Raw genomic sequence first — 144,179 nt, forward strand, 5'->3', positions numbered from 1 at the left:
CCAGCCTCCACTTATGTAAGTCTAGTCCATCCTAGGAGATCCAGCTCATACCAGGGGACTGACTCCTCCTAACCCCCAAATCGGAATAACCTCTCCCTCTACTAAAGTCAGCGGCACTCCGTGGGGCTATAGCACTGGTCACCATGTGTCACTCATAGCTTATTTGTGTGCATGATTTTCTACCAGATGATTCATTCTTGAAACAGTGGCCTTGGCCAGATAACTCCTGAAAACTGCTCCTGGCAGTAAATCTTAGAATGGAAGCAAGACTGAAACCTGGCCCGGCTGGCACGACTCAGTGGTGGAGCATCGGCCTATGGACCAGGAGGTTCGATTCCCAGCCAGGGCACATGTTTGGGTTGCAGGCTTGATCCCCAGTGTGGGGCGTGCAGGAGGCAGCCAATCCATGATTCTCTCTCATCATTAATGTTTCTCTCTCTCCCTCCCCCTTCCTCTCTGAAATCAATAAAAAGTATTTTTTTAAAAAGATGGTTCCACATGGACTAGGCTGCACTCAGGACTCCTCTTCACATCTGTCCGAATCCCTCTTGCTGCAACATCAGCGCAGTGTCTCTTTTGGGGGGAACTGGGGCAGACAGATGTGGCTGGCAGGCCCTCTCACAGAAGGAAAGCCAACATTCCCGTTATGCTTAATCCAAGATCCTCGAGGTTGGCCAACAGGAGCGCTTTTAAACCTGTAACAGCACCGGGTGGCCGTCCTGAGCTGTCCCCGGGGAAGGCCCGCGGCTGCTGGTGGGTTTGCACTTCTCCCGCGTGTCATGCTGCTGCAGGCTGAGCCACTTCCTTGGCGCAGGAGAGGGAAGGGATCGGGGATGGGCATTTGGAAAAATTCCCGAGGTTAGAGGTCAGCACTTCCCCTTCCTGCTATTGAAGTGCAGGCCCGGGCTTTGCCAATGCCCCTCGGCCACGACCTCTCCAGCCCACAGGTCGGCCCTGTGGTGCGCCAGCCTGGGAATACCCCCAAGCCCTTTCAGAGGTCGCCTCCTGAGAAAATTCTGGAGAAATCTGTGGGCCGGGGCCCTGATTCGTGCACCACCAGTAGCCACAGCAAATGCAAACAAACAAGATGTGGGCACCAGGGCGTGCTGGCATAAGTGGTGATAAATTTAGCTCTCAGCTTTGTAATGCTGACAAGGAGCATGCCAACAAACTTAATTTTCCTCAGAAATGGTTTGTTATTGCCAAGCGTCCTGTTCATCTGATAAGAGAGGAGACGAGGTTTGTGTTCTGCCACACACTGCGTTACTGTGGATACCGGTGAACGGAGCCATCCCGGGATGAGGGGGGATTGATGGGGGCAGGGTGGACTTGAGGGTCCTTAGCTCTGAGTCTCTGACACTGAATGAATGAAAAATAAGCAGACAGCACACACACTGACATGCCTCGCGTATTCAGGGAGCTGGCCCATCCCTTAGCCCTTGGTCCCTGTGTTTTCTGGGTTTTAGGGAATAATCAACTTGGAATTTTAAAGGCTTGAGCTTAAATCCAGGTCCGGAGTTTGTAGCTCCATCTCATTTTCCATGGCTTTGAAATGAGAATATCACTGGCAGAAGGCCTCTCAGCTAACAGTAACCTTAAATTGCTCTTATGGACCCCAAACAGTCCAACCCTGAGAGGCTCTGATAAAAGGTTCCTTTGTAATTTTTATGAACTTCGAAGGGTACTGTGGGGACCGCAGGGTCCCACACTGCGCTGTTTCAGGGACACCACATACGCCGTGTCCACATGAATTCTGCACAGCAGTGGCTCTGGATTCCATTAAATGGTATTTATACAAAAGTACCTCCTACTTATTTTTAAAATATATTTTTATTGATTTAGAGGGCAATGGAGAGGGAGAGAGAAACATCGGTGATGAGAGAGAGTCATTGATCGGCTGCCTCCAGCAAGGCCCACAATGGGGGTCGAACCCACAACCCAGGCATGCGCCCTGACCTGGAATCGAACCGTGACCTCCTGGTTCATAGATCGACACTCAACACCAAGCCATGCCAGCTAGGCATACATACTATTTATTGATAAACTAACACAATTGTCACAAATCCATATAACAACATTGCAAGAAGGAATTATCTCCATTTTAGAGATGAAAAATCAGAGGCTCAAAAAAATTCAGTACCCCACAGCACTCCAAATAACAGTTAATAGCTGAGGATAAGGGAAGAAGGGCTGAAATATGCATGATTTTAAAACTTGGGGTTTTCCCACTATTTTGTCAGTATCAAATACCTTTGTAGTAAATGGGTATTTTTTCACCCATTCAACAGATACTTTTTAAATGCCAGTAATAATAATAGTCAACAACTCTGAACCAGGCTGAGGATACAAAGAAGATCAGCATTGTCCCTGAATAGATGAGGGTTAGTGGCAAATAAGACAATAGCTAATACGTTTGGGCTTACTATGCGATAGACACTGTTCTGTGTTTTATATCACTGAATCCTCGCACCGACCTGCTGAGGCAGATGCGACCTGTGTCTATTTTACAGAAGCTGAGGAACAACAGTACCTGGCTCAGGACTGCACAGCTGGTCAGCGACGGAGCCGGTGACAGCCCAGGGAGTCTAGCTGCAGCGGTCAAACGCTCACCCGCTAGCAACGCCAGCATTGACCACGCCAACCATTATTTCGCACCTGCTGTGACCAACGCCACAAAATAAAGGCATTGTGGTAAAGCATATCATATTGCACTTACTTATTTATACTCAAAGGGCACTCATATCTCAGCTCTTATTCAGATCTACGTATGCCCTTATGCAGAGAAAGAAGTCTAGGCATAGTTTGTATGTGTGTTTGCATGTATGTACTTTAAAAAAAAAATTCTTAACCACTATCATCTCTGAGTAGTAGCGTTTCAAGTGATGTTTAAAAGTGCATTCGTATTAAGGTGATTTGCATTTGCACTTGACTTGTACGTATTAAGATGACCTTCATGTGTGCTCTTTTTGGGGAGCCCTCCTGGCCCTCGTCTGCTCTGGGGGTGGGCGAGAGGAAGCAGGGGCAGATGGGACAGCCCAGGGACTGAGGGAACAAGTCTTAAGAACAAAAAAAAAAGAGAAGTTGAGAACTTCCATCCTAGAGCACAAATGTATTTATTGTCAGACTATTTTCCCCTGGCAAGTGTTGAACACTTTCTACTGTGTCTGATAGGAAATAGAGGCACATTTCCCCTGCCGGCCCTCTTTCCCCGTTTACCAGGGGCAGTTACATGCATGTATCAGGTGTTGGAGTCAGAGGTTGTCTTCTTAGAAGAAAAATACTGAATGCCCTGATTTCATGGGCTGGAATCAAGGAATCAGCCCATGTTGCCATCATCTGTGGAGAATACACCGATCACATTAATAAACACAGTGACCCAGTGAACCTCAATTCTGAACCTTTTACTCCAATTCCCCACCCCCACCCCCCACCCCCAATTTGCCCATTCTTAAAAACGACTGATCACTTCTTTTCTGGAAAGGCAAAACCATGATCAAGCCAGAATGCTACTCACTGTCTGAGCTTTTCTGAAACCTGAAACACACACAAAAAGGGCCCATGCCCAGAATGTACAGCTTGGTGCGTTTTCACCAACTAGACACGTCCCTGTAGCCAGCAGCCAGAGGAGCACCCGGCCAGTGCCACCCGACGCTTCCCTCAGCACCTCTCCGGCCATGGCCCGGCCCTCCGCTCAAGGGCAGCCCCCTCCCGCTCTCTAACAGCAGAGGCTGCTGCCCTGTGTTTGAACTTCAGCGATAGAACCTTCGGGGCTGGTTTCTTCCAGCATGATGTCTCTGAGACTCGTCCATGCTGTTGTACAGAGGTGGTTCTCCATCACTGCTCCATAGCAACCTACTGTGTGTGCGAAGTTTTTATCAGCTTTTATTCATTCTCAACACAAGAAGCTAAAAATACTCAGGTACTGATGTCAATTTTTCTTTTTCCAATTTCCTAACTCCCTCGAGTGGATTTTCCCAAGAGTTTTTCAGGGAAACATCTTAGAAAAAAAGATGTTGGATTCCCGTTAGGTCTGGTTTGTTTAGATTTTTCCACAATGGGAGGCGGAATGCTGCCCGGGAAAGGCATCCACCGCTTATCTCCCAGTTTGCCAGTTGGTGTGACCAACTTCCTGTACAATCCCCTTGGTGCTTGAAGACAGGAAGAGACAAGAGACGCTGCTGTCTCGGCGCTCCTGTCCTGGTGCCCAAACCAAAGCTGGGGCCAGCCCCGATCACGACCTCGTTTTCCCTGGCCTCTGGGGCTGCCCCCTTCTCCTGACCACCGTCTGCCTCTCCGAGGGCTCACGAAGGAGCGTGTGGTCATGGCCCTCTTCTCCACCAGTAGGCCCACACCACCCAGCAGTGATTTAGCTCAGGGGGTTGCAATGGTTTCTCCATCGCTTACCCACACAGCTGGGATCTTCGAGACAGCACGGTAAGGCCATTTCCCAGACTCTGACATGACCCCTTGTGCGTGCTTCTGTCTTTAGATCAGAGATGCTGGGAGATGACGTATCTCCTAGGGAGAGGAACCTAAGTTGAAGGACCTAGGGCAGCGGTTCTCAACCTGTGGGTCGCGACCCCTTTGGCGGTGGAACGACCCTTTCACAGGGATCGCCTAAGACCATCCTGCATATCAGATATTTACATGACGATTCATAACAGTAGCAACATGACAGTTATGAAGTAGCAACGAAAATTATTTTATGGTTGGGTCACAACATGAGGAGCTGTATTTAAAGGGCCAGAAGGTTGAGAACCACTGACCTAGGGAGACCCAGGGAACCCCCGTGCGAGTATGAATTTCCTGCAGGCAGGGGGAGGCAATGTGCAGGTCCATATTCGCGGAGGGCTGCCGGCACCATCAGCATTCTTGGGCGGGATCACGTGGCTGCAACGGTGAGGTTGGTCCTATGCATGGGATGGAAGGAGCCCAAACTCTGTGTCCCCCCTCTGTGCCTCCCTTGGCAGGAGTTGCATGGTCGCATTGGGAAACTCAGCTTTTCTCCTTCAAAACATCGGCCCGATCCCATTTCTGAAGAATGGCTGTGGCTCTGGCACCGAAGTGAGGCAACTTAGAGGAGAAAGCCAGACTATGGCCAAGTCCTACTCAGTTGTAGGGCCGGGTAGAGCTCTGTGTCATTGTCACTGTGTTTACGGAAAAGAAAACGAATTAAGTGACGGCATTGGGGATGAGGTAGTTGGCTGACATTTTCACTTACCCGACAGTCTTTCTAGAAATCCCACAGCCTGGCTCTCCAACTCTGGGAGTTTTTGGAAACTGAGCCAACCCAGGGAGGAGAGCTTTCGAGGAGAAGCTCGTCACACTGCTGCCGACTGTGCCCAACACAGAGCCCAGCAGGGCCGGCAACAAGAGCACCCCTTCACACAGCCTGGTGCCCGGATCACATGTTCTCTGTGCGTGTTTCAGAAGCATCCGTGGCTCCCCAGAGGCCCACAGAGGAACGGACAGAGGCTGAGCTTTTGTTTCCGGCCAAAGGGGGTCATGGTGACATGGAAAGCAGGTGGGCTTCGAAGTCAGACTCTGCAGCCTTGGGTTTAAGAAGTGACTCAGCACGTCCTCGCTCTGCAGTCCTGCACAGGGCAGCTCACCTTGTTTAAGCATTGCTTTGTCAAGTGTCACTCACACAGCCTGAAATCAATATGTCATACTGGTAATTAGCGATCTTAAGGGAGCTTCTCCCCCACATCAGGACCGTAAGGGTTTGGACCTTGTGTCTGGCTTCTTGCTACATTCCGCCATGCTCAGCAGTGCCTGGCATGTGCTCAGTAAACATTTACCAAGTTGGTAAGAAGCACTTTAATTGAAAAAAGAACCTACGGAGGTTTTGATTAAATTTGCATTAAATCTATCCACTCATTCTAGGAGTATTTGTATTTTTAATGACTCATAAACATAATATATCTTTATATTTATGTTTCCTGTAATGTTTTCAATAAAATTTTATACTTTTTTTTTGCTATAAAGGCACTGCACATTTTTTTGTTAGATTTATCTCTAGGTATCTGAGTTGTTGTGTTTTTTTATATATAAAAACATCACATTTTCTAATTCTGTGTGTTGACACTTAGAATTGTAACTTAATTTTGTATATTATTTATTGAGTCACATTTAAAATTTTTAACTAGTTCTATTTAATTTATCTGTAGATTGAGGTTTCTACTCAATCATATCATTTGCAAATTAAAACTATTATATTTCTTACTTTCTAATCCTTATGCCTTTTTTTCCTCTTTTACCCCTTACCACATTGTCTAGGACAACCAGTACACAAGAAGTAGAAATAGTAGGACTCTGTTTTGTTCCTGATCTTAAAGGGATGTTTCTGATGTTTCACTATGAAGTTTATTATTATAAACATATAGGTTTTCTTTGTAGATACCATCCTTCACATTATGGAAGTTCCCTATCCTCCTAGTCTTTTTTTTAATGGAGGTTGAATTTCATTGAACATACTTTGTGCATTGAGAAGATTACATGTTTCCCTTCTTTAATCTGTTAACAGGGACAATTATATAACCAATTTTCTGATGTTAACCTTATTTAGCATTCCTGGGATAGGTGGGTCAGGGTGCACCATGCAATCTCCTCATTGTTTACATAGGCCACAGAGGGAAAAGTAAACTCAGGGAAGTTGAGTCACTTGCCCAAGGCCACACAGCCCGAGCATTTGTAAAAAGTGATTATTGAAACCTTGTAGTTCTGAGAGATGTAGACTAGAAGTGGATTCAGCCTAGAACAGTGATGGCGAGCCTTTTGAGCTCGGCGTGTCAGCATTTTGAAAAACCCTAACTTAACTCTGGTGCCGTGTCACATATAGAAATTTTTTGATATTTGCAACCATAGTAAAACAAAGAATTATATTTTTGATATTTATTTTATATATTTAAATGCCATTTAACAAAGAAAAATCAACCCAAAAAAATGAGTTCGCATGTCACCTCTGACACGCGTGTCATAGGTTCGCCATCACTGGCCTAGAAGGTGCTTAGATGTTACCAGCGACCTCTGCATCAGAGAGAAGCACGCTGCCCCTTGGGTGATGGCAGCTGGAATGCATCTTGCCCGGCAGCCCTGCTGTCTGGGACTCAAGGCTCCATTCAGGGCCATGCAGGTCCCCATCGCCTCTTCAGTAAATCCTCAGGGAGGACACTCGGCAAGACAGCTCCCTCTTATCAGGAGCCAGATCCACAGAATTATCTGAGGGTTAAAAAATGAGACTTGATGCCCTAACTGGTTTGGCTCAGTGGATAGAGTGTCAGCCTGCGGACTGAAGGGTCCCTGGTTCGATTCTGGTCAAGGGCATGTACCTTGCCTGTGGGCACATCCCCAGTGGGGGGTGTGCAGGAGGCGGCTGATCGATGTTTTTCGCTCATCGATGTTTCTAACTCTCTATTGCTCTCCCCTCCTCTCTGTAAAAAATCAATAAAATATATTTTTTTAAAAATGAGACTTGATTTCATTTTTTCCAGCTAAGTGACTTTATGCAGCTGCTGTTTTTCCATGCTTTGCTGTCATAATCTGTTGTTTGATATCACAGTGGGAGCATAAATGTATTTTAGTTAATGACCCATTTTGATAACCAAAATATTTGGATGTCAGATGTTCCAAAGTACCCACGGAATTTCTATTATTCCAGCTTCTATGTTCCACTAGCATTTCCCTCTTCGAATTTAACGGGTTCCTAGCAATGTGGCCTCCAGCACATAGAGTGACAAAACAAGCAAAGCACTTTTCTAACAACGAACAGACTGACTCATTGCACAGGGCAGGCAGCCAGACAACCCAAGAGTACACTGACGGATGAATGGGTAAGAAAAATGTGCACATGAGCACACACACACACACACACACACACAATGGAATACCATTCACAGTCATCATAAAGAGTAAAATCTTGCCATTGTGACAGCATGGATGAACCTTGAAGGCATTATGCTTAGTGAAAAAAAGTCAGAGGAAGACAAATACCGTATGATCTCACTGTATAAGGAAATTTTATAGGACCAGAAAATGAACTTAGGAACCTAGACTTTTTAGTGTTCATCACTTTTTGTGTTATTGAAACCTGTAAAGGAGATGAGCGATACATGCAGAGGTGGCAGTCCTCGAACGTTCTCTGTGGAAGGTGAGACCACAGTGTGACAGGATGGTCCATACTTTTAGGGGAGCTTCAGCACTAAGCTCCCGTCCCCCTCCCCCCAACCTCCCTGGGGAGTTCACTGCTGAGGCCAGATGAGATGTAGAGTGGAGGCCACGTTCAGGGTGGGTAGTCTCTTCCAGGAACTGAAGAGGGTGAGCCAGCTCCCCCTCGCCCATGCCACCTGACATCAGTGGTCAGTGAGACCGGGGAGTCCTGTGGGCAGGGGACATACCTGCCCCCCGCCCCCCCCCCCGCCCCATCAGCCTGGCCTGGCTCAGGAGACTCACTCTGCATCACTACCCAGCACTATTTCTCGCCAGGGTTTCTCCCAGGCAACGCCTTGTGGGGTATTTCCCTGGGTACACAGAGACATGGCTGTGTGTGACCTCTTTCTGGCCAGAGGTCATGGCAATCCTCCGCCAAGAAGCTGAAGTTTCTTCCTGATTCTCAGGTGAAAAACGCAAATCTTGGCTCTTAGAGCCTCTCACGCCTCTTCCCCTGCTTCCTCTAAAACTTGACTGCTGCTAACCCTCTGCTATTTTGTGGCTCATCATCTGCCCCACACCCCGTGACTCTAATACCTGAGCAATTGAAGGGTGCGGCCGAAGCAGACAGGGGCAAGATTTCTTCCTTTGTGGTGCAGGGTGTGGGGCTAGTTCTGCAACTGCTCTCCCATGGGGGAGACTTGGGCTAAAGAAAATGAGCCCTGCTCCAGTGGCTGAGCAGTAGCCCAGGATCCAGGAGGTCACTGGTTTGACTCCCGATCCTGAAACTGTTCTAATTTCCTAGGGGCAGAAGGGTCTTTGTTCTAATGAGGTGACTCTGGTGGCCCCTGGATGGGACTGGTCACCTGAGAGGCCATGATGAGAAGCTTGGAATTTTCAGTCCCAACACAATCCTCCAGAGAGGGGGGAAGCTGGCAATGGAGTTAATAGTCCATTAGGCTCCATACAAGTCCCGAGACCTTCCAGGTGGGTGAGCACATGGAGGTGTGGGGAGAGTGAAGCCCGAGCCCTTCCCACAGCCCTTGCCTCAGTCCCCTTCCACCTGGATGCTCACCTGTATCCTCTATCACATTGTTTTTTAAAAATACATATTTCAGAGAGGAAGGGAGAGGGAGAAACATCAATGATGAGAGAGAATCATTGATTTGCTGCCTCCTGCACGCTCCACACTAGGGATCGAGTTCACATTCTGGGCATGTGCCTTGTCCAGAATCAAACCCAGGACCTGTGAGTCCACAGGCCAATACTCTATCCACTGAGCCAAACCTGGTAGGGCTATCATACCCTTTTACAATGAGCTGGTAAACAGTAAGTAGTGTTTTCCTAAATCTTGTGAGCTGCCCTAGCAAATGAGCTGGACCTGAGGAGGGTCATGAGAACCTCTGACGTACAGCGGATGGGTCAGAAGCACAGGTGGCAACCTGGACTTGAATGACCTCTGAAGAGGGGGCGGACTTATTGGCTGAGCCCTTCACCTGTGGGCCTGAGCTCTCTCCAGGTGAATGGTGTCAGAACTGAGTGAAACGGTGGAACACCAGCTGGTGTCACAGGATGGCCTGGTGTCAGGAGCGCTGTGTGTCTGTGTGACAGGAGAAACCCAGGAGGACTGGGTTCCCCACACAGAACAACACCGAAACTCTCGGGCACTCTTAACCCCTTCCTGTAGCCCTACCCTCACGCCTAAGTTTTAGTCCTAGTTAATACCCGTGGATGGCAATCAGGGCCTATTCTACTTCTCACATACTCTCCCTAACCTCTCCTCATTGATAGCTGTACTATGTGTACAAGGTTGCCAAGAAATCTGGAAATATAAATGAATACATATCAATGGTTTGTTGATGTTATACTTCAGTACATTATAAATAACTAGAGGCCCGGTGCACAAAATTCGGGGGAGGGGGCGTGTTCCTTAGCCTGGCCTGCACCCTCTCACAGTCTGGGAACCCTTGGGGGATGTCTGACTGCTGGCTTAGGTCCACTCCCTGTAGGAAGCGGACCTAAGCCGGCAGTCAGACATTCTTAGCGCTGCCATGGAGGTGGGAGAGGCTCCCGCCACCACCGCTGCACTTGCCAGTCATGAGCCTGGCTCAGGGCTTTCTGTGTGGAGCATCTGCCCCTTGGTGGTCAGTGCATGTCATAGAGACCGGTCATTCTGCTGTTTGGTCAATTTGTATATTAGCCTTTTATTATATAGGATAAGTTTTACTTCTATTTGCCTTTTAGTATGGCATGAATCTTTTATAAGGAAACATATTACTTTCATATTTTCATTTTAGCAAAAAGCTTTCTTTTAAAAAAATATATTTTTATTGATTTTAGAGAGGAAGGGAGATGGAGAGAGAGAAACATCAATGATGAGAGAATCATTGATCAGCTGCCTCCCACAGTAGGAATTGAATCTGTAACTAGGTCTATGGCCTGACTGGGCATCAAACCACAACCTCCTGGTTCATAGGTTGAAAATTTACCACTGAGCACGCCAGCCTATGGAAATTTATTTTTATTAATTACATTGACAGATGAGCTACAAAATTTACATTTTATTGCAATAACTCCAGGTATAGAAAGAGAAGATTACTTATTAAGCACAGTTTAAGTACAAACAAGTCACCCAAATTAAAATCTCAAATAATGCTTTTTCCTGTCTCTTTTTGCAGGAAGGAAAGCAGATTCCCGGTGGCGATTGTGTCTCTTGGTCAGACACTTCACTTTTATCCAGAGCCAGGAGCGCAGAGTTATTCAAGGGTTTAAAAAATGGGACTCAACTTGATTACTTCCAGCCTAGTGATTTTATACACAGCTATTTTTCCTATTATTTATTTTATTACAATCTATTGTTTCATGTCACAGCTGGAGTTCATATGTATTTCAGTAAATTACCCATTTGCTAACCAAAATAGTTACAAGAAAAGGAAGCAATTTTTAAGTGTATGTGTCCATTATTAAACTTTAAAGTTTGAAATGACCTATCTACTTAGAGCGGTGGTCGGCAAACTGCGGCTCGCGAACCACATGCGGCTCTTTGGCCCCTTGAGTGTGACTCTTCCTAAGCCTTAGGAGTACCCTAATTAAGTTAATAACAATGTACCTACCTATATAGTTTAAGTTTAAAACATTTGGCTCTCAAAAGAAATTTCAATCGTTGTACTGTTGATATTTGGCTCTGTTGACTAATGAGTTTGCCGTCCACTGACTTACAGGATTCGCTCGGGGGCCCAGGCCAGGGCAAGGGTCCAGGTCAGGTACAAAGCCCTCCCTCCCCTTCCTTTTGGCTCTGATACTATCTGTGGCCTCAGGGTGTTGACTCTCAGACCTTCCCCTTGGACTTTCCTCTGAGGCCTCCCTCATTCAGTTCCCAGGGACACAACCCTCAATCTCACTTGGCCCAACAGGCCCTTTCAGACCTCTCCTGCTAGTACAAGGCAAGGATCTCAAAGGAGGTCATACATTTCTGAGTCTGAATTTAGGAACCTATCGTGGGGGCAAGATTTTTTTTTAAAAAAAGGGAAAAATTCTATATTCACCTGACCCATAAGAATTTCACTATAATTGAAAATATTATTCTCTTTTAAAAAAAATAGTGTATGTGCAGTGTGTGTGTGTATGTGTGTGTGTGTGAGTGTGTGTGAGTATATGTGCAGCATGTGTGTGTGAGTGCAGTGTATGTGTAAGTATATGTGCAGTGTGTGTATGTGTGCAGTGTGTGTATGTGTGCAGTGTGTGTGAGTGTATGTGCAGTGTGTGTGAGTGTGTGTGAGTGTGTGTGAGTATATGTGCAGCATGTGTGTGTGAGTGCAGTGTATGTGTAAGTATATGTGCAGTGTGTGTATGTGTGAAGTGTGTGTGAGTGTATGTGCAGTGTGTGTGAGTGTGTGTGAGTATATGTGCAATGCATGTGTGCAGTGTGTATGTGTGTGAGTCTGTGTGTGTGAGTGTATGTGCAGCATCTGTGTGTGCAGTGTGTGTGTGTGTGTGTGTGTGTGTGTGTGTGTTGGGAGGCAGTATAGAATGCACTTATCCCCTGCAATTCCTCTGTTTAACCTGCTCAGTGACAGAACAGATGAGACCTCTCATCTGAGCCCTGACATCGATGTGAGATGTAGCTTGATGTTGTTTAACTCTTGATTCCTCTTTAATGAGCAGAGAATAAGCCACCGAAACCCGAGAGAAGGGTGTCCGGAGCACTTTCCAGTGAGCACTTGCTAATGAGTGAGATGATGAAGTCCAGGTTTTAGTGTAGTGTTGTTTCCACTGAACTTGAATTTGAACCTGAATCCTACCTTTTCCATTTATCATATCAGCTCTGTCACCTCAAGCAAGGTGGCATTCAACCCTCCACGCCACAATTTCCCTTTTAATAAAAGGCGAGTGACACTACTCTCCATAGATGGGTCAGCTGTGCTGACGGGATCTACCTCTTCTAGGTGCGAGAGAACTGAGATGGAGCTGCTAAGATGCTGAGCGCAGGGCCTGGCCCAAGAACAAGGGCTCAGTATAGAACACAGGGCCCAGGGCCGGCAGCTCATCAGGTTCACACCTCTGCCTCGCTTCCTCTGAGGCGTGTCAATCGTCTGCTTGTGTGCTCGTGTGTAAGCAGCCACCACTGAGCTGTGTCGAGGGCGCTGGGGTAGGTGATAACCCTCCTGTGGTTATGGCAGCCTCTGGTAATCAAAGGGCCCCACACACAATAGGCTTTGAAATAGTAAAAATACTTTAATGAGAAAAACCACTTCCTAATTCATCTGCCGAGCGTAGAGTGTTTGCTGTGTGTTCTGTCCAACCACTGAGCTTGCACAGAGAACCCGGCTGAAGGGTCATGTCCTCTGCATACTCTTTCCAGCTGCCTCAGCCTGTTAGCTGGCCTCTCGCGGGCTCCCACAAGAGCACGTGTATATGCTGCCTCCTCCATGCCGTCCACTGTCTTTCCATGCCCGTCTCCCCACTGGTGTCTGAGCTCCCTCGGGCCAGGGGCGGTGTCTCCCTCACCTCTGTGTCTCCAGGTGATGGTACCACGCAGGTCCCACAAACACCCGTAGGATGAGTGGAGGGATGCTTGGGTGGGGCTAAGTGGGCACCCATAGGACAATTCGGAGTGTGTCCTGAGAATCTGACTCCTATGTGGGTGGGCAGTTGTGGAAGTTCACACTTACTTCCCTTTCAAAACCTGGAGAGCAAAGATAGAGACGAGGAAGGCCCGATCGGAACACCACAGCCCAATATAAACAGAATTTCAGCAGGAAGAGCTGGCAGCTCCCCTGGCTGGTCTCTGACACCCTCCAAAGCCCTGCGGGAGAGCGGACGGCTTGGGCCACAGCGGTCTCAGCCGCCTGTGGCGGGACAGACACTTCCGGCCACGCGGCCCCAAGGGCTCCTTTGCGGGCCAAGTTTTGATAAGGCCCCTTAAGCTGTGGGGAGGTGGGATTGAGCACTCATGCCTCACCTCCATGTTGTATCTATACGTAAACATCTCCTTCTATATTGGGCTTTATTTTCAGTTGTAACTTGAGCATAAACATAATTTAAAACATCAGAAAGTTTGTGATATGTTATTATTATTTTTCATTTGAATTCTTTATTGTTGAAAGCATTACATATGTCTCCCTTTCCCCCCATTGACCTCTCCCCACCTGTCCCCACCCCCATGATCTGTTATTAAATGAAAAAAAATCATTGTACCGAATATAGAATTTTGTCCCAATTGCACTGATGATGGTATTATGGGTGATTTTTTTTCTGTTTCTGTGTTTTTCTGAAAAAGTTTTAAAACAAGCATGTATTATATTAATAATAAGGGTGAAGGCTATATATATATATTTTAAGTTCTAATGGGTCACCCTACAGCTTATGATGTAGAAAACTCTGTAGTCTTCTCTGAGTAAAGGGACCAGTTGTGCACGCGAGCTTCCCTGAGAACTTAGCTGCCTTCTATTTGACCGGATGACAGATGGTGCCCAAAAGACACCTGGTGTAGTCTGGGTGCCCACCTCTCCAGCTTCCTGACGCCCTCCAGCCACCGATGCTATTGGGAGGCTCCAGGCTGCTCCCCTTACCAGCCTAGAATGTTCTCCCGCCAGTGAAGTGATGCTGATGCTAACTAAGACTTCAGCTCTGAGGGCACCGTCGGGGGCCTTTCTCAGGGCAAATTCCCATCATGCCCTTTCCTTGAGCACGCCTTTTGCTTCCTGCATTTATTGGTAAGATTTTTCTTTAATATCTTAATGTTCACCCTCCCCCGCTCCCCAAATAAAGCAGCCGTGAGCCCCATGATGGTTTTGCTCATTCCTGAATCCTTGGTGCTGGCACCTGCCTGGAGCCTTGAGGGACTTACTAGTAAAGTATTTCCTGTGTCTAGACTGCACCACTGGGATAAGATAAACAGAGGGCAGAGGGAGGCGGGGGTAGACTTACGGTGCCCCCCCGAGCCATCAGGCCTATCGAGGAACCCGCAGTGTTGGTGTCTGTTCTCTGAGAGATGCTGCCGGGGACTCTATGGGCAGCGCCCCTGCCCTGGGGATCTGCAGTCTACTATGAAGAGAGGAGAAAACATATATGAACCAGATGACACTTTTAATTAATTTTTTTTGGAATTGTAGGTTTCATGGCCACATAACTGGAAACCACCTAAATGCTCTATGGAGATGTTGTAGTAAAATATACAAGTGTTTAAAAAAGTTTAAAAAATGTCTAAAAAATGTTAAAGAAGGTTTTAAAATGTTTGAGTTAACTTTTCTGAAACTTAAAGTGTGATATTAAGGACACATTCCCCACTGCCCTGAAGCGTGTGTACCCCATAGATAAGGATTTGAACTTCGATTACTGACTCAGAGTAACCATATGTAGCCCCTCGCCCTGTTTAAGATTAACGTGTGTGCATTGATGTAATTCATTGATAGCCACCTGAACTGCTGCGGGTACGAAACAGGCTTTAAAAATTGGTCCTGCCGAAACCGGTTTGGCTCAGTGGATAGAGCGTCTGCCTGCGGACTGAAAGGTCCCAGGTTCGATTCCGGTCAGGGGCATGTACCTGGGTTGCGGGCACATCCCCAGTAGGAGATGTGCAGGAGGCAGCTGATCGATGTTTCTCTCTCATCGATGTTTCTAACTCTCTATCTCTCTCCCCTTCTCTCTGTAAAAAATCAATAAAATATATTTAAAAAAAAAATAAATAAAAATTGGTCCTGACCAGCCAACAGTGCTTGCCTGTCGAGACAGCCACAAAGGCACGTCCTTTTTTGCCAGTCTGGAAAGTGACGCCACTCTGCCAGATGACAGAAGAAAGGCTAGTACCTCCCGATCGAGAAGCGACCCAGCTCTCGGGTGAGGAACGCCGGCCCCTGCACCCGGACCAGCCCAGCCCAGCTGCTGGACCCCAGCACCACTGGGATCCCGTTTAGCCTGTACCCACAGCATCAGGAACTTTTGTGAGTAATAAAGTGCTGTGCAATTGCATATGTTTCATGTGGTGTAATTCCTCTGGCAGTTAATTGAATCATTTTACATACGCTTAAAACTGAAATTAAAGTTTCTGGTCTTTTCGGTCCTAGGCCTGCCTTTGGTCCTGCTTGGGTAGAGCAGCCTCTTCACTAGCAACTACTTGAATGTTCCAACACCTGCACGGTTAAAGTTTATCTCCAGGGACACCTTGGATAACTCCCCAGATCCTTTCCCGGGATCTACTTGGGACAGGAGATGATAGCCAGATGAGCAAATGGTGTTCGGCCTGAACAGCTTTGAAACAAAGCCCAACGGTATTTTCCTCCCACTCCTACTCCTGGGATCTTTTCCTACTTCTCTGAAAACCCTTAACATTTAATATCCAACTGAAAACACGCTGAGTCCAGTTTTAGAACCTACAGCCTACCTCGCACCTTCCCTCACACCCGCCTGAGAAACTAGGAAAGGGGAAAGAGGCCATGGAAAGGGCTGGAGTTGAGCAGGAGAGCAGAGGAAGTGGAGGCGAGTGGAGCGAAGGCACAGGGAAACCGGCCTCGCCCTCGGCGGCCTCGGCGAGCCAGGGATTGTTCTGAGCACTTGAAGTGCAGACCCGGTTACTTGTCCTAACACTTCTGTTTGGTGACTGTGGGTGACTGGTTTCCTTGTTTATGAGTGCGCTCAGGGGACTGAGTCACAGGGGGTAACTGGCCCAGGTCACACAGCCGGGGGCTAGTGGAGCCCAGCCGTCTGGCTCCCGGGAGTGTGTGTGTGTGTGGGGGGGGGGGGGCTGCCCCTGCATCGCTGCCTCCAAGTCCCCTGCCCCCTCTCTCCTTCCTTCATCACCTCCTCCGTCACCAGGCTTTGTGTTTCTACCATGAAATCATGCCCTGCCTCTAGGCCCCCACGTCCTCAGTGCAGATGCAGCTCCCAGCTCCTCGATGCCTCACGGTCTGGGGTCTCCCTCCAGACCTTTCTGTTTCCCTCCAGGTTTAGTCCAGGCAGGAGATGCCCACTGATGAGCTGGAACGCGTGTGGGGGCATGGAGGCCAGCCCCACCCTGCAAGCCAGGGTTCCGGGAGGAGAAGCTGCAGTGCCGGTTTTCTGACTTGACAGGAAATATTTGATATTTGCTTGTGTTGTCTGATTGCAAGTCTGAAAAGTAACAATGATGGCTGACAAGGGCTGAGTGCCCCAGGGCCTAGGGGTTTCACTGACACAGACTGAGTGCCCTAGGGCCTAGGGGTTCCACTGACACGGGCTGAGTGCCCCAGGGCCTAGGGGTTTCACTGACACAGACTGAGTGCCCCCAGAGCCTAGGGGTTCCACTGACACAGACTGAGTGCCCCAGGGCCTAGGGGTTCCACTGACACAGGCTGAGTGCCCCCAGGGCCTAGGGGTTCCACTGACACAGACTGAGTGCCCCAGGGCCTAGGTGTTCCACTGACACAGGCTGAGTGCCCCCAGGGCCTAGGGGTTCCACTGACACAGGCTGAGTGCCCCAGGGCCTAGGGGTTCCAATGACACAGACTGAGTGCCCCCAGGGCCTAGGGGTTCCACTGACACAGAGTGAGTGCCCCAGGGCCTAGGGGTTCCACTGACACAGGCTGAGTGCCCCCAGGGCCTAGGGGTTCCACTGACACAGGCTGAGTGTCCCAGGGCCTAGGGGTTCCACTGACACAGGCTGAGTGCCCCCAGGGCCTAGGGGTTCCACTGACACAGGCTGAGTGCCCCCAGGGCCTAGGGGTTTCACTGACACAGACTGAGTGCCCCAGGGCCTAGGGGTTCCACTGACACAGACTGAGTGCCCCCAGGGCCTAGGGGTTCCACTGACACAGACTGAGTGCCCCAGGGCCTAGGGGTTCCACTGACACAGACTGAGTGCCCCCAGGGCCTAGGGGTTCCACTGACACAGACTGAGTGCCCCAGGGCCTAGGGGTTCCACTGACACAGACTGAGTGCCCCCAGGGCCTAGGGGTTCCACTGACACAGACTGAGTGCCCCCAGGGCCTAGGGGTTCCACTGACACAGACTGAGTGCCCCCAGGGCCTAGGGGTTCCACTGACACAGACTGAGTGCCCCCAGGGCCTAGGGGTTCCACTGACACAGACTGAGTGCCCCAGGGCCTAGGGGTTTCACTGACACAGACTGAGTGCCCCAGGGCCTAGGGGTTCCACTGACACAGACTGAGTGCCCCCAGGGCCTAGGGGTTTCACTGACACAGACTGAGTGCCCCCAGGGCCTAGGGGTTCCACTGACATGGGCTGAGTGCCCCCAGGGCCTAGGGGTTCCACTGACACGGGCTGAGTGCCCCCAGGGCCTAGGGGTTCCACTGACACAGGCTGAGTGCCCCCAGGGCCTAGGGGTTTCACTGACACGGGCTGAGTGCCCCCAGGGCCTAGGGGTTCCACTGACACAGGCTGAGTGCCCCCAGGGCCTAGGGGTTCCACATGGGGCTCCAGCCGTAGCTGCTACGGGATGGACTCATCCTCACCCAGCAGCCCTCAGGGTAAGCCTGGCAGTGCCCTTCTACTTCCCAGCCCAGTAAACGGAGGCCCTGAAAGTTTCAGTCACTTGCCTAACGGAGAGCCACACTCAGCCAGGGGGAGGCACACTCAGCCACGGAGGAGGCACACTCAGCCAGGGGGGAGGCACACTCAGCCAGGGAGGAGGCACACTCAGCCAGGGGGGAGGCACACTCAGCCAGGGAGAAGGCACACTCAGCCAGGGAGGAGGCACACTCAGCCAGGGGGTGGGGGTTACACACTCAGCCAAGGAGGAGGCACACTCACCCAGGGAGGAGGCACACTCAGCCAGGGGGTGGGGGTTACACACTCAGCCAGGGAGGAGGCACACTCACCCAGGGAGGAGGCACACTCAGCCAGGGGGTGGGGGTTACACACTCAGCCAAGGAGGAGGCACACTCACCCAGGGAGGAGGCACACTCAGCCAGGGGGGAGGCACACTCAGCCAGGGAGGAGGCACACTCAGCCAGGGGGGAGGCACACTCAGCCAGGGGGGAGGCACACTCACCCAGGGAGGAGGCACACTCAGCCAGGGGGGAGGCACACTCAGCCAGGGGGGAGGCACACTCGGCCAGGGTGGAGACACACTCGGCTGGGGGTGGAGACACACTCAGCCAGGGAGGAGGCACACTCAGCCAGGGGGGAGGCACACTCAGCCAGGGGGGAGGCACACTCAGCCAGGGAGGAGGCACACTCAGCCAGGGAGGAGGCACACTCAGCCAGGGAGGAGGCACACTCAGCCAGGGGGGAGGCACACTCAGCCAGGGAGGAGGCACACTCAGTCAGGGAGGAGGCACACTCAGCCAGGGAGGAGGCACACTCAGCCAGGGAGGAGGCACACTCAGCCAGGGGGTAGGCACACTCAGCCAGGGAGGCCTGGGCAGTGTTGCCACAGCGCCCATCTCACGCTGCGCTACACGCCGTCCACTCCCATGCGCTGACCCTTCCACTTTTATGTCTTTTTTCTGACATAAGAAGCAGAAGTTCCTTCCTAATAATGACCCATGTCTGTTTTGTTTGTTTTAAATCCTCACCCTAGGATATTTTCCCATTGATTTTTAGGGAGGGTGGAAGAGAGAGGGAAAGACAGAGAGAAACACTGATGTGAGGGAAACACATCCACTGGTTGCCTCCTGCACAAGCCCCGACCAGGCCCTGGGCCAGGGAGGAGCCTGAAAGGAGGTACACGCCCTTGACCGCAATCGAACCCGGGACCCTTCAGTCCTCAGGCCGACACTCTACCCACTGAGCCAAACCGACTAGGGCCCCATGTCTGTTTCACATTTCATTTCAAAACTATTTCCAGCAATCTCCCCTGCCCACTGTTGCCAGAATCCCTCCGTGGCCTTTTCCTGCCTAATCATTGTCCTGCTGTATTTGCTCCCTCCTCCAGAAGCTGCTGGGATGGAAGGCAGGCGCTGGGGCCTCGCAATGAGTGGACAATGGACACTAATCCTTTACAGTCAAGATAAAGCTTGCTTTCCAAACAAGTGACCTTACAGTGGGGCTCGTGTCATCATCAAAGGGGACCTGACCCGGGTGAGGGTGCTCCCCCTGCCTGCTCCTCGGGGATGCCCGGCAGTGAGTCACACCTGCCGGCTCCAGAGCATCCCCCGTGGGAGTGCGACCCCTGCCCCTCGGCCACTGCTCTGCCCGCCTCCAGCTCTGCGCCTGGGTTATCAGCTCTCATTTCGTGGGAAGGGCTGTGGTGGATTTCTGGCAAGTGAGTAGGAAGTTGCTGTTCTAAACAGCTGACACTGAGGGCCAGCAGCAAGACTATAAGAACAGGAGGCGCCGGGGCTGGGCAGACGGCAGAACCAGCCGGGCGCAGAGGAGATGGTAAGTCCACGTCTCTTTCCTCCGGGCAGGGGGTGACATGAAGGGGTTTGGGGCTGACTCGGACAGGTAACAGGCCAGGAAATGAGGAATAGCAAGGCACGCGGCTCTCTGTGGATGAGCCCTCAGAGCTTGCGAGGGTTGCAAAGCCTGCTGTCGCCTGACCCACCCTCCCCGCACCCTCGGGAGCGAAGGAGATTCCCAGGGACTCTGGGCTGGGGCTGGGGTTTCACTGAAGCTGCACGGGTAGGCGTGGCGCTGTCTGCCCCTGGGCTCCTGGCCTCTGGCGTCCAGGAGGGCTCACGGGGACTCCCCTGGACCCTTCTCCATCCCTGGGCCCTTCTCCATCCCTGGGCCTTTCTCCATCCCTGGGCCTTTCTCCAAGGATGCTCTCCTCTCTGGGTTGAACGCAAGGCTGAGCACATGCCTGGGCTCGCCTACAGCTGATGGGTTTCCCTTCCCCTGCCTCCTATTTCTCTGAGCCCCAGGCATCTGCTGGGATTGATGGGGCGTGTCCACGTGGACTCCATTTCTGCCCGAAGTCTCAGTCCTGCCAGTGACTCAGTTTCCTCCTCTGTGAAATGATTAAATAGTATTCTGCTCTCTAGTGTCGTTATGGGGATGAAATAAAATTACGCTGAAAGCAAGTAGCTCTGAGCCTGGCCTGTAGCTACTGGTAAATAAAGGTTCCCCATCATGGTTCGGAGAAAGAGAAAGTGCCTGGGTTTAGTGAGGCTTGGGTCCAGGGAAGACCCAAGGAGAAAGGCCTAATTCCTTAACATGAGCCGAGATGAGTACCTCCCGCAGCCCCAGGGCTACAGCCCAGGCGGCTGGGCAGGACCCGTCTCTGTGTTTGGGTCTCTTCCTCTGGGACGCCTCGTACCTGATTCCCCCACCGCCCTGCTGCAACTGCAGTTAGTGCACTTTGCTAATTCCTGTAACGAGGACGCTTTGCTAATTCGCGTGCCGAGGACTCTGTCGGGAGACGGGTAGGGAACGATGAAGAGAAGAGGAAGGGGTTTCAGCCTGGCCTGAGCTTGAACCCTGATGACATAGCATGTGGGTCACTCTTGTCTTATCTCTGGCGTATCCTAGGCTTCCTGAATTGGTCAACTTGAATGAATGAGCAGTCATCCCTCTCTTCATTCTGTTCCCTTCCGGATCCTCCTCTGCTTCGGGGGGATGCTAACCTATTGGGTCTTGGTGTTTTTTGAGATTCAGATGAAAGGAGTCCTCTTCCCAGATAAAACGCAAACATCCACATAAGCATCAAGCTCCGTGGAAAACCACAGGGGGGGTCCCCAACCTCCACGTGGGGCCCAGGTTGAGAGCCCCACCCTGTCACCATCCAGGCTTTATGCTCAGAAACTCCTCGTGGCGTCCTCAGCTGAGACGGGCTCTGCAGTGAAGTGCAGGGCGCCACGCCCTGGAATTGTTTTAAATGTCACAAAGGCAGGACCTCTTCCTTTGCTCTTTAACACATTTGACTTTCAGGGATTCAGGAACCTGAAACCATGTGTACAATTTGGCTCAAGTTCAGAGAGTGGCTTCAATCAGCCCCTAGGACCTGTGGAGAGAGGTTAAGGTTTAGCAGCGGGGCTTTCTCAGTTGGGTAGAATTCGGCGGTGGAGTTCCTGATGGAAACGTACAGGAAAATGGTGCTAGTGTTAGTCAAGGTTCTAGGGCAGCCGTGGGCAAACTACGGCCCGCGGGCCGGATCCGGCCCGTTTGAAATGAATAAAACTAAAAAAAAAAAAAAAAAAAGACCATACCCTTTTATGTAATGATGTTTACTTTGAATTTATATTAGTTCACACAAACACTCCATCCATGCTTTTGTTCCGGCCCTCCGGTCCAGTTTAAGAACCCATTGTGGCCCTCGAGTCAAAAAGTTTGCCCACCCCTGTTCTAGGGGATAAGGAGCAAAGCAGGCCTGGATTCTCTTTCATTTATTCATTCTTAAAATATATTAAATATAAAATATATTAAGGATATTAAAAAATATATACATATATATTTTTTTAGAGAGAAGGGAGAGGGAGAGAGAGATAGAAACATCTCTGAGAGAGAAACATAGATCAGCTGCCTCCTGCTCCCCTCCCCCCTCTACTGAGGATGGAGCCCGAAACTGGGGCATGTGTCCTGACAGGGAATCGAACTGGCAACCTCGGTGGATGAGACAATGCTCAACCACTGAGCCACACCAGCCGGGCTGGATTCTCTTCCATTTATACCTCTACCCATCTTAGATCTGTGGCATCTAGTTCTTACTCTTCCTTCCATTACTTGTTTTTCAAAATGCAACTAAATGGTTCATATTTTCCTGGGCTGGCCACTGGCTGTTAGAATGTCCAGCTTCAGAGCTCTGTGAGTGGGAGCTTATCAATCCCCCCGAGATCACAGGGGCTTTCCGTGTAATAGTTAGCGCTGAGAGAAGACCCCCGACCTCACCCTAGGGCAGGGGTGGGGAACAGCCAGCTCATGGACTCCCTTATAAAGTCCCTGAAATCATTGGGTCTGGCCCTGCCAAGGCATTCGGGGTGAGTTAATTAAATGTTTGACCAAAACTAGCAGGCTAATGTTTAAGTTGATAGTTTTGTACAGCCCCCGAGAGATGCTATAAATATCCACATGGCCCTTGGCAGAGAAAAGGTTCCCCACCCCTGGCCAGAGAGCAGGCGCAGGGTGGTTTCCTAGACGACACTCTCTCCGCTGTCTTCGAGGTGTCTAACTTCTCTGGTCGAAAGGCAAAACAGACATTTTATAACATCGAATACAAAACAATCCTTTATACCTGTGGGGAGATAACTCAGCCATTATCCAACAGACTTTTTAGAAAGTTAGGTATGTTACTTTCTTTTTAATGGCGCCATTTCCCCCAGAGTAATGGTGACCAGCTGCCTAATTTAAATATATGCTTTAATTCTTAGTGTCGATGTCCTTGGTTTCCTCTGGTTCCTATTTCTAATTTTCTGTTCGGCTTAGAGACCTCTTTTTTCACGGTGTTTCATTTTGTATTTTTTATGTGGGGCTACTAACATCCGTGCACCAACACCAACACCCAGAACCGTAGTAGGGAAATACTGTTCCATCGGCTGCGAAGCCTGGACGCTGCCAACAAGTTGGACAGTTCTGCCTCCTCAATGACCTTCACCTGTGCTCCCCGTGCGCACTCCCGCTGGCCCAGCCCCAGTGAGGCCTCTGCACTCTCACGGGGACCATCACAGCAGCCTGCTGCTTTCACAGCGCCCCCTCCTGCTGCTCACTCACCCCCACACCATGGGCAGATGCAGATGTTCAGGATGCTTCTCTGTCCAGAACCCTGGCCATTGGAGTCCTTCTGCGACTGTCATTTCAGACGCACAAGACCTGGCCCCTTGCAATTTCACCGGCAATCGGACCACATCACTACCTCTCTGAAGCCCCACCCCCCTCCACCTCCAGCTTCTCATGGCAGAACGAAGTCTCATCCCGCTGCTTTGCTTCCCAGGGTGAAACGTCACCAGCTTCATCTCTCCCCCTTCTCCCCTTGCCCGTTCCATGCCAGCCACCCCGATGACTTCCTGTTCTCTGCACTCTCCACTCTTAGCGCCCACCCAGAGCCTTCACCATCGCTTTCCTTCCGTCTTTAATGCGCTTCCTCCTGCTTCTGGCCTCTGGATTCTTCTGCTCACTGTGCTCTTGGTGGCACGTCCCCTGCCCTGGCCTCCGTGTCTAACGTAACCACCGGGCCGGGCCCTCTGTCACACGACCCCACCTGCACTCCCTCCCTGTCACTTATAACTGCCTTCTACGTCTCCTGTTTCCTCGTTTCGCACTGTTGTATACTTACTGATGTTTGTTTTATTGTCTGTCTTCCTTAATGGGACATAGATTCCATAAGGACAGGAATTGCGTCTGTTTTTGTCATGTTAACACCAGTGCCTTGAACAAAGGCTGACACATCATCGCATGTAATAAATCAACGGTCATTGGAGTGCGCAGTGGGAAAGCCCAGGCGGGGAGGGTGCTCTGATCCTGGTGTGGGAGGAGGGGCGTGGGGACGGGCTGTTCCTCGGAGGAGGTGTGTGGACTTGCAGAGCGAGGCACACACGGCAGGAGGGGTGCTCTGGGCACGAGGACACAGAGAACGTATAGTACATCCAGGAAACTACACGACGTTGTGTTGTGACTTCACTGTTGGGGGGTTCAATGGAGGGGTCATATCAGGAGCTGAGGCTAGACCAGCGATTTTCCACCCTTTTCACCTCCTGACACACATAAACTAATTGCTGAAATTCCGAGGCACACCAAAATATATTTTTATTGATTTCAGAGAGGCAGGGAGAGGGGGAGAGAGATAGAAACATCAATGATGAGAGAGAATCACTGATTTGCTGCCTCCTGCACACCCCACATTGGTGATCGAGCCCGAAACCCGGGCATGTGCCCTTGACCAGAATCAAACCTAGGACCCTTCAGTCTGCAGGCCAATGCTCTATCCACAGCGCTAAACCAGCTAGGGCAAAAATAGGTATAATTTTGAATCACGCACAGTAGACGGCTATTGTAGTGTTGGCTGTTGTCATTTTTTTAATTTGACAACATAAGGGAAAAGAGGCAGTGCCCCTGACTAAGTAGTCAGGTATTGCCTATTTTAAAAATCCTTGCAGCACACCAGTGGAGAAATGCTGGACTAGACAAACAGGGGAGGTCCTGTCTTAAAGGATCCTGGTGTGTCATTTTAACAGTGGATGGACTGCCCAGGGAGCACGGTCAGCTGGTGGGTTGTACGTAGGGAAGTAATGCAATCCGATGCTTGCATTAGGAGTATCATGCTGACCGCACCCTAGAGGAAGGTGGGAGACGGGCAATCTTGAGGAGAGGCAAGGGGTTAGCAGATGAGTGTGCCGGTCCAGGAGAGAAGGGGTGGCATCTAAGGCGGTGCTGTAGGGCAAAGTGGAAATCTAGAGAATGGCCAGGTATCTCATCACAGGTGCAGTCAATAGGATCCAAGTGAAGGGTTTGGACGAGGGGGAGATCCCCCATCTTCCCTCCCTGGTCCCAAAGCCAATCTTCAGGAACTCCAAGGTGGAAGTGTGCCAGGCTTCTTATACAACCATAACCCACTGCCTGGGAGACTTGCCCTGATTTGAGTTATGTCTGCCCCACTATCTAGTCAGACTGTGGTCAACAGTGTGTGTGACACACACACACACACACACACACACACACACACACACACACACCCCATACACCCTGCAACACCCATCACTGGAGCATGAGCTATGCAATTACGAATTTCTACACAGGATGGTTTTAGGTGGAAGTTTGGCTGGAAGAGTGATACAGCTTCAATGCTAAGCAAGTGCACACACGGTGTTTACATTGATAGATGCGTTGGGGTGGGGTGGAGGGGCACCCAGGCAGCAGCGAGGCTTGGCCCATCACATGCTCTGTCATCTACCACAGCGCAGCATGGATGTGGAGGCCTGGAGGTGCAAGAAGGTAAAAGAGTGAAGTGGTCAAGCTCTTGTTTCAAAGTCAGGCTCTGCTGCTGTGATTTCGAATCCATTGTTTTAGACTCTCCAATCCTTCATGTTTTCATGTGCAACACGACGGAGTTGGGCAAGAAGAGCATTTCTACAACTGACTTACCTAAAAAGATTTTTTTAAAAAAATTAATAGATTTGAGGAGACCCCAACAGAAGGAACTCATAGAAAACAATACAGGCTACAGATCCAAGGGGAGAGCAATATATCCGAGTAGAAATATATATGTACACATGCATGTCTATGGAGCACTGGATGGTATTGTGATGCATGCTGAAATGGCCACGCAGGAAGGCCAAACGTGGGTCTATAAGCCACAGCCCAGCCCAGCACCACGGTGCTCACAGTCCACGGTGTGGATCAGGCCCTTTTCATGTGACTTCCCATTATCCTTGGGTGCGGCACCCCAGTTCCTAAAGGGAGATTATTGTAAAATAATAATGACAGTGTTTTTTTACAATCACATTACAACACATATTATAGAAGAAAAATATAAATAGCATGAAATAGTTACTCAATGCATATGCGTCGAATGAAGGGAGAAACGACACGGCATTGGTGTGGAGTCCAGCCAGGTGGGACTCAGATGCAGAGCAGCGAGAAACAGGAAGTGGGGAGAGGGCTTGGCCACCCCCTTAGTGGAAACGGGCAGGATAGCAACCCAGCATAACGGTTCTGGACTGGGGTGCACACGCGCACTGAGAGGACGCTCTCTTTTCTCGTTTCAGGCTCGCTGCCCGAGCGCCACCTGGAACTGGAGGTCCCGGGGCCTGGTCTTCGTAGCCGCCCAGCTCCTTCGCCTCGGGGCCCTGCTCTCTGGTAACCTTTCTGCTAACCCTGCATGTGGCCCCGAGTGGTTAGGGTAACTTCTCCAGGTGGGAGAAACGAGGGATGGAAGCCGGTTGTGGTGAGGATGGGGAGCTGTCCTAGCCCAGATTCCTGGAAGGAAAAAGGCACCCACCACCATCCCACTGCTAGACAAGGCTTCAGGAAGAACTGGACTGATCCGTCCGGGACCAAGTTTCCCATCCAGCACAGGAGGCCCAGCCCACGTTACTCTGACCGGCCCACGAGTTCCTTACAAAATATTTCCTTCTACAGTGATGGCGAACCTATGACACGCGTGTCAGAGGTGACACGCGAACTCATTTTTTTGTTTGATTTTTCTTTGTTAAATGGCATTTAAATATATGAAATAAATATCAAAAATAGAAGTCTTTGTTTTACTATGGTTGCAAATATCAACAAATTTCTATATGTGACACGGCACCAGAGTTAAGTTAGGGTTTTTCAAAATGCTGACACGCCGAGCTCAAAAGGTTCGCCATCACTGTACTAGTAGGTCAAAGGAAAAGGTTATAGGATATAATATTAATAGATTTGTCTTTATGCCAATGCAGTTGTAAAATATAGGGGTTTTTTTGTTTGTTTTAAAATATATAGTTTTATTGATTTCAGAGAGGAAGGGAGAGGGAGAGAGAGGTAGCAACATCAATGATGAGAGAGAATCATTGATCAGCTGCCTCCTGCATCCCCTACCCTTCACCCCCACTAGGGATCGAGCCCGCAACCAGGCATGTGCCCTGACCCGGAATCAAACCGTGACCTCCTGGTTCATAGGACCATGCTCAACTTGAACCATGCCAGCTGGGCTAAAATGTAGTTTTTAATAAACATTATGGAAAAAGGGGCCCACAAAGGCCGAGTTCCCTGGAGCTGGCGGAAGTCATAACGCAGCCCTGGCAATCGCAGAACAAAGTCTTACGGCAGAACAATCAGCAAAGGTGTCAGGGAGGGAGGGACACCAAGAGCCTCACGCGGCAGCAGAGGAGGTTGAGTAGGAAGAAGACTTTATAAACAGGAAAGGGAGCGGTTTCCAGGCCTGATTGCTGATGTCCACCTCTCCGCACGGGAACGGCCCCTGCTCGCTGCGCTCCGCTGGCTGTGATAACACTGCACCGTCATGCGTGCCCTTCATACGCTCGAAGGGCACATTCTTTATTTCATTTGACATCACCAACAGTTCTTTCAACGGCCTGTTTTAAACGTTCACAAGTGAGTAAGCAGAGACGGAGGAAGTAATTTATCAAAGAGAAACAGCCGCGAGCAGTGGGATGAGTGTACGACTGCAAGCCAGGTCTGACATCTAACCCGCCGCTGCCCCAGCTGGGGTTTCACAGCCAGTACTTACCGAGCCTGGTAAGGCCCAAGCTCTATGCTTGCGGTAAAGGAGCCAGAGCTCCAAAGAGACCACCATCCGATTCACATTCCACAGGTGTGGACCGGGTCGTAGAAAAAGACACTACAGCACACAGCAACAGGGCGGCAGAGGTGGAGGGGAGGCAGTGGGGGCCGGAGGGAAACACCAAGCCTACCTGGGCGCCACAGAAAGCCCGAGGGCAGGCACAGGTGGGCGGCAGCCCAGGGCAGCAGGAAGAGCAGGTACCCAGGCCGGGAAGTGGGAGTTCTGTTTGGCTAAGAAATTAAATGCGGTGGGCGATGAGCGGGGCCAGCAGGCAGGCTCCGGGGCCTGACGCATCTTAGTTTCCACGTGAGCAGCTGGGACCTGCAGATCCGAGGCCCCCACCCAGACCTTTCACGTGTCATTCAATGTAAATTTGGCAAATGACTTGCCAGGCCCCCTCCACTTATAGAAGGAGGCGATTAGATGACTTCTAAGGTCCCTTCTGATTCTGGTATCTTATGACCCCACGAGGGCATTTTTCTATTGTGGCTTCATGCTCACTTTTAAGTGAAAGATGGAAACCACTCTTCCCCTAAAACGACCAGATTAGACATAAAGAGTCATGTTCGGGGCACTGGTCCTCTGGTCAGGAACTTATCCAGCTCCACAGAGCTGTGCTCATGCTCACGGCCCTACGGCTAGAAGCACTGACTAACCGGCCCTCCTTCTCCTTCCCGTAGAACTAATGAACCAGACAGAGGTGGCAGCGTGGACCTATCATATCAGCAGCAAGGCCTACTCGTGGAATGCCTCCCGGGCATTCTGCCAGAAGTACTACACGGATCTCGTGGCCATCCAGAATAAAGATGAAATTGCTTACCTCAACGAGGTCATTCCTTACTACAGCCATTACTACTGGATTGGAATCCGGAAGATCAATGATAAATGGACATGGGTGGGAACCAATAAGACGCTCACCGAGGAGGCTGAGAACTGGGCCGACCACGAGCCCAACAACAAGAAGAACAACCAGGACTGTGTGGAGATTTACATCAAGAGCCCCTCGGCCCCCGGCAGGTGGAACGACGAGCCGTGCTGGAGGAGGAAGCGGCCGCTGTGCTACACAGGTAGGTCTGCTCTACTCCCAACTTGTGTGTTTAATAAAAACGCTGTCCCTGGTTCGCGACTACAGCCACTGGGTCGGTACCGTGGAGTCAGAGTCAGGGGCATGACACAGAGTAGACTGCCAATCAAGCAGCATCACTGAGCACCTGGGAGAATAGACGACCCGGATGAGAGAGAACTGGACTTTTGAAACCAGAAGGGAGTTTGGCTCTCATCTGGCCCACCCTTCTCATTGTGTGGCTGATGGACCAGGCGCCCAGGAAGCTGTAGTCTCTACAACACAGGCCCAGAGCTTTTGCACGCTGTGCCCTAGTGCTGTGGTCGGCAAACGGCGGCTCGCGAGCCACATGCGGCTCTCTGGCCCCTTGAGTGTGGCTCTTCCTAAGCCTGAGGAGTACCCTAATTAAGTTCATAACAATGTACCTACCTATATAGTTTAAGTTTAAAACATTTGGCTCTCAAAAGAAATTTCAATCGTTTGTTGATATTTGGCTCTGTTGACTAAAGAGTTTGCCGACCGCTGCCCTAGCGGAAGAGAGAGTGTGAGCTGAGAGGGATCTCGGCCCTGGCCCTAGAGACACTGCTGGACATCAGTGTGTTCCAGGCAGAGTTACTAGGTCATGAGGCCATTTCCTGTCGGTGGCACATATTCCTCATGAGACTCTTCAACGCATCCTTCCATTCCTCTCGTTTGCTGACGAGGAAAGGCCTGGAGCCATGAAGGGACCTGCCCCGGGTTCTAAGCCCCCGATGCCGGGGCCGGCTTGACCGGTGCTGACTTCAAAGCTGTCCTTTCAGCCGCATAGGCGCACACACTCTGCTCTGCATTCTCACGAGACAATCTGAGAGCGTGACCCAGGTGACAGGCGCTTTATGGGTTCCCCTCAGTGACAACATATCTTCAGGTCGGTGGGCTTTGGTGGGGTGGGGGGTCAGGAAAGAGGTGACTGAAGGTGAGATCCCGTGAGCATATTTGGTTCTCACTCTCCCAGTTGCAGACTAAGCAGACATGCACCAAAGCTTGGTCTTTCCAGATCCAGGTGCCCAGTGCCAGGACTGGCGCCATCTTTCTGGGGTGGCTGCCCTCTCGAGGGGCCTCTCCTGCCCTGGGACCTGGGCACATGGGAGGGAGTGCCCAGGGAAGGGGCCCACCGCCCGGAGCAGGAGAGCCTTGGGCATTCTGAAGCTCCTCCCTTAATAAGCTATCTTACAGATGCCACATTGTGCTGTGTATTTCTCATTTCTTTAGATTATAAGCACCTCCCCCTAGAAGCCCTCAACAATAGGAACAGCAAACACAGTCTAGAGCCGTGGTCGGCAAACTGCGGCTCGCGAGCCACATGCGGCTCTTTGGCCCCTTGAGTGTGGCTCTTTCTAAGCCTTAGGAGTACCCTAATTAAGTTCATAACAATGTACCTACCTATATAGTTTAAGTTTAAAAAATTTGGCTCTCAAAAGAAATTTCAATCGTTGTATTGTTGATATTTGGCTCTGTTGACTAATGAGTTTGCCAAACATTGGTCTAGCGTGTTCCCTCCACTTTCTCCCTCTCCTCACCCAAGCCTCCCAGCTGAGGGAAAACATATGCATAAATGCATTGTCATGTAGTCACATCCCATTTTATAAATAATTTATTTGCTATTAAATAAATTCACTAGCTAACAAGCTAGTCTTCAAAGGCCAGGACGGACATTGCAGAATATTCCTCATGCATCTGCTCTCCCAGTTGGCTCCCTGCTGTCAGGGAGCTTACCTGTCCCCAGAGGTCCCCGCGGCTGCCACTGGATGTTCCGATATGCCATGGCTCCCACTCCCCTCCCAACCTCCAGCACCCATGTCTGCTGGGCCGTCTTTTCCAGTAAAGGGTGCAGACAATTACAGGACTGGAAAGAGGTCGAACATCACTGGCATGAGTGTTGCCAGCCCTGTGCCCTGCAACATTGGCGGGCATCACTGACTGGCACCACTTCACCCGCATGCAGTTGGCTTTCGTCTCCACTACCACGAGCGGGCATTTTACCGTCACAGTGAAAAGGGCGCAGGGAGTCATCAGCTCCCTGTAAGCGATAGATGAGGAACAGACATGTAAACTGCAACAAGAAATTAAGTTTGAATAATTCCATAAATGTCAGGATTTGTCAGACCTCAGAACAGGCTTGCAAAAGAAGATTGAGTCATTGATTTGTCATTAAAGTCTTTACTGGAATTCCAAAGGAGTAGAGACGTTGCTAACTGGATGGAGACCCTGGAGTGGGGTAGATACAGAACAGTGGCTGTTTTCTCATCCCTAGAGCTCAGAGAGCCTGGGGAGCCACAGTCAGAACAAAGCTGTGTGCTCTGTGAGCACCGGGCAGCAGGCATTGCTCCTGCGAGGCCCTGGTGGGCCCAGGTGAGCAGGAGGGAGGGCGAGGACCAAGCCTCCTCTACCAGCTACTGCTGCCTCCTGCACCTTCTCTTCACTTTGAACCCTTCCCAGTGCCTCAGTGCAGCGTCCCCGAACTCTCTGGTTGTCATGGGAACTCCTGAAGAACCTTGCATGGCTCCTAGACTTAGAGCATCTCAGAGTCGAGAGGAAACATAGAGATCACCTCACATAGAGCTCAATGTGACCTATGGGTTTCCTCTTTATTTTTTAAATATAGTTTATTGATTTTTTACAAAGAGGAAAGGAGAGGGATAAAGAGTTAGAAACATTGATGAGAGAGAAACATTGATCAGCTGCCTCCTGCACACCCCCCACTGGGGATGTGCCCACAACCAAGGTACATGCCCTTGAATGGAATCGAACCTGGGACCCTTGAGTCTGCAGGCTGACTCTCTATTTGCTGAGCCAAACCGGTTAGGGCAGGGTTTCCTCTTGTGGTAGGAACCCAAAGTGGACCAACAGACCGTGCCCGGCTCTGACCTCATCAATAAAAACAGGAATGGAAACATTCTCAGCACTCTGATGGCATCAGTTAGACCAGTAACCCTTCACCTACCGTGCAGGGCACACGCCCTCGCAGAGCCTCCTGCGGGAAAGCGACGCTGGCCCTTCCCCGTCCGCCACCTGTGGCACGGACTCGGTGAGGAGGCCAGCGGGTCAGCCGGCCCTGCACCGCCCATTCCCCGCTAGTTAGACCTGCGAAACAGCTGCTCATAAACTGTCTGCCCTTGACCGGGAGCAGGGCTGGAACACCTCCTGTGGCTCCTCAGCTCCTTCACCATGTGGTACTGGGCATAGATTTGAAATGGGCAAAAGATGGAAGAGATGGGCAGGTTGGGTTCTGAGCAGGAACTTGCCTGAGATCACAGGAAGGTCACCGGTAGGCAGCAGAGCCAGGACTTGAGGTCATACGTGTGACTCCATGTGGTTCCCAGCCCTGTGCCGTGACATCTGTCAGAGGTTCCGGATGAACATGGCGCTCTGAGTGCCGCTGGCTGGAAAGCCACAAGCTGTTTGGTAGCACACGGAGAGCTTCTGCCGACCTTTCTCTCTGTGGCTCCCTTTGTCCCTCTGTGTCCACACGAAACGCAGACTGTTCTGGAGACACATGGCACCCTCTCTGGGAAACAGGCTGCTCCCCTGGGGCCCGAGGCGCAGTGCCTCTCGCCAAAGCCGTCTCCCCCGAGAGGCTGTGGCCTGGAGCAAGGATCCTGCTTTTCTCCACACTCTGACCCCTCTGTCTCTGCAGCCTCCTGCCAGGACACATCCTGCAGCCAGCAGGGGGAGTGCGTGGAGACTATCGGGAACTACACCTGCTCCTGCCACCCTGGGTTCTACGGACCAGAATGTGAATATGGTGAGGCCCCATTTTACCCACATTGCGGTCATGGGCTTGTGCTTTCTCTACCACTTGTCCCTCTGCCCAACTCAAGCTCCCTGAGACACACAGTCTGGGTTAAAAACACTGTATCCAAAGGGAGAACATCCTATATAATAAAAGCCCAATATGCCAAGTGTTCAGTTATCCAGTCAGCCATTCAACCAATCAAAGCATAATATGCTAATGATATGCTAAGGCTGCTCAACCATTCACTCTGACGTGCACTGACCACCAGGGGGCAGACACTTCAACCTGTAGGTTAGCTTGCTGCGGGGAGTCTGGCCGATTGGACTGAGCTAGAAGGGCTGGACACACTCTAGTGCACTCTCACCATCCTTCCTAGCTGGCCAACTTCTTGTATCTCTCCCTGGCCCCGATCAGGCACCAGTGAGGTCCCTCGGCCTGGACTGTGCCCTCTAGCAATCTGGGACCCCATGGGGGATGTCGGAGAGCTGGTTTTGGCCCGATCCCACAGGCCAGGCCAAGGGATGCCACTGATGCATGAATTCGTGCACCAGGCCTCTAGTGTGTCATAAAATCTCAAAAGGTTAAAGGGAAGCAAAATGAAGGCGAAGAGTGAAGAGTGAGTATTTCCCTAGATACAGCCCACACAGGAGCACCAGGCTGGGTGGGAAGCCTGGGGGGCAGGGTTAGAGGATTGTGCAAACAGTTCCGGCTCTCAGCAAGCCCGGGCTTGTTGTTAGCTTGCGATGGGAACCTGGAATTTTGTCCCCGCAGTGAGGGAGTGCGGGGGCCTGGAGCTCCCTCCGCGTGTGCTCATGGACTGCAGCCACCCCCTGGGCAGCTTCTCTTTCAACTCCCGGTGCAGCTTCCACTGCGCCGAAGGCTACACGCTGGACGGGCCCCGCGAGCTGGAGTGCTTGGCCTCGGGAACCTGGACGAATAAGCCCCCACAGTGTGTAGGTGCGTGCACCCCGTTCCTCCCACCCTCACTGACAAGGGGAACTTCGAGGGGAGGAGGAGCCTTCCCTATCGCACAGCCTGGTAGAGAACGCGGCCAGCAGTGGGTGTGGGCTCTGGTTGGTGCTGTCACCCATCAACCATGATTGTCATGGTTTGTGTCTGTCCAGTGAGATGGCCAGCGTAAGTCTGGGTTCTCAGGCAAAAGCACTACACAGGGGCCTGTCTCCCATTGTTAATTGCAAAGTGAACAGAAAAATAAGGGTGTCTAGCTCTTTCCACACAGCTACTGAAAGTGCCCTCCAAGCCCCAGTCCCCACCCTGCCTGCCTTTTGGGGAGACAGCTTCACACCTGCCACCTGGGGAGGCAGCTCACACCCGCCACCTGGGGAGGCAGCTGCACACCCACCACCTGGGGAGACAGCTTCACACCCACCACCTGGGGAGGCAGCTTCACACCCACCACCTGGGGAGGCAGCTTCACACCCACCACCTGGGGAGGCAGCTTCACACCCACCACCTGGGGAGACAGCTTCACACCCACCACCTGGGGAGGCAGCTTCACACCCGCCACCTGGGGAGGCAGCTTCACACCCGCCACCTGGGGAGGCAGCTTCACACCCACCACCTGGGGAGGCAGCTGCACACCCACCACCTGGGGAGGCAGCTTCACACCCGCCACCTGGGGAGGCAGCTTCACACCCGCCACCTGGGGAGGCAGCTGCACACCCGTCACCTGGGGAGGTAGATGCCCATCACTCGGGGAGACAGATGCCCCCACCTGGGGAGGTAGGAAGCTGCTGCAGTGACCTGGGCTTCTGGCTGCTCACACACTGCCTGTGGTTGTTTTTAGCCACCCTGTGCCCACCCCTGAGGCCTCCGGAGCGAGGACGCATGAGCTGCCTGCACGGCGCAGAGGGACCCCCGCACCAGGCCAGCTGCAGCTTCGCCTGTGAGGAGGGGTCTGTGCTGGTGGGGCCAGAGCTGGTGCGGTGCACGGCCTCGGGGGCATGGACCGCCTCGGCCCCTGTGTGCGAAGGTGAGCTCCAGGCAGCAGGCATGTTCAAGGCCCACTGCCCCCACCTCCACGGGGCGTGCAGGTGACTGGCCGGCGGTGGAGAAGCTGCCTGTATGGCTGCAGCCTGACTCTCCTCTCCCTTCCTCTCAGCACCTGGGGCATCTGGGTAGGAAGAGAGTGTCTCTAGGAGACTAAGAGGCCGATTTTACTAGAAACAGAATGTGAGTCTCCCTCCCCCAGCTCCCAGCTCTCAAGCAGGTGCAGAAATTTCACACAGTAGGGAAGGTGAGGCAGGTTTCTAAGGTCGAGGGAAGTGGGAGTGAACCTAGGAGGAGCCTGTAGTCCTGAGGACTGGCACTCCCAGGCTCCTGACCTTACAGCTTTGTGCCCGCAGATCTCCAAGTGCTTCCACCATTGCCCTGCAGCTGTGGGAGTGGTCTCTCCCCATCAGCTCTTCTCTCTGTCCCCGGTTATTCTCTCTAGCGGGGCACTGTCAGCTCCCAGAATCCCCCGCACATGAGCAGCTGTGTTCCTCCCGTGCTGCCTGTGCATAGGATTCCACCTGTAAATTCAAGGCTGGCCGGCTGTCCATTGAGGGGCTGGCACATTTGCTGCACTGGCCCGGCCAGTGAGCCGCAGCCCTGCAGCAGGGAGGGTAGGATGTCCCTGCAGCAGCCCGTCCAGCAGGAAGGAGCTGTGGCCAGTGGGCTGATCAGGGCTCTTACCACCAGCACGGCCTCTGGGCTCTGATGCTGGGCAAGTGGTCAGCCTCTAGGAGGCAGGGCCTCGCATCTGTGGGTTGAGCTCAGATTTGCGAGGGGCTGTGTGAGGATGAAGTCTACAGAAGCAGACAGCTACATGGTGTGTGTCAGTGCCTGGGCATGCGGTCCCCCTCAGTGTCTGCCTCTCTTTCCCCTCCCTCCCTCTGGCCTACAGGCTGCGGGACACCGCCCTGTGCTTGACAGGGAGTCAGGCTGTCAGGGCACAGAGGTGGCCTTGGACAGATGAGCAGCACTGGGCAGTGACACACAGGGCTGAATCCGTGCACCAGCCTCACCCCCGGTCGCCAGGCGGCAAGGCAGGGCAGGGTAGGAGGAAGTTAAAACTGGCTAGTGATTCCCAGGATGCCCAGAAGACGGCCGGCTCTGCTACTGTCTGAATAGGAGCCCGTAGGACATGAGCCTCTAAGAAAGTCACTTCAACTTGGTGAGCCTCACTCTTCTCCTCGGTAAAGTGAGAAACACAAGAGGATCTTTGGTTCGCAAATGCTCCAATTCTGTGGCGACCAGAAATCCAAGCCCAGAGTGAGGGTGGTCTTTACTCTGAAAAAGACCCAGACACACAGGACCAGCTGGAGATGGAACCGCCTCGGGGAGGAAGGGCACGGGGAAGCCAGTCTCTCAGATCCGAGGTCTCCGGGCTTCACTGCGCTCAGGGACCCGGCGGGCTGCACTTGGCCTCTGAGGTCCCATAGGACAGCTTCCTGTGTCCGGAAGCCCAGCCCCTCAGGACCCCTTTATGGGGCTGGATAATAGAGTCAGCAGTAAGCTTTCCCCTAAAAGTCCAGCCTGCTCTGTGCTTCCTCTTCCACAAGTAACGCCAGCAAATACTTCAAGGGCGCCCTTGACCTACCCGACACTGCCAGGCTCTGAAGGACAGACTCCAACCTCAGCGGGCTGCGCTCCGAGGGGCAGGGTTACAGTCCTGCGCGAACAGCAGGACCGGGGGCTGTGGGAGCAGCTCCGACCCCTTGGTGGGCAGAGAGGTTCTTAAGGGAAGTGAGGTCTCGGCTGAGACCTGAAGGGCAGGGGAGTGGCCAGGCAAGGAGGCCAGGGAGGTGTTCTGGGCAGTTTCCCTTTGGAAAGGGAGGATGGAGGCTCTGAACACTCTGACAACATGGGTAGAAAGATGCAGCGTCTCTGGAGGGCTCTTCTGAGAAGAACCTTCCATGACCAGCTGCAGACCTGACGCTCTCCCTCCAGCCATCGTGTGCGAGCCCCCGGAGCGCCCCGCCCACGGCAGCGTGGACTGCTCCCCGTCCTCGAGGGCATGGCCATACAACGCCACCTGCCGCTTCCGCTGTGCCGAGGGGTTCGAGCTGCACGGAGCGGACACAGTCTGGTGCACCGACGCGGGACAGTGGACAGCGCCGGCCCCGCTCTGTCAAGGTACGGAGACATGGCAGCATCCCTCTGTGTCCCTCAGCCTCTTAAAGGCATCAGCATCTGATGTAGCATCTGCACTGTCATTCATTTATTCATCAGACAGTCACAGAGAACCTACTAGGTGCCGAGCCTTCTGTGCTGGACCCTAGGGAGGAAATGGGAGCAAAGCCAGGCTCGGGCACAATGTGGTCATCACTGCATATTGTACGAAAGTTGGGCTGCATGGATTGACACGTGTGGGTGGGCACGCGTGAAGGAGACGAGGCAGGGGTGGTGCCTGAGGAAGGGCATGGGACGACAGAAGAATAAAGGACGAGGCATTCAGTCTAGTTCAGTCATTTCCTGCCAATGAGCTTTGGTCTCTCTGGGGCTCAGCGTCTTCGGTAACATGGGGGTGCTGCTCTCTGCCCGGCCTACCTGCCTCGCCAGTGGTCGTGAGCTAGTGTGTGTAAAGCAAGCTTAAAGCTGCTGAGCGCTTTGCAAAGGCGGGTGCTGGGAGCTCTGGGCAATTTACGTCAATCCCTGAGTCTGACTTAGAAATAGGCAGTGTTTGAAATCAGTGTCTTGAAAAGAGGTTTGCACACCCATGTCCATAGCACGTTATTCATAATAGTTAAAATGGGGAAGCCACCCACGTGCCCATCAGCAGATGAACAGATAAACAAAATGTGGCATAAACATGCAATGGAATATTATGCAGTCTTCAAAAGGAGGAAATTCTGACATATGCCACACGTGAACAAACCTCTAGGACATTGTGCTGAGTAAGAGAAGCTGACCACAGGAGGACAAATGCTGCAAAGTCCCCTTGTATGAGGTCATAGCGTAGTCAGGGTCGTGGACACACGGCAGAGTGGCCGTTGCCAGGGGCAGGGAGAAGGGGCCGTGGGCAGTTACTATGTGACAGGTGTGGAGTTTCAGTTCGCGATGACAAAAATCGTTGAGGAGATGGTGGTGGTTATGGTCAGTAGGAATGTGCTCAATACCACTGAACTGCACACTTAAAAATGGTTACGTGGTAAGTGGTAACTTTTATTTTATGTGTATTTTACCACAATGAAAAAATTGAAAGAAAAAGAGGCCGTGGGGGAGGAGATGGCCATGCACCGTGATGGGGGGCGCAGGAGAGTCATGGGGTGCACAGCAGGTCCCTGCCTGAAAGGCAAAGACACGGGAGCCCTGGACGCGCTCATGTCTTAGCCATCGCGGGAGCCACTCTTGCCATCCAGAAGAGACAGCTGTGTATTTATTCTCTCACACCTCCAAGACGTGTCTCAGACCCCCGATGAGCTCCCAGTGTTTCCTGCCCGACAGTCCGGTCTGTGTCTGGTGCAGAGTGTAATGAATGGCATTACTACCGTCCGTTACGGCTGCTGCCACTGCTATGGCTGCAACTCCCAGTAGCACCCAGGTGACAGTCAGGGAGCACGCTAGTCTAACTCCCTGCGGTCACTACAGTGATTGTCCCGGCTGTAAAGATGAGACCTAGCCTCTGTAGCGTCCACATGTTCTCTCCGTCTATGACCATCTGCTTCATACGACGGAGACCACACTGCAGGAGTGCGGGCAACTTATGCTCTGCTTCTTCGCTTCACATCACACCGTCAGGCACCTCCCATCTCTGTTCAAGGGGAAATACACCCTTTGTAGTGACCCTCCGTGTCCCTCCCATGGGCCCACCATCATTCATTTTCAGCCTCTGATCAGTGGCATTTATATTTTTGTTTTCAATATTTTGCTCTTATAACTAATGCCATGATTAAACAATCTATGAACTGAGGTTTCGATATGCATGTTGATGGCATACTCAGCATAGACTCTTGGGTCCAAAGGTATGATATTCTGAAAAGTATGGATACATATTGCTCAAACAGTTAACAATGGCCCTGCCTCTTCCTCGGCCCCCTCGCGATGACAGGACACTTTCTCACTCTCCAGGTTAAGTGCGCCCCATTCAGAAGCCCCTGTTCTAGGCAGGAACTTGGGCCAAGGGGCGGGGAGTGATGAGAACTTGTGTACTGCCGTTTCCTTGCTCCCTCACTCCCTCCCTTCCTCACCCTTAGCTCTGCAGTGCCAGGATCTTCCGGCTCCAAACCACGCCCGGGTGAAGTGCGTACACCCCTTTGGTGCCTCGAGGTACCAGTCCGCCTGCAGCTTCGCCTGTGCCGAAGGCTTCCTCCTGGTGGGGGCACGCGAGCTCCGGTGCCTGGCCACCGGGACCTGGAGCGCCGCACCCCCCGAGTGCCAAGGTAGGAGGCCCTTCCCACCCTTGGGCATGACCAACATTCTAGAGGGGGTAATGTCTGGCGGCAGAAAGTTGAAATAAACTGGAAGATGCATGAACCTGGCAACTCGGAGCGCAGGTGCCCTGAGGGGCTAGGCGGGCAGCACAGGGCAGGACGCTGGGTGGTGGGCGATGGGGTGCCCCTGCCTGCAGCTTACCAGGCCCTTCAGTAGGCCTTGAGGCTGGGATCCGGCACCAGGTGAACTCTGCTCACTGGGCTGAACCAGCATCTGCAGAGAAGGCCACAGGCCACGCGCAGCCGAGGCCGCTGTCCAGGCTGCACTGGCACCTACCCCAGGGTGCGTGGAGTCTCCTGGTGCATGGTGGAGGGGAGGGGGCGGGGGCCCAGGTCATATCAGGGTGGAGCGGGGAGGGGCAGAATATACAGTTGCGGGCCGCAGCACTTTCCAGTTCTGTGTCAGATTGCAGAGATAAGCGTAGGATAAGGTGAGAGACAGAAAGAGGAAGAAACTCGTCTGTAGACGCAAGGTTATGCAGTTCTCAGAATGAGAAAGTGCACACTCAGCCTCAGCAGGCCCATCTGCGTGGGACTTGATATGAGACAAAGCCATCGTGTCTGCCCCGTGTGGCACACGGCGGGCTGTGATCACAGGCGTTTGGGAACTGGAGCACGGACGGATGCTTTTCACACTCCCCTGTCTTTTCCACATAAGGAATTGATTTTTAGTTATATTTATGGCAAGTACTGCTTTTCAAAAGCAATGTTTTCATTTATCAAAGCTACTGAAAATAAGAAAATAGAGAAACATTAAAAATCCTCTCAAATGCCCCCACCTTACAATACACACCGTGAGCATTCTTGTATGAATTCCTCCATACGGTCCCCATCCACTTTTCCCTCCAGGCAATTAGCATTTTTATGATGCGTCTGCAGTTTTCATAATAAAATCAAACAGGTAAAATGCTAGATAACTCTGGTTGTTGGCTTTTGCCTTTCCCTTGCACAAGTTTTCAACGTCTGAGTGAAAGCAGGCGGATCTGGTGTTAATGGAGAGGAAACCACTTGCTGTTCAGGTCACACACACATGCACACGTGCATACACACACACCACTGTTAGCGCAACAGTAAACAAATGAGTGAGTGAATGAATGAATGAGTGAATGAATGAATGAGTGAATGAATGAATGAGTGAGTGAATGAATGAATGAGTGAATAAATGCATGCCCTCAACAGTCTGGGGCCTTCACCCCCAGCACAGCGAGCACCACAAGCCCCAGGAGCTGGGCGGGTGCACAGTCTGAGCTGTGTCTGGAGAGACCCGGTGAGGCTGAGAGCTTGCGCCTCGGCTCTCGTCCTGGCCTCCTGGAAGCCTGGACGTGGCACAGAGCCCACGCAGCTTTGGGGCAGGGGTCATCAGAGTCCTTCCAGGCAGCCCCGGGCGGCAGGGGCACGGGTTGCAGCTCATTGCCCCACCGTCCCGCGTGGGCGTGGCACAGCAAGGAGGCTGGCATGCACCGCGGCTTCCTGTGACCTCCAGTCCCTTCTGCTTTTGGTGCCTTGTTTACTCTGACCGAACTTTCTCCTCTTGAGCATCCAGTGAAATACCTACGTGTGGGCGGGGCAGGAAGGCACCCGGGGCAGGGAGGCACCCCAGGCTTGCAATCTGCCAGCTGTTGCAATACTTCTTGAGAGCCTGTTATCTATTTCCCTTTTCAAGGCTGGCCCACCCCCGAGCCCACCCTGGCTGCCACAGGCTCGGCCACAGAAGAGCTGGAAATGGGCTCCCTGGCGCCAAGGCCTCCCTGTTTGTTCTTATAGATGACAGGTCCCCCCCCCCCCACCGGCGCGCATGTACACACACACACGCACACACACGCACGCACACACCCTGAGTGCAAATGGGCTTTTCAAGTGGCAGAAAATAGATAGGTTTTTTGGTAAGTCCATCAGATTAAGGGGAACGTAGTTGAGAGGGGAAGGGATGAAGGGAAGAGAAAGGTGCAAAAAATGTTGTCAAAACTTTAAGCAGTTCAGGTCGGTGGCTGGAGAAGGGTCCTCTTGCAGCCGCACCTCCCCTGCCTCTGCTCGATAGCGCCCCCTGCTCAGCCGGGTCAAACAGGGAAGGATGCCGGAGCATGCGGTCTCTTAGCCTTCATCTTTCCCATCAGCACGCTCCATTTGGACTTGGTCATCTCACTAACTGGCAGAGGGATAGCCTCACCAGCTGGTGACATTCACATACAGTGTTTTCACCCTTGACCCTTGTGAAAATCCTGAGACCCATGGAATGCCATTCTCCACATTTTTAAGGTAAAGCTTTGAGGCTCAGAGAGGTTAAGTGACTTGCCCAAGCTCACAGAGCATGATCTTCAACCAACCCAGCAAGTCCCCAGCACCTCAAACTCCACGTGTACAAACTGTGGCAAAGCCCCAGGAAATCCTATTTACTTTCTTTTGCAAGTGAGCTGGTAGAGTCGTTGGAGGCTGGCCCTGGAGGATGAGACTGGGGGAGAGCTGCTGCAGATGGTCATTTACATGAAGTGCCCCCTGTGCGCCCGTGGTTTTTAGATTCCGTTTTCATGCATGCTTTAATGAACTTGCTTCATATAACTGCTATTCCCTGCAAGGCAAGGATTGTTACTTTCCCATTCCGTAGACGGAGCAACTGAGGCTCAGAAGGTTTATTTCCCAGGGACACCTTGCTAGTGAGTAACAGCCAGGATTTGGGCCCAGAGTGTGTCCACCTCTTGGCTGGGACAGGAAGCTTGAAGGGGAGGGGAGTGCTTCAGGCCATTTTCCTACTTCCGGTCACTGTCCTTGTTTCTGGGGAAGGTCAGCAGGTCAGCTTCTGAAGAAAGTGCTCAGGAAGCAGCCGCTTCCGCTCCTGACCAGGGGCCGCCAAGATGACCACGCTGCTCTCTTCCAACAAAGCACCGCTCCCTCTCAATCACCAAACGCTGCCCTTATGTACTAAGAACACACACATACTCACACACATTCACACTCATACACACTCACTCACACCCACACACACTCACACCCACACACATTCACACTCATACACACACACTCACACTCACTCACACACTCGCACTCACACACACTCACACCACACACATTCACACTCATACTCACACACACACAGTCACACACACTCACACCCATACACACTCACACTCACACCCACTCACACCCATACACACTCACACACACTCATACTCTCACACACATACTCACACTCTCACACACACTCACTCTCACACACACACTCACATCCACACACCCACACTCACACTCACACCCACTCACACCCATACACTCACACTCACACTCACACCTTCACACCCATACACACTCACATTCACACACATACACTCATACTCACACACACATACACTCTCACACACTCACACTCACTCTCACACACACTCACACTCACATCCACACACCCACACTCACACGCACACACTCACACCCACACACACACTCACACGTGCAGATTTTGGGTTGCAGTTCTAAAACAGCCTCTCCTCCCCTCTTACCCTGGCAGCCATCACCTGCACGCCTCTGCGAAGCCCGCAGAACGGAACCATGGCCTGCGTCGGCCCCCTGGGAGACTCCAGCTATCAGTCCACATGCCAGTTCACCTGCAACGAGGGGTTTTCTTTATCTGGACCCGAAAGGCTGGACTGCACTCTATCTGGGCGCTGGACAGGTTCCCCACCAACCTGTGGAGGTAGGATCACCAACCTGTGTTTTCTATGGCTTCTCTCTTGGGCAGAGCCATAGAATGAGATTTATGTAAAACTGTCTTAAACTAAAGGAAATACACTTTCCACAAAGCCTGTTGATCTCTAGACCAAGGGCAGTTTCTCTCTCTCTCTCTCTCTCTCTCTCTCTCTCTCTCTCTCTCTCTCTCGGAAGATAACTTCAGTTGAACATTTAGTTTTATAAAGTGTCCTCATGTCAGTATGGCATTCGATGTTTGCCGCAGTTCTCTGTTCCTCCCTTACAGCCTTTCTCTACTGCATTCTCCACTCCTTCCTTCCTGCGTTCACCCTTCCTGAACACAGCTGAGCCCGACGAACTGACGTCAGGGGTGGCATCGTTGCATCTCGCCCCTCGGGGAGCTCAGGGCCTGGTTACTGCGCGCTTCTTTCTCCCCCACTTCTCTGCGGATATACAGTCCTCGGGGCAGGCACTGCTCCTTCCTCATCTCTGTGCCCCGGCAGCAACTAGACAGAGTGAAAGTGGGGGTGGGGGTGGGGGTGACAAATTCCTGTTGAATTGAGCTGATCATTCACTGATAAAATTTATTTAAGCACCAGTCCTACTGAGAGCGAATTAGTGGAACCATCAAAGGCGGGGGCTGGATCTTGCCAGCCTTTGATTTCCCCCCAAACATCTGGCATGCAGTGTACTCTAAGGCAGAAACGTACTGACTTATTAATTCATAGGTCGCGTTACTTTCGAAAGGTACCACCGTGCCGATTGGCTGCTCAGTGATCGTGAGGCCAGAGGGGCTATTTGCCGCTGTGTACCCGGAGCCGGCTGCTTCACTGGCGTTACCACAGTCAATCCACCCAGCGGTCTTCACACGGCTACGTTTATGCCCATCTTAGAGATGAATACACTGAGGCCAGGAGAGGCTAAAGGGCAGGCCAGGGCACATCGCCAGGAAGTGTGGTGCCAGCATCTGAAGCCAGGCCCGGTCCTACCACAGGGCTGGTGTTCCCCACACTGCACCACGCTGCCCCCCAGGGGCAGGGTGTCACACCTGGGCCGTCGCCTGTGAACTTGCTCTTTGCCACCCCTCCGGCTGCAGTGATGGCTACTGAAGTGAACTTGAGAAACAGCAGTGCCTGGTGGTCAGATGAGAGAATGTGTTGATAGAAACTCATTGTTAGCATTATATGAAAAACACTAAGATGTTATTTATTCTTTTCTTGTGGAATGGGCACTAGATTAGTATCCCAAAAGCCGCGTCGTCCTCTCTGGCATCACGTGCCATTTTAGAAGGTCCTGTCACACCCTTACGGGCAGGTTTCTCCATTTGGAGAGGAGCGGACAAGGTCATCTGGGGAGGGGGGGGGGGTGTGTGTCTCTTCCCTGGCCAAGAGTCCTGCAGGTGAAAGGACACAAAATGCTGCCACCTGCTGTTAAAAAGACACACGACAAGCGCCTAGGACGCCAGAGCATTCGTGGGTGACAGCGTTAGGACATCACTCACTCACTTATTTCTCATTCATTGATTCCATCAACATTTATCTTGAGCTCTGTCTTCCCACATCCTGTTTTCAGACCAAACAATAAAAAAACCTTGTGAGAATCATCTCACTAGAGTTTTAAATCACATATGCAACCGACATGGTTGTCAAATCTGTAATTTCTGAAGCCCCCTCCTTCCCAAATCCCCGCTCCCCGTTCATCCACAAGAAGAGACATCTGCCTTCCACCTGCGGGCCCAGCCTGCCCGGGGCCTAGACTCAACCCCGACCTCGACAGCAGCTTCAGCTGGGGGGGGGGGGGGATGGGGGAGGGCTCAGCAGCTTCAACTAAGGGGGGGGATTGGGGGAGGGCTCAACAGCTTCAGCTAAGGAGGGGCAGGGGAGGGGGGAGAGGGGGAGGGGGGAGGGGGGAGGGCTCAGAACTGTCACTTTGCGCTCAGGCTTTTATAGCTGTGTTTCCACCTCATTCTCCAAATTCGCTCTGAAGGCTTAGCAAACAGCCCCTCTTCTTGTCCCGCACGCCCGAGTCCATGAATTTTTAACCCTCGGCACTGACCCAGGTCTCCACTGTCCGCATGGTGTTGGCAGCGTCCTAGGGCACCTCTGAGGGGCGGGGCCACCCTGTGAGCAGGAGCAGGGACAGGGGAGTCATGTCTGCCTCGCAGAGGGCGATGCAAGAGGTCATTTCCGAGTGGTTCCACAGAGACTCCTCTTTCATTGGAGCCCTGGGCCCTCTGGGGCGAGGCTCTGCCTGCATGGCCCAGCCTCCTCCCTGCATTTGCCCTCCAGCCCTGACTCGTTTGGATGCACCTGCTCCCATGAGGAGTCATCTTCCCTCCCCTTCTAGATTGAGGTCTAACACCCACAAGCCACACCTCCCCGAGGGCCCCACCATTCACACAGCAGCGTTTCAAGTGGGGCTCAACAAGCATTGCCAAGGCGCCGAATACATGAGCCTTTGATTGACTAACCATTTGCCTCGGGATTGGGTTTATTAATAACAGCAGTTGCACATTCTGTGAGTCCTGTGTCTTTCTCCCCATTAAATCCTCGCACACAAGATTATCACTGAGCAACACATGTTGGGTTACTGGCAAACTGAGGGACTATTCCTTTCTTTAAACCCAAGGCTGTTCTGAAAGAAATGCCTTCATCAGCGGAGCCTCATTTCGCTTAGCATCTTTGCTTAAAAAACCGGCACCACCTCTGAAATGCTATGCCCGGCGAAGACCTCCGGCAGCGGTGGCCGGCAGCGGCTGCCAAGAGCCTGTGTTTGGCTGGACCCCAGTGACCGGTGGGGTTTTTCAGGGGAAACAGAAGGGAATGCGGGCGGTGTGAGCGAGAGCCAGGGGCAGGAAGCTCGAGGCCCGTTCAGGGAACTCCCAGGGTTGATGGAGCTTGGCCAGGAGGCTCTGAGCTATCGGGGCCCGGAGCTGTGGAATAAAGAAACAGCCAGGATCCAAACGGAGGAAGCGGCGAGGACAGAGGTGGTCACTGCAGTGGTAGGTGCGCCGAGTGTGGACAGGTGGCAGGGTGTCTGAGAGGAAGCGGTCTTGGCAGGAGGAAGGCCAGGGGTGAGGCCCTGGACCACACCTGTGGGCAGAGGACAGTGGGAGCCCGGGGGGCCCTGGGGACTCTGGAGGCGAAGGTGTACAGAGAAGAGGATGAGACTGTGCCTTCTGGAGTGGGACTGCTTCACTCTTGTGACTTCTGCCCACCCCTCGCTGTGAGCCCACCCACCTTCCTGCTGCCCCTGTGGTCGATGGCCTGTCATGGTTGCTGTGGGATGCCGGCTGCCTAGCCAAGCACCTGACATAGGAGGTGCTCAATAAGTACCTGTTGAATCCGTGAATGAAGGAATTGGTGCAAAGCAAAGCTTCCGAATGAACGTGAAGGTTTTGACGTTCTCCATTTGCTCCTCCAGCCATCAGGTGTCCAGAATTATTCACCCCAGAGCAGGGGAGCCTGGACTGTTCGGGCACTCGCGGAGACTTCAACATCGGCTCCACCTGCCACTTCTCCTGCCGCGGGGGCTTTAAGCTGCAGGGGTCCAGCAGGGTTCAGTGCACAGCGTCTGGGAGATGGACAGCACCTCCTCCAACCTGCCAAGGTAACACAGCATACCTTCCGGGGACAGCCCCTCTGCACGCTTCTTCCACGATAGGAACAAGCACATGGCTCTTCCCGGGAAACAGCCATACATTTATTATTATTATTATTATTATTATTATTATTATTATTATTATTATTAAAGCCCTACTTGTTGTTATGAAACAGGGCCCAGGGAACACAGACTGGCTTTCTAAGTGTATAAGGAGCGACAGGACCTTTTTTATATTTTGATTAAGATATACTGATTCGTAAGCAGAGATTGTCCTCCGTGATTTTGGCGTCTTTCTCTAAGAGCTTTATTGGGTCGGTGGGCGGGTCTCCTGCTTTGCCAGGAGAGAGGAGAGGTGGAGGAACTGAAGCGCAGGGCCCGTTTTCTGCCGCGTGCCATGTTAGCGACGAAGCCGGCGGCATCCTTCACGCCTCACACTCCATGCTGCCCTCAGGCCGAGGACCACCCACCTCCCGACGAAGCCATGCACATGTGGCTTCCTACTACATTCCCTGTATCTCCACACCAACTCTCCTGCTTTAAATTCTTTTTATTATTGTTGACAATATTACAGATCTCCCCATTTTCCCCTGCCCCCTCCTCCCAGCCCCGCCCCACCCAGGTTTGCTCAGTTAACATCAGTGACACTGACCTCCCAGTTTCTTCTAGAAGGATTCTCCCTCAAGGGCACTTGCAAATTCTCTTCTTCCCCCGGTTTTCCATACCGGTGAATGCCGGCTTCCCTGAACTTGCAAATTCTCTCTGCACCTGGTTTCCATGCCTATGGTGCCGGCTTCCCTGAACTGCCTTAGGAGCTATTGCTGGGCCTCCTCCATGGCAGGAGGGAAGGCAGTAACCCCAGGACAGTCCGTCTGCGATGCTCTCTAAGTGCACACATGTCCTCCCAGGTGCGGCGCCGGCGCCCGCTGCAGAGGTGCGCTGCCCAGCCCTCGTCGCCCCGGGGCAGGGAGCGATGTCCTGCCAACACCCCCTGGCCACCTTTGGATTGAATAGCACCTGTCACTTCGGATGCAAAGCGGGATTCCAGCTCCGGGGAGAGGCTGCTGTCCGGTGCGGACGGTCGGGACGGTGGACAGCAGCCACCCCGGCTTGCAGAGGTGAGTGAGGACCAGCCCTCAGACGCCGATTCCTCAGGCCCCGAGCCAGTCGGGGCACCCGCCTGCCGAAACCCTGTCCAGCCCCAGCGGCCACTTGGAGTGCCCGCTCCTCCACGAAGTCACACCAATCCCAAGTGGCAGTCGCATGCGGCAAGCGCATCCCTCCCCCCTTCCTTTCGCCTCACGCTAAGCCCTGGCGCTCAGACACCTCGTGGGGAAACGTTCGTCAGCGTCCAAAACCGTGTTAGAGCAGCAAGCATGCTGAGTGTAACCAGCTCTGTGAGCGCTGCAACACAAGCTTCAGGTCCAGTGACGCGGGGACAGCTAGACGGTCCATATTCCCCTGATTTGCACCTAAATCAGAAGACAGCCATGGTGGCCCCCGGCAGGGCGGCCGCTGTGCATGAAACACTGTCTCTCCCGCTTTGTCTTCCCCACAAAGCACAGCACAGCCCTTTGCGGCGTTGCTACATCTTGGTGTTTATCTGGATTACATTTAATGTCTTGAGCGCTAGCTTCCTGTCCACAAATTAAGACTTGAAGTTTCTGGAAAACTAGTTTAAAGAGGGTGGCAGTCTCTACTTCTTTCACACCTGAGTCCAGCCATGCTGAATCCTTGTGAAGTATTTTCATCCTATTTGACATCTAACAGCACGTACTGACGTGCCAGCTAATTGTCTGCGGCAGTGACGATAACATTCGGGGCAATAGCATCTTTGAGAAGCGAGATTTTATAAATGGTGTTCTATAGGCCAGGCTGCCCGATCCCTCAGCAGGAGTTTCTTGGATGCCACGCTGTGCCCCCTAATTCATTGAGTGGCACCCTCCCAGCGGGTGTCTCGGTCCGTGAGATGGTGGAAGGGCTGATGCGGGTGCCGGGAGGGGCTCGTCTCCTCCCTGACCTTCCCTATTGGCTCTCACCTTCTGGCACCGTCAGCCAGGTTACATGAAGCCAGGGTCTCTCTCCCCTCGTGCGCCATGACTGTTGTCCCCGTTCCGTCCGGCAGCTGTGCAGTGCTCCGAGCTGCACCCCGAGGAGCCGGTGCTGATGAACTGCTCCAGCCCTTGGGGCCATTTCAGCTATGGCGCCACCTGCACCTTCCACTGTCCGGAGGGCCAGTCGCTCAATGGCTCGGCGACGGCAGCATGCGGACCCGACGGCCAGTGGTCAGCGGCCACGCCCACCTGCCAAGGTACGTATTCATATAGTTTCAGGAGCCACGCTGACGTGGAAAATAACCAAATCCGGGTTCTTCTCTGTATGTCTGGCAGTGGTCTCGCTTTCCGTCACGGGGTTTTCCCTTCATTGGGTAAGCGTTTCACAATGAATCAAGCCGAACCTTCTTGCCTTCACAGAGCAGAGGGGCCAGGAGCAGTGCTCTGTGTGGGCAGCCGGCCCTCCTTCTGCAGCGCTCAGATTTATGAACCGAATCCTCTCGTTGCTTTATAATCTGGGGGAGGTAATACATCTTGAAGCTTCAACATGTTTTAGACGGAGGGTGATTATATGCAGATTCCTCATGCATCTCAGAGAACCTTTGATTATCACACGCCTCTAAAAACTAAAGACTCCGCAGGCCTCCTTAACGAAGCCCCACCTGCTATTAAGGGTTATTCCATCCACCATCTTTCTTTCTTCTTCTTTTTTTTCCTCCACAGCTTGTCATGACTTTTTTTTTTTTTCTGTAACTGTATTTTTCATTGCAACAGAAATTACCCAGGGTGTATTTTATTTGCCCAGACTTCCATTCCTTGGGTCTACCATGTGGCCATTAATTCCTTTTTGTCCATCCTTGCCCTGACCGCTTTGGAAATTGCGTCTGATACTAAAGCCTTGGGGGTAAAATGTGGTTTTACGACTCCCAGGTTGCCAGCGCTGCCAGGGCCTCTGGTGATCCTCCTGGGAGGTTCCTGGGCGCCGCCGGGAGGATGGTCTTTGGCGCAATGCACCCTAAGTCTGTGTGTGTGCACTTGCTTGCAGCGGGGCCGCTGACCGTCCAGGAAGCCCTGACGTACGTGGGTGGAGCAGTGGCCTCCACAACAGGCTTGGTGATGGGCGGCACACTCCTCGCTCTGCTCCGGAGGCGTTGCCGACAGAAAGGTAACTGGGGGGAGGCTGTCCTTTGCTTCTGCTTTCCTGAGGTTTGGGGCGGGCGGGGGACCACAGCTGCAGCAGCACCTGTGAGAGAACCTCTGCATTAGAAGAAAACATGACCTTGAGAACTGACTGCCCTCAGTTCTCTTTATAAAGAACGTTCTAAAAGCACAGATCCTCAGGTAAGGAGATGGACATGGGCTTGGAAATCTGAACTTTTCAACACCCACCCCCCGTTATCACCAAAACTAAATGAAATCGCGTCTCGCTTCTCTCCTTCATCCCCTCCACTAGTCTTTCATGCCCCCGTCATCTACTGACCAACTGTGTTAGGTGGTGGGACCCTGACTCCTGGTCCCTGGGACGGAGGGACGTGTAATCCAGGAGTGGAAATAGGGAAGTGAGATCCGTGCTAACACCAAAGGGCAGGACTGGGTTAGGCACAGTTACAGCCCGAGTGCTACAGGGACACAAAACAGAGGTGTCCCAACCAGCCAGGTAGCTCAGAAAGGCTCTTTGCAGCTAAACATTGACGAATAGGAGGGATTTTGGGGATGGGAGAAGCAGAAGCAGTTCCAGGAAGGACCTAGAGGTGAGGCAGTTGGGGAGGTGCTATGCTCGGCAGTGCAGGGCGTCCGGCCCCAAGAGGCCCATGGAGGAAGCGAGAAAGGAAGCTGGAGGCAGGAAGAGCCGCCCTGCTCATGCCTCGGTCTGAAAAGATGGATGTTCACATGGACATGTGTGGAGCTAGTGCCGGATTTAAGCCGGGAAGGGACCAGAGCGGATGGAGACCCTGTAAGGGAAACGTGTTTATCAGGCTGCCCACCAAAAAGAGCTCTGGCCTGGGGATAAGAGGAGGGACCATTTCTTCAGGGTCAGAACATCCTTCCTCTGCCTGGCCCAAATGCCTAGCCTGTCCCTAAGGTCAGAAACCTCTCTGGATAAGCTTATGGGGCTCCTCACCCTCCTCATGGAAAGTGACCAGGAGTGACCAGGGGCATCAGAGGGGCTGAGACTGTGCAGAGCCAGGTGAGGAAGTGTCTCTGTCAAAAGCACCTGCTGGAGTCCCTCTGGAGTTAGGGAGTCCTCCTGAATTAGGGAGTCTTCCTGGAATTAGGGAGTCCTCCTGAAATAGGGAGTCTTCCTGGAATTAGGGAGTCCTCCTGAATTAGGGAGTCCTCCTGAGTTAGGGAGTCCCCCTGGAGTTAGGGAGTCCTCCTGAATTAGGGAGTCCCGGCTCCTACCCTTCCCTGCTCAGGGCAGGACCACTTGGTCCCTGCTCCATGCTCCCTCCGTCACAAAACCACCATGGCCCCGAGGCTGGCTGTGTAGTGCTCTCCTCTGGGACAGACAAGAAGTAACACTCTTTAAAAACCAAAGTCCCCCCCCGCCCAGCACTCCCCCCCACCCCCCCAGTCTCTCCATGCAGCATCAGTGCTTGCTTAACCCAACTCAGAAGGCAGGCGCAAGAGCTCCTGAGACCCGGACGTACGCTCCATGCTACGTCGGAACCACACTCTTCCTGCATTTTCCCCAAGTTCCTCCTTAGTTTAGAGACATTTCCAGGAAACCCTCTGGACCAGGGAGCGGGACCAGCAGGCTCATCCTCCCGTGTCTTTAATAATAAACACATGTATGTGTGAGGATGGGGGACTTTCCCTTGATGTGACCGACTGGATGTTAAACTTCCTAGGATTCTGTGGTCGATTTCAGGACATTGCTGCCTACTTTGTCCCTCCCCCTGCAAATTCGTTATCACATTAAAGGCTCAGTGATGCCTGGTAATAAATATACTTGTTCTTCACTTGGCCTGATACTTTAAAGCTTTGTTAGCCACGAGATACTTCCATTGATAGGATGGCTGCTGTGTGTTAAGTTCCCACTATCACGGTTCCTGGTTTAGGTTAGGGCAGAAGGCCCTTGATCGCTGACGGTACCACGGAGGGAGACGGCCACTGTTATATTGGGATGGGTTTCTTTATGCCATTAACTTGCCCAAGTGTAGGCTGAGGGATTGTGACACGGGATGAGTGGCAGGGGCCTCGAGTGTCAAAGAAATGGGTCTTGAGAACCAATGGTCTCAACCACAACCACAACCAACCAAGGGGCAGGCACCAGACCCAGGAGGGGAGGCTGCTACTGAAAGGGCAGAGGGGAAAGGTGAGAGGTGAGAGGACTCTGGAGTTACATGTCAGGTGTTCGATTTAGCCTAAAACAGGTAGGCCCTGCCTCTCAGGGAAGCTTGTCCCTTTAATGAGTCACCTGAAAATCAGTCTACCTACCGACCCCCCCCGCCCCCCCAGTAACTCCCATCATGGGTGAACTTTCTCCTCACCTTGTTTCCTCTTTAACCAATCAAGGGTGTCTTCTTGCTTATTTCAGATGATGGGAAAGACCCTCTGAACCCCCACAGGTAAGATGGAACTGTTTTATGATTGAGTTCATTTTTTTAGTCTGGCTTTTTAATTCGCCATAACATGTCAGAATGATTATACATAACACCCCTTTCTTGCAACAAAACGAAATGCACAGATAATATATCCTAACTACACATGTTTTAAAAATCAGTAAGTGCCCTAATTATAGAATAAATAAAAAATAGGAGGGAAGGTGAGTTACTGTAGAAATAAAAGGCTAAAGCTGGGGCACTGCACTGGCGGATCCCATGAGGTCATCAGAGGTGCCTTCGGGTAGAATCACTAGGAAGGCAACAGCCACAGAGGACAACTGACAGGAAGATTGTAACAGTGACTCAAAAAGCCCAGAGGCATCGCCAACCTGATGGATAAGTGATGCATGATTGGCAGAACGTCTGGAAAACCTGTTAAAATCTTCCTTCATCCCCCAAGGCAGTTGCATTTTAGAAGATGTAAATAAGCAACACACGCAAAACACCTTATTTATATGTGAAGCGATGAAGGTTCCGGGCTCGGAGACTTTTCCACCTGCGTGAATATTGCATAGAGAAGATACTCTAAAGTCATACGAGCGTAGGACAGTTGTTTTGTGTCCAGCATCCCTGTCCCTGCGCAATGTCAATAGAACTCTTGATCATTATGAAAATTAAAAAGCGCCTGTAGGGGGCAGTACCACCACACCTCGAACACTCCTGCGGGGATGTGATGGTCAAGTATGAAGACAGGGATTTTGTAAGGACTTCCTCTCACCAAGAACAATCTTCAGCCCTGTAGGGGGCGTAGCAGGCATTCAGCACCCAAGGCATCAACAATGGCTGCACCTGAGTATGAAAGGAGCTGTTAAGGGGCATCTAGATAGCCCTGTTGGCGTTTCTTCTTTCCCTTTTAAAGCAGAATCCCAGGGGTGGGCGGTAACCCTCCGTCTGGAGAAACTATGTCCTGGACTGTGGTCACGGGCTAAGCACCATGTGGCAGGTCATCTTTGTGTTTCTGTTCTTTAGCCACCTGGGGACATACGGAGTTTTCACAAATGCTGCATTTGACCCGAGCCCTTAAGGTAAGTTACCAATGAAGACTTATTTAATTTATTTTAAATATATATTTTTATTGATTTCAGAGAAAGAAAGGGGGAGGGAGAAACAATGATGAAAGAGAATCATTGATTGGCTGCCTCCTGCACACCCCCTATTGGGGATCAAACCCCAACCTGGGCATGTGCCCTGACTAGGAATCGAACAGTGACCTCCTGGTTCGTAGGTTGATGCTCAACCACTGGGCCACACTGGCCAGGCATAAAGGAAATAGAACAGTAAGGTGAAGGGGAAGATTTTAAAGTTTGGCTTTATACAATCATGAGTTAAATTTTAAGTATGTAGTAAATTTTCAAGCTATGAAGGAAACTGTGTTGGGACAGGCATGACAGTAGAATGACAATAGAAAGAGCGTTCATATGAGGATTTTCACACACACACACACACACACGGTGACACGGTCTAGTGACACTTATTTCAGGATGGATGGCCTTCCCTTCAATGACTCGTAAGTGACATTAACACTGTGGCTTGAGAACCAGAAGTCTTGGCCACTGGAAAAATTTTACAAACTCTTATGGAGACAATGCCCTCGTGGCCTGCTGGGAAAATGAAGATAGCCTGACACGCCTCTCCCAAGCGGCCCAGTGAGCAGTTGAGTCTAAGAAAAGTAGCCTTCATGGCAGAAAATCTGGCCTCCAGAAAGATTCTGTTGGGCCTTGGGGAACAGATGTGAAGAGAGCTTTCTTTCTTTTACTTTTTAAAAAGAAGTGTAATTAGTATCTTCCGGGTCATTTTCAGAGACCTGTCCTCTCCTGGTCACCTCACTCCCCCTCAGAGGACGCCATTGTTGAACATCGGGCTTCCTGCGGGACCTGACGCACGGGAGCGCGCCTGCTGGTTTTCTGTAAACGCTTGTGAGGAAAGGACAAGGCGTTTCCTTTAGATCAGCTCTGGGCCAGAGCAGAAGAAACGGACTCTCCACGCACCGCCTTCCTGCCCCCTCTCCAGGCCGCGTGCTGCTGCCGGCTGTCACTGGAACATTAATTAGCCAAAGCTCGGAGCCTCTGAGCCACCAGAAGACCAGACTTCGGAGAAAGAAGAATGGCTCCTTAGTTCTGGACTGGAGGGAGGCCTCCTGGACTTTCCGGAAGGAGCCGGCACCTCTGCCTGGAGGGGTTTCTGTAAGGCCCCTGGGTCCCCAGGGCGGTGTTTATGACCCGCCTAGGCCTCTGCTGCAGAGGCATCCAGAGCGGCCTCCGGGGGCACCAGAGGCTGCAGACAACCAACCGAGAACCGATCGAGAACCAGGACAGGACGGACATGTCACTGCGATGGTCCCTCCAAGGTCACTTCCCCCAAAGATCCATATTCAAAGGTGTCATTAAAAGGTTCCCCCCAAATGCCATGTTATAGTGTCTGATGTTTTGTTCAATAGGGTCTGTGTCCATCGCTTTGTTTACATTAACATAATCAACAACTTCACCGCTGGACCCTTCCATCAGCTGGCAATTATGTCGCACCACCTTCCCACAGGGAGGAGACCAGAGAAGCACAAAGAGTCTTCATCCCCTGAGTGTCCTCGGGTAGAATGGGTGTGTTTTACACATTCTTTAAGGGTTTGATCGTCCTAGCCAGTTTGGTTCAGTGGATAGAGTGTCTGCCTGCAGACTGAAGGGTCCTGGGTTTGATTCCTGTCAAGGGCATATGCGTGGGTTGTGGGCTTGATCCCCAGTAGGGGACGTGCAGGAAGCAGCTGATCAATGATTCTCTCATCATTGATGTTTCTCTCTCTCTCCCCCTCTCTCTCCCTTTCTCTGAAATCAGTATATATAGAAATCACAGGCTTGATAAACAGGCTGGTGAAAGTTACACAGTGTTATCTGGAACTAATCAAACATAGCTGTCTCACCTCTGTGACTGTGAGGTAATGAGCATGCCATGCAGACTGAATGACACAGACAAACATGCCAATAAAAATGGTGAAACAGTCTAACCGAAGGTCACAAGACTTTTGCAAGAATTTTGATAGGAACCTTGGGGCTGAGGGACACAGACCTTTTAAAGGTTCCCGGATATGCTGTCATTCGTGTCTCTGACTGCCAATCACTCGGCGAGGTCTCACAGGACCATGCCGATCAGCCCTGTCTCCCGAGTCAGAGCCTACCCTTTGTGAAAGCTCCCCGGGCAATCTGGATGGGTTCCCGGCTGATATTATAGATACCGGGGTGTCCTGCCCATGAAGAGCTTCTGACCTAGCTGGGGAGACAGCAGACACCCACCCGAAGTACTAGAAGGCAACCAACACGACATGTATGTGAAGAGTGTTGGAGGAGTTCACAGAATGGAAAGGCCCATGCGAGCCCAGAATCAAGGTGACAGCAGAACTCTGATCGGACTTTAGAGAGTGGAGGGAACGGGCATTCTACGTTATAGAATAATAGCAGCCAAGGGGCAAAGGCAGAGGGCCGTGTGTAGGGGGTGAAGTGTTGAGGAGCTTGGCTTCAACGCAACCTCACGCAAGGTGCCCATGACAGTTCATTGAATCTGCTGAGACGAATCCTAAGACAGGGGCTTAGGAGGCACGTAGGTTCAGGGAACGTGGGACAAGCCATCATGATGCTCCAGACAATATAATTCTCTGGTTCTCTATCAATAGCAAAACAAGACCTTAAGGCAGAGTGGAAACAGACAGGCGGCAGAAACATACGGGACTCTGGAGGCAGGAAAAACACAACCCTGATAATGAACACGTGCTCAGTCTTTCCCACTGCCGGGAGTTACACACGTTACAGGGCCCTTTTATCCCCCCAGCGACACTATCAGGGAACTGTTACCATCTCGCCTATTGGGCAGATGGCAAATCTGGGCTGCAAAGTGGGTGAGTAACTCAGCCAAGACAACACAGCTTGTGAGCGGGACTGAAACCTGGCCCACTGTTTCTCCCAGCCACACTCATGAAGCCCTTCTCTCTGTTGCTGCCTTCAGTGGCCACAGCCCGGGTTAAAACAGAACTGTGCGCACGCAGAAGTCCGGTCAGTGGTGCAGGCCGATGGGCCCCCGTCTTGTGCTCATCCCCTTGCTTCCTCACCCGCTGAAGACACATCCCCGTGCCCAGGCACAGTGCACACGCCCTTTCCTGGGGGCAGGACAGTGCTGTGCTTAAGGTGTTGGTCCCATTGCACTGGGAACTGCAGAGGGTCTGGCCAGAGTGATTTTCGCCCTGGGCAGTTTTGTGATGGGTCAGTGGTTCTCAACCTGGGGGTTTCGACCCTTTTGGGAGTCGAACGACCCTTTCACAGGGGTCGCCTAACACATATATAATTACATATTGCTTTTGTGATTAATCACTATGCTTTCATTATGTTCAATTTGTAACAATGAAAATACATCCTGCAAATCAGATATTTACATGACGATTCATAACAGTAGCAAACTTACAGTTATGAAGTAGCAACGAAAATCATTTTATGGTTGGGGGTCACCACACCACGAGGAACTGTATTAAAGGGTCGCGGCATTAGGAAGGTTGAGAACCACTGTGGTGGGTGCTGAGGGCTCCGGCTCCCTGGCTGAGGGGCTGGAAGTGCAGGAAGCAGTTTTGCCTGTGGCGTATGCACCCCTGGCACTGCCCCACCTGCTGGAGCCTCTGAGCTCTGCGCTCTCTTCAGCTGTAGCGAAACAGTCAGGAACCTGGGCGCCCTCCTCTTGTCTCCCGGGGCAGTGACCTCCCAACCCCTCTTCCTGGAAGGGCCCAGGAGGCGGGACAGCCCGAGGCTGCGGCTGAGGCGCCTGCAGGAGCTGCAGGGAGGACGCTGCCACCCACAGCCTCCCGAGCTCACTGGAGCAGGGACAGCGGACGCCCAGCGGTGCAGCCTGAGCTTGGCTGGGGGCGCCGAGGGCAGGAGCAGGAAAGAACCATGGCCCCAGGCTGCCCGCGCCTCTGGGTCCTGCTGGTCCTGGGCTCCAGCTGGGCAGGCTGGGGGTCCACGGGGGCCGGGGCCGCGCGGCTGAGGCAGTTCTATGTGGCTGCGCAGGGCATCAGCTGGAACTACCGGCCGGAGCCCACAGACCCCAGGTAAGGCGGGCGTGGCGTCCGCGGGCTTCTGTGGGATCCCTGACTCCTCTTAGGCAGTTCCCTCCGCTGATCCCGCTCGGAGTCTGAGGATATTGAGAAGATGCAGTTTGATTGGCTAGAAGCTTCTTTCAAGTTGGCTGATAACACAGTTTAGTTAGTATGCTGGATTGTTGGCTTAATGTATTGATTGGTTTAATGTATTGATTGGTTCAAAAGCACCAGGCACCCACCCCCTCGCTAGCCCTGCAAACTCCTGTTCTAGAATTTTAGTGGTCTAGCATTGTTATGGAGCTTCTAGTTGCATAGTTTATTCCGTTCTCTACATCGCTTCAGCTTCTAAAACTAAACCTTGTGCTTTACTATACGCAGATTATTCAGTAAGGACTGCCATCATTTTGTTGTTTTCTTCTAAATGACTTTCAAAAGCATCATTAGCCCCTAAAAATGCAACATTTTTATTCTTTTTTCCTCACTTAATCTTGGCAATTTGAGTGGGGTCCCTATGAAAAGGCAGAGAGGCAGTTAAGAGGAGGTTTAAATAATAAAACTCTATCTTTGAGTCGGAAACCACTTTTCCCAATTGAAAGGCTAAAAATAAAACTTCCCAGAAATGAGACAAATTACAGGATTTGCTCAATATTTCCAGTTGGTTATATTTTTACTTGTTTTAATGGTAAATCTCTTAGTGTGGCTCATTTTTTTAAAAAACTTAACATCAGACTTTGAATGATTGCAAAAGACATGTTCCCCTTTTACAAACACAAAACGATCTACCAAGAGATATTGCAATATTTTCAGTCTTTTCGTGTATAACCTTAGCCCTTTTAAAATTTCCTTAGTAAGGTTTATTTTGGAGGGCATTACCTACTCTCTTGGTCTTATAATAAGAAATCCCTCTTTTTTAAAAAAAAAAAAATACAAATCATCTTAAATATTTCATTTCAAGGTGATAATCAAGGTCCCACGCACACTGTACGGAGCTGCCGTTAACTAAAACCCCCAGGAAGATAAGTCTTTCCAACACTGATCTTTCCTGCTCTTGGGAATACTGACTTGGTTGCTGGCTTTCCTTTGGCCGCTGTGCTATGCTTGGAAACGTGGTCTTTCTTCCATAGTTAATGCTGAAAGCTGGGGGCAGGACCACCGAGGTCAAAAGTCGGATTCACGTGTTGAGTCCACAGGGAGCCACGGTTGGTCGTGCCATCCTCTTGCTCCGTGGCTGAGTTCCCAGGATTCTGGGAAGAGTCTTTCTTCTGGTATCAACTATTGAATCAAAACCATAGGAGGATAACCCAGACCAATGCTCCATATTGAACCTCAAAATCATGTCATTTCCCTCTAGTACTTTCTGGTGGAAATCTGTATATCTGGCTGCTTAAATTAAGAACTTGCTCTAAATTGTCCTACACTGAGAACTAACTGATACTACAAGAAAATCAACATTTGGCAATCAATCCCACCCCTTGCCAAAGTCCATTTTAGCACAAAGCAAAGATCTGTCCCTTTAGTTCATCTAAAATTAGCAGAGCAATGCCTTTAGAGGTTAAATATATCTATTATTCTTGCTGCAGGCCTGAAGTGACTGTTTCTAGAAATTTCCTTAAGAAAACTTGTTCAATCATTACATGCACGTAGTAACAGATATTTTTAAAATGCATATATAGCTCTAGCTGGTTTGGCTCAGTGGATAGAGCATCGGCCTGCGGACTGAAGGGTCTCAGGTTCAATTCTGGTCAAGGGCACATGCCCGGATTGCAGGCTTGATCCCCAGTGTGGGGTGTGCAGGAGGCAGCCAATCAATGATTCTCTCTCATCATTGATGTTTCTCTCTCTCTCCCTCTCCCTTCCTCTCTGAAATCAATAAAAATAAAAATGCATATATAACCATCATGCATATTATTTGAATTCATATCATCTCTAACTTTCTGTTCTGACAGATTATTTTCCAGGAGCCATTCAACTTTTTCAAAATCAAAACAAATATGCCTCAGTATGCTCACACAATATATACAGTCAAATATGTTAGAAAACACACGTCTATTCAACTTACTCCACATAAAAGACTGATTTTTCCTAGTAGAGCTTTTACGCCATCATCTATATTCCTGTATTTAGAGATCTGAGGTCGGGGAGGAGGAAAAAATTTTCAATTTTACTAACAACCAAATAAATAAAAATGGAATTCCACGTTAGGGATAAAATCAACATCCTTGGGCTCTAAGAACTCTGGAGGTTGTTTAGTTCATTTTCAACTTCCCTGTCCTCACCTTCTGCTCCCCCCACACCCTGAGCACCCATATTCCTAGTGTCCAGTTCCTATTCCACTGCGAACCCACGGCTTCCTATAGCTGGTCATTCCAAAAGCACTTACTCATTCTGCCCCCAAACATTTGCACAGCTCTTATATCTCACAAAAAATTACAAAGATTACTACAATTACAGATTTTTCTGTTTGCTGGGGAAACCTGAAGGCTGAGCACCAACTTTTATTAACTTTTAAATTATTACTAGCTAACTCTAAGTCCTTTGCTGGTAGCAACTTATTTAATACTCATAACAATTCTGAGAGGAAGTTTTACTATTATTCCCATCTCACATTTGTAGCAACAGAGGAACAAATGTGTTTAGTAAGCTATCCAAGGTTACACAGTTAATAACCACATGGTTTAAACCCAGACACTCTGACTCCCCTGTCTGCCCATGTTGGGGACCGTCATGCTGCTGGCAAAGTCTAAGCTGACCAGAGGACATGGCAAAGCCCTGGACTCTACCCTATGTCGATCCTGGAAGGTTTTAAGGTCAAAGCTCAGGAAAGGTTTAAGGCCTTATTAGAGTTTGCAGCAAAGTGGAATTAGACAAGGCTTGACCGAGGCACGACCTCGGTGGCTAAAAGTGCAGTTACTAAAACATAACCTGATTGTCATAGTAACTGTCAAACATAGATGGATCTAGACAAAGCTTGCCCAGTCTTGCCCAGCCTGTAACAATCTGCTACTTCCCTATAATGGGCCAAGTCCTAGCAGTGATCTATGAAGCATGACCAGCCACAACTTAGATATAAAGCAGTGTGTGTAAAGAATAAAGTTGCTGGTACTGGTGCTGCTGCTGGTGCCTTGTGCCAGTCCTCCCAACCCCGGACTCTTGTATTTCATCCCACTCCGCCTCTACCCGTCGGACCCTCTCCAAGGTGCGGGTCACCGCATGCCCAGCCACTGTAACATGCAGAGGTCACAGCGCTGGGGAGGGTCTCCCATGATGCCCTGAGTATGGCTGGGCCACTGTCTCTAGGTTAGGAAGCTTGACAAAGCCAACCTGGTCAGCTAGTTTGGACATTTTAAGAAATGTCCCCCAATTCTCTTCCCTTTACCTTTATCTTTGAGTTTGAGAGGAGGATAGGAATGAAGTGTCCCAGGAATCTCTCCCTCCCTCTGTGAATTCTGTACCAGGAACACAATGGGTCCACCTTTTCTGAATCTTGGCTCTACCCCTTATCCAGGGACAAGTTACTTAAACTCTCTGAGAGTTAGTTTGCTCATTTGTTTGTTCCCAGCGTGAATCCAGGGCTTTTACTCAATTACCATAGCAAACTTCTCAACTAGAAGTAGGATCCACCAAGTCAGTTCTTTACAACGTTGCCCAGTAGCTTACCTCTGTATTTGACTGACCGGCTGAAAATATCCCACATATTTATTCATAAAAGATTTGATCATTTTTTAATCATTTAAACTCTAAACCTAAAGTTTGGGTTCACATGACCATCTTGGGTTCTTCTTCAGAAAATTGGTTCTGAGTAACAGGATCAGTTAGGTCAGGCTTAATTTGTGACAGAATGATGATCACTGCAGAATATTCTTGAAGAGACCAACAATTATTGTTATCAGTGCCATTTATTGCTCATATTTATAAGACCATGGGTTTCTGAAATATAATTAAAAATACTATTGCTCCTAGGACATGAGAGATTTCTTTCTTTCTTTCTATTTATTTATTTATTTATTTATTTATTTATTTATTTATTTTTGGGAACGTGAGTAGATGTCAGACATACATTTTAAATTAATTTTTCTATTTTATTTCCAGTTTGAATCCTTTTGCAACAACTTTTAAGAAAATTGTCTACAGAGAGTATGAAGCACATTTTCATAAAGAAAAACCACAGTCTAAAACTTCAGGTAAGCATGAAACACATATTCTCTAATTTGATATTATCTATATCTAAAATATCCATTTAGTGGTATTTTATAGAAATGTGAGTTTTTGTTGTTTTAACCAGTATAGGCTACATAACTTGTGGAGCCCAGGGCAAAATGAAAATGAAATTCACATTATTGAAAATTTCAAAGCAGTGACAGCGAAGAATGGAGGGAAGCTGGGCCCTGTGTGGTTTCACAGGCCACAAGTCACACGCCCACGGAGCCAGCTGTTTTTAACCTTGACCAAGAAGCTGAAAAGGCCTTTTAAGTGTTTGAATTTTTATTCATTCATCTGACAAGCTGTGACTGTGCACGTGCTCTGGGCGGGGCCTTGCACGGGGTGCTGTGGGTGCCACAGGGAACAAGACAGGCGGCCCAGGCTGAGGGTGAGACGAGCCTCAGCTAACGGTCCTTCCTCCCTCTGGCTCCCTGCACTCATTCAAAGGAACTGCAAGTGGCTGCTCTGGATTCTTCTGCGTCTGCCTATCCCGGCTCCTGTTTTATTAAGTGTGCTGTGCACAACAGCTATCACTTTTAAAGAAAAGTCTCCTCTTCCTTCCTTAGTTCTTCTTTAACCAAGGAAAGCGGGTCGCATGGGTTGGGGTCTGAAATATGGCACCATATTTTCTCAGGAACGACAGAGGTCAGCAAGCAAGAACTTCCTCCAGTTGGGTCCCTGGTCACTGATTCCCTGGGCCTTCCCTGACCAGTGTGGCCTGCACTGTGTCCCAGGCTCACTCTTCTGCCTCTCTATCATCCCATTCGCCCCCACCTCCTCTGATCCCCCTTTATCTCCCCTCTTTCCTGAACAGGAGCCTTCCCCATTAGCAATAAAACAAAACACAGCTATGTTCAGGTTAACTTCCATCTAGAACAAAACTCCCCTCCACCCTGCTTCACTCTCCTTTCTCTCCCCTCTCCTTCACTATCAGTCGCCGTCTGAAGGGCCCACTCATTCCCTATGGAGTCACTTCCTCTCCCTGCACTCCCTCTCCAACCTGCTCTGAGGGAGCCCACTGGAATGACTCTCAGAAGAGGCCCCTGTGGCTGAGGGGACGCCAGAGCCAATGGTTTCTTTCCAGGTCTTTCCCGACTTGACATTCCTAGGACATTCAATGCTCCCCTCTGGAACGCCTTCCTGAAACTTGGCCCCACACGGGAGGAGCAACAGGGTGGTTCTGAAAGGGAATAAGACGTTGGAGGATATTTTGGAGTTTTATCAAAAAGAACACAGTGACTTAAAATATCTAAGGGCTCAGGGAAGAATCCAATAGAAAAGGCGCAGATAAAGTCTCTGACGGACGGAGTCAGACTCAGAAGAAACAGGGTGTGATCAGCTGCGGTAGGAGACACACTGCCTTCCCCAGGGCCCAAGGTTACTGTCAAGTTAAGTTTGCAGCCCTGGGCAGGAGGGCAAGGCTCTCCCAGCCTCTGCCGCGGAGTCGACTCACGTTCATAACTCAATTCCAACCTTAGCACACACCTAAGAACTTTTTAATTAAATTAAACTATAGGTGGGTAAAGGGAAAGCAAGCCAGGAAACATTAATGAGGCCTGGGGAAAAATAAATCGGGCGGGTGTTTAGAGCCCTGTCTTTTGTGGCTTTTGCCAAGTTAACAACTTGAGTGCCGCGCTGTGTGAGCCATTGGGCCAAGTGCCGTGAGTGACAGAACAGACCGGAGCCAGGCTGGAGACCATCCCTTAAGCCATAAGGAGGCATTGATCGTTTTCGGGGAGGTGGGCACTGTGATCGAAATCCTTGGAGATGATGAACTTTCGTAGTGATTTCCTGATCCAGCCTCATCAATTAGAGGTAGACCTTGACAGATGATTCATGGTTAAGCCCTGTGCACTGAAAACAGTATTTTTCTGTCAGTCTCTGTATATCTCAAACAGATTTGTTGTATATGACCTCTGAGGCATTTTAACATCCATTTTTATGCAGCCTCTTCCTAAACTCCCAAAGCTGCTGAACTATGAACCCCTGGAGGGCAGGGATGACGTCTTATTCATCTTTGGATCCTGGTAGTAGTTGATACAGGAGGCGAATCTGGTGTCCAGGGAAAGCCTCAGATACTGAATGAGGAGATCTGGGTCTGAACACTGCCCTTGACTCGTGACCTTCCCCTCCCAGCCTAGTTCTGCCATTCGTACCTCCCCCCGTTTCCACTCGTCAGGTGGGTGTGATTCTAGCTGAGCCTGAAGGGGAACCGCCATGCGCCCCACTCCATAACAGGAGCCCAGACCCCGATGCAGTACTGGAGGTCTGAAGACCAATGCCTGCCCAGCGACAGGGGGAGGGAGGGACTGGGGCCATTTTCAGGAATTCTGTCTTGTGCTTTTGAACAGCTAGTTTTGAGTCTTTGCACCTTTTCAAAGAAAATTATGACATGTTTGTCCCTGAAGGTTCTAAAAGAGCTGCAATGATGGGCGACCTGTTTTCTGTAATGCATTACTCACCTGAGAGTAGGGGGTGGGTCAGCTGACCTCCCTGTGGCCATTCCCAAGGCCCCAGCTGCAGGAAGTTGGGCACCGGCTGTGCTACCTTCCTGGGCCCCCAGCTTGACTTGGGCCCTGAGGAGAGGGGTGGGAAAGGTTTCAGGGCATCTGGCCGACAGGGGAGCTGAGCAGCAGCTCAGGAACATTTGGCCACGTGTTTGCCTTCACGCATGAAGGCGTTTGAATTGCCTTGATGAAAACATTCCTTTGTTTTGCCCTAATTCTGAAGAAGCAGAAGGGAGGCTAAATAAATTCACTGCCGTTGGAGGTCTCATTAGGTTAAACAACTTGTAAGGTTTATTCTGGGCATCTGGTATGTGCAGCCACGAGATGCCAACAAGCAAATCAACCAAGCAAGGCCACCATGGCAACGAAATGCAGGGACAGTGTGAGCGGAGTCCGCACGCATGGGCCTCGTGGGCATCCCGGCAGGTGGGAGCAGCCAGCGGGAGCTTCGCAGGGAGCTAGGACTGAGCGTAGCAGCCAGAAGAGAGGGTTCAGCCGGGGTCAGAGCAGTCAGGAGTCAAGACTGGTGTAGCCTGTTCCAGAAAAGGGGGTCTAGAGTCTAGACTGTGATTCCTCAAAACTCAGAGCAGATGTCCTGTCCCCTCACCCCCCACGCAGGGCTGGTCCTCCAGCCTCTGCCCGCAGCATTCTGCCCGTAGCTCAGCAGCAGCTGCTACCTGTGTCCATCTCCAACGGGCTGTGGCTCCTTGAGGACAGGACCTGGCACAGGCCCTGACGTGTAGGAAGGGAAACCTCTCTTAGCTCCTGCACCCGACCCACTGTCCTGCTGTGTTCCCATCGACGTAGCTGATTATTAACTCAGTTGTTCCGATTAGAAGCCTCGGGTCATCCTGGCTTCTCTCTCTCTCATGCCACATCCAACACGTCAGCAGACGCTGCTGGCTCTGCCTCCAGAATTCAGAGCCCAACCTCTGCTCACCGCTTCTCTGGCCCGATGTGCTGTTGCCTCATCTCTATCACCAAGTCCTGCTTCCACTCTCGTCACCACACAGCAGCAGGGGTGAACTTTTTGTCTGTTTTTTTCCTTTTTCTTTTTGAGGATGAACTTTTAAAATGCATCAGACCCCACCTCCCTGCTGCACAAAGCTACCTCGACTTCCCATTTCATTTAGAAGAAAACCCAAGGTCCTTGCTATGACCGTAGGGCCTTAAGGGCCCTGCCCCCACCGTCTCTTCTCACTCTGCCCAGGCTGGGTTGTTTGTTTTGTTTTCTTTGTTTGTTTGTTTGTTTACTGTTCTTTGAAAACATCAAGCTCACTCCTGCCTCCAAGACTTTGAACTTGTCCAAGAACTGTGTGATTTGCTCCCTCACTTCACTTTGTCCCTCTAAAGTAGCCTGTCACCCTCCCTCATGTCACCCTGGACAGTTGAAAACGAACATCTGCCCTAGCCTGTTTGGCTCCGTCGATAGAGGGTCGGCCCATGAACTGAAAGGTCTTGGGTTCGATTCCAGTCAAGGGCACGCACCTCAGTTGCAGCCCAAGTCAGGAGGCAACCAATCGATGTGTTTCTCTCACATCCATGCTTCTCTCAGTCTGTCCCCCTCCCTTCCACTCTCTCTAAAAATAAGTAAATAAATAAATAATGAACATCTTTCTTTTCTTGACCAAAGATGGTAGGTCATCTCTAAGGAATGACAGTGGGTCAGAATTGGGGGACACAGTGAGAATGACCACTCCTACTCCTCGGCTTGCTTTGAGCCAAGCCAAGTGTTTCTCCCTTCCTGTCCTTAGCCGGCTGCATGCAATGCTGAGCTTATGAGGCGGTAAAGCCTTACAGATGGAAGATAAGCAGGTCAACCTCAGAACCTGAGGGCTGACTGCAGTCACTCATGGGATTCTCTGCATGGTGTGTGTGTGTGTGTGTGTGTGCGTGTGTCAGCTCTGTCTTTTGTAATCCTGACATAGTTATCTTTGCTTCCCTAGGACTTCTTGGGCCTACTTTATATGCTGAAGTTGGAGACATCATGAGAGTTCACTTTAAAAATAACGCAGACAAGCCCTTAAGCATCCATCCTCAAGGGATTAAGTACAGTAAATCCTCAGAAGGTAAGAGGAGTTTCCTATCCCTCTGACAGGAGAAAACATACAACCCTTTAACACCGTGTCGAGCACTGAAAACCATTCTATTAACCACATGTCACAGAACTCCCCTCAACTGGTGAAGAGGAAAATGATGGCTGTGTAAGCGTCAGGGGAATGAAGGCGTCCTGGAGTCATCTGGGCCTCAGTGCTTTGTAGGTTCTTGTACTTCACTCGTTGGGCGGGCCAATTGCCTGCTCTCTCGGAATTCCAGTATGTTCACCTGCACAGTGAGAGTGACCACATGCACATTGCAGGACGGTGTCAGGTGGGTCTGCAGACTTCTCTTTAGAGAGCAGAAAGCAAATATGTTTGGCTTTGTGGGCCAGGCAATCTCTGCTGCAGCCACTCAACTCTCCCTTTCAGCACAAAAGCAGCCAAAGGCACTATCTGTATGTTAGTGAATGAACATGGCTGCACCTCAATAAAACTTTATTTACAAGAAAAGGGAGCTGGCTGGATTTGGCCCACGAGCCATCATTTGAAATAGTGACATAGGACTAGCCTGGCACACAGATGACACTTAAGTAACGTTAAACTTTTGGACATAGTGAAGTAGTTGAGAACATAAGCTTTGAAGGCAGACTTAGGTTCAAATTCCACTGTATGTTTCTGGCTAAATGAGCTTAGCATCCCTGAACCTCAGCTTTCTCATCTGTGAAGTGGGAATGGTTATCCGTTCTCCTAAGATTGCTCTGAGGATTAGATGGGATTGTTTAGGTATTGTACAAAATAAACATGGTTCCGGGAACCTGGTAAACGCTCAGTAAAGGATGTCAACGATGATGATGATGACAGTGACAGTGAAGATCATGAGGTTGATGGAGATAAAAGTGAATATCACCTGTTGTTGATATTGTTCTGATTATTTCCATTATGCTTATGTTCAGACCACAATAAGCAGAATAGAGTTCTGCTAGGAACTGATATAAGAAATTGTGTCCATATTGTAATAGATGTTAGTATCATAATGCAAATATAACTTTAGACCTTTCTCAATTCACAAATCTTCTTTCTTCCATATGTTCCAACCACCATACATTTAAAGAGAGTAATTGAGGAGGAGAGTGGTTCACAGGGCAGGGTCTGGAGCTAGACTGCCTCAGACACTAACTGAGTGATTTTGGGAAAGTTATGTAACTTCTTTGTGCCTCATCTTTCTCATCTGTAAAATGGGAATAATAATCAAGACTTCTTTTTTGGTTGTTGTTAATCCTCACTCAGGGGTATTTTCCTATTGCTTCTTCAGAGAGAGTGAAAGGGAGGAAGGAGAAAGAGAGAAAGAGACACCCATCCATTGGTTGCTGCTTACACATGCCCCGACTGGAGGTGGGAGGGAACCCACAACCCAGGTACATGCCCTAGACCAGGAATCAAACCCACGACCCTTTGGTGTGCAGGCTGACACTCTAACCACTGAGCCACTGTCCAGGGCATGACTTCATATAGGTTTGTTGTCATGAAATCTTAGCACAACACCTAGCCTATAATAAACACTTGATAAATATTAGCTATGATGGTAAAGGTGATTATTCAGTCAAAATTTGTTCAAATTATGTCAATATCTCAATTAAAATTTTTTAAATGTGTCCAAATAATTTAACATTTAGATGACAATTTATGGATTAGAAAGTGACTTTTACATTTATTATTATAGTGTAAATTATTGTCAAACTCATTTCTACTAAGGGCTACTTGACTGCTAACAGGTCAATGAACTACCCTCCCTGGGGACATGTGTGTGAGCACATACTCTTTGGTTTGAGGGAAAACAATGAAGCATGAACTGTGAAATTTCAGGCACCTTAAAGAGCCAACTTGGCAGGACCCTGGGTGAGGTAGCATGAGGAGGAGTCTCTCCTATGTCCCCCAAGTCACATGATGTCATAGAACAGCCACTTAACCTACATGTGAGGCTCCCAGACGACAGTGTCAGGAACTCAGCGCCCTGGTGCCAGCAGGGAGAGCCCTCAGGATGTCCCATGGAGGTCCCGTTTTAGACGGGGGAGGAGGTACGCGCTGTGGACTTTGTATTCCAAGCTGGGCTGTTTGCACGGGAAACAAACCTTGCAACACCGTCCCTCTTCCTTTCTGTTTATTTGTCCCTGCCACCCGCCGCGGCCAGCAGTCATTCGTGAGCAGAGGTTTAACATGCGCCCACCACTTCCGCTGGTCACCTGATCATTGCCCCTGGTGCCAAGTCCCTCAGAAAGTAAAGACAGTTTGGTGGGAAAGTCACATCTGGCCTTAGGAATGAGATGCAAATCCAGCCAATAGAGAAAGAGTGTCCTTCCTGGCAAAAGGCAAGTTGCATTTTGTTGTGTCCTCTTCCCTAAAATAAAACATCTTCCTCACGTCTGACCCTCACCCCCCTGAGCCACCCGCTCTGGTTTGAACGATTGTTTCAGGGGTGGAGAGGAACTACGCGCTGAGCCAGCTCCATGAGAATCCGGGTTTCTTTATCTCAGAGGCAGATGTTTGAGAGATGGATGCTGGGAGGTTGAGATGAGTAAAAGGCTTAAGAGAGGACTCAGTCTTTGTCCTGGTGGCTGCTTGATCTAACCAGAACCAAAGCAACCTCGAGAACAATCTCCTTATCTGGGAGCTAATCCTGGAGCCCCACCGGGGTTTGGAAACCTGCTCTCATCAGCTGGAAGGGAACGACAGCCACGGGAAGAGTGCCGGCTTTAGCGCCAGGATGGCCTCGCTTGGAACCCTAAGTAAATGTTGGCAATGTCCTTTATCACAAACCCTCAGTTTCATATCTATAAAATATAACTCCTTCCCTCTGAGGTTGTCGCAAGGATTAGTCAGAATCAAAGTAAAGGCCCAGGCACAGTGGGCGCACAATACAGCTAGCTGCTGTCGCGGGGCTCGTCCATGGCTATTCATATGCGGGCATTGCATTTCGTTCCCAGAAGCTTAGCTTGAACAAAGGCCTTGGCCTCAGATAGCGTCATCTACCCAAATGAAGTAAAAGGCTCCCATCGAATTCAGATGCCAAAATGAACTAAACTTCCCCAGAAAACCTCAGCTATCCCGAGCACATTTTGAATAATTGCAGTTTCCAGGTAGTTTGAGGTTCACTTCAAGTGTCTAAACAGTGGTCGGCAAACTGCGGTTTGTGAGCCACATGCGGCTCTTTGGCCCCTTGAGTGTGGCTCTTCCACAAAATACCACGTGCGGGCGCGCACATACATTGCGATTGAAACTTTGTGGCCCATGGGCAGAAGTCGGTATTTTGTGGAAGAGCCACACTCAAGGGGCCAAAGAGCCACATGTGGCTCGTGAGCCGCAGTTTGCCGAGCTGAAGTTTGCCGACCACTGGTCTAAGATGTTTTCTTTCCATTGCTTTGGGTATGAATCTTTGTAAATGGTATACTTCCCCAGGCCTTTCTAAAACAGCGGCTGACGGTCTGTTCGAGGCGTTTATGTCTTTGGATCAATTTTTGTTCATCAGTTTATGTTGGTCATTAGATTCCACATATGAGTGAGATCATGTGATACTTATCTTCTCTGACTGGCTTATTTTGCTTAGCATAATGCTCTCCTGGGGGGCAGGGGCAGGGGCAGGCTGGGAGAGGACAATGGGGGTAAAGGGGGACATAGATGAAACTTTCAACAATAAAGAATAAAAAATAAATAAAATAATAAAACAGAGGATGAGAAGCAAAATTCGAGTCCCTCTCTAAGCCATTCCTTCCAGTCCGCTGTGAGAGCTTACAGACATTCACAGGTGTTAGAACTGTGTGCAGGCTGAGTCAACAGACTCTAAACAACAGCTGTGTTATCTGCCTGTGGTATGACCTGCAGGTGAAGACCCTGAGCTTTCATGCAGGCAGCGGTTCTCAACCTGTGGGCCGCGACCCCTTTGGCGGTCGAACGACCCTTTCACAGGGGTCTCCTAAAACCATCCTGCATATCAGATATTTACATTACAATTCATAACAGTAGCAACATTACAGTTATGAAGTAGCAACGAAAATAATTTTATGGTTGGGTCACAACATGAGGAACTGTATTTAAAGGGCCAGAAGGTTGAGAACCACTGCATGCAGGGGTTTTGTACATCATTTTGTAACCAGAGTTGCCCGGGAGCCTTGTTTCTGGGCCTTCTTGCCGTGGCTGTCATTTGAATTCTTGGCCGGAAGTCTGGGTGCTGGACAGGAAAGGTGTGCTCGTCTCATCCTGGCCTGTCATCCATGAATTGGTAGCATCTGACATAAAGGCTAAGTTGTAGCATGGTGTTACCCAACTGGTCCCAGTGCCCCCTCTCTCCAGATGTGCGTGAGAGCACCCCAGTAGCACGCAGGGAGGGATGAGTAACCCCTGAGAGAGCAGGATGGACAAGCCATGATTTGTAAAATGCTTACAAGATCATTTCCTTTAGAGATGTACTAAACAGGAGTGTGTTTTAAACCGCAATCACAACTGTTCCTAAGTATTTTAAAACGTTCTGTCACTAAAGGAGTTTTTTCTCTTTTTAAAAAATATATTTTTTTATTGATTTCAGAGAGGAAGGAAGAGGGAGAGAAAGATTGAAACATCAATGATGAGAGAGAATCATTGATGGGCTGCCTCCTGCACACCCCCTACTGGGGATCGAGCCTGCAACCCGGGCATGTGCCCTTGACCAGAATCGAACCCAGGGCCCTTCCATCTGCAGGCCGACGCTCTATACACTGAGCCAAACTGGCTAGGGCTGTCACTAAAAGATTTTTGACTTGAGGCTAAAACTTCAGCAATTCTCTGACTAGCGTTTGGTGACTGATTGTAATGCTGCACCTTTGAGCACATTTTATTACTCACAAAGACCTTTGAAATTCTTTGTGCAATTACCTCTAAGAGTTTGTTTCAGAGTGAATCTTATCCTTTTACTTTATTTATATTCTTATTTTAAATGTGGGAGTTGCATTATAAGTACTATAATACAAAATTCTATAATATTCCACTTTCTGCTGGTAACCCAACACTGTGAATAAAAAATTGAAAAATAAAATTTCCACCAGGGATTGTTTTTTGCATTTAAGTGTTACCAAATTCTCTATATGAAAACAGTTTTCTAGGTTTTTCCAAAATGTTCCAATGCTGGACATAATATAAGCAATTACATTTTTCACTTTTTATCTGAATATTTTGGCCTAATCCAGACACTTCTCTGAGTATATAAGTACCTGAAACAAACCATAATGGCTAATATAGCAATTCTCATCAATCTCAAACATGTGGACTCCCCTTCAGCAGAGAGCTGCATGCGCTGTGCACTGGGCCAGGCTCGTTAGAAACATCAGCATCCAGTTTTCCCTTTGCCTCGATAAAAGCTTCTATGGCAGTAGTTCTCAACCTTCCTAATGCCGCGACCCTTTAACACAGTTCTTCATGTTGTGGTGACCCTCAACCATAAAATTATTTTCGTTGCTACTTCATAACTGTTATGTTGCTACTGTTATGAATCGGAATGTAAATATCTGATATGCAGGAAGTATTTTCATTGTCACAAATTGAACATAATGAAAGCATAGTGATTAATCGCAAAAACAATATGTAATTATATATGTTTTTTCCGATGATCTTAGGCGACCCCTGTGAAAGGGTCATTCGACCCCCAAAGGGGTCGCGACCCACAGATTGAGAACCGCTGTTCTAAGGGCACCTTCTGGCCTTAGCTGGTTTGCTCAGTGGATAGCGCATCAGCCTGTGGACTGAAGCGTCCCAGGTTTGATTCCGATCAAGGGCACACGCCCGGTTTGCGGGCTTGATCGCCAGTAGGTGGCATGCAGGAGGCAGCTGGTCAATGATTCTCATCATGGATGTTTCTCTCTCTCTCTCTCTCCCTTCCTCTCTGAAATCAATAAAACTATATTTAAATAAATAAAAAAAATAAAAAGCACCTTCTGAATCTTCAAAGACACACTGAAGCATTCACCCGGTTTACTAAATGGAGAGGAAAAGAGCTGTTCAAAAAAATAACAAGGCGGATGTCATGACTGAGCATCCACATGGACGACCAAAGGGGCTCTTTATGTAACTTCACTTTCCCAAACGGGTACACCCCATTTTACACTTGGAAAAAAAATGCTGAGAGCCCTTTGGCAAATAGCTAGTTCATCGTGACAAGAGTAAACAAATTGCCACGCTGACGAAGGACCGAGCAGGAAGTGAGCAGAACTGAGTATATATAAAGCGAAGGGCCACCCTTGCGTAAAGAATTTAGTCCAGCGAGAAGCTGAACAAGGACTTTTTGTGCTTTAGCACAATCGTCTTTCCTGGCCATTCCTCTTCTTTTCAGTTAAGACTTCTCACTTATTTTGATTGCAAAGTTAAAATTAGTTTTCCCAAAAATACGTTTCATAAATGCTTCCCCCAAAATAGCTGTTTTTATTTTACACCTCATGTAGTTTGCAAACTCAAAGATAAAATATGCCTGCTTTGTTCTAGATTAAAGATAAAGTAAAATACTTTGAAGTGAAAAGAAGAAAAGCATTGATAAAATTATCCCCAAACTATTTCACTAGTAACCCTCAATCAGTATAATTACTCCATGTATAAATCCGTACTGTTCACTATTTGGGTCTAGATGCCCCAAATTCACCTTTGAGTGAATCATTCATTCCATTATTTAAAGTTTATCTTATATTTAACTAATATATGAATATGAAATTCTCAGTAATTTACTTTGGTCAACTAGATGAACATTTATAAACCACTATGTGTTCCAATAAACCTGGATATGAAACCCTGATCATTTAAAAATAAGTTTGCTGTCATTTGGAAATCAGTCATGCTGCTATGGCTAGCACATGTAATAGCCTCTTAGGTGACTCTTAGATATTTATATTGGTTGGTTCTCATTACATATGAACAATGTGTTCTAAGGTGGTGTCTCCCCTGAAGTGGCCCTGGAAGAATTCTAGAGGTGAAACTTTTAGCAACGAGGATGCCAGCATGTACCCCACTATTAGCTATGAATCCTTCAAGGTCTCAGGCTGTCTTCTTTAGATTTGTGTCCTGGTGTCTGACACAGAGCCGAGAACATAAATGGTGGTGATGATGGTGGTGATGATGTTGATGATGATGGTGGTGGTGGTGATGGTTATGATGATGATGGTGGTGATGATGGTGATGGTGATGATGGTGGTGGTGATGGTGATGATGGTAGTGGTGATGGTGATGGTGGTGGTGGTGATGGTGATGATGGTGGTGGTGATGGTGATGATGGTGGTGGTGATGGTGATGATGGTAGTGGTGATGGTTATGATGGTGGTGGTGATGGTGATGATGGTGGTGGTGATGGTTATGATGGTGGTGGTGATGGTGATGATGGTGGTGGTGATGGTTATGATGGTGATGGTGATGATGATAATGATTGTGGTGGTAGTGGTGATGGTGATGATGATGATGGTGGTGATGGTGGTAATGATGATGATGATGATGAGTACCGAACTAAATTGAGGACCTGAGAACTGGATTAGAAAGTGAAGTCTATGTGTTATTGTCCCCTTGCTCTGAAATTTATTAATTTTACTGGTGATTGTGGGTAATTACCTGATCTTATTACCAGTTTTTACCTTCTTTAGAATAAATCTATCAACACCTTTAATCTTTCTCACATGTGTTAAGAGAACACAAGAGCACTTGAGAGACATCTTATCAGAAGTAAAACATAAAGAAAGAGGCCATATCAATTGTAAAATAGCTGGGAAAGAAAATAACCCAAATACTGAGGTGTATTACCACAGGCAGCCACACATCTAGCTGCCAGACATTTTGCCTATGTTTTCTGGTCTTCATGCCCATCAAAAATAATAATATTATTGCTAGAACAAAGATTATATTATGTAATAATGAATGATAAAACTGAGGCTAAAAGGGAGGCTGAGAAGCTTTCCTAAGTTCATGCAGTCAGCAGGTGGTACAACCAAAAGTTACAGTTCTGACCCCAAAACGCCTGGGCTTTCTCTTAAATTAAGCAGGAGGAAGTACCATTAATCATATAATCTCACAAATATTTAACTAAAATCATGATGAATGCTGTTTTCTATATATACTAGAGGCCCAGTGCACAAAAATTTGTGCACTCAGGGGGTGGTGGGGGGGGGGCCCTCAGCCTGGCCTGTGCCCTCTCACAGTCTGGGACCCCTTGGGGGAGAACCACCTGCTGGCTTAGGCCCGCTCCCCAGGAAATTGGGACTAAGCTGGCAGTCAGACAACCCTCTGGCAGCCCAGGAGCCCACGGGGGATGCCCACTTGCCAGTGGGGTGCAGGCCTAAGCTGTAGTCAGACATCCTTAGCACTGCTGAGGAGGCGGAAGAGGCTCCCGCCACCACCGCTGTACTGGCAGCCATCAGCCTGGCTTGTGGCTGAGCAGAGCTCCCCCTATGGAAGCACACTGACCACCAGGGGGCAGCTCCTGCATTGAGCGTCTGCCCCCTGGTGGTCAGTGTTTGTCATAGTGACCAATCATTCCCAGTCATTCTGCTGTTAGGGTCAATTTGCATATTACCCTTTTATTATATAGGATAGAGGCCTGGTGCATGGGTGGGGGCCAGCTGGTTTGCCCTGAAGGGTGTCCCAAACCAGGGTGGGGGTCCTGCTGGGGTGCCTGGCCAGCCTGAATGAGGGGCTGATGGCCGTTTTCAGGCTGGCCAAGCCCCCCAGCGGGGACCCTTACCCCATGAGGGTGTGGCCAGCCTGGGTGAGGGGCTGATGGCTGTTTGCAGGCTGGCTACAGCCCCTTTAGTGTGGGGGTCCCTGCTGGGGTGCCCAGCCAGCCTGGGTGAGGGGCTGAGGGCCGTTTTCAGGCTGGCCACAGCCCCTTCAGGGTGGGGGTCCCCCCTGGGGTGCTTGGCCAGCCTGGGTGAGGGGCTGATGGCTGTTTGCAGGCTGGCCAAGCACCCAAACCACCCAAGCTCCCAGTGTAGGCTGGCTGGAAGCAGGTATCTAGGGTTTGTTCATCTTTTATAATTGAAACTTTGTTGCCTTGAGTGGAGCTCAGAGCCGGCCAGGGCCTGCAGGAAGCTTGGCTTCCTCCATCGCCAGGGCAACCAAGCCTCCTGCTTGCTCCAGCTCCCTGGTTGCCGGCCGCCATCTTGGTTGGGTTAATTTGCATATAGTTGCTCTGATTGGCTGGTGGGCGTGACTTGAGGCATAGCAAAGGTACAGTCAATTAGCATATTTGTCTTTTATTAGTGTAGATAATATATAATGCTGCTATGTGTATATATACTCACATCATAATCACAGATGATATACAGACATGTACACATCTATATTGTGAGATATATAATCAGAGATCAGGGAATGAGTAAGCTGACATTGAAGCTGATATCTGAAGAATGGGCATGCCTTTATCCAAAGAAAGAGAGGAAGAAGTTCAAACTTTCTCTCTCACCCTACACAGAATACCACGTTTTGTCTTTTTGAGAGCTCGTGAAGGCAATGAAAAGAATTCCATTTTCTACTATAGGCATTCCCTGTGCTGTTTTAACAGTTGAAACACTGGATGCATCGCGTCCAGAAATATTCTTTCTTAACCTCATGAGGCCACGAAGCATGAGGCACTGACTAAGGGCTGGCAGCTGGGTTCGAGATGGACCCTGTGGACAACTCGCCACATGTGTTCCAGTCAATAGACAAGTCCACCCTGAGAGGGCGGCTTCCCTTATCAGCCCTGTGTGTGCTTTGCTACAAAAGCTATTTTGCAACTTTCCAGAGATAGTCCTTCCTGTTTATCAGCAGAGGCTTTTCCACATAAATGCTTTTTTTTCCTGTTTGATTGAGACTGAAATGATATTATTACTCACCAGAAGTCATTTGAGCTTTTAACATTTCTCAGCCCCTGATAATTTTAACACTCAAACGCTTCTTATCAACAGAGTGAAAGTTCAGTCGACAGTAAAGATTGGTTATCAATGTCATAGTATCTTTTGGGAAAAAGGAAAGACACAACAAAATCCCAGTGAAGCTTTTTACTAGTGCAAGGGTCACAAACTCAGATATTCTGGTCGTCAGGAGGGTAACTCAATGAGAAATAGGTCCAGTAGGCACTGTTGATCTGAGCTCTGTGTCCTATCCGAAGGGTCATCAGGATTCAGGACCAGGCCAATTCTATGCAGGAGTTAGGTCAGTGTCACCAGATGTCCAGGTTTTGTTGGTTTTGTTGTTAAGAGAAACCAGCAGTCCAGATTCTTATATGATATCTCCATGTTGTTAATGTTGGCATTGAACTTGTTTTAACACCATGCAGTTCTAATGAAACCCATGAATGACTTGATGACCTTGGTTCTAGCTGCGGGCCTTAAATCCTAAGAGCTCAATAAACAGTCATCGAGCTCTTGTCCGTGCCAGGTACTGTGACAGGCACCAGAGATTCTAAGACAAATGCCACCCAGCACCTGCCTTAGAGGACCTCGCTCGGGTCACATGTGCAGGAGGCAAATAATTATTATCTAGAAGGATAAAATGAAATTAATCATGGAATATCACACATATTCAATTAAAAATCGTGACATGTGTTGTAAAATAAAAATGTGCATAGCACAGTGAGAGATCAGGGAAGCAATAAGCTTGCATTTAAGTTGACATCAAGCATGAGCACACACTTATCCAAGGCAGGAAGGGAAGAAGAGCACCCTGGGCAGAGCGAATATTGTCTGCAAAGATCTGAGGGAGGAGGGAGCATTGTGTATCAGTCCAGGGAACCAAAGGGGCCCGAGGGAGTGATACACAATGTACGGGGGAAAGAGTCACACATAATAGAATGGAGAGAGAAGTAAGAATAGATCATTGTCAGGATTTTAAGCAGGAGCATGGCAAAGTAGGATCTGGGATTTTAAGGAATCATTCTGTCTACAGAGTGGGAAACAAAGCAAGGCTAACAAGCCAATAGTGGAGATAATCAGGAATTATAAAAAATACTCAATCCAGCCCTGGTTGGGTGGCTCAGTTGGTTGGAGTGCCCTCTGTACACTAAAAAGGTTGTGGGTTTGATTACAGGTCAGGGCACATACCTAGGTTTCAGGTTCTAGCCTCAGTTGGGACATGTATGGGAGGCAATGGATCAATATTTCTCTCTCACATCTCTCTCTCTCCCTCTCTTTCCCTCTTTTCCTCCCTCCCTTCCTCTCTCTGTAAAATCAATAAAAACATATCCTTGGGTGAGAAATAAAAAAATATTCAACCCAAGAAAAATCAAGAAAGAAGAGAAGGAACAAAGACCAGATGGACAAATACCCAAGCATATAAATAATTATATTAAAAACAAATGGGAAGAACAATACAACTAAGAGACAGATTGTAAGGCTGGATAAAAAGCAACATACAACAATTGTATGCTGAACTCAAGCAATCCACTTTAAATTAAAGACAAGATAGGTAAAACAATACAGGATAGGAAAGATAAATCATACTAACACCAATCAAGCACAAGGGGGTATACATAATGTATTATTCCATTTTTATTACATTATTGGAAAACAAAACACGGTGACAGAAAGCAAATCAGTGGTTATCTGGGCCCAGAGGGTGGGGACAGCATTGGCCAGGAATGGCACAGGAGGCAGAAGTTTTGGAGTATAGAGATGTCTTGTACCTTGATTGTCTACAGGACTGAACACATTTGTCAAACCTCAACAGATATACTTAGAATTGGTGCCTTTTATTGTATATAGTTTATAACTCAAGAAAGATGGTGAAAGGCAGGGAGGAATAAAGAGGAGAAGAAAAGAAACAGGGAAAGGGTAGGAAAAACAATAAAGCATTTTTGTTTTCAAAGAGCACAGTCACTTCAGTAAGAGTAGTTTCCACTGGCCCTTTACCCCATCGTAGAAAACATTTTAGGGTTGTTTTTTTTTACCCAATTATCTGCCCACATCTGCACTCTGAGGGTCTCACTTTCCACCTCAAGGAATTTATCAAGCTCTTGTACCAAAGATAGCTGTACCCCAAAGGGACATTCTGATACCAGTTGGTCATAGTGAAACTTTCACCCAATCAAATGAGGAATGCCTCAAACAGGGGAAGCTGCCCAGCCCACTTGGCTATCTATGACGCTGACCTCTCCCTTTCCTGACCTCACTTGCTCCGTCTCTAGCCCCATCTTCCTTCTGTGGTTGAAAGCCACACCCAACCCTCTGCAATTCTTTTAATCTTCAGAATCTCAATTCCCTCTCTTCAATAAGGAAGACCAATTTCTACATCCTCCCCCTCTCGCACCAGCAGAGAAAAATGAGTAGTCATCAAAGTGTTAATGGTGGGTGTTTGGGTACACAAAGGACCAAAGCAAGACATCTACATTTCAGAGGGTACCAGGGGTGGGCAAACTTTTTGACTCGAGGGCCACAATGGGTTCTTAAAATGGACCGGAGGGCCGGAACAAAAGCATGAATGGAGTGTTTGTGTGAACTAATATAAATTCAAAGTAAACATCATTACATAAAAGAGTACGGTCTTTTTTTTTTTTTTAGTTTTATTCATTTCAAACGGGCCGGATCCGGCCCACGGGCCGTAGTTTGCCCACAGCTGGGGTAGACACATTTCATACTCTAAGGACAACTAGACTGCCTATGGGAACCAGACTCTAAGACTCTGGGGAAGGACTTAGGATAACCAGATGGTGGAGATGTGACAAAGAGATAAGGGTTGAGGGTGGCAGTAGTTGGAAAGAAGAAAAGAAAAACTTAAAAAAAAAACAAAAAAAAACAGGAACAATATATAATCAGCTCAGCATATAGCTACATCCCATGCTAACAGGAGGTTAAATGGAAGATGTCTCATCAAGCACCACAGAAAGGATATAATCCATTCTCATATTGTGAAATGATTCCCTGATCAGAGATGATTCAATTTTCTGATTATGTCTGAATAATGATTATTTAGAGACCCTGGAAAATTAACTTCCTACACCTTAAATAATGTACCTGTAACCTTTCTTATTCACATCAGATCACATGGACTCAAAGCCTTCCTAATTACCTAGACATGGAAGTGGATGCAATGTGAATCTTTTCAAACAACGGAGGCTCGCTGTGGAAAGGCACAGCGAGAGACCTCTATAGAGACCTCATGTTCCTCCAGCTTGAGAGTGATGTCATGGCGAGCCTCAGGCACTGCCCGCCTCACGCACTGCCCACGTGTTTTCATGACCTTTACTTCTCCAGGTGCCTCCTACCCTGACCACACGTTCCCTGCCGAGAAGCTGGATGATGCTGTAGCTCCCGGCCACGAATATACCTACGAGTGGACCATCAGTGAGGACAGTGGGCCCACACAGGATGACCCGCCATGCCTCACGCACATCTACTACTCCTATGAAAATCTGATACAGGACTTCAACTCTGGGCTGATTGGGCCTCTGCTTATTTGTAAGAAAGGTAAAAAAACAAATCAACAATAGCAAAGCTGTTGGAGTGGTGAGGAGTACTATACTGGAAAGGCTTGCGGGGGGTGGCGGGAGTGTGGGGGATCCTGGAACCTCTCAGCAAATCGAGCAGAGGGAGGAGGGTGGGAAGCAGACCGCTGATGGACATTGACATCGGAGGGTCTGGAGTCCTCCTCTGGTCCTTCCAACCCCTCCTCCATCTCAGGCCTGGAGCCTTTCTGAGTAAATCCCTGTCTGGGAGTTGGTTCTGAGGCCAGGCCCCTGTGGTCTGCATGTTTACCTCAAGGCCAAGTCTTCCTGCAAGTGTACAGCAGCCTGCCCTCTGCTGACAGCACTGGGGAAGAGCTTTGCCTAACGTGTCCGAGGTTTGGGCTGGTAATTTGGTCTCCAAACACACAAAACGCTAGTTTCCTTTCTTATAAACAGTGGAGCACTTTGGGCAGCAGGTTGCAAAGACACTCAACTGACTTTTATAAGAAATTTCATCGTCTAGGCCTCTGAGGAGCCAGCTTGGATTTTCATTTTACCTGAAAGGAATTCAGCTCATCTTTCATGAAAGCAAACGATCACATGAACTGCACTGTGGGAAATAATGGGATGAACTCGCCGTCTGCACAGACACATACCATCCCTACACCAATTGCTAATCATTTATTCACTACACAAATACATGTGATCCTTGCCTGGCATACAGAGGATACTGGGATGGCACACAAAAAAATCAAAACTTAGAAAAAGCTCTTCTTTCATTCTACTTTCAGCTGCATTTTGTCTTTATATGAGAATTCACCTTAACCTTCTCATCCAGTTCTCTGGTGAACCATTCCATGAACAGCAAAGTGGCTGGACGAAACTTGGAGAGCTGGGCTTTTACCAACCAAGATCTGGTACCTGTGTGTTCGTCTACTGACACAGGAGGAAATGATACTTTTGCCAAAATCTTGACAGTCACCAAATGTTTCCTCTCTATGTCAAGTCAAATTTATCTTCAAAGCCCCATTCCTCAAGGCTCTGATGTGCCAGAGAAAATGTTTAATATGGCAGCAAGATTTTCATAAGCCCCTAATCATCATTACTTGATAAAGATGCTATTTATTTTTATTTTTTTATTTTCATAGATTATTAGAGAAAGAGGAAGGGAGAGGAGGGAGAGAGAAACATCAATGGGAGAGCTTAACATTAATCAGTTGCCTCCTGCACGTCCCCTACTGGGGATTGAGCTTGCAACCCAGGCATGTGCACTGACGGGAATCAAACCAGCAACCTTTCGGTGCATGGATGACGCCCAACAACTGAGCTGCACCAGCCAGGGCAAGATGCCATTTTTAAAACAAGAATTTCTCTGAGTTGACATCACTAAGATTGGTTGCTTGCCTTCAGCTCTGCCACCTAGGAACAGCAAATGAGAGTTTTCTACCTGGGATGCTATTGACAAGCACGTCTTTTCTTTCCCAGGCACCCTCACTGAGGATGGGAGTCAGAAGATGTTTGACAGGCAGCAGGTGCTCATGTTTGCTGTGTTTGATGAAAGCAAGAGCTGGAGCCGGTCATCATCCGTCATGTACACGGTCAACGGCTATGTGAACGGGACGATGCCAGGTAACGCCCGTTCCCAACAACACTAGACTCGTTAGTGCCTTAGGCCTGTGGCTGTCCTCCAGCACTAAGAAAGGTGATGGTATCCACTACTTTCAACTCTTAATCAGGAAGGTAAGGTGATCTAGCTCAGGGTCCTCAAGGTTTTATCATCTTTTTAAAAAATATTTTTATTGATTTCAGAGAGGAAGGGAGAGGGAGAGAGAGATAGAAACATCAACGGTGAGAGAGAATCATTGATCGGCTGCCTCCTGCACGCCCCCTACTGGGGATTGAGTCCACAACCTGGGCATGTGCCCTTAACCAGAATTGAACCCGGGACTTTTCAGTCCAAAAGCTGACACTCTATCCACTGAGTCAAACCAGCTTGGTTGAGATTTTGTCATGTTTTTTAAACCAGCAAGTACAACAGGCAAACTGGAAGCTTTTAAGGGAAGGGGTGTGCAGCAGTATTGGATGGAGAGCTCTGAGCAGGTTTCACCTGGGCCTGCACTTCCAGGAAGGCCTCCAGGATGTCAGCTCAGTCTCCTTCAGTGGGTTCTGTGGTCCCTGCTGCACATGACCCTGCTTTCAGCCACAGAGGAAGCCTTAGGACAGCTAGCTGTTCAAGGTCAAGCCCTGGCAGAAAGGGTTAGCAGGGAAAAGTCTATAAAAATTCGGTGAAGATGAGCAGGAGACTCAGAGAAATACCAACCTACGGAAGTACTTCCAGCACTTCAAACGGTGATAGATGAGGACTCTTCAAAGGCATTTAAGACCTTTTCTCTTTCCATCATAGCAACTGCTAAGAGCAAAGGACTGACTCCCACCTACACCACTTTTACTTCCATCTGATAGAAATGCGTAGAACCAAAGATCCTGGGGAAAAGCAGAAAAATGAAAATGTTGCTTTATTAAATTTCTCACGGGTCCTTCTCTATATCTGAAAAATCACAAATGGCTTCACCCACCACCAACCAAACTTGTCAGGAGTTGAGGTCTGGGCATTGCTTTCAATTGTTTTCTATTTCATTTCACTGCGTCTCTGCCTGGGCTACTACAAACACACCCCGATGACTCTCGGCTTTGATTCAGCACCCAAAACGTAGGTAACTGAGGCTCCTTGCTCATTTCGCTACCTTAGTGTGGTCCTTGGCAGTTAGTTGTTGAGATGAGCTAACTTACAAAAGTGGATTAAACATCTCTCCTGGGATAGACGGTAGTTAAGAATTTGTGTTGTTTTTTTTTTACATTTAAAACTGCATGTCCAGTGCTATGGACCTTCGAGGGGTGTGTTCCAAGGAGAAGCTGTATCTGTGTCCTGGCCGAGTGAATCATCTGTTAAATATGCAGAAGCCCCCTGAAGCAAACCATAGGCACAAAAATAAAAGTAATAACTTGATCAGGGCATGGAGTATTTGAATTTGCAGTTGAAAAAGACAGACCAGTTGGGATTAAGAGGGGCAGGGAAGGGACATGGCGTGAGGAGAAACAGAGACATTAATGCTTGTAAACAGCCTCATGAAGCATGTAGACCGAATAGCGGTGGTAAGTGCTCATACAGATGTACTGAATGCTCCAGTCGATATGAGCATCTCTTTGGGGTGCTAAATGCCTCCACCAAAGCCTACCTTTCAGCTTCATTCTGAGGTTCTAGCTTCTTGTTCTCATCATGCTGTCTGAACCCCTGTCTTGTTGTAATGGTCCCCCCAAAAAAGACAAGCCCTCAGCCCCTCCCTCTGTGGGTAAGAGACTGATCCTCAGCCCCATGACCTTACCTCTATGGTAGCACTTGCTGCAATGAGGTGTGACTGCTTGTATCTAGTGATCATGGATCTGAAACTTAAAAGCCGGGCCAAGGCGGGAAGCCAGGGTTGGAATCTCCCACGCAGCAAAGGAGCATTTTCCCAGTCGCTGTGGGGGGCAAAGAAGGAGCAGAACTCAGCCTCTGCACTCAGTTCCCATTACTCCGCCCATGAAGTGCTCCCGGGAGCCCAGCACATGAAGACTTGTCCTCTGCGTTTTAAGGAGAGCCTGTGACCCACAGAGTAATTCATTGCCGTCTCATTAAAGCGATCAGCAAGGGGCACAGGCGCAATCAGCAATCCTTAACCACCTTCACACTCTTCCTCAGGCAGAGCTTGCGCCTCTCTCTATCCTGCTGAGACATTAGGCTCTGAACGCGGCCCTCCTGGAGACTGCCGACTCCCTCCAGCTGAGCCCAGATTGGCTCTAGGTGACCAGCTACCTGACTTGCCCAGGACTGTCCTGGTTCCAACAGTGAAAGTCCTGCATCCGGGGAAACCCCTCGGTCCCAGTAACCCAGGATGGTGGTCAGCTACCTGGCTCCCTCCTTGGCCTAACCCCTTAGCAATCCCTGTCTCTGGACTAACGCCCCCTCTCACCGCTCTGCTCTCACTTCTGTAGTATCCCTCACCGCAATGAGTGTCAGCTGCTCGCTGGCCCATCCCTCAGATGTCTCCATTTCCAGGGCAGGCACTACAGCTGAGTGTCTATTCCTCAGAAACTTGCACAATAGCAGGTACTCATCCATTTGGGGTGAAGAAGTTCTTACCACAGAATGCTGACTGCCTGGCTTTGCCCCGCCCCCATCTCTCCTCCTCTCGCAGATATCACCGTTTGTGCCCAGGACCACATCAGCTGGCATCTGATCGGCATGAGCTCTGGACCAGAACTGTTCTCCATTCACTTCAATGGCCAGGTCCTGGAGCAGAACCATCGCAAGGTCTCAGCCGTGACCCTCGTCAGCGCTACGTCCACGACTGCTAACATGACGATGGGCCCGGAGGGGAAGTGGATCATCTCTTCTCTCATCCCCAAGCACTTTCAAGGCAAGACACGCTCCCAACAGTCTTGCTTATGAATGTAGGATCCTTCTTCCCAGGCGCTAACTCCCTCCTTATCCTTTGCCTTCTTAAGCCACGCACACTCCAGACATACCTGCCGTGGTCCCTCGGAAGAGAACTTACATTCTCCACTCTTAGATTCACAGCCTTGCTTGGGGATGAAGGAAGGGGAGGAATCGACAAAGACTTTTTTAAATGAAGCAAAAGCTGAAGAGGTCTCTACTTCCTTGAAAGGAAAAGGGAGGAAGGAGAGAAATGCACATAGAGATGCTCTTTCTTGTGGTATTTAGCATGTAGCTAAAAGAAAGATCTGGCTGCCAGGACAAGGCAAACATGCAAATGTATAGAAGTGCCAAGTCAGAGAAAGTGTAGAAGTTTTAACATGAAAAGACTGTGTTTTAGAACAAAATGAGCACGAAGAGGAACCCAATGACTGTACACTGAATGGCTCAAACCTAAAACCTAAGCAGCTGAGGAATGAGCTTGAAAGAACATCAGTGAACTCTGGTGGGGGAAGGTCAGCCCAGGTTGTTATGTGGTTCCATGTAAACAAAATACTCATTGTTCTATTACACATAGTTGCTTTGAAACTATTGGGAGGAGGTTTCCTATAAATAGAGACTAAATTATAAGCAAATGATATTAGTATAGGAAATTATTTTGTTACCAAAATAATATGTACAAGCAAAACACATAAGAAAGACGATTAGGACCATTTCATTTTATAAAAAAAGATTTATTTTATTGCTTTTAGAGAGAGAAGAAGGGAAAAGGAGAGAGAAAAACATCGATGTGAGAGGGAAACATTGATCAGCTGCCTCCTGCACACTCCCAACCAGGGATCGAACCCGCAACCTGGGCATGTGCCCTGACCAGAAATCGACCCTTTCAGTGCACAGGACAATGCCCAACCAACTGAGCCATGCCGGCCAGGGCTCGGGTACTGTGTTATATTTTTGCACTGAGCAGTCAAAATTATATTTGAACTAATGAAATTGTCACCCAAGTGATCATAAAACAACAAAACTAACATTGTTGAGGTTAATTGCTTTTGTATTAATTTACTTAATTTTTAACAATTTCATACAGTATTACTGTATTCTTTTGATTTTACAAATAAAGGGGCAGATGACAGGAAAAAGGAGAAGTCAACAAGACCTAAGTCATAGGGTCTTCAGGGTCTGGAAGCCACAGATGTTCCTGCTCTGGAAGAAGCAAAGGCAATCTTCCCAGATTTCCCTCCCAGCCCGTCCCCTCTCTCCCTTGCTTTCACCATCATCAGTTAACCCTTCCACCATTAAAAAGTTACAGTTTGATCAGCTTTAGTTCCTTCTCCCCAATTCTTTCACTGTCTGTATGTACTAATTCAGCTGGAATGCAGGCTCGTATCAACATTGAGAACTGTGCCAAGAAGACACGGAGTACTAAGTGGCTGACGCCCGAGCAGCGGCGGCACATGAAGAGGTGGGAATACTTCATCGCTGCAGAGGAAGTCATCTGGGACTATGCACCCTTCATTCCAGTGAACATGAACAAGTGAGTGGGGGGTTCTGACCACTGTGCAAAGGTTCAGGCATGTTCCATGGGGTCCTGGGTTCGCGGGTCAAGGTATTACATGTTTTGGATTCCGTTCAGGTCTTGTTCAAAATCAACATGGAATTACCCCAAACTCAATAAAGGAAATAATAATAATAATAATAGCAGCTACCACTTGTCGAATGTTTGCTATTGCCAAGCACTGTGTTAAATCCTATCTAAGAGCTTCACTTTATCTCTAGAAGTGAGAGACAGCTCTTATTTATTAAGTAGACTAGAGGCCTGGTGCACAAAAATTTGTGCACTTGGGGGGCGTCCCTCAGCCCAGCCTGTGCCCTCTCGCAGTCTGAGACCCCTCAAGGGATGACCACCTGCTGGCTTAGGCCCGCTCCCCAGGGGATTGGGCCTAAGCTGGCAGTTAGACATCTCCCTGGCAGCCCGGATGCCCTTGGGGGATGTCCACTTGCCAGTGGGGAGCAGGCCTAAGCTGCAGTCAGACATCCTTAGCGCTGCTGAGGAGACAGGAGAGGCTCCCGCCACCACCGCTGTACTGGCAGCCATCAGCCTGGCTTGTGGTTGAGCAGAGCTCCCCCTGTGGGAGAGCACTGACCACCAGGGGGCAGCTCCTACATTGAGCATCTGCCCCGTGGTGGTCAGTGTGTGTCATAGTGACCAGTCATTCCCAGTTGTTCTGCTGTTAGGGTCAGTTTGCATATTACCCTTTTTTTATATAGGATAGAGGCCTGGTACATGGGTGGGGGTCAGCTGGTTTGCCCTGAAGGGTGTCCCGGATCAGGGTGGAGGTCCCGCTGGGGTGCCTGGCCAGCCTGGTTGAGGGGCTGAGGGCCATTTTCAGACTGGCCACAGCCCCTTCAGGGTGGGGGTCCCCACTGGGGTGCCTGGCAAGCCTGGGTGAGGGGCTGAGGGCTGTTTTCAGGCTGGCCAAACCCCTTTCAGGGTGGGGGGTCCTTCTGGGGTGCCTGGCCAGCCTGGGTGAGGGACTGATGGCTGTTTGCAGGCTGGCCACGGCCCCCAGCTACCCAAGCTCCCAGTGGAGGCTGGCTGGAAGCAGGTATCTAGGATTTACTTATCTTCTATAATTGAAACTTTGTTGCCTTGAGTGGAATTCCACAGCTGGCCAGGGCAGGCGGGAAGCTTGGCTTCCTCCATCACCAGGGCAACCAAGCCTCCTGCTTGCTCCAGCTCTGTGGTTGCCGGCCGCCATCTTGGTTGGGGTAACTTGCATATAGTCACTCTGATTGACCGGTGGGCATGGCTTGGGGCGTAGCAGAGGTGCAGTCAATTTGCATGTTTCTCTTTTATTAGATTACATTAGGAAATAGGTCAGAGATATTAAGAAATCTGGAAATTCAAATAGCTCTGAAACACCTGAAGAAAATATTCAGGCTCACTCACAATGAGAGAAATGCAAATTAAACTTCTCTGAAATACTATTTTCATCCATCGGACTCACAATCCAGGTAGCATAATCTCTTGGCAACACTGTGGGAAACAGGCACTGTCATTTTGCTGGTGAGCGAGTAACTGGAAGAACCATCTAGAGGATAATCTGGCATTTGTGTCAAAATTATAAATGCCTATATCTTTTGGCCCAGCAATCTCACCCTGGGAATTTACTATAGAGCTATACTGTTCACAGGAAAAATGTTGTACATACAGGATAGTCACTCTACCCTGTTAGTAATAGCAAAAGATTGGAAACAACCCAAAATTTCCATCAATAGGAAATTGGTTTAATAAATTATGGGATAGCCATACATAGAGTACCATGCATCTGTTTTAAAAGGATGCAAGCATGCTTTATGTACTAATATAAAAAGTTCTCCATTGTTAAATTAAAAAGTCAAGGGAGTAAGATGGCAGAATAGGAGGTCCCCCACCTCTCTCCCTGACGGCAACAATAGTTGTCAGCCATCCACAAACAAAAGTGCCTTTGTGAGAGCTGTGTAATCCAGGTAGAAACTTACAAAATCCCAAGGAAAGCCAGGACCACAGAGGGCTGTTTTACAAGGCTAGTCCATGCTCAGGGGGTAGTTTTGCTCATTGAGGTCCAGGTTACAAGCCTAGAAGCAGCCTCATCCTCTTATGGACTCAGCGACAGCCCCTGCTACAACATTGTTTGACAAGCGACTCGGGAGGAGCCAGCCCTGTCCATGACCCTGGAGGCTGGCCTGCAGACCTTGGTCCCAGTGCAGATCTTGAAGTGACCCTGTAGCCCAGCTCCAGCCCTCCCACCTGCAGTCCAGAAGTGGTCCTGCTCATCAGGGACCTACCCAGGGACGTGATGGGAGTCCTCCCAAGGAACAGATGGGAGCCATACCCACCTACACACCCGGTAACAGGCCTACAATTTGAAAATCCACTGAGGACCTTAAAATGGGCCATTATTCCAGCACCAGCTCTACTGACTAAGGTCCCGGAGGCAGTCCCATCTTCCACGGACAAGACAGGACCCATACCCGTCTGAGCTCTTGGTAAAGTCTTGCCCGCCAGCAGTCATATGACCTGATCCAACCTCACTTGATTGTGATCCTAAAAGCAATCCCATCAGTCAGGAGACCTGTTGGGAGAAGGTCTTTGCCTGCCGAATTCAGTCTGTAAAGGCTGGAAGAGGGTGTCTGCTTCTTCAAATGCACAGACACCAGCCCAAGGCAACACACACCACAAAGAATCAGGCAACTATGACACCACTGAAGGAAACTAATACAGCTTCAGGAAGCAACCTCAAAGAATTGGAGATCTATGAAGTGCCTGGAAAATAATGTAAAATACTCATCTTCGAGAACCTTAGTTCAGTGCAAGAGAACACAGATAGGCAACTAAACAAAATCAGGAAAACAATGCATGAACAGAATGAGAAGTCTAATAAACCATAAGAATAACCAAACAGAAATCTTGAAACTGAAAAATACAATAACAGAACTGAAAAAAATCAATAGAGGTATTTAATGCCAGAATCAATTATGCAAAAGAAAGATTCAGCAAACTCAGAGACGGGTAATTTGGAATTATTCACTTACAAGAACAAGAGGAAAAATGAAAGAAAAAGGATAAGGAAAGCTTACAGGAATTATGGAAACCATCAAAAGAGCTAACATGTGCACTGTAAGAGTCTAAAGGGAAAAAAAGAGGAGAAAGGGGCAGAAAGCTTCTTTAAAAATAATAGTTGAAAACTTTCCAAATCTTGGAAGGGATATGCATACAGATTATCTGGAATTGTACACCTTAATATAAACCAATACTTAGAAAATGCACAGAGAGAGGTAGAGAGGTGGGGTTGAGAGGATATAGTATGTGAGTGAGAGTTTTCACTAATCAAAATCGTTTGAATGTATTTGCTATTAAAAAATCAAAAAAGGAATTGATCAAGATTATATAATAACTGACAGAACTGAGATAGGGATCCAGGACTCTCTGGCAACAGCCAGTGCTGTTTATTATGCAAAATAAATGGATGAAATGGGTAAATTCTCTCACGGAGCTTCTGCTTTTACGAAGGTACTGTTTTAAGGTAATGAAGAGGACCAAGGTGTGAAGTGGTTCTTGTTGCTGCTTCCTAATCATTTATCGCAGAACTGCAGAAGCTGGGTGACGGTGGTGGCTTTTCATTTGGCGCCTAGACTGAGTGGGTGGCAGACAGGATAGACCAGCAGCACAGAGCCATATCTAACAAAGATAATAAAAACTTCCTGGAGTGAGAAAGTACTTTTAGAGATTGAGAAATACCTGAAAAGCCAACCAAGGTACCATAAATTAAGTGATAGGAGAGACTTGAGAAAAATTTATAGCACATCCTGTCCTTTCATCCAGATAGACCTTTCCCCAGAGACATCTAAGGTCTTCTCTAGTAACCAAAGGGACAGGAAGAGCTAAAAAGCTGCTTCTAACCATGATTATGACTTTATCAGATGGATCGGAGGATTCCAGCTTTCCAACTAGATGGAACATATCAGGACTTTGCAAATCATATTAAGAGTTGGTTTTGTTTTTGTTTTGTTTTTTTTTAGCTAATCCAAGAGCAGAACTTCTAAACACAAGGGTTTCCCCTCCCTACTGGGGGTCTCTACTTGAGAAAATGGTTCATTTTTTAATATTTCATTTCACTTTAAGAAAATACAGATCTCTGCACTTGGATAATTTCTCCAACCAAATTGGAAAACATTATAAGAAGGTTGTGTACAGACAGTACCAAGATGAGACCTTCACCAAACGCCTGGAGGAGTCCAGAAACAATGAAGACGGGATCTTGGGCCCTACTATCAGAGCCCAGGTCAGAGACACGCTCAAAGTAAGTAGCAGAAAGGTAGGCCCGTGCAAAAGAAATTAAGTAACAAAAGACATTATAAGTACTGGCTGTTTATTTTTTTTAAAAGGTGTCCATGTAATTTTTAATTCAAATGCAACTTTTCGTTTTTATTTAGTATTTGCACTTATTTATAGCTTACTCCATAATACAAAGAATCTGAGATAGTTTATCAAATTATAAAGGAATACAATAGTCAATGTAATTGGGGTGAATAATATTGGGGACAAAGAAAAGAAAACCAAGGATAAGGTAAGTATAATCAAGTACTTACCATATGATCTTATAAGGTTGTTTGCAAATTTTGTCCTGAGCCTTCTAGCAGCCAAAGTAAAAAGGGAAATCTGTTAGGGCCAGAGTCACAGTAGCCACAAAAGAAGCACAGCGACCAGAGAAGAATTTCTCACATGGATCCTTGAAGAGAGGGTGCTATTGCTGCAGTGGATAGATTCCTTGATAAAACCCCTACAATTGGTACAATAAATAAAAATATTGTAGAGTCTTATAAAAGTGTTTCTCGTTATAGCTAAAAATATCACAGTAAATACCATTGAGAAAAAAAATCCTTCACTGTGGTCTTGGTATGTAGTTCTCTGAAGTCTGGCCTCTGATGAAGACACACGCAAAGACTTACATATTTATCATGAGGACAGAGTGTTGTTCAAATAGTTTTCCTTTAATGCTATGTCACATCACCAAGCTTTTTAAAAAATATATTTTTATTGATTTCAGAGACGAAGTAGGAGAGAGAGGTAGAAACATCAATAATGAGAGAGAGAACCATTGATTGGCTGCCTCCAGCACGCCCCATATTGGGGCTCAAGCCCACAACCCAGGCATGTACCCTGACCAGAATTGAACCATGACCTCCTGGCTCAGAGGTCTATGCTTAACCAATGAGCCATGCCATGCTGGCTGGGTTCATCAAACTTTTTATTTTTTTAATTTTTATTTTTTTAAAAAATACATTTTATTGATTTTTTACAGAGAGGAAGGGAGAGGGATAGAGAGTCAGAAACATCTATGAGAGAGAAACATCGATCAGCTGCTTCCTGCACGTCCCCTACTGGGGATGTGCCAGCAACCAAGGTACATGCCCTTGACTGGAATGGAACCTGGGACCCTTCAGTCCGCAGGCCGACGCTCTATCCACTGAGCCAAACTGGTTAGGGACATCAAGCTTTTTATAAGCACAGGAAGCAGAGAATTGAAGGTTGCAATCTTTGACAAGATTCTAGAATGCAGATTATCTACAGATGGAGGATGACCCAAATGCTTTGGCAATCAACCAAAGATACAATCAAGGTTCTCTTCGGAAGATTAAGGAGCTTCACCAGGACTCCTGTGTGGGTAATGCTCCTAAAATGACGCCCAGTGCTTACGGAGACCATACTTCACCGCTGCCAGGGCGGAGCTAGGAGGGCGTCTGCAGACAAGGCCAATTCTGCTCATTTGAAAATAACCAAAGGACCAGAAGCAGCTGCTCTCTGTTTCCCTTCCCCCATCTCTGATCCCTCCGAGGTACTCTTAGGGTAGTGGTCGGCAAACTGCAGCTCGCGAGCCACATGCGGCTCTTTGGCCCCTTGAGTGTGGCTCTTCCACAACATACCATATGCAGGCGCGCATGTACATTGAAACTTCGTGGCCCATGCGCAGAAGTCGGTATGTTGTGGAAGAGCCACACTCAAGGGGCCAAAGAGCCGCATGTGGCTCCCGAGCCGCAGTTTGCCGACCACTGTTAGGGAGTATAAATACACCTCATTGGAAATTGAGGATCCGGCTCTTAGCCATGACCTCAGGACACGGCCTCAAGGACAGGGGTTCTGGGAGACCTGGCCAGTGGGAGGAGGAGGTCATGGTATAGAGAAGAGGAGGAGCAGAAAATGAAAACAGATGGGGTCTGAGCTGAAAGGAGAAGGCAAGGAGATGGGGACCCGCTCGGAGGGGGTGGCGGACTGTAAGGAAAATGTCACTTCTAAGGTCAGACTACTCTGTGAGGCGAAACTCTCTCAAATGCTTCTGCCGGGTGATGGAGAGATTGCTGCTCAGATAAACAGAACAAGATTGCATGCATGCACACCGTCCAACAAGTGAGCATGCAAAGTTAACATCCTATATTAATGCTCGCTATCAACCTTAAGTCCCGAATAATAAATCTGAGTTAACTTTGTAGATCACGTTCAAAAATATGGCCAGCCGCGCCTACAGCATCTACCCTCATGGAGTGACCTTCTCTCCTTTTGAAGACACAGTCAACTCTTCCTCCACCTCAGGTTTGCATCTTTCACTTCTGCTGAATGAAGCTATTGACCTCTGAGAAGCTACCATATTTTCCTACTGTCCCTCTTGCTCAGTAGTAAACCTTGTGCAGTCAGGTAGTGTCTATACATGGGCAGGGACCCTAAAAGCCACAAGGAAACCCTGCTCATCTCAGGGGGTTACTTACCCCACAGCAAGCATGTCAAACTCGCGGCCTGCTGCCTGCGGCCCACAACGAATATTTTTGCAGCCCAGTCAATATAACAGTATGAAAGAAGCATTTTAATAAAAATTTTGTAACTTAATTTTTACAATATCCTGTTATACATAATTATTAATAACAAACTACAACATTCTCTAATTACTGGTTACTATAATCGTGTTGCATTCATTTCCCTTACGCGCAGGCGCACCATTTCTCTCCACTAATACTAGCAGCGAATATTGTAGCAGCCAATTGCCATGTCATTAGTCTTGTACTGACTTGTTTGGTGGGCGCAACAGGAAATATTTCGCTTTCAGAGAACAAGAAAAACAGGTTTATTAGTGTCACGTTTATTAATTTGTGCAGTTATTCAGTGTCGAGAAAGTTAATGGACAAGAAAAATATTAATTTTTATTAAAATGTTCTATTATTTTATGTTAATGAGGACTCATTTATTTCAGCATGTATCTATCAAAATAAACTTACTATAATTTCTATGAAAATTGAAGCTTTTGTTTTTTTTTGCAGCCCACATATACTTAAACCTTGTTTATTTGGCTCATGTTAGCCTTTGTGTTTGACATGCTTGCCCTACAGCATCCTTTATTAGTGCCATAGGGGCCTCTAGGGGAGCAAGATCTGATGACTACATGCTATTAAGGGTTCCAATAAGTGGATCTTAATATTAAAAAAATATTCCTTTCCCAATATTAATTGCTTGCAATGAAAGCTCCATTGTATCATTCATTCATTCTCATAAAATAATTTTGAAAATGAAAATAATTCTGACTATATTTTCTTTCAGGCAGTAACACCATGGTCAGAGCAGTTCAACCAGGAGAAACCTACACTTATAAATGGAATATCCTGGAGTCTGATGAGCCCACGGACAATGACGCCCAGTGCTTAACAAGACCGTACTACAGTGATGTGGACATCACAAGGGACATTGCCTCTGGGCTCATAGGGCTACTTCTGATTTGTAAGAGCAGATCCCTGGACAAAAGAGGCATACAGGTATTTTGTCCTTGATGTAACCATTCAGAAATTCCAGGAATTTCTTCTGGCTGGAACAGACTAGGTCTCCCTGCTAAATAATGGAACTTTTCTGGAACAGAAAACATTAAACTAAGTAGTCCTCTTGGGTGTGACTGAGATGACATTGACTCCTTTGGGAACTTTTTGTCTTGCCAGTTTTCACCCAGACTCTCACTGCAGAAGGCAAGTCTACAGTGTGAAGCCATACTTCGTTCTAGTTTCAAAGTCCATGTCTGTTGTTATTGTCTGTGTGCTGAGCAAGTCTCTTAGCCTCTCTTGGTTTCTTCCTTATATGAGATTGGTAATACCCATCCTAAAAATTACAGGTTGTTTGGGGGCGCAGGGAGGTAGCACCTCACAAAAGTGTAAGGCTCTGTACCGATCCTTGTTACCTGTAGAGATCTGCACTAGAAAGAGATAAGAGAGATACGCAGGAGACAGAGCTTCTGGTGAGACTGCACCTTGACAATGGTCCGTCTCTAGTGAGACTGAATTAGACAAAGACGTGGATCTTCTGACTTTATCTTTACTGTAGAAGAGTCTCATCTTATTAAGCTCCATTAAATTCACAGACAATTGGGCAAAGCTATAATTTTTTTAAAAAGGGCCTCATTCAAGGCATACAAAATAAATATATGCCTCAGAAAATCAGAAACGAACATTAGAAAGACCCTAATCTATTGAACTTGGAAAGGAAACGCGTAGGGAGAGGTATGAAGCTTTCCTATTGCAGCCTCCTGCTTTATCCTTTGCAATTGTTCGTAGCACACCCTGTCGGTCGAACAGTCTGGTTGAAAGGTGTTCTGTCACAGAGATAAACAGAATTACAGTTGCCATGACAAATGGAATTTTTCTATTAGGATATTTTAGTCTCTGAATTTCCTGATCTGCTCTGTTTGCTTTTGCATAATATCTTTGGCTCTAACGAGGGCTTTGCACACAAGGGGCTCTTACCAAGGCCTAAATGCATGGCTTCAGTGACCCCGAGGACTGTGCCCTGGGGTGTCTGAAGCTGTGGGTCGCTGGCTGGGATGTTAGAACACAGCGTTTCCCCCCCGCAGAGGGCAGCAGACATCGAGCAGCAGGCTGTGTTTGCTGTGTTTGATGAGAACAAGAGCTGGTACATTGAGGACAACATCAACAAGTTTTGTGAGAATCCTGAGGAGGTGAAGCGTGACGACCCTAAGTTTTATGAGTCAAACATCATGAGCAGTAAGTCGGAGCACGCTCCCCTATCTGTCCATCACTTCTCACCCGTGTGGTTGAAGCGTGCTGTGCCTAGAGGCAGACGTGGATGAGAAGCGACTCACATCTCAGCTTCACCTTCATCCGGGGATTTGGTGATGAAATTATATAAAGGGTGACCTTTTTACAGCGAGAGGTCAAAGGCTTGTTATCCTTATACGTCTTCTCTTGCTCCGTGTGTGTGTGTGTGTGTGTGTGTGTGTGTGTGTGTGTGTGTACCTGTGCGTGTGCTCTGGGCAGAGAAGATCAGGTGAGGGATGGGGGTGGTAAAGGAAGGGGCTACAGGCCTTGGTCTGTGGTATCTGAGGTGCAAAATAGACATTCTGGGTGCAAGGTGATACTCTATGGCCAGGGCAGAAACCAATTAAGTAATTCAAAACTAGATTTTTCAAATCACACTAAAAAGGTTAGCCAGGAGTTTTGCAAAGTCATTCTGTGGGCATGTGTTTTAGGTGTTAGGCACGTGCCCTCGTGCTGGCATAGGCCTGGCATTCTAACCGATCCGACTCTTTCAGCCATCAATGGCTACGTGCCTGACAGCATCTCCACACTCGGGTTCTGCTTTGATGACACCATCCAGTGGCACTTCTGCAGCGTGGGGACCCAGGATGACTTTCTGACCATCCATTTCACTGGGCACTCCTTCATCTACGGGAAGAGGCATGAGGACACCTTGACGCTCTTCCCCATGCACGGGGAATCGGTGACCGTCACGATGGATAATGTGGGTGAGAGCCTGGCGCGGGGAGGGACTCCTGGTCCCTCGGTCTGCCGCAGCTCTCCAGGCTCAGGTCCTGGGCTCAGCTCTCGGATCCCTTGCAGGCTTCCCTTTTGATACTTGTCATGATTTCCGTTTGGGGAATTAATTCAGTTTGGCCTCAGTGGGTTCAGCCCTTTAATGTGGGTTCCGTTCATCCTTTTCTGTAAGTGAGAAGTAAAGACACACATCCACAGAAGATATGGCATGACTTTGAGGAGGAAGCGTGACCATTCAGTCTCAAAAAGACATTTCTTTTATCAAAATGCCCTTTCCAGTTTTGTAAGACAGCCACCTGTGCTAGGGTTAGTGATCACCAGGTATAGTGCCTGCGAGGCTGGCCTCAGACACGCCACAGCCCTGGAAAGCACGTGGGCTTTGGAGTTCATCAGCTCTGGGTTCAAATTCTGCCCGGCCACGCAACGTTGATCTGTATAACCTTGGGCAGCTGACCTGACCTCACTGAGGCTCAGTTTATTCATTTGAAAACACACACACACACACACACACACACACACACCCCAACAACAACAGCTGTTAACAGAGCTACTTTGGTCATTAATTCTAATATGTGCCAAGTGTCCAGCACTCAGTAGACACTCAGCAAGTGGTAACCATTGGACACTTCCCAGGAAATCTTCAGTGTGCCGGCAAGTCACACCATTTCAGAGAGATTCAAACTTGCCCTGGACCCACATGAATTATTGGTCAATTGGAAATACCTAAATGTCTCTCATTTCTGGGAGTAGGTATCACCATCCTCCCCCCACTACAATCCTCAAACAAGATGTGCAGCTAACAAGACAGAGATGATTAAAATTCGTTTTATTCTCAATCCATCCCTTTTAAAATATATTCTGAAATAGTGACCCTCAAACTATCTGAGCTAAGACGATTTTTTCCTCCCTGCGCTCCGCTGACCAATACCTTTGGTCTATATTCTGTTAAACGAGGTAAATGCATTGATCACATGCTTGGATGTCACAGCAATGTCAAACTGCTCAGAAGCGTCCTAAGTACTTGGCTCTCCATTTTCCTTCTGGTGGCACTGTGGACCCGTAACCAGCAGTTCACAGGGAAGCAGAGGTCCACAGGCCACACTGGAGTATCCCTGGCCAAAGTTTGTTGGGAATTATTTGCTACAACAAATGCTAGGGATTTTCTGTCTTTTTCTGGACTTAAAGCTCTCTATGCTGTCTGTCTCTCTTCTCTAGGAACTTGGATATTAACTACCATGAATTCTAACCCAAGAAGCAAAAACCTACGGCTGAAATTCAGGGATGTTAAGTGTAACCGGAATGATGAAAGTGATGGAGAAAATGAACATGTAATATACAAACCTCCACCATCTACACCCATGACTACACGGAAAATTCGTGAGTTTTCGGAAAACCAGGGTGAAGGAGGTGAGACTGGAGATGATTATGATAATCAGTTGGCTTCGTACTTTGGACTTAGGTCATTCAGAAATTCATCACTGAATCAGGAGGAAGGTGAGTTCAATCTTACTGCCCTCGCCCTGGAGAACAGCTCTGAATTCATCCCTCCAGGTACTGATACAGCCGTTGATTCAAACTCTTCTTCCCCAAGTGGCAGCGGGCTCATTGACAATAAATTTGCAGAACCTAACAAAACCCTTCCTCACCCTGAAACCACCACAGCTGGTCCTCAGGTGGGGCACAGCTCAGAAAAGAGCTCAGTTCTCGGCCCTTTCACAGCAGAGCATTCCAGCCCTTATTCTGAAGTCCCTATAGAGGATCCTCTACAGCCAAAGGTCACAGGGACAAACCTCCTACCACTTGGTGCAGAAGGAGTCAGAAGCCAAGGGCATGCTCAACATAAGGGATTGGAGGCAAGGCACAGGTTCTCCCGGATGAAGTTTCTAGGACGTAAAACAGGGAGACATTTAAGCCAAGGCAACTCTTCTTCCATCATGGGGCCCTGGAAGGACCTTCCCAGTGATCTCTTAAAACACAAGACTCTCTTTAAGAATTTGAATGGGAAATGGCATTTGGTTTCTGAAAAAGGTAGCTATGAAATAATCCCTGAGGCTGATGAAGACATGGCAGTTAATAAGCTGCGGAACAGCCCCCAGAATGCCTCAAGGACATGGGGAGAACGCATCCCTCTTACCAACAAGCATGGAGAGCAAGGTGGCCACCCAAAGTTTCCTGGAATTAGACATAAATTTCTACAAACAAGACCTGGAGGAAGCAGTAGAGTGAAGAACAGCACTTTTCTCATTCGGACACGAAAAAGGAAGCCTACACACCACGCTCCTCTCTCTCTAAGGAACTTTCCCAGAGGAGAGGGCAACCTCACCCTCCCAGACGCCCTTCACAAGGCCAAGGAGACTTCTCGTCCCACCGACCTCACCCAGACATTGCCCCGTGGGAATCTCAGCCTGGCAGCCTCACTTCCCAACCATAATCTCAGTCTCCCAGACAGCACTGGTCAGACAAGCTTCTCGCCAGACATGTATCAGACAATGCCCCCTGAACAGTTCTACCAAACGTTCCCGAGTCAAGACTCTGATCAAACACAGTTCCCTCCAGGCCCCAGTCAAGAAGCTTTTCCAGAGTCTGGCCAGATGCCTGACTATGATAGAGGAACCCAGTCCTTCCCTACCAACACTGGACAAGTGTCCCCTTCCTTAGAACGTGAAGTCTGGCAGACAGCCATCTCTCCAGAACTTAGTCAGACGACCCTTTCCCCTGACCTCGGCCAGATGACCCTTTCCCCTGACATCGGCCAGATGACCCTTTCCCCTGACATCGGCCAGATGACCCTTTCCCCTGACCTTGGCCAGATGACCCTTTCCCCTGACCTTGGCCAGACGACCCTTTCCCCTGACCTTGGCCAGACGACCCTTTCCCCTGACCTTGGCCAGATGACCCTTTCCCCTGACCTTGGCCAGACGACCCTTTCCCCTGACCTTGGCCAGACGACCCTTTCCCCTGACCTTGGCCAGACAACCCTTTCCCCTGACATAGGCCAGACGACCCTTTCCCCTGACCTTGGCCAGATGACCCTTTCCCCTGACATCAGCCAGACGACCCTTTCCCCTGACCTTGGCCAGACGACCCTTTCCCCTGACCTTGGCCAGACAACCCTTTCCCCTGACCTTGGCCAGACCCTTTCCCCTGACCTTGGCCAGACGACCCTTTCCCCTGACCTTGGCCAGACAACCCTTTCCCCTGACATAGGCCAGATGACCCTTTCCCCTGACCTTGGCCAGATGACCCTTTACCCTGACATCAGCCAGACGACCCTTTCCCCTGACCTTGGCCAGATGGCCCTTTCCCCTGACATAGGCCAGACGACCCTTTCCCCTGACATCGGCCAGATGACCCTTTCCCCTGACCTTGGCCAGATGACCCTTTCCCCTGATCTTGGCCAGACGACCCTTTCCCCTGACCTCGGCCAGATGACCCTTTCCCCTGACCTCGGCCAGATGACCCTTTCCCCTGACCTTGGCCAGATGACCCTTTCCCCTGATCTTGGCCAGACGACCCTTTCCCCTGACATCGGCCAGACAACCCTTTCCCCTGACCTCGGCCAGACGACCCTTTCCCCTGACATCGGCCAGACGACCCTTTCCCCTGACCTTGGCCAGATGACCCTTTCCCCTGACCTCGGCCAGGCGACCCTTTCCCCTGACCTCAGCCAGGAGACCCTCTCTCCAGACTTCAGACATGCAACTCTCTCTCCAGACATCACTCAGACAGGCCTTCCTCCTGATCTCAGGCAGACATCACCTCCTCCAGACCTTGGTCAAACAGCCTACACTTCCGAATCCAGTCCGTCCTCGCCTCTTCCAGAATTTGATCCTAATTTTCCTTATTCAGACTTTGGTCAGATGCCTTCTCTGCAACCGTCTCCTTCACTAAATAACACTTTGATAGCAAGTGAATTGAACCCACCCATTGTGTTTGGCTTCAGTGGAGAAGATGGAGAGTACATTGAGATTACACCGAGGAAGAAACAACAAAGCAGTGAAGAAGACACTTTTGAAATAGATTGTGTGACCTACGATGACCCTTACCAAACCGATATTAGGATAGACACCAAATCCTCCAGAAATCCGGACCGCATTGCAGCATCGTACCTCCGCAGCAGCTACGGGAACAAAAAATATTACTACATTGCTGCGGAAGAAATATCCTGGGATTACGCAAAATACGCACAAAGGTTTGGCCAGTGTTTTCATCTCTTCTCATTTTCCCACTACTGCCAGAAAAGTAATTTCAACAGTCCAAGGAGATAATTCTGGGCAAGCTAGCTAAGCATAATTTTGTTCCCCTGCTGCAACTTGGTGCCAGGTACTCTGTGAGGCAATGGGAATAAAGCCGTGAGCTAACTAGGCACAATCCCTACCTCATGGGGCTTTTCCTCTAGTGCAGTGGTCGGCAAACTCATTAGTCAACAGAGCCAAATATCAACAGTATGGCGATTGAAATTTCTTTTGAGAGCCAAATTTTTTAAACTTAAACTATATAGGTAGGTACATTCAACTTTAAATTCATGGTTTTCATCTTCCGTTTTTCTTAGCTTCTTTGTAGCCATCTCAAAAAGGGAACCTAAAAAGATGTTTCATCTACGCTAATAAATGACAAAGATGCTAATTGACCATACCTTTGCTACACTCTAATTCACGCCCACCAGCCAATCAGAGCGACTATATGCAAATTAACCCAACCAAGATGGCAGCTGGCAGCCACGGAGCTGGAGCAAGCAGGAGGCTTGGTTGCCTGGGTGATGGAGGAAGCCAAGCTTCCCGCCTACCCTGAGCCAGCTGTGGCCTCTGCTCGTGGCAACAAAGTTTCAATTATAGAAGACAAATAAATCCCAGATACCTGGTTCCAGCCAGCCTCCACTGGGAGTATGGGTAGCTGGGGGTTGTGGCCAGCCTGAAAACAGCCATCAGCCCCTCACCCAGGCTGCCCAGGCACCCCAGAAGGACCCCCCACCCTGAAAGGGGTTTGGCCAGGCACCCCAGGGGGGACCCCCACCCTGAAGGGGCTGTGGCCAGCCGGCAAACAGCCATCAGCCCCTCACCCAGGCTGGCCAGGCACTCTTATATAATAAAAAGGTAATATGCAAATTTACCCTAACAGCAGAACAACTGGGAATGACTGGTCACTATGACACACACTGACCACCACGGGGCAGATGCTCAATGCAGGAGCTACCCCCTGGTGGTCAGTGCGCTCCCACAGGGGGAGCTCTGCTCAGCCACAAGCCAGGCTGATGGCTGCCAGTACAGCAGTGCTGGTGGGGGCCTCTCCCGCCTTCTCTGCAGCACTAAGGATGTCCGACTGCAGTTTAGGCCTGCTCCCCACTGGCAACTGGACATCCCCTAAGGGCTCCTGGGCTGCCAAAGGGATGTCTGACTGCCAGCTTAAACCAGTAGGTGGTCATCCCCCGAGGGGTTCCAGACTGCGAGAGGGCACAGGCCGGGCTGAGGGACCCTCCCAAGTGCACAAATTTTTGTGCACCAGGCCTCTAGTTTTATAATAATAAAGCCACCAACACAAAAGAATTACAATTCTTAAATTGATAACAAACATACCTGTAGGATTTGTAGCTGGTTGGAAAAATACAGGTAACTTTATGCTTCAAGTAGGTACTTTTGTCACCCGCGTGCGATTTGCGGACATGGCTAGCACTAACCACTGCACAATGAGACTGCTGACTGACTGGCTCACTCAACTCATGCATGAATCACATGTGCCTCCCCCCGCGCTGTGTATCCCTTGGCTCGCCTGAGCCGCGTTTCCCCTCGCCTAACCAACCAACACCCCCAACTTCTTCTAACACCACTTCTTAAAAATCGACTTTCCCAGGCCAAAAACCGACTTTTGCGCATGCGCCACGAAATTTCAATCGCACTGTATGTGCGCACCTGCATGTGGTATTTTATGGAAGAGCCACACTCAAGGGGCCAAAGAGCCGCATGTGGCTCACAAACCACAGTTTGCCGACCACTGCTCTGGTGGCAGGTCAGATACTAACAGATAATCACACAAATAAGTGATACATACTTTACTGTATATACTACAGAAATGCTACAATGCTATAGAACTTTACTATATGCACTATAGTACTACTATAGAAATGGAGGAATGCTATACAGAGATTTGACCTAGCCTAAAGGCTCATCGGAGGACTTACCTAAGAAATGGTATCTGAACTGGCAGCTGGGTAGCTGCTGGTTGTGTCTTTAGTCATTTCTATTTTCATTCATTTGCTCATCAAATATGTGCTCAATATCTTCTCTATGCTGGATGCTATATTCAGAAACAGAGACCATTTCCTAAATTCTTTGAATGGTCTTTCATTTGTTCTTGTAAACAAATACTGTCATTATCATTTCAGTGACATGGATAACGAAGACACTGATGAGCTTCCAGAGGACACCATATACAAGAAAGTTGTTTTCCGAAAGTACCTGGATGGCACTTTCACCCAACGGGACCCTCGGGGAGAGTCTGAAGAGCATCTTGGCATTCTTGGTCCTGTTATTAGAGCTGAGGTGGATGACGTTATCCAAGTGAGTCATTCCCACCAGCACCATAGGGTTGTAAAGGCAATGGTGGCAGGAGAGAGCTATGGGTGATTTAGTTATTTTCTTTTGTTAAAAATAATCTTTTATTGATTTCAGAGAGGAAGAGAGTGGGAGAGAGAGAGAGAGAGAGAGAGAGAGAGAGAGAGAGAGAGAGAGAAACATCAATGATGAGAGAATCATGAATCAGCTGCCTTCAGCACGCACCCTAGTGGGGGACCGAGCACACAACCCAGGCATGTGCCCTACTGGGAATCGAACCATGGCATCCTGGTTCATAGGTCAATGCTCAACCACTGAGCCACACTGGCTGGGTGGATTTACTTATTTTCCAAAATTAATAAATAATGACATTTCTTCTCCAAGACAGTTGCCAAGTATTTGGCAATCCTCGAGAAAAACATAATCTTATGATTCTATTTCTCCCTCTGCTAAGCTCCTGCTTATTCTATAAGGACTATTCCTTCTCCCCTAGGAAACTTTTTTTAATTCCCTCCACCCTTTCTAAACATTCAGCCGAATGGCTCCTCCCAGGCACCTCTCTCTAACCCATTCACGTGTGATGTACGACACCTTTTGTCCCCAGAGGGGAACTTAAATTCACATGTGCAGTCTCTTCAGCAGCAGGCAGAAAGCTTACTGTGACAAAAGCCCAGCCTCATGACCTTCAGATCCAGAGCACCTATCAGTAGCATTGCATCTGCTGATAAGGTCAATAATTTTGTTTTGGGCGAGGAGCAAGCATGGCTTGGCATTTCTGGGGGAAGCTGCTTGGGCCCTATCTCGCAGGATGCTAGTAAAGTTAGAGGAAATAATGTACATAAGTTCCATGGCAACTGGCATTTTGTTAACCTTCAGTGTGTTATGGATCCTTGTTTTTTTCTAGGTTCGTTTTAAAAACTTAGCATCCAGACCGTATTCTCTTCATGCCCACGGGCTTTCCTATGAAAAGTCGTCGGAGGGAAAGACTTATGAAGATGAGTCTTCCAAGTGGTTTCAGGAAGACAATGCTGTTCAGCCAAACAGCAGCTACACCTACGTGTGGCACGCCACCGGGAGAGCGGGGCCGGAGAACCCCGGCTCTGCCTGCCGGACGTGGGCCTACTACTCAGCAGTGAACACGGTAGGCACAGACATCAATGTGCTGTCATCCCCTTAACTTATACCCCGAGGCTGCTAAATGGAAGGTGAAGATTACTTCTTGTTTTCTTTCAGATGTTTTGTTTTTATTTTTTAAATTGATTTCAGAGAAGGAGAGAGAGATAGAAACATCAATGATGGGAGAGAATCACTGATTGGCTGCCTCCTGCAGGCCCCCTAATGGGGATCGAGCCCACAACCAAGGCATGTGCCCTTGACTAGAATCAAACCTGAGACCTTCTGTCTGCAGGCCGACGCTCTATCCATGGAGCCAAACCAGCTAGGGCTGAAGATTATTTCTTGCTAAATGCTTGTCTTGCTATTTGTGAGGAAGGTGTAAGGATTGTGGCCAAGACCCCACAGCTACCATAGCAGGGACCTCCCTGCAGACCTACAGAGATGACGGTGAGAGAGAAAGGTGTGCTCAGTGAAGAGGAGTGAGGGTTGCTGAGAGGGCTGGCCCAGTCAGACGGACCACCTTATAGAGGAAGGCATTTATTTGCAATTTCCTGGAGTGAATATGAGCTTTCTCCTCCTCTTTCTCTGTGGAAGAACTACAACATCAAGACTCCTTCCTTCTTGGGCATGGTAGGGAGAGTACCGGCCTCGATTTCAGTTCCTCCCCTGTCACCCACTGTGTGGCCCTGGGCAAATTTCTCCTCCTCTCTCAGCCTCGGTTTCCAAAGTTAAACATGAGATAACAACATACATCACACATAGTTGGTCATATTTGTTTAATAAGTGAATTCTTTTTACCATATAGGATTGTTGTCAGAATTATATAAGTGGCTATAGGCAAAATATTTAATATAGTAGTAAGTGCTCAATAAATAGTATTTGTTATAGCATCAATATTTTATTATCATTATGATGACTACCATGTCACGATAAACAACTAAGCAAAGGAAGGGGATAGGAATGCCATAGAATTAGATGGATAAGATCCAGCTTTATGAAGCTACTCATTTGTGCTCCTCACAGTCAGGCCTCTAAGAAGTTTCCCTCTTCCGTGCGATCAACGACCGATCGCCGGAAGAGCCGAGAGAGTGCTGGCAGGGTGTGTGCTCCATTCCTCCCGCTGTCTTCCAGGAACGGGACATCCACTCGGGCCTGATAGGCCCCCTTGTGATCTGCCGGAAAGGAACGCTGAACAGGGAGAGCGGAATGCCCGTGGACATGAGGGAGTTCATCTTGCTTTTCATGGTCTTTGATGAAAAGAAGAGCTGGTACTATGACAAGAAACACCAAAGTTCCTGGAGACGTGGATCCTCAGAAGCAGAACCCTCCCACACGTTCCATGGTATTTTCCTCTGATTCGATCTGATCTGGGAGTTGGGCTGACAGGGACACCTGCCCTTAGGTCTCCAAAGATTAGGCAGGAGATGCTTCTGAGAAACCAGGAGCGACCACGAAGCCAGGTCCCTACACGTCTCGGGGGGCCCGGGGGGCCCAACAGGTGGCACTCCAGGCAAAGAAACATGAGAGGTTCTGAAAGACAGGCACGGCACTGCCACGAAACAAACCCAAACCCACAGCAATGCGCCAGTGCGCTTCAGTTAAACATACATTGATGAGGACTTAGCATTATTCTGCAATTTAAGTGCTTAATAGACTGTTTCCTGACCTTTAAAGGGAAATGATGTCTGTAGGAGAAGCAACCACCTGTGCTTTCAGAAATAACAGCTTTAGTATTCAGCAGCTCCCGGTGGCACCAAGCACAGGTGAATAAAACAGGCAGCCGAATGCTCTCAGCTCCTCTCCCTCCAACAGCTCTCTGGCTTGGCTCCTGAAACTCCACAGCGGGGCCTTTAATTTTAGAAGAATCAACAACAAGAACAACAACAAAAACTTCCCTCACGTTAGTCCCAGTTAAATGCGGGGTAGCACTAAGCTTTATCATTGAAATACAGTAGTATTTTTAAGGTGATCTGATGTACCAGGTGCTACACACACACACCCCCCACTGAGGGGAGAGTGGATGCGTCTCAGAACCCTGGGCATCCAAGCTGGGAGGGGGCAGAGCAGCTGGCGTTTGAACGAGAGAACCAGCATGAGTCGCTGCGGCTGTGGGTGCTGTAGAGATGAAGTCCGACCTCCTGACTTGGCCTGGTTCTATCTCTGACTTTAGGGGGCCTGAGGGTGGCACTGCACACCCCCTGACTTACTCTCTCTCCTCTAAACACCAGCCTTTTCTATTAGCAGCAAAGGAAACTTCAAACTGTGAATGGAAAGGCTGTGTGGGTGAAGTACAGACAGGAGCCGTGGGAAGTCCGGGGAAGAGACGGAGAAAGTTCAGGGAGAGGAGCTCCCCACCCCCGCTGCAGGCTGATGGAGGAGCTGGTGGAGAGGGAGACCCGCCTAGGCCCTCGCAGCCTCTCTCATGTGCACACAGATTCTAATGGGTTGCGGCCCTCTGTCCTTTCAGCCATCAACGGGATGATTTACAAGTTGCCTGGCCTGAGGATGCACGAGCAGGAGTGGGTGAGGTTGCACCTGCTGAACCTGGGCGGCTCCCGGGACATCCACGTGGTTCGCTTTCACGGCCAGACGCTGCTGGAGAACGGCACTCAGCAGCACCAGCTGGGCGTCTGGCCCCTGCTGCCTGGTAAAGATCTGGGCCGTGAAAGGAGGTCCTGGCTAACCCACGGCCGAGGAGGCTGCCCAGCGTCCCCAAGCCCTCTCACCCCCCGGGCATTTCCTGCTGAGGGTGGAGATGGGCTCTGGATCCCGGCAAAGCCACACCCCAGAGCTGCACTCAGGCTGTAAAAGGCCAGCGAGGGCTCGCACTGCTTGCAGCACCGGCTAACAGTGTGGCCCGACTCCGTTCGGCAAAGAAACCATGTCCGGTGCAGGCTCTTCCCAGCCGCTGCGTGCCACGCGGGGCGGGGTGGGGGGGCTTACAGGCAGAATGAGACACACACACCCCGCCCGGGGTGGGGGGCTTATAGGCAGAATGACCTCCCCCACCCCGGGGCTCAGGCAGCCTACGGGAGGGAGAGGGACGTTTGCCAGGGCTGCGGGGAACGGGGGGGGGGGGGGGGGGGGGGCGGGGGGGGGGAGTCTTGATTTCTTGAATTCTACTCCTCACTCTATCACCCTGACATCTTTGGGTAAGTAACTATAGAATTCTTCATCTCAAACCAACTCGTGAGGCTCTTTGGAGAAAAAAAAAATTTTTTAATGATTATGAAAGCTAAAGAATAGCAGGGGTATTTATAGCTTTTTGTGTGCAAAATAATAAGGTTTAAACAAACTAGTCACCTAAATGGTTTCTTATGTGCCAATGCATTGTTTGTAGGTATGTGTGTGTGTATGTGTGTGTAGGTATGTGTGTAGGTATGTGCGTATGTGTGTGTAGGTATGTGTGTGTATGTGTACCTAGGTAAGTATGTGTGTGTAGGTATGCGTGTGTGAGAGGGCTGATGCCACTGATTATCCGCTGCAGTGGACACAGGAAACCCAGGAACCAGCTGAATGCTGCCTGGGAAGCTCAGGGAGGCGTCCCGGGCAGGACTCTGGGTTGGGAGCTGCCCTGTGAGTCAGCCTCAGGAGGAAGCACAGAAGTCCCCATGGGCCCGTTTTGGCTCAGAGTCTGGAAAGGGAGAGTTCTTGCTTGTTTCAAACGTGCCAGTGACTCACTAATAAAGCCCATTCTATTGAGGTCAGGAACAGAGGCGATTGAGTCAGACACACTCCTTACTTGTCACCAGGGAGACCAGGCCAGCCAGCCGCCCAGGAGCCCAGGAGAAGCCCTGAGAGGCTGGGGTGGGCTGGCTGTCTAAACCTCAACCCTAAGGATCTTGTCCCTGAGGGAAAGGCTGGACATCTTTTTAGGGTTCGACGGGGGTGACCATCAGCTTTTCATTTTTACTCACAATCTCGTTCAGGGGGTGACCATCAGCTTTTCATTTTTACTCACAATCTTGTTCAGGGGGTGACCATCAGCTTTTCATTTTTACTCACGATCTTGTTCGAGGGGGGTGACCATCAGCTCTTCATTTTTACTCACAATCTTGTTCGAGGGGGGTGACCATCAGCTTTTCGTTTTTACTCACAATCTTGTTCGAGGGGTGTCTATCAGCTTTTCATCTTTACTCACGACCTGGGAAATGCTCACAGCAGTAGCTGGCAGAACTGAAGTACTAACTGGCAGTAGTAATCGCCAACACAAGCATGGATAAGCAGAGGTTTCAGAAACTCATTCTTTCCGGGTGTCCTGAAACAAGTTATGCATGCTCTACCCACGTATGTAAACTTTATTAAACATTTGAAATGTGGAGATGTTTTACTTTAATTTTCTTGTATGAAAAAAGAAAAGCTAGTGGGATGAAGAGAGGGAAAGGAAAGATGGACAGGTGTTTGAGGCCCAGGGGTGGGTCACTCCGGGTTATTCTGGTCCTTAGGACCGTGAAGCTGTGTTATGTGTATGTTAACTCATAACATTCTGTTCAGATAAATGAAAGCTTTATTTTTTAAGGTTCTGGGTGATTTATTTGTCCGTGTGTGTGTGTGTGTGTTGTTTTGACCTGTTTGTTATACTTCTAGTCCTGCATAGAAATGAATGGACAACACTTAAGTTCTATCCTAAAGCTCCCTGGGATGCAGTGATATTAGGATCCTTTGATCGCTGCCAAATCTTTGAGTGTGCAATGTTGTCTTTTGTTAATCTTTGAGTGTGCAATGTTGTTCTTCACTCTCTATTTTAGGTTCATTTAAAACTCTTGAAATGAAGGCATCAAAACCTGGCTGGTGGCTCCTAACCACGGAGGTTGGAGAAAACCAGATAGCAGGGATGCAAACGCCATTTCTCATCATAGACAGAGGTATCAGCCAAGAGCCGCGGGACCCTTTAAGCAGGAGAGTCCTGTTGCTAGAAAACTGCTGACCTTCAGACAGGAAACATTCAACTCGGAACTCTGATATGACAAAGGCACATTCTGTGGCACTGGTGCTTTCGTTCTGGCCGCGGTCTGATTATACTACAAACATCAGTCATCCAGGAAACTTAAACCAAATGGTTCGGCCCAAAGGCATTCCTCCCAGTTGGGGAACCAGCATACAGCATCCTCTTTCATGATGTGTGACCCCTGGAGAGTGCATGTAAGAAATCCTCCAGGCTCCTAGCACAGAGGAGGAAAAGATACGAGGAGCTCAGCAATCCCCAAGAGTCCCTGGACTCGGCATCCCAGGACTCGGGACAAATTTCCATCTGTCTGTCAGGCCGGCCAGCCAGCATTGATCAAGCACCCATTGAGTACCAAGCATGGTGTCAACATCCAGATAGTTCAGTGGTTGCATCCCCTTCGCTGGTATTCCTTTCCAGGGATGCAATCAGGATGTAAATAACCCAGAGGGCTAGTACTTAATGCTATAAAGTGGTTTGTTTTAAGATATAAGCAGACAGAAATTGGTTTAAAAACAAATTGTATTTCAGGATTTCAGTTATTTTCCGATAAAGTGTCACTATGTCTATTAAAGTACCAGTCTTGTTAGTGCACTTACCATTTTAGGATCAGATGCATTTAAGTCAGTGCTATGCAAGGCAGGTAACAATATCTAATTACTGACCCACCACAAGTATAACCTCTAGCCATGGAGTTATGCGTTGTTAAATGTACTTTCTAACTAAACATTATTCCTTGTCCTGGTTTTTTGCAGAATGCAAGATGCCACTGGGACTAAGCACAGGCCTCATAGCTGATACCCAGATCAAGGCGTCGGAGTTTGTGGGTAAGCAGCAGCAGCGTAGCCTGTGAGAGGCACCTCCCCCAGCTGTGCAGGATACAGTCTGTACAACCAGGAATGCCAGCCAGCCTGGAGAATCTGGGCATTGCTCCTCTCCAGGCTTCCCTCCACCACAACATAGCACAGCAGCTCCATTTGGGGTGCTTCTTGGTACAAGAAGGAGCACTGTGGCAGGAGCTAAAGCCGCTTGGCACCCTCATTGCCGCCACCCCCTCTGGTGCAGGATGTTCCTAAAGAGTCTCTCCCAGGAAAGACCAAGAGCGTGGTCCCTCTCCAGAGGCAGTCTGACCTCTCAGCAGAGTGGGCAAGAGGACACAGCTTGCTCTCATGACCATGTGCCCTTTTCCAAGACTCTCCGCATTCATTCCCATTCTGGCTTGGGTCACACATGATGTTCCAGCCAGATTCATGGGGCCTCATCGGGCACGTGTTAGAGTCCCCATTAATAGGACCCTTGGCTGTGCCCACCACTCATCTATTCGAGAAACTTTGTTGATGCCCCACTGTGTGTCAGGAACTCCTCCTAACTGTCCTCACTGCTCAGAACCCTTCCCAAGATCAAGGGGTCAATTGCAAGGGACCATGAGGCTCCCATAAATCCCTCCCATGTCTTCCTGGTAGGCAGGCACACTCAGCAGAGGCCACAGTAATTTGCATAACTGAGAGGAGATAAACATGACCTGTATCCAGGAAAGGGGGTGGGTGGCAGTTGGCAGCTGGCCAAGCACAGACCTGAAGCCAAGCTTTTGTCATCCTGGGCTAAGCCATCCTGAGCGTGTGCCACCTGCCTGGTCTTCTAACTACACAGAAGGCCCTCCGGGATCTGGTTTTCCACTGGGACTGAACTCGCTTGAGAAATTGCTAAGTGTGTTTGTGTGTTTTTAATTCAGAATACATTTTTTCTTCCTTTGGATTTAGGTTACTGGGAGCCCAAATTAGCAAGATTAAACAATGGTGGATCATATAATGCATGGATGACAGAAAAAACTTCGGAATTTGACTCTAAACCTTGGATCCAGGTATGACATTAATCTGATAAGATTTACTGCTATCTATATACATAAAAGCTTAATATGCAAATTGTCCCCTCGGGAGTTCAACTGAAAAACCGACAGTTCAATTGCTCGTTATGACATGTGCTGACCACAAGGGGGAGGTGCAGAATGAAGGAAGGCCCAGGCCAGCAGCCGGCAGCCAGGGAAGGAAGGCCCTGGCCAACAGCCAGAAGGCCCCGATCGACCCCGATTGTCCCTGATCGCCAGCCAGGTCTAGGGACCCTACCCGTGCACAAATTTCGTGCACTGGGCCTTTAGTTGTAATAGTAAAAGTGACACTGATTTAATAACTTCTTCTTGTTGCTTCTTTGCAATGTTGTTAGGGGAAATAGCAATTACTAGGTGCCAGGTAATATTCTAAATAGATAACGTCCTTAAAATGAACCCTCTGAGATTGGTTCTAATAATATCCCATCTTCCAGATGAAAAAACTTGAGACACAGAGGGGTTAACTAACTTCTCAGCGTCAAGCACAGCTTGTTAGTGGTTGAGCTGGGATTCAGGTCCTCTGTGCTCAAATACAGACTGCATTTTATTAGTTTTCTAAGTAAAACCTGAGGTGCTGGCTCTTCAGTTCTGAAGAAAGCTGGTTGGTTGCTCAATGAATTACGGAGGCGTGTGACTTGTGGACAAGGACAGTTCTGTTCAGTGGCTTTGCTATGCTGCAGGTGGACATGCAAAGGGAAGTCGTAGTCACAGGCATCCAGTCCCAAGGTGCAAAACACTACCTGAAGTCCTACTTCACCACCGAGTTCCGCGTGGCCTACAGCTCCGACCAGGCCAACTGGCAGATTTTCCAAGGGAACAGCACAAGGAACGTGATGGTCAGTGTGCACGTCGCTTTCAGAGGCTCCAGACCCACCCGATGGTCACTATGACTGTGACCATGACTCTCTGCTTTTGTAAAAACACTTTTCTAGGCATTGGAAACACGGAGGGCTTTCTAGGGCCTAATGAAGGAAAGTGGTAAAATGATGGGTCTGTACATTACAAATTAAAGGGATACGCCTGACTTCTGAAATTTCAAAACTCCACAGAACTTTTTAAAAATCATTTTATCGCCCTAACCGATTTGGCTCAGTGGATAAAGCGTCGGCCTGCGGACTGAAAGGTCCTGGGTTCGATTCCGGCCAAGGGCATGTACCTTGGTTGTGGGCACATCCCCAGTAGGAGGTGTGCAAGAGGTTGCTGATCAATGTTTCTCTTTCATCGGTGTTTCTAACTCTCTATCTCTCTCCCTTCCTCTCTGTAAAAAATCAATAAAATATTTTTTAAAAAAAATCATTTTATCATCAAACGAAATACCCGGACTTTTCAGATTGGCAGATGGTGTACAGCAGCGTAGAGCATCTATCTGATCTGGTGCTTAAGGGGCTCATGTTAAAAATATGCCATCAAGAGTTCTGATGTTACTAATTTTTTTCCAATTTTCTATATTCTCCATGACTAACTTTCTATATTATCACTTAGCTATTTCTAGGATAGATAAGCAAAATCCTAAATGATGGCTCTTACTAATCAGTATCAGAGAGAGAACATAGATTTCAGTGAGAGTCTCTAGCTTAAAGAATTCTACATCTAGATTCATGAGAGATATTGGTATGTAGTAGTTTTATTTTTTCATACTGTCTTTTCTGGTTTTGATATCAGAATAATTCTAGCTTCACAAGCTAAATTGGGAAGCGTGCTCTTTCTTCCTATTTTGTGGAGAAGATTGTCTAGAATTGGTGTTAGTTCCTTAACCATTTGGCAGAATTCACCAGTGAAACCATGTGGGCCTGGAGATTTCTCTTCCAGAAGTTTTAAGATTACAAATTAAATTTCTTCAGCAGTTACGGGCTTTTCAAATTATCTATTTTTTATTGGGTGAGTTGGAATAGTGTTTTTTCAATGAGTGGATCCATTTCCTCTAAGTTGCCAGATTCATGTCTGGAGTTGCTTGTCCGTCCCTTATCATCCTTCTGACGTCTGCAAGGTCAGCGGTGAGACTGCCTGCTCACGTCTGGTGCTGGTCATTTGCATCTCTTCTCCTTCTGCTTTGTTGGTCTTGTTAGAGATTTGCCTTTTTTAACATCTTTTCAAAGAACTGGCTCTTTGCCTCATTACTCTTTCTACCGTATTTCTCTTTTCTGTCTTGCTTACTTGGTTGCTTAGTCTGCGCCTACCTCTGTTTCAGCTGGATATCTCTCATGCTGCTCTGGCAGGGGAAGCGCATGGGGCACGGCCTCCTACTGCCAGGGGGTCCAGCCCAGGTTGCCCACCTGCCAGGGACTCCTCCTCTTTGCTGCTGGTGGGATGAGATGCTCTCCACAGACACTGCAGCGGTGGGAGCCTTGGTAGGAGCTGGCCCCCACCTGGCCTTCTGACACACCCCAGTGAGGGCACAAAGGCGGCTCATCGAAGTTTCACGCCCGTGGAGGTCAAGGCTCCGCCCTTGGCCTTCGCTGCTGTTGGATGAGGAGAGGCCATAGTCGTTTCTGTGGAGCTGAGCTTGCCGGAGAGCAATGATTGTCTAAAAGAGCTCTGTCGTGCTGGGCTGCCCTCTCTTGGTTCTGAGGCTAGAGAAAGCAGGGTTGTGCTGGGGCTGTTTCTGTCTGTGCTCACTGGTGTTTCCTGGCTGCTGGCTTCTTCTCTTCCAAGTCTGGGGTCTGTGGGGCTAAAAGGAACCCAGGGAGCCCATGACCATGTTGTTCCTAGGGTCCTAGAACTCTAGCCAGTCTGCCTTCTCTCCCCCTTCCAGAGCGTTCTCATGGTTTTAGTTGTGCTTAACAGGAGGAATCGGGAAAAGTACATCTGTTCTATATTCCTAAAGTGGAAGCATCCTTCAATATGTTTTAAGACCATATTGATTTAGTTCTGGCCACATGAAAATTTAACATCATCATATGAAATTACACCAACATTTTACTATAAAATCACTGTACAGAGAATTTTTGCATAACTAAGCTTATCTCTTTTCCTCTAGTATTTTGATGGCAACTCCGATGCCTTTACAATAAAAGAAAATCTGTTTGACCCACCGATTGTGGCAAGATACATTAGGGTCTATCCAACCAGATTCTACCACAGACCTGCCCTGCGCCTGGAGCTGCAAGGCTGTGAGATTAATGGTGAGGAACCAAGATGACTATCTTACCACCGCTCAGAGAGTCCAGGTCGGGAGGTGCGGGAGAAGGGGAAGGGCTTTCAGTTCTCTTCAATCACGTAGGCTCCTGAAGCAACGTTCTGGGAAGCAGAGGTTCCACTCAGGTAAACACTCATGGTGACTCAGCGGGACACAGGTTCTCCCGGGCAGGGGGTGGGTGCCATCGCTGTGAGCAGCGCCTGGATGACATGGTCTCCGCCCTGACCCCCAGCTCCATAAATCATTGTTTTCCTCCCGTGTGGTGTCTGATGTCAGCGGCAGTTTGATCAGCTCGTAGAGTCAAGCTGACTCCCTAAAATGGGACAGTCAGCTCTGTTCATCCACACGGTTGATTGTTGTGATGGCTGCTGTTGCTGGCACTCTGAGGAACAGTATTCCTTCCCTCCTCCGCACACAAAATGGGGTACAGGGAGCGCTGGTGGTGCATACTAATCCCATTACTTTCCTCTCACCAGGATGCTCCACCCCACTGGGTTTGGAAAGTGGGAAGATAGAAGACGCGCAAATCACAGCTTCCTCGTTTAAAAAGTCCTGGTGGGGAGATTACTGGGAACCCTCCCGTGCCCGCCTGAATGCCCAGGGCCGGGTGAATGCCTGGCAAGCCAAGGTGAATATCCCTGTTAACACAGTTCTCTCAGCTTCCAGGAGCCAACAAAGGAACATGGGGGGCCTGGGAAGCCAGACAGCACACCCTGTTTCTGCAGGTTGTGACCCTGGGCCTGAGGACTAGCATACCTGTTGACTTGCAAGCTTTCTCTCTAACGCTGACTCACAGAGAAGTTATCATCATCTTTGCAGTTCTTCGTCGAATCTTAATTTAGCCAGGGGTGGTCAAAGGCCAGGTAATAAATATTCTGGGCTTTGTGAGCCATACATTTCCTGTCAAAACGACTCATCTCTCGTTGAGCGGGAAAGCAACCATAAACATTATCATGGCTGAGTTCCAATAAAACTTTATTTACAAAAACAGGTGGTAGGTCAGATTTGGCCTTGGGCTGTAGTTTGCAAATCCTCTTTGAGGCAACTTACATTAGCACTAAGTGATGTAGATTTCCAACATCTTCTCTTCCTTTCCTCCACCATGCCCCCATTTAGCAATATTTTTCATTTTCTTAGGAGTGCCATTAAAATTCTTTTGTTCCAATTTTTCTGAGAACTTGGTGACATTCCTTTAGACCAAGCATGTCAAACTCAAAGCCACATGCCTCGCCGAAACCGGTTTGGCTCAGTGGATAGAGTGTCAGCCTGCGGACTGAAAGGTCCCAGGTTCGATTCCGGTCAAGGGCATGTACCTGGGTTGCGGGCACATCCCCAGTAGGAGATGTGCAGGAGGCAGCTGATTGATGTTTCTCTCTTATCGGTGTTTCCAACTCTCTATCTCTCTCCCTCCCTCTCTGTAAAAAAACCAATAAAATAAAAAATTTAAAAAATAAAAAAGCCACATGCCTCGAGGCATGCGGCCCACCAGCTGCGATTTGAAATGCTTGCTTTAGACAATTGGCCGCATAGTAAAATGGGGCAAAACCAGGAAGTAAAACAGTGATCTAAGTTGGAGAAACAGCTTTTATATTGCCCCTGATATCACCCACAGAGTAATTCAGGTGACAATTTTAGGGTAACTTAATAACTGACTCACTTTTATTGCACTCTTCAACTGACCTGAGACATCAGAATGACATCAGAAATTAGAACAATCCCATCAACCAATTTAATCCAAGTTCCCTGTTTTCTCTCCTCCTAACCCTCCCTTAAGGTGCCCACTGCAATCCCCTGGACTTGCTAGGGATTGCCACCTCCTGTCCTTAAATTAGGTCACCAGAGACGGTGGTGGAGTGACTAGAAGACCTTGGGCCCTGTACAGATAGTTTGGGGAACCAGTATCTAGGCCTTGAAACTCATGTCTGGACCTTCAGAGGGTCACCAGAATGTTAGAACAACAAGCATCTGATCTGGATTTTTCCTTTCAAATCTCAACACAAAGGAGATGAAATAAATACTTTTGTTTAGACTTCTTGTTCTCCTCAGAAATCCCGTTCTCCCCATAGGCAGCTCAGTGCTCCTTCCTCCAACCCAAACACCTCATTTTGCAATTCTGCAGAGGCGGGAATTGAGACCCAAAAAGATAAAATAATAAAGTTAATAATGTCACATTACATTTATGTAATTTTAAAAAATCATAAAAATAAGAGTAAACGGTTAAGGAGAGAGAAAAAGAAAGGTGTTTCCCAGATGACACTTTAGATTTGTTCATGGCTCAACCTTGTCCCCCACCCTCCATGGTCCAGCCTTTTAAAAATACTTGCTCCGAATACAATATGCTCTTAGTCTTTGTGAAATAATAAAGGCTCCAAAGAGGAAATGCTAATTTTAATTTTTAATGTCATTTTAAATCTGGAATTCTAGGTCACAATTATTTGTTTCGCTTAACCTATTAGCATGAAATGTGTTTATAGGGTCTCTTTAGAGAGAATGAAAATCTAAGCGAGACATATATAAGCATGCATTCAGCTGGAAGGGTCTCTACCCCTTCTATGCCTAAAAAAAAGTTATGCCTAGAAAACCCCTCTAGCTACCTATATTCTACTTCACTAATACCACCTTGGTTTGAAGACACTACAATACCACCAAATGCCACTAAAGGGTATAATAGAATTAATAAAAATCATCCAATACAATACTTTTAATCCAATTAATTTTCTCTAAAGATATATAAGGTATATGACTATATACATGTACATGTGTATACATATGTGTATACAGGCATGCACATATGAGTGATGTTAAGACAAATATATCAATATTATTTCATTATTTCAGATAGAACTAAATGAGACTATGGGGCTTGATAAATCTCCCAGAATTGAAAATTCATCTCAGATTACTCTAAAACTCAATCTGTCCTCTGATCCTCCTCCTCCACATGCATAGCACCAAGCATGTATCTAGGCATTTTATTTGGCCAGAGGCAGGACAATTACTGTGCATATCAAGCCCTAGCTCTAGCTTTATCAAGTCTCTCAGTGTATTTGAAATACCTGAAAAGAAGAAATTGGACTATGTCTCTTATTGGACATTAACAACAGAAAGGAAAGTGGGCTTTTCTAAAATAAAGACAGGATACTATTCCCTCTTTCCCAGGTAACCCTTCAGCAATCAGTAATATCATCATAGCATTTAAAACAACTTGCTTACCAGAATAACACTTAAATATAATTTATCGGTTGAATATTTTTCCCAAGTCAATTTAATTTACTTGTTTATTTAACAAATATTTGATGAACACCAACTGTATGCAATGCTCTGTGATAAGTGCATAGAAACGAAACTCATCAGCCCCTGTCTTCAGGGACAAAGGGACACAAAGATGGACCCAGATCATGATTGCATATGTGTGAACGACTCTGGAAGAAGTTAGCATACGTGTTGTAGCAACAAACAGAACAGGGAAGGCTTCGAGGAGTCGTAAGGGATGAGACAGAAAAGAAACCCTTGGAGCCCTGGCATTTCTGAGTAACTTGGTCTAAAAAAAGCGAAGGTTCTGGCATCTGTCTTACCCATGTGTTCTCCTCATCTTCACAGGCAAACAACAACAAGCAGTGGTTACAAATCGATCTGCTCAAAATCAAGAAGATAACTGCAATTGTTACGCAGGGCTGCAAGTCCCTCTCCTCTGAAATGTACGTGAAGAGCTTCGCCGTCCACTACAGTGACCAGGGAGTGGAATGGAAGCCTTACAGGCAGAAATCCTCCATGGTGGACAAGGTACAGGGTGGTATCCGGGCAAAAAGGAAGCCGTTAGAAAACGGTGCTGTGATGAGAATGGTACCTTGCATTTGCAGATAGCTCTCTGCATTGGACAAATACATGCTGGCAGGTCCCCTCTCTAAACCCTAGCTCTGCAGGTAACTGGTCTTGGGACAGGGACCATGCACATTGCCTCCTGCTTTGACTGAGCCCCCTGATCGAGAGAGACGGAGCTGGAGCTTGGGCTGCTGTTGACTTAAACACTTATTTCCCACACTCCTGGAGGTTGGGTCCCAATCAGGGTGTGGGCCCTGTTGGGTTCTGGTAAGAGCCTCTTCCTGTTATGTCCTCACGTGGCCTGCCTTGTTGAGCCCACGCAGAGAGAGCTCCCAGGTCTCCTCCCCCCTTCATTATGTGTATTAATTCCATTTAATTTAATCCTAGTTACCTTCCAAAGGCCCCAACTCCTAATACTACCTCACTTATCTATAATAATAAAAGCATAATATGCTAATTAGACCAGATGTCCTTCCGGACCAAGCCAGGGCTACAGCTGCCAAGGCTGCAAAGGCCTACTCTTGCATGAATTTCGTGCATCGAGCCTCTAGTTTTATATAAAGTATCAAAGTTTATATATGAATTTTGGGAGGACACAAACATGCAGTCCATAGAGGGGTCCAGAAACTCTACCACTGCATTAGCATTGCCTTGAATATGCTTGTTGTTCATGACTGATCACACACCCATGGCCATAAGTAACCAGTGCCTGGGTTGGCTGTTTCTCTGATTTGGTTTGGTTTATTTCTCACTGTACCAGGATGTCCTCCTGGCAGGAAAAGCATCATTGTCAGAAACAAACCGTGGGTTAGCTTCTGCTGTGTGTGAATCATGGGGAACTTGCTGGGGATGCAAAAAAACAAGCAAAAAAAAAAAAAAAACAAAAAACAAAAACAAAACAACAACAACAAAAAAACGGAGCAGGGACACAGTTTAGCTGAAACTATAGGGTATATCCAAAAAGGAGGACTATAGACGCATGGTTGCATTTTATTTTAAATACTAGGGGCCCGGTGCACGAAATTCGTGCACTGGGTGGGGGGGGGGGAGTGTCCCTCAGCCCAGCCTACCCCCTCTCACATACTGGGAGCCCTCAGGCATTGACCCCCATCACCCTCCAATCGCAGGATCGGCCCCTTGCCCAGGCCTGACGCCTCTGACAGAGGTGTCAGGCCTGGACAGGGGACCCCCAGCTCCCCGCGGTTGCAGGCTCCGCCCCTGCCCAGGCCTAAGGCCTCTGGCCTAGGCGTCCGGCCCGGGCAGCGGGGACCCGCAGCTGCAGCGGCCCCGCGATCATGGGCTTTGCTTTAGGCCCAGGCAAGGGACCCATAGCTCCTGGGACTGCCAGCTTCGACCGTGCCCAGCTCCCATTGCTGGCTCCACCCCTACTTCCTGCTATCACTGGCCAGGGCGGAAAAGGCACCTGATTCTCCCATCATGGCTGGGGGGCAGGGCAAAGGCGGCCCTGGGGCCACCTTTGCCCTGCCCCCCAGCTCTTAGCTCCCCCCTGGGTTTCCGATCACTGTCAATGGCAGGGGGCTTCTTCCTGCTTTCCCTTTCGTCTCCCTGCATTGTGCCTACATATGCAAATTAACCGCCATCTTGTTGGCAGTTAACTGCCAATCTTAGTTGGCAGTTAACTGCCAATCTTAATTGGCAGTTAATTTGCATATAGCCCTGATTAGCCAATGAAAAGGGTAGCGCCATATGCCAATTACCATTTTTCTCTTTTATTAGTGTAGATTGGTAAGAGCTAACCATGTATTGGTGCCACTCACTGTCTGTCACGTACTAGGTACTTGTTATATGTTTACAGACTTTTGTTAATTCTTACAACTTCCATAAGGTAAACTTTTATTATCCCCATTTTGCCAATGAGGAATTGAGAATCAGAAAACTTAAGTAACTGGCTCCAAGTCACTCAGCGGCAAAAGGCCTGAGGGCAGAGCTGGGCTTGTAGCTGCCCATACACCGATCAAATGTTTACTCTTCCCTTACTTCAACTCAGATCACCGGGGAGGCGGAATTCCTAATGAGGCCTGTCTGGAGCGGGATTTCATTGAGGGTCATCTCTGTGTTAATGTTGTCTGTGTTCTTGGATACCTTCGGTTTGAACAAAAATAATTTTAAAATTAACTGTAAGATTTGTGTACTCATTATACTACCATTAAGGATTTTCTCATCTTTTGCTTTCAGATTTTTGAAGGAAATAGTAATATCAAAGGGCATGTGAAGAACTTTTTCAACCCTCCAATCATTTCCAGGTTTATCCGTATCATTCCGAAAACGTGGAATCAAAGTATTGCCCTTCGCCTGGAGCTCTTCGGCTGTGATATTTACTAGAATTGAATATTCAGAGAGACAGGAAGGACTCTTAAATGTATCAAGCCACTTAGAGTGGGCAATGTATTTTATAGCTATGTTAAATTCTCTATTAGAGAATAAAATTTTATATGTGAAATTTTTATAATGTAACTCCTGGCTACAATTAATTGAGATATAGCTGGTATTTTTGCATTAATTTGAATGTAAATGGGAAAATAACAAGAACCAACATGAAAATGGCTTATCTTTCACAATGATTAAATTTGCTCTATAAAGTAATACTCTATCCAAGTAGTTAACATGCTTCACCATAGTTCTTTTAAACCCTGAACATATTAATAAAAGAGATATTAATGTTTAAAACCATACCTGGGTAGCTGTCACTCCTACATTTTTCTTTAAAAAACTTACACTATGGCCCACCCAGCGTGGCTCAGTTGTTGAACATGGACCTATGAACCAGGAAGTCATGGCTCGATTCCCCATCATGCCTGGGTTGCGGGCTCAACCCCGCAGTGGGGTTGGTGCAGGAGGCAGCCAATCAATGATTCTCTCTCATCATTGATGTTTCTATCCCTCCCTCCCTCTCCATTCTTCTCTGAAATCCATAAAAATATATTTTAAAACACACACACACTGATTTAAGAGTAAAGGAAACAAATGAGGATTTTTAATGTTGACTTTTGGACAGTGGAGAGAAAAGCAATCTTATCGTGTGAACGAAGAAAGCCTCAAATGTCCTGTCGTACCCACAGGACAGTGGTTGTTCTGACCCCCATGAGGAAAACGCAAGTAAGCATCTTCTCAGCAGCCCCGTTGGCCTATGAATCTGACCTGCTCTCCCTTGAGCTGATGGCACAATGCGGATGTTCGGCATTAGGGGTCATTAAACATAGAACTCGGAACTTTGGCTTCGTTCCAGCTGACATTACGTGGCACTGTTTCAAACATAGGCTCACCTAAGGGACAGCTGGTACCCACTGGCCCAGTGCAGCGATGCCAGTCAGTCTGGGCCCCTGGCCAACTTAATGCTCTGGGGTCACTCTCTTGAAGTTCTTAATAATTTTTTATCAATGAGTCCGACATTTGCAATTTACAAGAGGTCCCTCTACTGTAGAAATGGGCGGGATCTCTTCTTATCTACCAAGGTATAATAGAGGCAAGGAAATCAGGCCGAGTAGCAGTAAGGGGAGAGACGAGAATGGAGCGGAGATCCAGCCTCATTACCCACTGCATGAAGAGAAAGGGCCACGACGTTTCAACCACCTGCCTGGGGCCACGGCTAGTTCGAGTCAGAGGTGAACCTGGAAACAAGATGAGCAGACTCCCAGCCTCTCCTTCAGTCTGGTTTCTGTTCCATGAAATGGAAATGATCATGATAACGATTATGATTCATCCTCCCCAGACAGGTCGACATGAATATTAATATGAATTATTAATTGATATGAAAATCACTTTGGAGATGGATAAAATGTTTGGGTTACATCTGATCTGTGTAGAAATGTTAAAACCGCTTTTATTTTGAAATAAAACCATGTATTTTTATTCCTCTCTTTGAAGTCATGAAGATGAAATTACAACTTGTGCCGTATCCTCCACTCTTTGTTATGTAATAACTGGTTGCTATGGGAAAGAAATTAGTGACTCACAGTGGCCTCACGACTTGGAAAAAGAAACAAACAGATACAACCTGAGCGTTATTCGTCACTGGAAATGAGGAGTCGGGAAAGAGAGGCTATGAGCGGATCATAGATACACAGGGTCAGAGGAAACACGGCATTAGTTCTCCGGGATTTTTTCAAGTTGTTAAGAGAAATTAAAAACTTGGTGACACTTTTTAGAATAACTGAATAATCACTATCTTTTGAGTTCAGAACCATTTGGGCAAACTCAACAAAGCACTATGGTGGGCATTGTGGGGGAGAAAATAAAACAAAAATACAACACACCACTCTGGCTCTTCAAACACTTGTTACCTAGTTGGTTGGATAGAGAATACAAGCTTAGGAAGCAAACACAGACTGTAGGAAGGTTTCACCCTGAGGAGTCAGTGATAAAAAGTCAATCAAAGAAGTAACCCCGGGAGGATGGAGTCAGCCTGTGGAAACTTTTGGAAAAGTTGATTTGACCCAGACCTTGAACACATTGGGCATATATTAAGGTGATCTTGGCAGAACCCCAAAGAACGGACTGGGATAAAGGTCAATGAAGACCAGAGAAGTAGAAGAGCTTTATACTTAGAGTCAGGTCCCTATAAGCTTTCCCTGACATACCTACCCCTACTCCCGACTCCCTTGGTCCACAATCTGACACTGTGGAGGCGGTACCCACCTATATGCCTCCACCTCCCATCCCCACACCATGCCCGTAAGTCCAGTCTGTTTGCAAAGTCAAAAGAAATAAAAACAACAGCTACCTGGAAGGACCCGGGGATCTGACGGTGAGGTAAGAGAAACATACAGATACAAAACGTGTCCCTAATCTGCAAACTGTGAATGACAGACGGTGGAGACCAGGCTGAAAGGGAGATATATTGATAATGTGATGGATGCACACTGGCTCGCTCAGGTTGAGAGGACCGGACATGCTGCTCAGAGGGAATGGAGCAGGGAGAAAGCGGGTAAAAGTGTGTCCCGTGTGGGAAACTGGCTAATTGAGATATGAGACACTCACACAGGTATATCTGGACAATGACAAGATCTTAGAGTGCTGATGTGATCATTCTATTTTGTTGTGTTTTCCCACTTGCTCACATCTGAGCCACCTCAAATTCATCTGCACGTTCATATTTTACATTTAGGAGCAGTTTCTCAATGTCTCAAGAATGATGTACGGATACTTTCATACATTCACCTGCTTTTTTTGGCAAGAAATTTGGTAATGGGTTTACCTGTCCTGTTGATCTCAACTGCCTTCTAGCAGCTGTTCCTCCTTGTTGACTGAGAGGCTTTCGGAAAGTCTGGAATCTGGCAATGATTCCACAGATGTGACAGATGGTGTAAAACTTTCATTTTCTGAGGAGACAGTGACAAAAGCTACATTTCTATGTGGTGCTTAGAATAGTCCTTGGCACACAGTAACTGCTATATAGGTACTAATTATTACTAATGTTAACATGATTAATAACAATGGTATAAAGAGGCATACTATAAAATCAATATAACCGCATTCATTATTATGAACAATTGTTATTCATTTCTGCTGTATTCAACACCTCTTTTTACACCACTCATACTTTTTTAAATTGTGGTAAAATATACATAACAAAAATGGTTGAAATGGCAAGTTTTACCAGTGTACAGCTCGGTGGTGTTAGGCACGTTGACACTTCTGTGCAATCATCGTTAATTTTTTTAGGTATTTGTATTGATTTCAGAGAGGAAGGACGAGGGAGAGAGAGATAGAAACATCAATGATGAGAGAGAATCACTGATTGGCTGCCTCCTGCACGCCCCCTACTGGAGATCAAGCCCACAACCCAGGCATGTGCCCTTGACCGGAATCAAACCCAGGACCCTTCAGTCCGCAGGCCAATGCTCTGTCCACTGAGCTGAACTGGCTGGGGCCATCATCACTGCTTTTTATAGCTGCTCTATTTTCTACCTGTAATTCCATGCTTTTCTCTCTAGGGGGAGAGTCTGATTGAACTGCACACCCAGCCAGAGTTCGGAGCCTTTCACACTGAGGTCAGGCTTTAATTATCCAGGCTAAACAAAGAATTGCACAGTTGCATTGACTTTCTTCAGTGGGTTTAACTGACCTAGTTATGTTTTCTCTGCGGTAGAGGCTGGAAATTTTTTAACAGTAGATGCAGACATTAACATTACATCCTGAGTTCACAGTGCTAGAATGTGATCCAGAAATTATTGTAATTATTCACAGACAAACTGGATAACGTAAAACAGTATTAGGTAGAAATTTACTCAACGAGAAAATTTAATTGTTTTCCAATTGGTTTAAGGAGGCTTAAAACAGGGAGAAGTAGGCCCAGCCGGTATGGCTCAGTGGTTGAGCATCAACCTATGAACCAGAGAGGAGGTAATGGTTCGATTGCTGGTCAGGGCACATTCCCAGGTTGCAGGCTCGATCCCCAGTGTAGGCCTGTAGGAGGCAGCTGATCAAGGATTCTCTCTCATCACTGATGTTTCTATCTCGCTCTAGCTCTCCCTCTTCCCTTCCTCTCTGAAATCAATAAAAAACAAACAAACAAACAAAAACAGAGAGTAGATAAGTTGCTAGAGTCTAAATGGGAAGGAATGGTCAGCATGCTAGATTGTAGTACTGTCTAGATTCACACGTAGACTGTGAAGATGGGACTTTTCTACAATGCACCATATAGGTCTTTAAAAATTTCTAGCTGGTGATAAGAGCATGGTTTGATATAGTCAGGTTATTACAAAGAATCTTCTCTGCCCTCTTAGTAGCTAACATTCAAAGCAAAGGTTCTCCTACTTCTTTGGGTGGCAAAGTAATTAGAATGCACCATGCTCTTAGCAAAACATTAACACATCACAATTATAGATATACTAGAGTCCCGGTGCACAAAATTCATGCATGGGGGTGGGTGGGACCCTCAGCCCGGCCTGCACCCTCTCCAATCCAGGACCTCTCAGGGGATGTCAGACTGCCTCTCCCAATCCAGGACCGCTGTCTCCTAACTGTTCATCTGCCTGCCTGCCTGCCTAATCACCCCTAACCCCTCTGCCTGCCTGCCTGATCACACCTAACTGCTCCCCTACTGGCCTGATTGCCCCTAAGTGCTTCCCTGCTGGCCTGATCATCTCTAACTGCCTCTGCCTCGCCCCGCACCTGGACCCAGGATTCCCTCCTCCAGCCAGTCGCAGGCACCCAGGAACCAGGTTTCCCTCCCTCTGGCTGGCCGCAGGCACCCAGGACTGGGCCTGCTTCGCCTGGGCCGGCCACAGCCACAGGGGACCATGGCAGGCAGCTTTGCCTGGGCCGCAGCGGCAGTCGCTGGTGCCCAGGACCGCAGGGTGTGCGGCTTGTCCCTCTCCCAGGCCACAGCCTGGCTGGTCCCCATTCCTCTCTCCCCAGTGTTGAGTGTCTAAGCAGTTACGATGTGATAGCATGAGGGTGTGACAATGTGAGAGTGTGATGACCATTTGCATATTAGCTCTTTATTATATAGGATATATCTATATATAGCTATATATATAAAAGTCTAAGTGACTGAACAACTGATCAGTCAACTGGTCGCTATGATGCACACTGACCACCAGGGGGCAGATGCTCAATGCAGGAGCTGCCCCCTGGTGGTCAGTGCGCTCCCATAGCCAACCTCCCGTGGGTCCTCCCCCCAGCCAGCTGTCCCTGATCAGCCCCCATCATCAGCTAGGCTGAGGGACCCCACCTGTGCACGAATTCATGCACCAGGCCTCTATCTATCTATATCTATATCTATATCTATATCTATATCTATATCTATATCTATATCTATATCTATCTATATCTATATCTATATCTATATCTATCTATATATATGGATAGATAGATATATAGACAAATCTACATGTTTGTTTCATCTTATTCCCTCAAAAGATTTAAAGTTGCTTAAAAGAAAACATAAGTACTACTAGATAACATATGTTAGGAGTAGGAGAGAAAGCAGTGAGAGAGCTAGGCACATACACAAGGAAGCAAGAAAGAGAATGATATAATTGTGCCAGTCACCTTGCTATGGGCTTGGGTTTAGCAGGAAGTGGTGTTTTTTAATAGCAGATGCAAAAAGAAAAAGCATGTTAGTTATACAATAGCATGTCCCCAAAAATACATTCAAAAGAGGCACATTTCTTGAAACTGAAATTAAAAATAAATCCCTCCCAGGAGTCCACAAAAGGGGCCACTATGCAGTGCAGAGCGTCTGAGCAAGAGCAGGTTCAAAAATGCTGTTTCCTGCGCACCTCAGGATTCTCAGCAGAGCGCAGCTCAATAACAACAAGACCTGGGAGGCCATGCTGTATGGTCCAAGTGCGTGGCTCTCTGCTGATCTGCCTTAAGCCAAAGGCAAATTTTATAGTTTCTAAAGGAAAATCGTTTTCCTTCAGACAACAGCTCATATCATAACTATTTTCTCTATGTCCTAATTTTGATAGCCATTCCATACCAGAGAGCTCAAGATTGTCTACTTTGCAAAATATAACAACTGAATTTGTGCAACGGTGTTACACTCTTACACCAGATTCCATTAAGGAAGGTCAACTGGGAAAAAAGGAGACATATGTACTACTATTTGTAATACTTTAAACAATAAAATAAAATTTAAAAAAATAAAAAGGAAGAACAATTTGTAGTAAAGGCAAATGTTTCAGAACAGTTCATGGGAGAATGTGGAGAGCGGCCACAGCGTTTGGACAGGTTCAAGCCTGGGACTAATGAGAGGGTACAATCCTCTCGTGGCAAAGCCCCAGCACAATTATAGCCAAAGGCTATAGTTGTAAGCTTGACCTTATGGTCCGTACCTGTGGTCCCACGTGGCTTAGTGATGCAGGCTACGGGAGGTGTAGCAAGTAAACAAAGCTTGATCAGGTGCATGTAATTGAGTAGATTTGAAACCCATGAGAACGTTGTAAACATATTGACCAAGCCCTTATTTTGCCTAGTGGAATCTGGCTATAAAATAAAGACTCAGCTTGCAGGCCATGGCACTGCCTCTCCATCAGAGAGGGCAGCATCCCACCTAGACCCAGTTTTATTCTCTTGTCTGTCTTTTCTAAATCCTTCTTCACCCCCTCTCAGGTTCACCCATGGCTGTGCTGGCTCAGCACAGGAGAAAAAAATGTAAATTGAGAAAATCATTTCCATTCACCTAATTTTTGCCTTTAATTGTAGAGTAAAACAACATTCCAGTTTGGTAATAGAAGACCATAATCCAGCTCTCAGAAGAATATTCATATGAAACACATCAACACCAAACATTGTGCATACAGACATATTTTGATTCTTATTTACAACTAGAGGCACGGTGCACAAATTCATGCACAGGTGGGGTTCGGCCCCAGCTGCCCTGATCAGGGCTGATTGGGCTGGGCTGGCCGGGGGCAGGGGCCTCAGGCGGTTGGCCCACTGGCCCCGCCCCCTGGTCAAAATCCCAGCCAACTCCCAGTCGAGGGGACAATTTTCATACTAGCCTTTTATTATGTAGGATTTATTTCATTGTGTAAAGATGAATCATTTCAAATCATCCTCTTTCCTGAAAATGAATATAGCATGTTTGGTATCTTTCAATTCAGTTAAACAAATATTCATCATTACTCATTTATAGCAAAAGAAGTCTATGTACTGCAGAGAAGTGCCTGGCAAGTGAAGAGTCCTCAAGGAATAATAGACTTATCTACAAATATCTACGTATTAAGGCCTGGGTTAAGCAATTACATATTAATTTCTTCTTAACAGTTAGCTCCTTAATATTTTATGGTTTGTCGTCATGTTAACACTCAGTACAATAGACTCTAAACAAATAGTTTCCCCAGAATTTGAAATCGTTTGGACTCTAGCCTGGATTTTGAAACACAAATAATGCTATAAGCTTCATGGACAAGGTGTTTGCTTTAAGAAGATGGCATTTATCAAGATTAAAGCTTTGCCAATAAAACCAGGTTTATATTTAACTACATCTCCCCATTCTCCTCTCCATCACACACCCTTTTCCCTAACACTTCACTTACTGTACTTTCTTAATACTCACAAGATGCACGGTTTTTTTCTCTCTTTTTCTTATTAAGAGAATTTCTTTAAAAGTATTGTGTTGTGTGTGTTTTTTTATTGCCTACAAGACACATCTTAGCCCCCTTTTAAAGTGCTGGCCTACTTAAATCTAAAACCACGCTTTAAAAAACACTCTTTCTACTCATCTGCTGATGGGCACTTGGGCTGTTTCCAAATCTTAGCTATTGTAAATAGTATTGCTATGAATATAGGGATTCATATATTCTTTCTGATGGATGTTGCGGGTTTCTTAGAATATAGTCCTAGAAGTGGAATTGCTGGTCAAATAGGAGTTCCATTTTTAATTTTTTGAGAAAACTCCATACTGTTTTTCCACAGTGGCTGCACCAGTCTGCATTCCCAGCAGCAGTGTACTAGGGTTCCCTTTTCTCCACATCCTCGCCAGCACTTGTCATTTGTTGATTTGTTGATGACAGCCATCCTGACAGCTGTGAGGTGATACCTCATTGTTGTTTAATTTTCATCTTTCTGCTGATTACTGATGTGGAGCACTTTTTCATAAGTCTCTTGGCCCTTTATATGTCCTCTTTGAAAAAATGTCTATTTACGTCCTCTGCCCATTTTTTTGATTGGATTGTTTGTCTTCCTTTTGTTGAGTTGTATGAGTACTTTATGTATTTTGGAAATTAACCCCTTATCAGGTGTACCATTGGCAAATATGTTCTCTCATAGAGTGGCTCCCTTTTTGTTTTGTTGATGGTTTCTTTTGCTGTGCAGAGGCTTTTTATTTTGATGTAGTCCCGTTTGGTTATTTTCCCCTTAGTTTCCTTTGCCCTAGGAGCTGTATCCATAAACATATTGCTCTGAGAGATGTCTGAGATTCTGCTGCCTGTGGTTTCTTCTAAGATTTTTCTGATTTCATGACTTACATTTAAGTCTTTTATCCATTTTGAATTTATTCTTGTGTATGGTGTAAGCTGGTGGCCTAGTTTCATTTTTTTGGATGTACCTGTCCAATTTCCCCAACACCATTTATTGAAGAGACTGACTTTACTCCTTTTCTCCATTGTATGCTTTGCCTCCTTTGTCAAATATTAACTGAGTGTAATGGCTTGGGTCAATTTCTGGGTTCTCTGTTCTCTTCCACTGATCTGTATCCCGTGGTACATTTATACAATGGAATACTATGAGGCTGTAAAAAGAAGGATCTCTTACCATTTGCAGCAGCATGGAGGGACCTGGAGAGCATTATGCTAAGCAAAGTAAGCCAGTGAGAAAAAGATAAGTATCACAAGACCTCACTTATACATGGAACCTAATGAATAAAATACACTGATGAAGAAAATAGAACTAGGAACACACTGTCGAATCTCAAAGAGAAGGCAGAAGTGGGGGGAGAGGGGAGAGGTTAACCTGGGAACTTATATATCTATATATATAAAACATAAAAGACTAATATGCTAGGTGTCCGACTGTCCAGGTAATGATGTCACGTAGCAACACATGGCTTCCTCTCCCTAGCAACTAGCCTCCTTGCAGTTTCTTCAGCCCAGGAACACGACTTGCTTTATAGCCAGGTGAAATCCTATTTTCTTTTCATTAGCTGGAAAATGGAGACTTAGAAAGCTTAGAAACTTGACCCAGCTGAAAAGAAGTAAGAAATGGTGGACCTTGAAAATGACTGTAGGTTTTCTCACTGTGCAGAATATAGTCAAACACTGCTGCAGTTAAATATTTTACCCTATGTTCTCCCTGCATGATCTACAATAATAATTGGCTTTGTGTTGATATTTACTGCTGTGTTGCTGACAATTACCTGAAAGAGAAGTTGGGGTGCTTCACTGGGCTGGAAAAAGTTTAGCTAAATCAGAAAGCAGGTATAATTAAGCAAGTTTATTCTATATCTATAAAAGGCTAAGTTGACTTGCACATGCACGATACATATAAAACTCTTGCTGGCGCCAATTGCATGTGTGTGTTTCCATCTGTCATTGTCGATCATGAATTTGATTGACACTTCTATTATAGAGAAAGGGTGAATAGTGATGTTAAAATATTTATTCTAATTAATTTCCTTTCAGTGTGCACAAATTCATGCACTGGGCCACTAGTATGCATATATGCATAGCCCATGGACACAGACAATAGTGTGGTGAAAGCCTGGGAGTGGTGGGTGCAAGTTGGAGGGGGTCAATGGAAAAAAATCAAAGGGGACATCTGCCGGGGTCCAACCCCAGCGGGTCCAGGGGTCCCCAAAGGTGTGGACGGAGTCGGTGAAGAAGGAATGACAAGGAGACAGCGTTCAGTTGATCAGCAGCCTAGCCAGGATCTCCAGCCAAGTTCTGGTCTCGATCTCCAGAGAGGTTCTGCTTAGGATCTCCAGCCAGGTTCTGTGTCCATGTTCTCTTGCTAGGTTCTCCAGATTCTCCAGCCAGGTTCTGTCCAGGTTCTCCAGCCAGGTTCAGTCACCAGGTTCTAGTCAGGTTCTCTTGCCAATTTCTGTAGTCAGGTTCAGTCCAGGATCTTTTGCCATGTTCTCTCGCTAGGTTCTGTCTCTAGGTTCTGAGGCCAGTTTCTGTCCAGGATCTTTTGCCATGTTCTCTCCAGCGAAGTTCTTCTGTCTCTAGAGAACGTTCTGTGTAGGTTCTGTGCCTAGGTTCTGTCTCTCTCGGTTCTGTGTCCTTACATCTGTGTCTTGCTGTCTTATTACATCTGTATTTATACCAGTTGATTCAATCCTATCAATCTCTATTACAAAGGTTAGGGCGTTTCTTATCTCCATTCCAGGGAGTAAGGATTATGTAGCTTAAGCATGATTGTTCATAGTTAAAGTGATTAATTACCCGCCTGACACTTAGTTAAGAGGTTTTATTCCCTCCCTAACTTCAGGAGAAAATCTCTACCTGGGGAAACAACCTTTCTCAGAGACCTTGGTTAAAACACATAGTGCCAAGAAGGTGAGCAAACATATTAAGAACAGTATGCCATATATGCCAGGTCCCTTGAAACAGCAAGGATGGACCGGCTCCCGGCAGACATCTGTAATACTTTCAACAATGAAGATAAATTTTAAAACATAAACAGTATAGAAATGTATAAAGTAAAAGATAAAAAATAAAGTGTATTATCTGTTCTTTCCCTAAAAAATAAAATAAAATAAACACCCTTTTTAATGATGTGCTGCAGTTTCTTTCAAGCTAAATTTGTATAAATGTGGAGAGATGTTAAATTGGATGCAGGAGCGCCAGGCTTCCGGTTGGTTTCCTAAATCCTCCTTCTACCTCTTGATTTTCTCTCCCTGACCTTCAGTCTGCCTCAGCCTTTGGACTGTCAAAGATCTGTTAGTAAACATTAGCAGCATTTCCTTTCTCCTCTCCTCTATCTTTTTTATTTTCCCTCTTTCCTTTTTCCAGATAAAAAGACCTTTTTGTCACGTCTCTTTCTCCTTTGTCTCTCTATGAAGCTTGGATTCCATTTCATTCCACCGTCAGTTGTGAGCTAATATCTCCTCAGTCAGACCTATATTGGTTGCTTATAAAGTTCCAGGCACTGTTCAAGGTACGGAAGAGAACAAGGCAAACCCCTCCTCTCATGGCGTTTACTGCATGTTGAGAGACACATACAGTAAACAATAAGAACAACATGTTAGATATCAGACAATGTGCTGAGACAAAAATACATCCGAGGAAGGAGCATGGTGTTTGTGGACGGGAGCAGGTCAACAATGTTAAATGGCATGGCCAGGGAAGGCCCTGGAGTGGAAGGTGACATCTCAGCAAAGACTAGGAGGAGGAGGAGGAGAGGCAGTAAATGGCTCAGGTGTGCGGGAGAAGGCATTAGCAGGCAGCAAGAACAGCGAGTGCTACCACCTGTGAAAGCACGCAGGGGGTGATCCGGGAACAGCAAGCAGACCAGCAGCTGAAACCCACTGAGCAGGGGTGGTGGTGGAGGGAGCTGGGAGGGTGAGGTGGTGAGAAGCGGTGGGTGGGGGAGGGCAGCACGCCCTTGGAAAGCCCTGGGACTTGTTTCCTCAATGAGATGGGAAGTTGCTGAGGAGTTTTGAACAGAAAAGTGACATGTGAGTTACGCTTTAAATGGATCTTTCCGGCTGCTGGATTGAGGACAGACAGTAGGGGAGCGTGGATAGTCACAGGCAGACTGCCTTAAACACAACTGCAGAGAGCCAGATACATGGATGGGGATAGCAGCAAAGGTGGTGGGATTCTAGATATACTTAAACCAATGAAATTCACTGCTGGATTGGGCAGTGTTCCACACCATAGCTGTATGCCCAAACAATAGGGAATCCTTCCCAGAGAAGCGTGGGCAGTGTTTTCTGACAGCCCTGTGTTGTCTAAACCAGTGGCTCTCAACCTTGGCTGCACATTAGAATCACCTGGGAATCTTTAAAATCCTGATTTCTGGGCCTCATCCTCCGGAAATTCTGTTTCTTTGTTATGGGGTGGGGCCACAACATTAGTCACAAAGAAACAGAATTTCCAGAGGATGAGGCCCAGAAATCAGGATTTTAAAAAGATTCCCAGGTGATTCTAATGTGCAGCCAAGGTTGAGAACCACTGGTAAAGGATCCTGTCTTTTCGTGCTGATCGGTTGTTAACTGATCACTTTGCACTCCGCTGGACTTCAGCTGCCAATGCCTGTGAGTGTGACCCGAACCTTGTCATCTCTCAGAGCCGGTCCACCTGTTAAACCCAGCCGGCCAGGAAGTCCTGTGGCTCTCACACCCTCACCCGCCCACGGAGGCCTGCTGTTATCTCAACCCCATTGTCTCCCGCCTCCGACTCCCTCCCGGCTTCCCTCCCACTGGTCATCCTCGCAAACTCGCAGAATACTCTGGTCTCTGACCTTCTGTCCCTCACCCATGCCCTGAGAAACCCTCAGCTGTGGCTTCTCCATGGCACAGCCAGGCTGTGGCCCAGAGGCAGGCGGGCTGAGCTGGGCGGTCTCCATGCACATGCCAGTCACTCCCACAGAAGCTAGTTTTGACTTTCATACTCTACGGCAGAACCTGTCCCCTCCCTGTTAACCTTTTTCCCAGCACATTCCTAACCTCCTAGCACGCAGGAGAAGTAGATAACATCAAGGAATACTTTCAGTGTTACTCACACTCCTACCCAGAGTCTGTGCACCCACATTTCCATCCACCGGCCCTTCCTCCAGAGGGAAAAGGAGGGCTCCCAGGCCAGACTCGGCCTTTTGGTTCTAGGTGCCAGGAGCTCCCCACCTCAGAGGCCTGTTTCAAAAACCCCTGAATCTCATCTGGTACTTATACAAGTGTATATGTTTGAAGTATTCACTTAAATTGGGTGAGTTTTACTGGATGAAAATTATACCTCAATAAAATTAAGATTTCTTTAAAAAACATACCTGAATCTCTCCTGTTCTGAACACTCCAGCCTCTGACAAAACAAATAAAAGCTCCATTTGAAAGTGTAATCTGGACTTGCTACCTGCACAAACATTAAGGAGTTCCTACAATAACCCCTGGTAGGTTCTCCCCTAAGTGGGAAGCTGACCCACTATGGTACTTAGAAAATAATAGAACTTATTTTTTAGATCAATTTTGTGCCTAGCACTATGCAGGTCATTTGTCATATCTAACTTTATGTAATCCTCCCAACTCCCCTAAGAAGTAGTTATTATTATCTACATTTTACTTGGAAAGACTGAGCCTTAGAAGGGGATAGTGCCTTGCCCAAGGCTACCAAACGGGACAGTGTGGGGCAGGGCCCTGAACTCAGGTCTGTCTAATGCCCCTCACCACTATGTCTTCATTTAGGCCAGGTAATGAGGTTGCAGGTAGTGTAGATATGGAGAGAGAACAGATCAGAACAATCAGCCACTCACAAGTTTTATGCGTTTCTCTAGGCTGTGTGAAGGCCCTGTCCTCATGGTCCTCATTCCTGAGGACACACCGGAGTGCTGCCAAACAAACTACCCCTCCCCAGAATCATTAAGGCACAGAGTCCTTAGTGGACCACCAGACACAGTACCCTGAATCTGTAGGTCCGCTCTTATATTTCAAAGGAGAAAGAGCTTTTGCCCTGGAACATAGGGTGAGAGCTAGACAAGGTGAAGTTAGAACTACAAATTGATATGAGTTACAGGTGAAAGCATGTATGAATTGTTCTTCTTAAAGGAAATTCATATTCTAACACAGATTGTCAATGTAGATGCAATAGCCTCATACTGGAAGAAGACACCTAGGGCTTTCATAGCTAGAGAGTCAATGTCCGGCTTCAAAGCTTCCAAGGACAGGCTGACTCTCTTGTTGGGGACTAATGCAGCTGGTGACTCAGTTGAAGAGAGTGCTCATTTACCATTCCCAAAATCCTGGGGCCCTAAGAATTATGTTAAATCTACTAAGCCTAAATGGAACAACAAAGCCGGGATGAGAGCACATCTGTTTACAACATGGTTTACTGAATATTTGAATCCTACCACTGAGATCCACCGCTCAGAAAAAAAGATTCATTTTATTCAAAATATTGACAATGTACCTAGTCACCCAAAAGCTCTGAAGGAGATGTACAACAAGATTTTTTAAAGATATATTTTTATTGATTTCAGAGAGGAAGGAAGAGGTAGAGATAGAAACATCCATGATGAGAGAGAATCATGGATCAGCTGCCTCCTGCAAGTCCCCCACTGGGGATCGAGCCCACAACCCAGGCATGTGCTCTTCACTGGAATTGAACCCAGGACCCTTCAGTTCGTAGGCTGCCGCTCTATCCACTGAGCCAAACTGGCTAGGGCTGTACAACAAGATCAATGCTGTTTTCATGCCTATTAACACAACATCCATTCTGCAGCCCACGATCACAGAGCAATTTCAACTTCCAAATTTTATTATTTAAGAAATACACTTCATAAGGCTTTACCTGCCATCGCTAGTAATTCTGCTGATGGATTGGGGCAAATCTGCTCCTGGTGAAGGTGCTGTGAAGATTACTGAAATGACAGCAAAGGACTTAGAATATGACATAAACTTAGCTGGTAAAGGCGCGGCAGGGTCTGAGAGGATTGACCCCAATATTGAAAGAAGTTCTACTGTGGGTATAATGCTATCCAACAGCATCATGTGGTACAGAGAAATTGTGAAAGGAAGAGTCAATTGATGCAGCAAACTTCATTATCTTATTTTAAGAAATTGCCACAGCCGCCCAACCTTCAGCAGCACCATCCTGATCAGTCAGCAGCCACCACCATGAAGGCCAGACCCTCCACCAGCAAAAATATTATGACTCACTGAAGTCAGATGATGGTTAGCAGGGGTTTTTTGTTTGTTTATTTGTTTGTTTTTTCAAAATTTGGTATATTTGGTATACTTTATAATTAGAGGAGCATTTAATAAAATTATAGTCTTTTTGGTTTCACTTTAGAAAGACTCAAAGAAACCAGGATAGTTTTTATTTTTTATTTATTTATTTATTTATTTATTTATTTTTTATTTTTTTTATTGCTTAAAGTATTACAAAGAGTATTATATATGTCTCCTTTTTTTTCTCCCCTTGACCTTCCCTGGCCTCCCCTACCCCCCAGTGTCTTGTGTCCATTGGTTATGCTTATATGCATGCATACAAGTCCTTCGGTTGATCTCTTACCCCCTTCACCCTCCCCCCCCCCGCCCTGTTAGCAGTTTTTAGCAATAAAGTATATAAGGTGTAGACTTTTTTTTTTGGACATAATACTATTACACACTTAATATACTACATTAAGCATAAACATAACTTTTATATGCACTAGGAAACCAAAAATTCATGTGACTCGCTTTACTGCAATATTCACGTTTTTTGCAGTGGTCTGGAACTAAACCCACAATACCTCCAAGGTATGCCTGGACTTGTTAATACGCAGTAAAAAAAAAAAAAAAAAAAAAAAGCACGAATGAAAGTTGAAAGTGTACTAGTAACTCATGAGGTCTGGGAAATGTGTACAACACATGTCTAACAAACGTTGATTGAACCACTTCTATACTGAAAGCACCAGCGTCAACTCAGGGGATACAAAGATAAAGATGACATTTTGTTTCTGAACATAAAAGCCCACAGGGGGTGGGAGAGAAGTCATGTATACAACCACCCGGAATTATTTACCAGGACGATGTGACAAAGGCCGAGCACAAGCACAGGACCCTTGAGTAGTCATGTCCCCTAGTGCCTGAATGTCTCACCAAGAACTCTGTATTATAAGGAGTCCATCCAAGATGCCTCACCCTAGAATGGGGAGGAGATGAAAGGTGAACATCTGAGTGGGAATTTGGGGGTGTGAGGGCCTGCCCAGGAGGTCCTGAGTCAGTACTCAGATTAAGGGCTGGGAAGAGCATTTCCTTACTCTCTCCTATCTGTTTTGAACCCTTAATTTTCCATGGGAAAGTATTTTAAAAGAGCTCACCACGCCACGTGGAGAATACATAACTGAATGAGAGGTGAGAAAACAAGCACATGATTGTGTCTGTATCTGTTGATACACTGTTGAGAGGGAGGTGGAGGGTGACACAGCAGAAACATTTGAATAGATAGGGCCTGACTGTGGCTGTGGGAATCCCATGAAGCACTTGATCTACTCCTTGGTCGGTCACGTGGCCGCAGATGAATATTAGATGAGAGCAATCAGCATGCCCTTTAGTTCATTCAGGATTGCCTAACTTATGACTCATTCACAAGTGGTTGTGCCTGCCGTTTTGGGCGGCTGCCACAAGAGGCCACAAGCTTTTTATAAAATAGGCCTTAGAACACTTCTCTACAAAGTGCTATGCATTCTTTAGAAAAAGACAAAGTATATCAGAAAGCAAATAATTTCACCACCTGACTCAGCCACATAGTCCAGTCAGTTCTGGCCTCCGATGATGGTTGGCCTGACATGAGCAGGCTCTTCAGCTGAGTCACAGCCAGCACTTCCCGCACTGCTGCCTCACGAGTGACTGTCTGCTCCCCGTGTGCCCCTGGTGAGCTCCGGGATCCCTGGGAACGTCTGAAGGACGCACCCTGAGCCCTGGGCCACACTAGCCTAGTTCTCAGAGAAGCACCCTGCAGCAGAGCTGAGAAGCCAGCACAGTGCTGGCAGGTTTGCGGCCCCGGGTTAAGCCCTTCTCAGCTGCACTATTGCTTAAACCCCACTGGAGGGGCTACCCCACACCTCCCCTCTTCCCGTCCATCTGGTGAGAGCCCAGCTGCTGGCAGGTTGAGGAAAGCAAATGGGGTTTGAGGCCTAGGTCCAGGCTCTGCCAGGTGTTACACTGTCGTCACACCCTCAGCATGCAAGGTCATTGGTGTTGAGAGATAACACATTCCTCCCCCAGCCTGAATTTATTTTTGATACTTGGGGACAATCTCCCAGCTGAGTCCATTGAGGGACCTTCTTAGCTGGAAAGGCTTAGAGATCATCTAGTCCCAATTCCCATGTTAGAGGAAATTGAGTGCTAGTTGCAGCCATTTATCCAAAGTCACGCCTCCTGCTTGTAAAAACAACCAGAGCTAGGGCTTAGGGCTCCGTATCCAATGCTCGGTCTACTGCAATGAGTGTTATCCTCAGGTCGGCTCCTAGAGTGTGTGTGGTGTCTGCGGACTCCAATGGCCAGGCACTGTTCCAGAGGAGCAAACAATAACAAAGTCACTACTTTCATGGGACTCTCATTCTAGTGCTCATGCTAGGAAATATGAGACTACAACAAAGGACTATGTCCAACAGCAAGTGGGGGTGGGTACTAAGATGTGCACAGCAGGGTAGAGGGACAGCGTGGTGCCAGGATGAGGGTATGTGCTATTTTAAGTAGGATAAGGTGATAATTAGGCAGAAAGTAGGGAGGGAGGGCATCATGCAAGTTTCCAGAAAGAAACCATTCCAGGCAGAGGGGACCAGTGCAGGAGTCCTGAGGCGGGTGCTTGGTGCCTACAAGGAACTCTGAGAAAGCCACTGTAGCTGGCCCAGAGAGGGGAGCTGGAGAGTCGTAGGAGAGGAGGTCAGAGATATACTGAGGTGGAGGGACCAGACCAGGCAGGGCAGCAGTACATGGTAAAAATTTAGAATTTAATTCCAAAGTCAATGGGAAGCCGGAAGAATGGCATGATTTGATTAGGCTTTGGGAAGACACTCTGGCTGACATGCACATAGAATAGTGGGGAAAGGCTAGGGTCCAGAAAACAAGCTTGGAGTTACTATAGCTTCTCAGTGAAGAAATGGTGATGGTTTGGACTAGGGTTGTAGTGATAGAGGAGATATGATATCTGAGCAGCATCTTGAGAAATTGGTGGGCACCTCATACTCACAGCTGAATATAGGGAGTATGTGGGCCAGTAGTGGAGAATGAGACTGAGGGGTCAGCAAAATTCAGAAATAGGCACCCAAAACTCTTAAATAATCAGAGGTAAGGACAAGGGTAATATTTGATTTTAGGAAGATTATTCTGACTGTTGTATGGAGACTGGCCTAGAGTAGGGAGGGACTAGAGCAGTGGTTCTCAACCTTGGCTGCACATTAGAATCACCTGGGAATCTTTTTAAAATCCTGGTTTCTGGGCCTCATCCTCCGGAAATTCTGTTTCTTTGTTATGGGGTGGGGCCACAACATTAGTCACAAAGAAACAGAATTTCCGGAGGATGAGGCCCAGAAATCAGGATTTTAAAAAGATTCCCAGGTGATTCTAATGCGCAGCCAAGGTTGAGAACCACTGGACTAGAGGGAAGGGAACTGCAATCAAATAAATGCAAGGCAGAGGGTGAAGGTAGGGGTTTAGTAATGTCTGAGTTATCATTAACAACAGGTTCATTCTCGTCAGGGGCCCCGCTCACACAGGATGGAAGATTTTACGCTTGGTGAGTGATTGCAGCATTCCAATTTAGGTGTCAGTGGATGGCAGAAGATAAGGGCGACGGGACGGAGGACTGAGCCCTTTTCCAAAGGGCCTTCATGGTGCCAATGCCTCGCCTATTAGGTCGCACGTTCCCAGCCCACATAGCCTGAGAAGGCTGATGAGTAGGCAACCCTTTAGATGGGATGCCCCATGACACAGCTCAGCTGTGGGCCAGTGTCTTAATGACTTCATACAGAATTCTGGGTCAAGTATGTAAGACACAGGGAGGAGGGTCACTGAGTTGTGAGCTGAGTTGGCCTTTGACTGAATAGCACAGCACAGTCATTGAGTCGATGATTGTCAGGATACAGCTTGCTTCTGTTTGTGACAAAGGTCATCAATTTAGGGGCATTTCAGAGGCACAGCCTAGAGTAGGACTCGCATGACTGATTCACCACTGATTACCATATGAGTGCCCTGAGGTTGGGGACTGTCTTTTCCTTGTTTCCCTGTGGCACCAAGAACAAGGCCTGGACAGTAGCTCATGCTGAGGGAATAAAGGTCACTCTGAAGGACTGAGATTCCCTGTCCCTCAGTGTTTCTATCTATAATCTAAGAAAAATGTCCATTTGTACCTATTCTACTTACAGTGATAAAGTCAGAATAGAAGTTCTAAAAATACATTTGAAAGGCATTTCAATATTCCAATTTCCATGATAATGTCTGTGTGGCACATTATATTGAAAAGTAAAGAAATAACAACAGCCCTGACTGGCTTGGCTCAGTGGGTAGAGCATCAGCCTGCGGACTGAAGGGTCCCAGGTTCGATTCCAGTCAAGGGCATGTACCTTAGTTGCGGCCACATCCCCAGTGGGAAGTGTGCAGGAGGCAGCTGATCGATATTTCTCTCTCATCGATGTTTCTGGCTCTCTATCCCTCTCCTTTCCACTCTGTAAAAAATCAATAAAATATATTTTTTTAAAAAGAAAAAAGAAATGGCAACAAAAAAGCAAACAATCTGATTAAAAAGTGGGCAGATGACCTAAATAGACATTTCTTCAAAGAGGAAATAACATGTGATCAAAAAAAATATATGAAAACATGCTCAATCACTAATCATCAGGGAAATGCAAATAAAAACAACAATAATATACCACCTCACACCTGGCCGAATGGCTAGTATCAATAAATCAACAAACAACAAGCATTGGCTTGGGGGTGGAGAAAAGGGACCCCGCAGACGCTGTTGGTGGGATTGTAAATTAGTGTAGCCACTATGGAAACCGATATAGAGATTCCTCAAAATATTGAAAAGAAAGAATTTCCATATGATCCAGCAATTCCACTTATGGGTATTTATTTATCCAAAGAAATCCAAAACACTAATTTGTAACGATACATGCACCCCTACATTCACTGTAGCATTATTCACAGTAGCCAAGATATGAAAGCAACATCGATGTCCATCAATAGATAAATGGATAAAGAGGACATTATATGTATTATACACATTATACATATATACAAATATACATTAGGTGTAATGAAACATTATTCAGCAATAAAAAGAAATTAAATATTGCCACTTGTGACAACATGGATGGACCTAGAGGGTATTATGCTAAGTGAAATAAGTCAGACAGAGAAAGACAAATGCTAAATGGCGTCACTCATATATGGAATCTAAAAAAACAACAACAAAATAAATGAATAAACAAAACAAAAAAAGGAATATTGACTGGAAAGAAAACACAAAAGGCCCCTTGCCACAGAGGATTATCATTGGACTGTGAGTCTGCACAACCAAAGACTTTTTTGAGTTTGTTTCTAACTCTCTTGGTGATCTAGTTAAATGGATTTACATTTCTTGGCTTCAGCTTCAATATTATTTCCAAAATTAACAGTCTATGATTATGATTATGTTTTAATGAACTCCGTTATTTCTATTGTACAACAAAGTTCAATTTGGGCCGTCATGCTTCCAGTTTCATCATATCATGTCCCTTAACTTCTCTGTCCCTTAGAGTCCTTCTCTAGAAAGTAATGTAGTAGACAAGCCATCTTGCCTCTTCCATTTGCTATGGAATTCTGTATGTCACACAATGGGTTTGGATCAATCTTTCCTGCCTACACTACACCGTAGGTTAAAAATGTTTGACTCTCTCATGCTTTGTAGGTTACTGCTGGCTCATGAGCTGTCCTTGAGGTTTTATAATGGCTCACTCAAGAGATTAGAATCAATAATCTCTGGAAGGCCATTCCATTCATTCACCAAGATTCATTAAGTTCCTTCAGTTTGTCAGGTGCTGTGCCAGACAAACAAGAGATGAAGATAAGGTCTCTGTTCTCAGTCCAGTAATCTCCTCAATAAGATCAAGTTAATAAACACAATCATTTTATCATTCTGTTCATATTTTTATATTTTATATTAGTACATTTCCATTCTTAGTTGAAAGGTTTCCTTGTCCTCTAGAATATAAGGTAGTCTTCTAGATTTTTTCTTGAGGATTATTAAATTTAAGTCATGTCTACATTTGGAACTTGTTTTATCAATAGTTTGAAAAAAGTTGTTCCAAATTTAATTTCCTTCATATTGATTGATAATTTTTCCAGTAACATTTATTAAGTTATCCATCCTTTTTTCATTGTATTGAGCAAAATAGTTGTTACTTATTAAATTTTCATATATAGTGAGCCCTATTTTTTGATTCACTAGTATGTTTCACTTACATATTTGTCTATTTCAGTTATATTACCAAATTGATATGATTCTAGAACTTTTGAAGTATGTTTTGATATCTGGTGAGGCAAGCATTCCCTTACTAGTCTTATTCTGCAAAATGTTATTCTTGTGTACTTATTATTCTCTATAAACAATTAAGATAGTTTTGGATTCTTAATTGGATAGTGTTTGAATTCCTATTTAAATTTCATTAAAGTTATAAAATTAGCTTCAGGAAGTGAATATTTTTATGCTATTTTTGTTCAGACCTTGTTTTATGTTCTTCAATAAGATCTTACTATTGGCAAAGATATTGTAAACAAGGCAATATAAATATATTTGAAAAATAATATTTTCAATGAAGAAGACAAATAAAGGATTTATAAAATATAAAGTGCTCCTATAACTTGATGAGAGGGATAAACAACCAAAATAAAAGTGAGCAAAAGAATGGGCAATTTATAGAAGAGTAAATCCAAATAGCTGGCAAATGTATGGAAAGAGGCTCAGTCACCGATCAAGATTTTCAAATTGAAGATAAGATGAGGTCTCACTTTATACCGGGTTTCCCAGCCTGGGCACGGGAGGCATTCTAGGCTGGGTAATGCTGTTGTGGGGGCTGCCTTGAGTAACGCAGGATATTTAGCAGAATCTGTTCCTTCTCCCACAGGAAACCAGTAGCATTTACCCCCAACTATGATTGACAGTTATGACAATCAAAAATATCTCTATCTCCAGACTTTGGCAAACGTCCTAGAGGTTGGGGGGGAGGGGGCAATGGGGAGCAAAATCATTGCAGGTTGAGAACCACGAATTTCCACCTATCATACTAGCAACAAGTTCAAAGCTTGATTATATCTGCTGTTGGCAAGGATCCAGTACAAACAGAATACTCTCATGTGTTGCCAGTAAAAACATAACGTATAGCTTTTATGGAAAACGACTAAACAATGCCTACCCCATTCCTGAGAATAAATCCCATAAAAATGAAGCAAACAACAAACAGACAAAAATTATATAAGGATGTTAATTTCAGCAGCTGGCAGTGACCAAAACCCTAAGGACAGAAGGAATGACCATAAATAGGAAATGGTACACTCACACAATAGAACATTAGAAAAAATTACAGCTTCACCTCATCACATGAAATGTTTCCATGAATTATTCCTGAGTGAGAAAGGCAAGATTCAAAAGGGTGTGGAATGTATTTCTACTTTTTTGTTGTTGTTAATCCTCACCTGAGGATATTTTTTCCATTGATATTTTAGAGAGAGTAGAAGGGAGGAGGAGAGATAGAGCGAAAGAAACATCAATGTGAGAGAAACACATCGATTGGTTGCCTTCCACATGAGCCCTGACCAGGGCCAGGGATCGAGCCTGCAACTGAGGGTACACCCTTGACCAGAATAGAACCCAGGACCCTTCAGTCCGCAGGCCAACACTCTATCCACTGAGCCAAACCGGCTAGGGCTGTAATTCTACTTTTTGCTAAACACCCATCCCCACATGCTTTTATATATAGAGAAAAATGTCTGTTGACATTGTATTTACCCCTACAAAGTGGGCAAAAATATTTGCACATCATATTTCTGACAAGGCTTTGGTTTCCAGAATATGCATATAAAGAACTCTTACAACTCTACATCAGAAAGACAAACAATCCAATTAAAAAGTTGGCAAAAGACTTGAGTAGACATTTTTCCAAAGAAGACATGCAAATGATAGATATACATGAAAAGATACTCAACCTCATTAATCATTAGGTAAATGCAAATCAAAACCACTTTACACTTCCTGGAATGAATTTTGTTTTTTTACAGAGGAAAATAACAAGTGTTGGCAAGGATGTGGAGAAACTGGAACCCTCATACATTGCTGGCAGGAATGTTAAAAGGTTCAGGGTCTAGGGAAAACAGTTTGGCAGTTCCTCAAATAGTTAAACACAGAATTAAAAAGTGAGCTAACAATTCCGCTCTTATATACCCCAAGCTATTGAAAACAGGTATTCAAAGAAATACGTGCACACAAATGTTCATAGTAGCACTATTCATAATAGCCCAAAAGTAGAAATAACCCAAATGTCCATCAACTGATGAAAGAATAAACAAAATGTGATATACAGATAAAATGGAATATTTTCAGTTATTAAACGGAATGAAGTACTGATTCATACTACAATGTCCATGAACTTTGAAAATGTTATGCTAAATCAAAGCCAGACACAAAAGGTCTCACATTGTATGATTCCATTTGTATGAATTATCCAACATAGATAAATCCATAGAAACAGAAAGCACATTAGTGTTTGCCAGGAGCCATGGAAGGGGAGATTAGGGAGTGATTGCTTAACGGGTACAAGTTTCCTTTTGGGGTGGTGAAAGGTCTTAGAACTAGACAGTGGTGATGGTCGCACAACATTGTGAATGCACTAATGCCACCGAGTTGTACACTTAAATAAGTTGAATGGGTAATCTCATTATGTAAGTATTACCTCAACTTGTAAAATATACAGTGACCCAAGAAAGTACTAGTATACTAGTACACACACTGAGTAATTATAAAGGCAGTGTTTATTAAAATACATTTCATTTTTAATATTGAGTTATCAGCCATTAAAGGGTGTAATACATTTTGGGGGAGACACCCTATATAGTCTATTTAGCTCTGTGTTAGTTCCCTTTTGCTGCATAAGTTACCACAAATTTAATGGCATAAAAATTGTAACAATTCAGCTCACGGTTCTGTAGATCAGAAGTCCAGGTGGGCTTGGGTAGCTTCTCTAGAGTTTTACAAGAAGAAATTAAGGTGTTGGCGGGGTGGGGCTCTTCTCTAGAAGCTCTGAGGAAGAACCTACTTCCAAACTCCTTTTGAGTGTCAGCAGAATTCAGGCCCTTTGTAGGACTGAAATCCCCGATTCCTTGCTGCCTATCAGCCAAGAGTTCATCTCAACTGCTACAGGGAACCCCATCCTGGGCATGTAGCCTCCTCTAGCACCAGTACACCAAGTCTCTCATTCTTCAAACATCTCTAACTTCCTCTTCTGCTGCCAGAAGAAAAGTCATTGCTTTTAAAAGGAAACGGCTGGTGTGATTAAGTGGGGCCTATGTGAATAGTCTCACTTTTGCCATATATTGTAACAATCACAGTTGTGTTAGCTCATCAGGTTGGATTCTACCCCACACTCAAAGTGGGGGGGATCTTACAAGGGCAAGGATCAGTCTTAGAATTCTGCCTACCTTGACCTCTTGGAGAAAAAGAATAAAAAATAGTTTCTACCCAATTTAAGAACAATTATTTGTTAATGCCCAAAATTGCAAAGATATGAGATGTCTGATTTATACTAAGGAAAAGGTTCAGAGTCAGTGACTTACAGGTTAGCACAATTCAGGGCTGCAGGCCTCAGGCAAGAGACAGTGGCCTTCTCTTTCTGAGGCCTCTTCTGGCTTTCTTTTTCTTCCTTCTATGAAAGCACTAAATGTTATGCAAAGCAACTGCCAAGAGGACCACTGGTGTTCGCTCTGCAGTCATGATGAGGGGACTACATAATTGTATTATATACATTAGAAGTTCTCACACTTTAGCCTTAAGACTCCTATTTCTGAAGACCCTAAAGATTTTATTTTTGTGGGTTATATCTATTGATAAATGCCATATTAGAAATTAAGTCTGGAAAGATTTTAAAAATATATTTGTATTGATGTCAGAGAGAGGAAGGGAACGGGAGAGAGAGATAGAAACATCAATGGTGAGAGAGAATCATCAATCAGCTGCCTTCTGCACATACCCCACTGGGGATTGAACCTGCAACCCAGGCATATACCTGACCGGGAATTGAACCCTGACCTCCTGGTTCATGGGTCGATACTCAACCACTGAGCAACACTTGCCGGGCAAGTCTGGAACTTTTGTGTGCTTTTTAAATCTTTATTATTGAAAGTATTACATATTCCCCTCCCCACCCCCCATTGATCTCTTCTAACCCACCTCTACCACCACCCCAGGCCTTCACCACCCTATTGTCTGTGTCCATGGGTTATGCATATATGCATTTAAGTTCTTTGGTTGATCTTTTCCCACCCAATCCTCCTCCCCGCCTTTCCTCTGAGATTCTACAGTCTGCTCCATGCTTCTATGTCTCTGGATCTATTTTGTTCATTAGATTTCACATATG

General features: G+C 47.7%; 2 protein-coding genes across 5 annotated transcripts; both read left to right on the forward strand.

The window, feature by feature from the left end:
• Window positions 1-27,520: 27,520 nt before the first annotated feature.
• SELP (selectin P) lies at window positions 27,521-54,356 on the forward strand. Of its 4 annotated transcripts, none has more exons than XM_081112930.1 (14): window positions 27,521-28,805; window positions 32,478-32,585; window positions 33,348-33,533; window positions 34,384-34,569; window positions 36,531-36,716; window positions 38,777-38,962; window positions 42,510-42,695; window positions 46,112-46,297; window positions 47,197-47,406; window positions 48,414-48,599; window positions 49,388-49,507; window positions 51,884-51,914; window positions 52,920-52,975; window positions 53,751-54,356. In XM_081112930.1, the coding sequence occupies exons 1-13, from the start codon at window positions 28,424-28,426 to the stop codon at window positions 52,972-52,974; spliced, it is 2,208 nt and encodes a 735-aa protein (XP_080969056.1). In that variant the 5' UTR covers window positions 27,521-28,423; the 3' UTR covers window position 52,975; window positions 53,751-54,356. The 4 variants fall into 4 exon arrangements, with proteins under 4 accessions (XP_080969056.1, XP_080969057.1, XP_080969058.1 ...); XM_081112931.1 differs by having other exon boundaries at window positions 53,788-54,356; XM_081112932.1 differs by lacking the exon at window positions 33,348-33,533 and having other exon boundaries at window positions 53,730-54,356.
• Window positions 54,357-56,869: 2,513 nt separating this feature from the next.
• Window positions 56,870-120,336, forward strand: F5 (coagulation factor V; the record flags this gene model as incomplete). Its single annotated transcript, XM_081112313.1, has 26 exons — window positions 56,870-57,027; window positions 61,108-61,199; window positions 65,672-65,794; window positions 78,985-79,197; window positions 80,661-80,804; window positions 83,411-83,632; window positions 85,018-85,183; window positions 89,315-89,492; window positions 91,681-91,780; window positions 92,777-92,988; window positions 94,071-94,221; window positions 94,770-94,982; window positions 96,226-97,901; window positions 98,169-99,202; window positions 101,390-101,564; window positions 102,463-102,699; window positions 103,806-104,016; window positions 105,142-105,321; window positions 107,423-107,539; window positions 108,375-108,446; window positions 109,380-109,480; window positions 110,185-110,340; window positions 112,482-112,626; window positions 113,117-113,268; window positions 116,241-116,423; window positions 118,659-120,336. The coding sequence occupies 26 exons, from the start codon at window positions 56,870-56,872 to the stop codon at window positions 118,803-118,805; spliced, it is 6,558 nt and encodes a 2,185-aa protein (XP_080968439.1). The 3' UTR covers window positions 118,806-120,336.
• Between the last annotated feature and the right edge of the window lie 23,843 nt (window positions 120,337-144,179).

Source organism: Myotis nattereri (genome assembly GCF_964212035.1).
Source record: "Myotis nattereri genome assembly, chromosome: 18".
Taxonomy (NCBI): Eukaryota; Metazoa; Chordata; class Mammalia; order Chiroptera; family Vespertilionidae; genus Myotis; species Myotis nattereri.

Bases quoted from the DNA above. Each gene is read 5' to 3' on its own strand.
- SELP (XM_081112930.1), top strand. From the start codon at position 28,424: ATGAACCAGACAGAGGTGGCAGCGTGGACCTATCATATCAGCAGCAAG. The intron at 38,963-42,509 runs GTAGGAGGCCCT...TTACCCTGGCAG, and splicing joins CGCACCCCCCGAGTGCCAAG to CCATCACCTGCACGCCTCTG. The intron at 48,600-49,387 runs GTACGTATTCAT...ACTTGCTTGCAG, and splicing joins GGCCACGCCCACCTGCCAAG to CGGGGCCGCTGACCGTCCAG.